At 40.2% G+C, this 144179-nt stretch overlaps 1 long non-coding RNA gene across 1 annotated transcript; it reads right to left on the bottom strand.

The window, feature by feature from the left end:
* Positions 1–40549: 40549 nt before the first annotated feature.
* On the bottom strand, positions 40550–116748 carry LOC133058759 (uncharacterized). Its single transcript, XR_009693373.1, has 5 exons — positions 116688–116748; positions 72388–72530; positions 70322–70422; positions 62856–63002; positions 40550–40597 (listed from the first exon to the last, which is right to left on the bottom strand). It is a non-coding gene; the product is annotated as an uncharacterized LOC133058759 (long non-coding RNA).
* Between the last annotated feature and the right edge of the window lie 27431 nt (positions 116749–144179).

The following is a 144179-nucleotide window of genomic DNA, read 5'->3' as shown; positions in this document are numbered from 1 at the left end:
TTTTGGTCTGGTCAATCCTTGATAAACACCATTAATATAAGGGAAAGAGGTATGGCTATATACTAATAATTGTATAATAAAATTCACTTAGATTTTTCTCAATAAAAAATTCTTTAAATACACTAGGACTCAGAGTTTTTAAAAATAATGATTATATCTGCTGTGTTGGAAAGGGCAGGAGATGAGATGGAGAGTCAAAAGACAGAGCAGATAAGTGAGAGCTAAACATTGGCTTGCATGTGCTAAAAATATGCTAAACTTGGGTTTAGAGTTGCAGGGAAAAAGTTCAGAGCAGGTGCGAAGTAATTCAACAGTCATACATGGAACAGTTGTTAATTACTCAATGAATCATCCCCGCCATTTGGCAGATCTAAGTCTGCATTAACTGAAGCATAGAGCCCAAATGAAAAGTATCTTCCTCGATTATGGTCCTAAGGTGTGCATCTTCTTCCTAAACCCAACTGCCAGGAAGAGGTAGGCTTTGGACTGGGGTTTCCCATGTGGCGACTCAGTGAGCAAGGAGAGTCTCTGGGGAAGCTGGGGTTAGAGTAAACACTCTAATCTCTCATTTGCATTTTCTCTTCCACCCTCTGTTGACCTTTCTCTGATTTAGCAGTTCATGCTCCCGTTACAACAAAAGCCTTTGTCTAATTATCATCTTTAGGCTTCCCGGGTGGCTCAGATGGCAAAGAATCTGCCTGCAATGCAGAAGACCTGGGTTCAGCCCCTGGGCCGGCAACATCCCTTGGAAAAGGGAATGGCTACCCACTCCAGTATTCTTGCCTGGAGAATTCTAAGGACAGAGGAGACTGGTGGGCTACAGTCTTGCGATCACAAAGAGTCGGACTTGACAGAGCAGTTAACACCACCAATTATCATCTTTACTGCTAATTCTCTTTTTTTTTTTTTTTTTTTTTTGATGTGGACCATTTTAAAAGTTGGGCTTCCCTGGTAGCTCAGTTGGTAAAGAATTCACCTGCAATACAGGAGACCCTGGTTCAATTCCTGGGTTGGGAAGATCCCCTGGGGAAGGGATAGGCTACCCACTCCAGTATTCTTGGACTTCCCTGATTACTCAGACCATAAAGAATCTGCCTGCAAGGCAGAAGACTTGGGTTTGATCCCTGGGTTGGGAAGATCCCCTGAAGCAGGGCATAGCAACCCACTCCAGTATTCTTGCCTGCAGAATCCCCAGGGACAGAGGAGCCTGGTGGGCTACAGTCCATGGGGTAGCAAAGAGTCGCTCAGACATATGTGCTAAGCACAGCACAGCACTTTAAAAGTTTCTATTAAATTTGTTACAACAGTGCTCCAGTTTATGTTCTGGGTTTCTGACTGCACCAAAAGGAACGTGGGATCTTAGCTTCCCAAGCAGGGATCGAACCCACAGCCCCTGCACAGCAAGCAAAGTCTTAGCCACTGAACTGGCAGGGAAGTCCCTAAATGTCTCCCTTTACTTTTTTTATAAGGTTTCTCTGATGCTCATGAACCCAGGATCCCAGCTTCCATCGTGACTGTGTCTTCCTCCTCTTCATCTACCACTTCTTTCATCTTCCAGCATCTCTCCCTGCTTATGACGGCCTCACTGTGTCAGACACTCCGTGTATCACCTTACATTTTTCTGGGAATAACCTTCCCCCACCCCAGTCCAGGGCATCTTCCTTGGTTATAACATGCTCCTTCCCTCTCCTTTGTAATTCTTCATTTTGACTAAATATAAGCTGAGGATTAGCTGTAAAGATGGTGGAGGTCGACTTGAAGAGCATAGTGTCCAAGAATATGAGGGCAGTGCCTGGTTCAGGTAGGCACTAATTTAGTGCTGTTAAAAATTGAATAACTCAGAAACCATGTTTCCAATGCCACTTGGTGAACAAAACAGAGAAAATTCCCTCTCTTCATGAAGTTTACCTTACAGTGGGAAGCAGACAATAAAGATAAACAAGTAATGAGATAGGGTGGGGGTGGGATGGAGGTTCAACAGGGAAGGGATATATGTATACTTACGACAGAGTCATGTTGTTGTATGGCAGAAACCAACACAACATTGTAAAGCAATTATCTTCCAATAAGGGACACATCTCACTCTTGGGGCTTCCCTGGTGGCTTAGATGGTAAAGAATCCACCTGCAAGGCAGGAGACCTGGCACCAATCCCTGGGTCGGGAAGATCCCCGGGAGAAGGGAATGGCTACCCACTCCAGTATTCTTGCCTGAGAAATCCCATGGTCAGAGCAACCTGGTGGGCTACAGTCCATGGGGTCACAAACAGTTGGACACGACTGAGCAACTGAGCACAAAAATAAAAAAAGAATGATGACAGGGGAAAAAATGATAAGTAAAATATACAGTTCAGTAGAGAGGAACATGTTCTCTAGCGGATATGACCAGTACCTTTCTCAGACTCCCTGGACTCCATTCCCACCCGACCTGACCCCAGGGCTCCCCCTGCAAACCTCAGAAGGCTTCCCCTGGCAGCTGAAGGACACTTGCCCAAGCACAGTGATGGGAGATGCTGGAAAGTTTAAGTCCCAACTCCACCCCACCCCCATCCCCAGGGCAGCTCTCAATCATGAACTGATGAGAATTGGTGGATACATACCCTCACTTCCTTATGCCTCAGACATACTTCAAGGCGTGTCTATGCAGTGTCCCCAAGTTCCCCAGCAGGACTGAGTCCCAGTTGCCCACAACAGTAACCTCTGATTGCCATACCCTGAACTGGCTTCCTTCCCCTCCCAGTCTCTCCCACTAACCCTAACCCAAACCTGACTTGCATTCCTGGCATCACCTCCCATATAAACCACTGCATTCAAACCCTTGTCCAAGATCTTGCTTCTGGGCAAGACAAGCATTAAGGAAAATATGAGGCAGAGAAAGAGGGGATGACGTAATGAGTGGGGTACAATCTCCGACTGCATGATAAAGGCTTCACTGAGGTGATTTTGATAAAAGACTAAATGGAAGAAGGGATGACATCACTGAAGCTCTGAAACAGAGACACTGCCAAGCCTACGACACTATCTTACATGCTGCCGCTGTTTAATCACTAAGTTGTGTCTGACTCTTTGTGACCCCATGAACTATAGCATTCCACGCTTCCCTGTCCTTCACTATCTCCTGGAGTTTGCTCAAACTCATGTCCGTTGACTCAGTGATGCCATCCAACCACTGCATCCTCCGTCGCCCCCTTCTGCTCCTGCCCTCAATCTTTCCCAGCATCGGGCTCTTTTCCAATTTGTTCACATCACGTGGCCAAAGTAGCATTTGTTGAACTTGGGGTGTTTTCTCCTCTCTGGTGTTTGAAAATAAAGTGTCCGTCCCTAGTAATTTGGTGAGGTTTGGATTTTCACTGCCAGAAGCAAAATATTGATTTTCCCTCACAGCATTTTGATATAAATGCATGCGAAACCCTCAGGGCATCTTGCCCTCTTATTATAAGATATCTCGTCAACTGTCTCAGCTCAAGGCCACAAAATAGCTCAATACTAAGACATTCTCTCTCAGAGGAATTCTCAACAAAATTTCTTGAGTACCGATATGAACGTGGGAAGGATTCATGTCACTTTCACTCAGTCTCCAAAGAATAAAATGTCACTCCTTACAGTCACCCTAAGCTTACTGCATGACACATTGGCCCAACATGTGCAGTGATCTGCAATATATGTCTCAAATACGGAAAGAGAGAAAGACAACCCCACAGAGTCACTGGCTTCTAAAATTAGAAGCTACCTCAATAGGTAAATCTCTTACTCAAGACAGGAATCCCTGCTCCACCATTCCTGACTGGGAGATCTCCAGTTCCTGCTCAAACACCTCTAATCAAGGGGTCCTTACTGCAAACAAGCCAACCTGTTCCATTTTTTGTTGTTGTTGTTTGGTCGCTAAGTCATGTCTGACTCTTTTGGGACCCCATGTACTGTACCACCAAGCTCCTCTGTCCATGGGATTTTCCAGGCAAGAATACTGGAGTGGGTTGCCATTTCCTCCTCCAGGGGATCTTCCCAACCCAGGGACTGAACCTAGATCTCCTGCACTGGTAGGCAGATGGATTCCTTACCACTGAGCCGCCTGGGAAACCCACTTCATTTTCCACCAGCTTGTAAAAGAATTTTTCATATTGACTGGTGTTTCTTTGTATTTCCTCAGTATTCTTTCTGGAAACATAAAAACAAAACTAAACTCCCCTTCCACTTGGCAAATATGGTCCCCATAAACAAACTCGTGAAATACGCTCAGAAAAACTCATGGACTCCACAGTCATCTATAAGCTGACAACTCTCAAGCCCATATCTCTAGCTCTGACCCCCAGACTTACCCAAATCAAATGCCAAATGACACTTCAAGTAGATACCCCATAGGTCCTCAAACTCAACATATCCAATACCAATCTCAATACTTTCTAAACTAATTGTTGTTCAGTCACTAAGTTGTGTCTGACTCCTTGCAACCCCATGGACTGCAGCACACCAGGCTTCCCTGACCTTCACTATTTCCCAGAGTTTGCTCAAACTCATTTCCATTGAGTTGGTAATGCCATCCAACCATCTCATCCTCTGTGGCCCCCTTCTCCTCCTGCCCTCAATCTTTCCCAGTATCAGGGACTTTTCCAATGAAACATCAGTTCTTTCACATCAGGTGGCCAAAGTACTAGAGTTTCAGCTTCAGCATCAGTCCTTCCAATGAATATTTAGGGTTGATTGCCTTTAGGAGTGACCAGTTTGATCTCCTTGCTGTTCAAGAGACTCTCAATAGTCTTATCCAGCACCACAATTTGAAAGCATCAACTCTTCAGTGCTCAGCCTTCTTTACACTCCAACTCTTCCTATGCACATGACTACTGGAAAAACCATAGCTTTGAACATATGGACCTTTGTTGGCAAAATGATGTCTCTGTCCAGGTTTGTCATAGCTTTCCTTCCAAGGAACAAGCATCTTTTAATTCCATGGCTGCAGTCACCGTCCACAGTGATTTTGGAGCCCAAGAAATTAAAATCTGTCACTATTTCCACTTTTCCCCATCCACTTACATGAAGTGATCAGATCAGATGCCATGATCTTTGTTTTATGAATGTTGAGTTTTAAGCTAGCTTTTTCACTCTCCTCTTTCACCCTCATCAAGAGACACTGCAGTTCCTTTTCTAGTTTCACCATTAGAGTGGTATCATGTGCATATCTGAGGTTGTGGATATTTCTCCCAGCAATCTTGATTCCAGCTTGTAAGTCTTGCAGGCCAGTCTAAACTAATAGATCTGTCTGTATTCCCTACACTGGATAACAACCTCATTTCTTCTCCAGCCAGAAATTAGCAAAATACATCTCGAACCTTTTGACTTATTTCTATTTCCTTTTGCCACCATCCTAGTCCAAACTACCATCATCTCTTTCCTAGACAATCCTATTCTTAATTTGATTTTCCTACCATCTCTCCCTCTCCCTGTCTCAGCAAAACCCCAATCCATTCTCCAAACAGCACTCAGAATAATCCTTCTAAAATGCAAATATGATCACACAACTTCTCTGCTTAAAATCCTTTTGTGCCGAAGTGTGCCACATCTGTGGGGCTGTCATGGGAAATGACGTTGAACCGGTAGATGTTGGTCAGATCAAAATTGATGCTAAAAAGGTAAGAATAATAAATAAAGCTTCTAAAGTAATGCTAGGGAGAATTCTTTCCTCACATGCACAATTCCTGGGCCTCTCTGTGGAAATCTAAGTAATGTGTGACAGGGAGCTATAAGATAATTCTAGATTGGCTTGTTTAATTTTTATAGGAAAGCACAAAATTTACTCTAGAAGAGAAGAAAACATACCAGCAGACAAGAGAGTAGAGACAAAAGGATAAAGGCCAGCACAGACTATTTTTGAATTTCTGAAAATTTAGAGGAGAATAAGAGAGTTCAGAGGCACTTACCACATCATAATAAGGGAGACTTTGAGAAGATGAATGGGTAAAAAACTTTTTTAAAAAGTTTTGCAGTTTTATGAATGTCATCTCCACTTCACATTGTCCAAAAGATTACAGTAAAACCTTACATTACTTTGCAATTACTTTTAAATGTTAGACTAGTGTTTCTGTGCCTGGAATAATGAACAGAGATAGGCTCTATGGTTAGAACAAAAACGTTCAGCATCTCTGGGGTTACAGACGTAAGAATCCAATTTTCAGCCTTCAAAATCTGCCTAATACTTAGAATGGTATTAAATAAAGTGTTGCTTCACAGTGTTATATCTTAAGTACCATGACTTCTAAATGTTCTACCCCTCACCCCACCTCAACTCCCAACCAAGCACGAAAACCACTGGTCTTAATTTAGTTCTATTTAAACAGAAGTACAAAACTTGCCCATATGATTGCAGGCTCACAATATTATACTCCATGCACACCACAGATCACTCACTATAGAAGTTTATTTATATATGGTAGCTCCATAATAGGCATCTTACCCTTGGAATGCAACCAATCTATTCTTATTGGGCTTAGTTAGAGATCATTTAGGATGCAGTTTTATCATCACACCTGACCAAAACCTTTGCAGTGCCAAATTGTCTCTATAACAATGGCTTCCACTTTTAGCTAATAAGAGCTCAATAGGCTTTCCCAAAACTGACGGTGTGCCTAAACCAAAATTATTGTAAAAAGCAAAATTGTGTGGAAAATTAGAAAAGCCAGTAGTGAGTCTGAATGAGAATGGATCTCCCACGGAAAGGTCTTCTTATTAGACATTGAGTTGGAGATGATGGATGACCAGAGAAAAGAATCCTGTGATTTGTTTTCCACAGACTGAAGGTGACTGGAAGGCACTTCTGGACTCAAGAGTGGGGATCTGGACCAAACTGCATCTAGAGGATTCACTCCAGCAGGGATAGTCTTTGAAGAAATGCTCCAGCTTACAAACCAGAGAACTTTGAAGAGCATGATTATAAAAGGTCCAAAAAACTGAAAAGCAGACACAGAGCAGAGATGTCTCTGTGACCCTCCCATGAGATCTAATTGGCCATGAGATCCCCAAAACACATCTTGAGGGTGGTCTTCTAGATTAGGAACCATATCTTGGCTGCAAGGAACAGCCCACTTAAATTTGTATGATTAATTAAGGAAATCAACTGACCCACAGCTCTTAAAAGCAATGATCAGATATGATTTTATCAGAGCTGTAGCTCATTTCTCTTGAATTCTCTTTCTCCTCTTTCCATGTGTCTACTTCACATTGGCTACAGTAGTTTTAGGACTAACATCATAAAAATGTCCAGAGGAAGAGAAGGCATCCTTGTGCCTGGTGGTTCTCCCTCAAAGCCAAAAAAACGCTCTACCAGAGGTCCCCAGCAGGCATCTGGGGACCTTATTGTGACATATTTACTCCAGAATCAATAGCTATGACACTGAGAACCACCCTTAAACCTACCAGAAATCCCCAGGAACTGGGGATGGGCTCAGCTTCCCTTGCGGTCCTTAAGCTCTGTTGGTGAAGGTTAGGTTCCTGGATTTAAAGAGGAGTGCTTTGCTACAAGGCATACATCCTAAGAAAACCGTAATTGAAAAAGACACGTGTACCCCGGTGATCACTGCAGCACTATTTACAGTAGCCAGGACAGGGAAGCAACCTAGATATCCATCAACAGATGAATAAAGAGGTTGTGGTACATATAAACAATGGAATATTACTCAGCCATAAAAAGGAACAAATCTGAGTCAGTTCTAATGCGGTGGATGAACCTAAAGGCTGTTAGGTTCATCAACCTAAACGCTGACTTAAACGAGTCAAGTTTAAGTCAAAAAGAGAAAAACAAACATTGTATATTAATACATATGTGTGTGTGTGTGCGCGTGCACACTAAGTCACTTCAGTCGTGTCTGACTCTGTGCAACCCTATGGACTGTAGCCCATCGGGCTCCTCTGTCCATGAGATTCTCCAGGCAAGAATACCAGAATGGGTTGCCATGCCTTCCTCCAGGGATTGAACCCACATTTCTGATGTATCCTGCATCGGCAGGCAGTTTCTTTACCACTAGCGCCACCTGATTTACCACCAGACTCACTACTGGCTTTTCTAATTTCCCACACAATTTTGCTTTTTACAATAATTTTGCTCTAGGCACACCATCAATTTTGGGAAAGCCTATTGAGCTCTTACTAGCTTAAAGTGGAAGCCATTGTTATTTGGCACTGCAAAGGTTTTGGTCAGGTGTGATAATAAAACTGCATCCTAAACTTCCCTGATGGCTCAGACGGTAAAGTCTCTGCCTACAATGCGGGAAACACACGTTCGATCCCTGGGTTGCGAAGATCCCCTGGAGAAGGAAATGGCAACCCACTCCAGTATTCTTGCCTGGAAAATCCCATGGATGGAGGAGCCTGGTAGTCTATAGTCCATGGGGTCGCAAAGAATCAGACACGACTGAGCGACTTCACTTTCACTTTCAGCGCCACCTGGGAAGCTCCACAAATATACATGGAATCTAGAAAAATGGTACTGCTGAAACTGTTTGCAGGGCAGGAACAGAGACACAGACATAGAGAATGGATCTGTGGACACAGCAAGGGAAGGAGAAGGTGAGAGAGTAGCATTGAGAGAGTAGCATTGAAACATATACATGTAAACCATGGATAAAACAGTGGGAAACTGCTATGTAAACAGGGAGCTGAAACCAGTGCTCTGTGACAACCTAGAGGGTGGGATGGTTGGGGGGGAGGCTCAAGAGGTAAGGGAGATCTGTATTCTTATGGCTGTTTCACAGCGTTGTATAGGAGAAACTAACACAGCGTTGTAAAGCAATTATCCTCCAACTAAAAATAAATTTTTAAAACAGAGGGCTACTTTGGAAAGGGGGAGAAGAACTGGGAGAAAACAAACAACATCCTCTGCATTTCACGTGGCAGTTTTGTGCTCTCTGGCCCTTCCCTTTGCTCAATCCACATTCCTAGGGTCCAAGAAGCATAACAATAACCAGAGCAACAGTCCACAGGAATCTTGAATTCAGGTGTGTTTTAGCCAAGACTGTGGGCTTGTCCTAGGCAGTTTACACAGACTTGAAAATTACTAACCCATTTCATTTCCTCCGGTGATGTGCCCAATTGTCAGTTCTATATTCTGACAGAGGCTTTTAAAAGCTCTATGCTCAATTCTTTTAAATTGAGAATACTGAGTGATACCAATAATGAAGTCATATCTTTACAACACCTCTCTTCATTTTTCATTGTCATTAAGCCAGAAAATTCAACTATTCAGCGTGATGATCATTTCCAGCCTTTGATAAGATTTTTCCATTTTCTCTCTATTTTAATGCTTTTAAATTGTAATAAAGCTTTAAAGACTGAGCTACCAATAGTTTCATTTGTCTGTCTTTCAACTGTAATGAATACAGATGGGCACAGAGGAAAGGGAATCCAGGATTTGCTCTAATCCTATAATCCTTCTCATTTGCTTGTGAAAGGTTGAATAATTCCAGATGAATACCTTGTAATGCTACCATTTTCTCATACCAATGATTTATTTTCTCATCAACACTAAAGGAATATTTAATATAATGTGCATATATAAGCTACAAAATAATAAACACCCACATATGAAAAGCCATAAGTAACCAGTGTAATCAGAAATAATATGTAAGTCTGCATGCATATACACATATCACTAAATAGAGAAACACTTCCTACAAAAGAGACCACAGATATGACTAAATAAAAAAGTACTGAGAGCATTTTCTGCCCCGTAAAATAAGAAATCATTTTGTTTCTTTCTAACAGTGTTTGTCCAACTATTACAGTTGATCTATCCATGTTGTGATAAACTGTGACATTAAAATTCTTCCACTGGAGTCCACTTGGAAAATTTCATTTTATTTCCCTGTCTTTTACCCAGTCATTTGTCAGTCTAGTTATGTGAAAAAAAAAAAGAATTAACTTCTGCTTGCTCATACATCTCTGGAGAATTGATGCATTCTACATAAATTTCACTGTTTCCCCAGTTGAGAAAAGAATCAAACCCTGAGTGTTCTAGGGTCATCGAAGCAAGGAGAATATTAATCAGCTCGATTTCCCTCGATCTGGTGGTACACACAGTACAACGTGTAGCTAGGATGATACAGCTAACAAGGATGATGACATCTTAAAATGATATAGATAATGGTGAGCGGTGATCTTATGATCCACAGTGAGCTCTGCCTGTTAAATGAGAGAAACGGCATGAAATGGCAAACTTTAATAATGATGGAACATAAAGCATCTTTGAAGGAAAATTCTGAGTGAGGAGTGGTAGATATGTAGGAAACACGTTTATTTCCCCTTTAGTTTCATCTGTCTCTTGCAAAAGAATTTCTCCAATTCCATCTTGTTACCAACACTCCCACTTTCAGGGGAATGCTTTTCCCTCTCTAATATTCTGACTCGAATGTGTATAAAATCAAACTCCAATTCATTTGTCCCCATATAAGAGAAGCTAGAGTTAATTTCCAAATGAGATGAAAATACCCAGAGAACTTAAGATTCAAATTTACAAAACAGGCTGATTCATGTCAATGTATGACAAAACCCACTGCAATGTTGTGAAGTAATTAGCCTCCAACTAATAAAAATAAATGAAAAAATAAAAATAAAAAAAATAAATTTACAAAATGTAGTTCCCAGATTCCAGCTCACTCAGTTCATGAGCCTTGTTTCAGTTAACATCCTATTTCAAATGTGTTAAAAGGAGCTAAAGAAAGGTAGTTCGGGTTATTTTCCCTACGTGTAGGATGAATTTGAAAGAGAACTAGAACATTAAGGGATTGTTTGTGTATAGTAATGCATATGTGTGGAATCTAGAAAAATGGTGCTGATGAACCTATTTTCAGGGCAGGAATAGAGACACAGACACAAAGAACAGAGTTGTGGACACAGCGAGATAAGAGGGTGGGACAAAACGAGAGAGTAGTATTGAAACATGTACATTACCATAGGCAAAACAGAAGGCAAGTGGGGTTGCTCTGTAACACGGGGAGCTCAACCTGGTGCTCTGTAACAACCTAGAGGGATGTGCTCGGAGGTGGGAGGGATGGTTAAGACTGAGGGGATGTAGGTATACTTATGACTGATTCACACTGTTGGAGCAGAAACAAACACAACATTGTAAAGCAATTATCCTCCAATTAAAAAAAAATTGTAAGTGTATTGTTACTATTAATGGCCTTTTCAGGTGGCGCAGTGGTGAAGAATTCACCTGTCAATGCAGGAGACACAACAGACACAGGTTCTATCCCTGGGTTGGGAAGAGCCCCTGGAGTAGGAAATGGCAACTCGTTCCAGTGTTCTTGCCAGGAAAATCCCATGAACAGAGGAGCCTGGCGGGCTACAGTCCAAGGGGTCGCAAAGAGCTGGACACAGCTGAGCACACACACATACTAATTATAAATAAAGACACACTTTTGGGAAAGAGGTTTTTTAAAAAGATTGAAAGTGAAAGTGTTAGTCATTCAGTCCTGTCCAACTCTTTGTGACCCCCTGGACTGTAGCCTGCCAGGCCTCTCTCTCCATTTACATGGTTCCAAAAAAAAAGATGAGATATATATATATAGTTCAACCATGAAAATGTATTATTTTATAGACAGGTACTTTTTTTATTCAAAGATGTAAGCAAATTTAAATTAAAAACATCATGTTAATTTAAAGCATTTACTTGAGTTTCCTCCAGAAATTCTGGAGTAGCAAAAATACAGTCTTTTGGGTATCAAAAGCCTAATTTGGTTTCATTAATGAAGACTAGGTGATTTAGACCAAACCTATTGCTAAGAATGACTTGTAAAGCTGAACAAATACTTTTGAAACATTTGAAGGCACAGAGAGACAATAAAGCTGTGACAAATGACATAGCCAATGTCCAGAAGAATAAGAACATTCAAAAAGTGAACCTGAAGTTTGGAACCATTTTTCTACCACAAAACTGTGCCAGTGTTCCAGCAGAAGTGGCTGAGAGGCTGAGAAACTATAAGAATTTTTAACAGACTCACAGGGCTAGGAGACAAAATCTGGAATTCAGGGCTTACTGGGAAGCAGATAGCAGCTGATAAATCCAGGACCCGCCCCACTGCCATCTCCCAAGGCATAGGGTTGAGATCCTTTAGGACCTAAGTGTAAAATTAACACAGATCAGAGCCCAAAGAAGTTGAAATTCAACTTTCTGTCATTTCAAATACTGCTTAGATTGTGAAGGTCTGCGATTACTAGTGTATCTGGCCTGTTGCTGTTTAATGGCTAGTTGTGTCCAGCTTTTTGCATCCCCATGGACTGCAGCACTCCAGGCTCCTCTTTCCTCTACTATCTCCAGGAGTTTGCTCAAATTCATGTCCACTGAGTCAGTGATGCTATCTAACCATCTCGTTCTCCATCATCCCCTTCTCCAGCCTTCAGTCTTTCCCAGCATCAGGGTCTTTTCAAATGAGTCAGTTCTTCGCATCAGGTGGCCAAATGATTAGAGCTTAGCATCAGTCCTTCCAATGAACAGTCAGGACTGATTTCCTTTAGGATTGACTGGTTTGATCTCCTGGCAGTCCAAGGGACTCTCGAGAGTCTTCTCCAACACCATAGTTCAAAAGCATCAATTCAGTGCTCAGCTTTCTTTATGGTCCAACTCTCACATCCATACATGACTAGTGGAAAAACCATAGCTTAGCCTATACAGACCTTTGTCAGCAAAGTAATGTCTCTGCTTTTTAATATGCTGTCTGGGTTGGTCATAGCTTTTCTTCCAAGGAGCAAGCACCTTTTAATTTTCATGGCTGCAGTCACCATCTGCAGTGATTTGGGAGCCCAAGAAAATAACATCTGTCACTGTTTCCATTGTTTCCCCATTTATTTGTCATGAAGTGATGTGACCAGATGCCATGATCTTCATTTTTTGAACACTGAGTTTTAGCTTTTCACTCTCCTCTTTCACTTTTATCAAGAGGCTCTTTAATTCCTCTTTGCTTCCTGCCATACGGGTGGTTTCATCTGTATATCTGAGGTAATTGATATTTCTCCTGGCAATCTTGATTTCAGCTTGTGCTTCACCTAGCCCGGCATTTCATATGATGTACTCTGCACACAATTATAAAATTTCCCTGGGAGGAAGATAACATCTAAAGCTACAAATTTTCTCTAGTTCCTCAAAATCATTGGCATTCAATCAAAATAGTAAGGAACATGAGATGATAAGACAATATGAAGACAAAAATAAACAATAACAATCAAATACAGACTCACTGGAGATTGAAAAAAAAATGAAGTTAACAGACACAAAATCTGATATGCTTAGTATGCTCAAGGATACTAAAGGCACTATTTTCAACTTGGAACCAGAAATTATAAAAGTGAGCCAAAGGAAAATTATAAATTTTTTAAATAAAATAATTGAAATTAAAGATTTCCTATATGTGTCAAACAGCACTCAAAACACAATCAAAAGGAGAATTAGTGAATTGCAAGGTAAGTTAAAAACTGTCCAAACTGAATGAAAAAGAAACAAGAGGACTGACAGTACAAAAATGGGTAAGACATATAGGGGATATAATAAAAGGATAATTAAAATATAAAAGGAAAAAGACAGAAATAATGGAGAGTTAATGGCTGAGAAGGTTTCCCAAGCTGGTGAAAGATATCAAGCCAAAGCTCTGAAATGCCCTATAAACCTCAAGTAAGATAAATGCAAAGTAAAATACACTTAAGCAAACCATAGTAAAACTGCTGAAAGAGAAAGAGGAAAATGTTGAAAGCAGCTCTTCCAAAATAAATATTGCCCTCAAAAAAGAAAATATCACTTTTCAACAGAAACAACGGAGGCCAAAAAATAATGCATAATGTCTTCAAAAGGAAATGTATAAGTGCTTTGAAAGGAAAAAAAAAAAAACCTGCCAAACTCTACCCAGTGAAAATACCTTTTAAGAATACTTATAAAGGGAATGCCCTGGTGGTGCAGTGGTTAGGACTCCAGGCTTTCACTGCCAAGGGCCAAGGTTCAATCTCTGGTTAGGGAAGCAAGATCTTGCAAGCCACACTATGTGTAGGGGGAAAAAAAATGCTAGTAAAATAAGAATATTTTCAGGCAAACAAGAAAGCCACTTATAGACCCACACAAAAGGAAATCACAAGTTGTCCTACATGCTGGGAGCACAAACCTAATACTCTGTGACAACCTAGAGTGGTGGGATGGAGTGGGAGGTAGGAGGGAAGTTCAAGAGGGAGGGGACATACACATACCTATGGCTGATTCATTTGCTGTACAGCAGAAACTAATACGATGTTGTAAAGCAATTATCCTCCAAATAAAAATAATTTTTTATAAAGGTATCCTATATGCAAAAATAATAATAATCATCTCAGGTAGAATATCAAAAGTTTAATAAATAAAGGAATGAACAGAGAAAAAAGTAGAAAATAAACAAATACTGTTTGTATAAAACAATAACACTAATATCTTGCAGGACTTAAAATACAGATAGAATTAAATAAAATACACAGCAATAATAGGTCAGGATGAGTATAAACAAAGTTAAAGTATTCTTGAATTTTCTTGAAAGGTTCTTGAATTTTCCTGGAAAAGGTGAAAGTACTTCTTTATATTAAAGTTTAATAAGTCAAGGACAGACTGTTATCTGTGATCAAGAGTAAACGTTAGAAGCACAGTAAAATATTTTATAATCAACTTACTAATAGAGAAAAATGAATAATAAAAAGATTTTAATTCAAAAGAAGGCAATAAGAAGTTGAAAACAAGTAGGAAGATCATAGGTTTATCACCAACTATTGGGCTTCCCAAGTGGCTCAGTGGTAAAGAATTCGCCTGCCAAGCAGGAGACTCAAGTTCGATCCCTGGGTCAGGAAGATTCCCTGGAGAAGGAAATGGCAACCCATTCCAGTATTCTTACCTGGACAGAGGAGCCTGGCAGGCTACAGTCCATGGGGTTGCAAAAGAGTCGGACACAACTTAGCAATTAAAACAACAACAACATTTCAGTAATTAATAATACATTAAATATAATTATCTAAATGTTCCATGTAAAAGCTAACAAGTTAATGGAACCCAAGGAGAGAGTCATTGGAACTCCCACTCTATAGCTGGTAGCTCAGAAGCACAAGTGACAAATGGCTTCCCACTGGCATCTGAAGTGGGGGCAGGGAGCAGTAAGGCTGAGCCTTAAACCTATGGCATCTATGCTATTTCTAGGAAAATAGTATCAGAATTAGGTTGAAGTGTAGGACATCCAGCTGGAGTCTGGCAATTTCTTGGTGGTGTGGGGGAAATGCCTCATCCCACATTGAAACTGGATCCAAGAACCCAACAAAAGTGTTGGCGAAAACACAGGGCACCTAGAACTCTCATCCATTGCTGCTGAAAAGGTAAAATGGTACAAGCACTTTGGAAAACAGTTCCTCATTTTCTTGACATTTAAACATGTACCTAGGATATAACTCAGCCATTCTACTCCTAGGCATTTACCAGAGGGAAAGGAAAGCATATGTTCACACAAAAAACTCATACACAAATGTTTGCAGCAAGATGGGAGCTAAGAGGAGCCTTGGAGATGCTGGCTATATTCTATTTTTTGACTTGGGTGGGGAACACACGGGTGTGCTCACTTTGTGATAATTCTTTAGGCTCCATGCTTAAAATCTGTTCATTTTTCTATATGCTTGTTATTTTAAATAACAAAATTTTTTCAAGTCTACAAAAGAAAATATCCCTAAAATATCACTAAATCAAAATATTTATTGCTCCTTTCAGTTTATAATACAAAAATATCATCGCCATGGAGCTAGTGGTGACATTTAAATTGAGGGCTAGCAATTGAGGAGACAGTAATTTATGTAAAGGAATCAGTTAAAAAAAAAAGTTAAGTTTATGTCCTTGCCTCAAAATAGGAAAAGTTAAAACCTTGTTTTTCGCAGCTGCTTGGCAAAGTACATCAGTCTCATTATAGTGAGGTATTTCTAACAGGAGCAAAATAAACATGGTTTGCAATAACAAAAGTGTGTGTGTGTGTATCCAAATCTGAAGTTGACCTAAAATTTTACTTTAAGTAAAGTGACAAAAATTGCAAAGACAATAAATATCTTGCACATAGTTTTAAAAGTTAGTTGCAGAATATATTTTAAATGGATAACCAACAAGGTCCTACTGTATAGCACAGGGAACTCTGCTCAATGTGATGCGGCAGCCTGGATGGGAGGGGGGTTTGGGGGAGAATGGATACAGGTATACATATGGCTGAGTCCCTTTGATGGTCACCTGAAACTATCATGACATTGTTAACTGGCTATTCTCCAATATAAAATAAAAAGTTTTTAAAAATGTGTATATATGTATAACTGAATCACTCTACTATTCAGCAGAAATTAATACAACACTGTAGATCAACTATACTGTATTTTTTAAAAAAGAAATGCAAAAAAGTTATATTTCTTCTAAAAGCATTCCTTAATATGATTTTGTCTGAAATCATGTTAATAATAAAATCAATAAACAATAATGCAACACAATATGCTCAAAAAAAAAAAAAACTGGTTGCAGAAGAAATAGTTCTTAGCAGAAATTTAAAACAAGTGATATGGTGGGGGGAAAGTCTTTTTTATTGACATATATATACCCTCCAAATTTAAAAAGTATTTAAAGTGGGCAGGAAAGAATAAATGTACATAAGAAAAAGCTCATAAAACAGGAATGAAAAAAGGAAAGCAGTATTGTTTTTAAAGTAGAAATAAATATGACAAACGATAAGATTGCCAAAAATGTTTCCAATTTAGATGTTTCCCTGAGCCCCGGCCTTACATAATCCTATTTTCTGTTGGACTTGACTGTGATCAAGTCAAGTCCAACATAGACAGTGTTCTATGTATATTTGTATTAGTAAGTTTAAGCTGCATCTTAGGGGTTACCAGTTAATCTAATCAGGAATCTATATTCCAGGGGTGATCAAAGTGAAAGTGTCAGTTGCTCAGTCGTGTCTGACTCTTTGCGACCCCGTGGGCTGTAGCCCACCAGGTTCCTCTGTTCATGGGATTCTCCAGGCAAGAATACTTGAATGTGTAGCCATTCCCTTCTTCAGGGTATCTTCCCAACCCAGGGATCGAACCTGAGTCTCAAGCATTGCAGGAATACTCTTTATCATCTGAGCCACCAAGGAAGTCAGGGGTTGGTCAGTATGTGCTCTAATCAGGAATTCCAACTCCAGCTGCAACTGTTACTGGGCTTCTATCGTCTTTATCTTTGATCAACACCAGAGGTTTGCTAATTAGCATAATAAATGTTTAAAAACAAGTTTTCACTGGTAAATGAATAGCCCAGAGGATATTAAAAATGATCTCTCAACAGAAAAATTAGTGGTATTCATTGATATGTACTGAATAAAATACTTTTGAGACACTCTCCTCCCTCATAATAATAGAAAATAAGAAGATAATAGAGCCCATAGTCTGAATCTTTATGGCCAATGCTTGAAATAAGTCCTCTATTTAGTCCACCACTGGGACTGAGGACTCCAGAGGCCCCATACACCTGCTACAGGTGAACCTTTTATTTTTTTAAATTCATTTCTTTACTTTCGGCAGGGCTGGGTCTTTGTTGCTGCGATCAGCCTTTCCCCTGTTACAGAGCACAGGCTCTTAGGCACTCAGGCTCAGTAGTTGCAGCTCTAGGCCCTGGGTGTCCCTCAGCATGTGGAATCTTCCCGGGCCAGGAATTGAACCTGTGTTCCCTGCATCAGCAGATGGATTCCAAACCACTGGAACAACAGGGAAGTCCAGGTGAAACTTTTATAAAGATATCATTGTGACAGTTAGTAGGACAGCACCCTAAGACACCATTAACCTTACACAATGGTTTATATGACTTATTTTGTGACTGCTTGCTGACAAATTCTTAAAAAATCCAAGCGTATGGCAGAAATTGATCTAAGACTTGCCACCAACATAACCTGATATCACTCTATAGAAGAAGAGCTGACCCTCAGTCACCGTAGTTTTTGAGTTCCTACTATCATCAACCAAAAAGAACCTAAGAGTTAATGCAAAAACGAATTGGCTTAGGTCAGTTCACAGCGTACAAGTGATGCCCTCTGAAATGCACAAAGCCAAAACTAAACTCAAGTTTCACCACCTCCAGCATGCTATTCCTTCTGTTTTCTTTTTTTCCCCCTAAATTAATAGGACAGCCATTTATCTTGTCATCCCAGCCAAAATCTGATGTCATCCTGTTTTCACCCCTGCCTCACCCCAATATAATTTCCTCTGCATCAATACTGCTCTAAGCTTGTTTATTAATGTATTAACCATATATTAACCATATTAACCATATGTTTTACCATAGCATATGATGAGGAAAGCACCAAGCTTAAGAAGTATCTTGAGTCTGCACAGCTACTAAGAGAAAACCAAGATTCAAACCTAGGCAGGCTGGCTCCAGAACCTTCAGTCACCCAAAACTCTGATCAGTTTCACCTGATTAAATACATTCACCTACAGCCTCATCTCCAAGCCCACAACCACACCTTATTTCAGGCATCATTTCTTGCCTACATAATAATGAAAGCCTCTGGTCTGAGACCTCTCTGATTCATTTTGTATTATATGCGTGAGTGCTAAGTCGCTTCAGTTGTGTACAATGCTTTGCGACCCTACGGACAGCAGCCCACCACCTTCCTCTGTCCATGGGATTCTCCTGGTCAGGAATACTGCAGGGGATTGCCGTGTCCTCCTCCAGGTTGTACTATATGTATGAGAGCAAATTATATCATGGTATTTATTAGGGTTTGCTTCCCAGATGGCCCTAGTGGTAAAGACTCTGCCTGCCAATGCCAGAGATGCAAAGAAACATCCTGGGCCAGGAAGATCCCCTGGAGGAGGAAATAGCAACCCACTCCAATATTCTTGCCTGGAGAATCCCATGGACAGAGAAGCCTGGCAAGCGACAATCCACATGGTCGGTTGCAAAGGGTCGGACACGACTGAAGTGACTTAGCATGCATTCACCTACTCTAACCTTTCAAAGGTTTTGCCATCGCCACAGTGTGATGTCTGAACTCCTCGGCAAAGTTCGAGGAGCTGTGATGATTTGGTTGCGCAACTTTCCCCTCTGAGACCTGCCCCTCCCCATATAGCACTCCAGACCTGAGCTGTTGCAACATATCTTATCTGAAGGCTGGAGAACCTGCTCCGAGTCCTTGACGCTAATAATGCTCTTACTGCTCCCTCTATTTGGACTGCCTTCCCCTCGTTATCTACTTGAAAAAACTGTATCCATCCCTCCGGACACAAACCCTCTGTGATAGCTTACCTATATACCTCCACAGAATTAGTCAGCCTTTCTACTACATTCCAACTGAACTCCTACACTTGGTTTTATTATAGCATGTGTACTCACATGTCTGTTTCTTCTATTAGCATTCCTAAAGGGCAAGCGCCACATCTGACTCATTTTTGTAACGCTGGTACCTGGACTCTGGTAGCCATGAAAATAAATATGTATTCAATGAAATAAATGGGTGATTGACAGAACTATCATATTCAGGTGAAAGATCTGGTTCTGGACTTCTAGACAGCCAAAGCAAAAGAAATGGGGAAGGGAGAGAGGGAAAAGAGGAAGAGGAAGAAGGGAAAGAAGGGGGAATAAGAGGAGGGAGATGTAAGGAAGGAAGAAGGAAGGGATGGAGTGAAGGAAAGGAAAAGAAATGCACAGTATTGTATTAGGTGGCCCAGTGGTAAGAATCTGTCTGCCCATGTAGGAGACAGAAGAGACCTGGGTTCGATCCCTGTGTTGGGAAGATACTCTGGAGAAGGAAATGGCAACCCACTCCAGTATTCTTTCCTGGAGAATCCCATGGACAGAGGAGCCTTGCAGACTACAATTCATGGGGTCACAAAGAGTCAGACATGACTGAGCAACTAAGCATATATACATTACATTCAATTAAAGGTTGCTAATCAGAGAAGACTCTTTAGAGTCCCTTGGACTGCAAGGAGATCCAACCAGTCAATCCTAAAGGAAATCAGTCCTGAATATTCATTGGAAGGACTGATGTTGAAGCTGAAACTCCAATACTTTGGCCACCTGATGTGAAGAGCTGACTCATTTGAAACAACCCTGACGCTGGGAAAGATTGAAGGCAGGAGGAGAAGGGGATGACAGAGGATGACATGGTTGGATGGCATCACTGGCTTGATGGACGTGAGTTTGAGCAAGCTGGTGATGAACAGGGAAACCTGGTGTGCTGCAGTCCATGGGGTCGCAAAGAGTCGGACATGACTGAGCGACTGAACTGAACTGAAAGGTTGCTATTTAAAAAAAACAAAACAAAACAAAAAAAACCAGACATGTAAATTCCTCATTTACTGTGCTCCTCTTGAACTGTGTGAAAGTAACGGAGTGAGAGGGTCAGAAAAATTGCAATTGTCATCAGAATGTGTTGTTAGCATTTGAGATTACACCGAACAATCTGGAGGGTGACATTGAGTCCAGGACTGAGAATGATGGCAGGTGCTGTTGAGATTTCTTCCAGTTGCTGTGCCGAATCCAGATAATATCTCCATGAGCAAAATCAAACAAAGTCACTGCCCTCATTGGGTTTTCTTGCTAACTGGGGGAGCGGGGGAGGATCAAAGTCTAATCAGGAAAATAAAAACCACCTCTGCCCAACCTCTGCTTCATTCCCTTCCCAGGTGACGAGTTTGAAAACAGTCCCTAACAACAGCAACTCACTTACCAGTCTCCATCTCAGAGGCTGCTCCCAGAGAGCTGTGACACTAGCAGCCTATTCTCAGAATAGAATGAGGCCCAAGAAGTCTCTGAGACTCAATGTGTTCACTGCCTTTGGACTTTACTCGGGGTTGCAGATGCAAACTAATAACAGCCAACATGCACCGAGTATTTACATGTGTCAAACAATCTACACGTGTTAACACAATATCTTTACAACTTCATTTTACAGATGAGGAAACCAAGGAACACAGAGATTAAGAAGCTTGGTTAAGATCATACAGTTGGTATGTAGTAACGCCGAGTTACAAACCCAGGCACTCCAATTAGGTAGCCCTTTTCCCTAAGCTCATCACTACTTCCTCTTGTGCACATGCGTCTGGTGAATGGCTGATTTCTAATGTTGGTGAACGTCTGTCCCCAGGTAGATATACCCCCATTCTCCTGGTGGAAGCAGATTTTTGGAAGAAAATTATACAGGCTTTCTATGAATAGATTTCTCTGTATTGTGTTCTGTGCTGTGCTATGCTTAGTCACTCAGTCATGTCCAACTCTTTGTGACCCCATGGACTGTAGCCAGGCTCCTCTGTCCATGGGATTTCCCAGGCAAGACTACTGGAATGGGTTGCCATTTCCTCCAGGGGATCTTCCTGACCCAGGAATAGAACCTGTGTCTCCTACTTAGCAGGCAGATTCTTTACTGCTGAACCACCAGGGAAGTTCAATACCAACAATATCCTGCACTAATTAGAGACACAGCTCAGAAGAGATAAAATAATCTCAAGTAGCAATACGTGAACCATGAACTTCCAGATGTGCAAGCTGGTTTTAGAAAAGGCAGAGGAACCAGAGATCAAATTGCCAACATCTGCTGAATCATCAAAAAAGCAAGAGAGTTCCAGAAAAACATCTATTTCTGCTATATTGACTACGCCAAAGCCTTTGACTGTGTGGATCACAATAAACTGTAGAAAATTCTGAAAGAGACGGGAATACCAGACCACCTGACCTGCCTCTTGAGAAACCTGTATGCAGGTCAGGAAGCAACAGTTACAACTGGACATGGAACAACAGACTGGTTCCAAATAGGAAAAGGAGTACGTCAAGGCTTTATATTGTCACCCTGCTTATTTAACTTATATGCAGAGTACATCATGCGAAATGCCAGGCTGGAGGAAGCACAAGCTGGAATCAAGATTGCCAGGAGAAATATCAATAACCTCAGATATGCAGATGACACCACCCTTATGGCAGAAAGTGAAGAAGAACTAAAGAGCCTCTTGATGAAAGTGAAAGAGGAGAGTGAAAAAGTTGGCTTAAAGCTCCACATTCAGAAAACTAAGATCATGGCATCCAGTCCCATCACTTCATGGCAAATAGATGGGGAAACAGTGGAAACAGTGGCTGACTTTCTTTTCCTGGGCTCCAAAACCACTGCAGATGGTGGTTGCAGCCATGAAATTAAAAGATGCTTACTCCTTGGGAGGAAAGTTATGACCAACCTAGACAGCATATTAAAAAGCAGAGACAGTACTTTGCCAACAAAGGTCCATCTAGTCAAGGCTATGGTTTTTCCAGTGGTCATGTATGGATGTGAGTTGGACTATAAAGAAAGCTGAGCACCAAAGAATTGATGCTTTTGAATTGTGGTGTTGGAGAAGACTCTTGAGAGTCCCTTGGACTGCAAGGAGATCCAACCAGTCCATCCTAAAGATCAGTCCTGGGTGTTCATTGGAGGGACTGATGTTGAAGCTGAAACTCCAATACTTTGGCGACCTGATGTTAAGAGCTGACTCACTTGAAAAGACCTTGATGCTGGGAAAGATTGAGGGCAGGAGGAGAAGGGGACAACAGAGGATGAGATGGTTGGATAGCATCACCAACTCAATGGACATGAGTTTGGGTAAACTCCGAGAGTTTGTGATGGACAGGGAGACCTGGCGTGCTGCGGTTCATGGGGTCTCAAAGAGTTGGACACGACTGAGTGACTGAACTTAACTGAGACTATCAAGAAGGAAATGCAAAAAAAAAAAAAAAAAAGAAGGAAATGCCTAGGTACATTAAAAATTATTGCTAATCTTTTAAAAAAATTTTCAGTTTCACCAGTTGTCATTGAAATATAAGAGTTTTATCAGTTATCATTGTTTACATTTAAGGTGTACAACTTGCTGTTTTGGTATCAAAACACTGTATACATTGTGAAATGACCACCACAATCAATCTAGTTAACATATCTATTGCCTCACTGAGTTACCATTTTTCTTTGTCTCTTTCTTTCTCTTTCTTTCTTTTGATAGTGAGAACATTAAATATCTTCTTAGCAAACTTAAAGTACACAGCACAATATTGTTAGCTGTACTCACTATGCCGTTCCAATGAGACAACACCTCTCACCTGTTAGGATTGCTATTTTCCAAAAGACAAGAGATAAAAAGTGTTGGTGAGGAGGTGGAGAAAAGGGACCCATTGCACACTGTTGGTGGGAATGTAAATTAGTGCAGCCTCTACAGAAAACAGTATGGAGGTTCTTCAGAAACTTAAAAATTAAATTGCCCTATGCAACCCCGCTTCTGGATACATACCTGAAAGAAATAAAGTGACTATATCAAGGAGATATCTGCACTCCCATGTTCATTGCAGCATGATTCATAATAAGAACCAAGAGAAGAAAACAACCTAAATATCTGTCAATGGATGAAGAAAATACAGTGTATTTATCACAACGAAATGTTATTTAGCTCTTAAAAAGAAGGAAATCCTGCCATTTTTAACAAATGTGAATCTGGAGGATATTATGGTAAATGAAACAAGGCGACATGGCCAAATATTGATTGCATGGATCTCATTTTTATATGGAACCTTAAATTTTTCAAACTCACGGAAGCAGAGAGTAGAGTGGTAGTTGCAGGGGTGAAACAGAGAGGGAAAGGGAGATGTTGGTCAAAGGGTACAAAGTTCCAACTACTGGAGACATGGTGTATTCTTAACTTTTTAACTGCAATAATAGGTAAAAGAGCATCCTTTGTTAAACTCATGGCTAGAAGATGTGGTATCTGTGGTATCCCATTCAACATATTCCAAAAGCCAAGCAATGGATGGTTTGCAATTACCATGAGTGGTCTATTTCCTAAGTTTTCATTTCTAGAAAAATATGAACTTGATAGAATTCAATAAAAAAAAATTGAATGTGAGAAAAAATAGGAAATCAAAGCATTATGGTGTTTCAGGTCCAGTTTCATTCTGTGGCTAGGACAGGGTCCTAAACACATTCTTGATCATATTATTATTCATATAATTAAATAACAATAAAACAAGTTCTTCTTTATATGTGTTTTCTTTTTCAGCCTCCATGGGGTGAAATAAACATGAAGCTGTCAAAAAGAATCAACTGAGACAGGCTAAACTAATTTGCCACTGATGATAGTCATTATAAACAATCTGAATACTGTTCCACCTCACTGAGATTTAAATAATCTGTCAAAAAGCAACTATATTCTAAAATCTGCATATGGAATCAGGGGATATAACAAAGAAATGAAGGAACGGTTAGTGAAGCCAACAGAAATATCCTCTCATTCCTGACACCAAGTCAAAAGAGCCACACTGGGTTTAATTTCTTTAAGCCCCTCTCCTCTCTCCCTCCTTCAGGTGCCATTCCCATGCAAGCAATTATTGCTACCCATTCCTCCCTCAGTGTTTAGGAATATTTCTCAGTGTCTTTAGAAAACTGGGTCTTTTAAGGACCAGCTAGAGCCAGAATTATTAAATAGGATGAGCTATTCTGAAAGGAAGCAATTATACTCCAACAATAAAATAAAATAATAAAAAGTAAACTAAAATAAATAAATAAGTAAATTTTTTTAATAATTAAAAAAAGCAAAGATGAGAATACCCAGTGCTGATGAAGACCTGGTTAAATGTAGTCTTTATATACTCCTGGTGAGAATGTAAGATTCTTTTGAAAATCAAGTTATTAATTATACTCCAATTCTGAGAATATACTGCAATCATCCTAAAGATGGGGGAAAAAAAAACCTTTATGCACAAAGATGTTCATTTTGGTAACATTTCTAGTGAGAAAACATGGAAATAAACTAAATGTCTAGCAATATGGAAATGGATAAATAAATGATGCAGGTCACAGGGAAATAGTATGAACTATCTTAAATAAAATCTGGCAAAAGTTTTAATACACACACACATATAAACAAAGGTGATACCGACAAACTATAGAGATGATCCTTGGAAGCACAGTCTTCAAAGGTGGTGTTGAAACCAAGAAGGACTGCATGGGTCCTTCCCAGGAACAGACCTCACATGTCCCCTGCCTGCCTCTTGTTTTCAGAAAAGCATTAGCCTCCTAGTCTTCCCTGGAGTTTCAAAGAGCAAATTGAATCAGAGAAGTGAGAAAATGCAGGACCAAAGGAAAATACTCAAAAAAGACAAAAGAATAATAATTTAGTCATAAAATAAAGTCAAGGAAATTTAGTTCCTTCTCAAGGGCAATAATGTCCTGAGCCAGATCTTTGAGCTGTTTTGCAGATACTAAAACCCCTACCAAGTAGAACTGCATACTGACCACTAGCACATGCACTCCAGATGGGCTGGACTCAAAAAACCGATAACTGAAATTCCCAAAACACCACCTTGTTACCTTGCCACCAATCAATATGAAGGATATCCACAAGCTGATCACATACTCTCAACTTGCCTTTAAAAATCAAAAACAAAAAAATCTTTTAATTTTATATTGGAGTATAGCTGATTGGACTGCAAGGAGATCCAACCAGTCCACCCCATAGGAGATCAGTCCTGAGTGTTCATTGGAAGGACTGATGCTGAAGCTGAAACTCCAACACTTTGGCCATCTCATGCGAAAAGTTGACTCATTGGAGAAGACCCTGATGCTGGGAGGGGTTGGGGGCAGGAGGAGAAGGGGACGACAGAGGATGAGATGGTTGGATGGCATCACCGACTCGATGGACATGAGTTTGAGTAAACTGCGGGAGTTGGAGAGGGACAGGGAGGCCTGGCGTGCTGCGATTCATGGGGTCGCAAAGAGTCGGACACGACTGAGCAACTGAACTGACTGACTGATAGCTGATTAATAATACTGAAATAGTTTCAGGTATCTGAGAACAGCAATGGGACTCAGCCATACACATACATGTATCCATTCTCCGCCAAACTCCCCTCTCATCTATGCTGCCACATAACATTGAGAATTCCGTGTGCTGTACAGTAGGACCTTGTTGGAAATCCATTTTAAATACAGCAGAGTGTACATATCCATCCCAAACTCCATAACTACCTCCTTCCCCCATTCTCCACACCCCCTACAACCCTCAGTTCATTCTCTAAGTCTGTGAGCCTGTTTCTGTTTCTTAAGTAAGCTGCTTTGTATCACGTCTTTTTAGATTCCACATATAAGGGATGGCATGTGATAGTTCTCCTTTGCTATCAGGCTAACTTCACTCAGCATGACAATCTCTAGGTTCATTCACATTGCTGCAAATGGAACTATTTCCTTCTTTTTAATGGCTGAGTAATATTCCATTGTACTATTTCTGCTTTATTGACTATGCCAAAGCCTTTGACTGTGTAGATCACAATAAACTGTGGAAACTTCTGAAAGAGATGGAAATACCAGACAACCTGACCTGCTTCTTGAGAAACTGAATGCAGGTCAGGAAGCAACAGTTAGAACTGGACCTGGAACAACAGACCGTTTCCAAACAGGAAAAGGAGTACGTCAAGGCTGTATATTGTCACCCTGCTTATTTAACTTATATGCAGAGTACATCATGAGAAATGCCAGGCTGGAGGAAGCACAAGCTGGAATCAAGATTGCCAGGAGAAATATCAATAACCTCAGATATGCAGATGACACCACCCTTATGGCAGAAAGTGAAGAAGAACTAAAGAGCCTCTTGATGAAAGTGAAAGAAGAGAGTGAAAAAGTTGACTTAAAGCTCAACATTCAGAAAACTAAGATCATGTTATCTGGTCCCATCACTTCATGGCAAATAGATGGGAAAACAATGGAAACAGTGGCTGACTTTCTTTTCCTGGGCTCCAAAATCACTGCAGATGGTGATTGCAGCCATGAAATTAAAAGATTCTTACTCCTTGGAAGGAAAGTTATGACCAACCTAGACAGCATATTAAAAAGCAGAGACATTACTTTGTCAACAGAGGTCCGTCTAGTCAAGGCTATGGTTTTTCCAGTAGTCTTGTATGGATGTGAGAATTGGACTGTGAAGAAAGCTGAGGGCTGAAGAATTGATGCTTTTGAACTGTGGTGTTGGAGAAGACTCTTGAGAGTCCCTTGGACTGCAAGGAGATCCAACCAGTCCATCCTAAAGGAGATCAGTCCTGGGTGTTCATTGGAGGGACTGATGTTGAAGCTGAAACTCCAATACTTTGGTGACCTGATGTGAAGAGCTGACTCATTTGAAAAGACCCTGATGCTGGGAAAGATTGAAGGCAGGAAGAGAAGGGGACGACAGAGCACGAGATGGTTGGATGGCATCACTGACTCAATGGACACGAGTTTGGGTAAACTTGGGAGTTTGTGATGGACAGGGAGGCCTGGCGTGCTGCAGTTCATGGGGTCGAAAAGAGTCCGACATGACTGAGCGACTGAACTGAACTGTACATATTGTACCACAACTTCTTTATCCATTTAGGTTGCTTCTATTTATCCATTTAGGTTGCTTCTATGTCTTGGCTATTGTAAACTGTGCTGCAATGAACACTGGGGTGCGTGTATCATTTCAGACCATGCCCAGGAGTGGGATTGGGGGGTCATATGGTAGCTCTATTTTTAGCTTTTTAAGGAACCTCCATACTGTACCAATTTATATTTCCAACAACAGTGAGAAGGATTCCCTTCTCACCACACCCTCTCCAGCATTTATTATTTGTAGACTTTTTAATGATGGCCATTTTGACTGGTGTGAGGTGGTATTTCATTGTAGTTTTGATTTGCATTTCTCTGATAATTAGCAACATTGAGCATCTTTTCACATGTCATTGGCCATCTGTATGTCTTCTTTGGAGAAGCTGTATGTCTTATTTAGATCTTCTGCCCATTTTTTATTAGGTTGTTTGTTTTGATGACATTAAGCCTCATGAACTGTTCGTAGATTTGGAAGACTAATCTAATCCCTTATCAGTCACATCATTTGCCAATATTTTCTTCCAGTGGGTGGGGTGTCTTTTCGTTTTGCTTACCCTCTACAGAGAAGCAGCAATCTGCCAATAAGTTACATCTGAGAGTTCCCAGAAGTGATGAGCAGCCACAGGGTGAGTGGTGAGGCAGTGGGCGGGGAAGGGGGAGTCATGGCAGAGTTGAAAGCAAAGGAGAAAAGCATGAGATGCTAAAGGTCATTTTCCAAATTGATAACCCATTAGGGGCTGCAAATAAAAGCTTCCAATTTTCTACCCTCTGTTGGAGCAAGCAGTCCCTGCAAGGGGAGTACAGGTAAATTTGTATGTTGCAGGAGTTTCCTAAATAACCCAACAAAGACTTTACCCCAGGACTTAAATGCTTTCATAATAATCTTGCTTCCATCTCCTTTCACCCTTTCCCAGCTTCCCATCCTCTCTCTCTCTCTCTCTCTTTTTGTCTCTGTCTCTGTGTGTCTCACACACACACACACACCCCGCACAGGCCTTTGTCTCCTGGCAACGATAGTTAACTCAAACAAGGCTATCCAAAAGCATTATCTTACTTCTGCTTTTCTCACCACCACTATTATCAGCATCACTCAAAACCAAAAGAAAAAAAAAAAATAGCTTGATTCCACACAATGCATGACCATGGAAAATGACAGATTGAGATATAGTGTGTTGCATGTGCTGCCAATGGTGATATTGTTACAGTGAATCCATCATCCTGACATGTTCATAATACTCCAACAGGCTGTCTTATCATGCCCCGTGCTGCCTAAGCTGTGCAGAGCAGGGTAACACACCACATTGACCAGAGCAGCATCGGCCCTGACACCTCCCCTCAATGCTCTGCCACATGCTGGTGTGTGTTCAACACTGTTCGGGTGAAGAAAATGACGCGCACGAGGAGGAGGGCAAAGAGGTCTTGGGACCTAATTGAAATGGGAGCTAAACGGCTTTTCTCATCTGGGCTTTTCTGAAGAAGAGCTCCCGAGTAAGGCCATCAACATCAGCCTTGCAAACACTGATGAATAGGCTGGTCATAAAGGACTCTATTGAAGCAGGGATTTTCCGAAGTGAGGCAATTACTAGGAAGTGAGAAGAACTCTCAAGACTGATGAGCTCTGAGCCCACAGTGTGCCCGGGAAATCCAAGTGTCAACATAAATCCATACATTCTCATCCCTGCCCCTCCACCTCGTGCTCCTCCCAAACTTTGCCAAAACAAGTCCAACAGATCTTAAGTAATGACCGCAAGATCCTAGTGTCTACTCTGGAGTGAGCAAAACCTATTGTCTTTGCTTGGGTTTCCCAGAAGCAGATCCTCTGGCAACATTTCAAGTGTAAGTCTGGAGGTCACAGGAAGTACTACCTCCAATAGATGACTGGGAAGTAAGAGAAGGCAGGGATGGACGGCAATGAAGGTGTGATGGCAAATGAGCTACCACTGGGAGTGACCAGCATCGCATCTCATGGGGAAACTGGGAAACAGTATGAAACACACATTCCCAGGCCATCCCGCTAAAGAGGCAACGGGTGGGGGATTTGTCCCAAAACACCCATCAGACATTGGTTGACAATTGCTCCCTGGAGGGATGAATTCCTGGCTATTCGGGGTTCACCAATTTTTTTTAAGAGTTTTTATTTTTTTGGTCACAAGGCATGTCGGATCTTACTTCCCCAGCCAGAGATAGAACCCACACCCCCTGCATTGGAAGCATGGAGTCTTAACCCCTGGATCACCAGAGAAGTCCCTTTTGGTGTTCCTGTCATCCAGACACTAAGCCATGTCTGACTCTTTGTGATCCCATGGACTACAGCATGCCAGGCTTCTCTGTCCTCCACTAACTCCTGGAGTTTGCTCAAATTCATGTCCATTGAATCAGTGATGCTATCTAACCCTCTTATCGTCTCCTGCTCCTTCTCCTTATCCTTCATTCTTTCCCAGGATCAAGGTCTTTTCCAATGAGTCAGTTCTTTGCATCAAGTGGCCAAAGTATTGAAGCGCCTTTACGAGTTTTCTAATTTTTATTATTTTTTAAAGATTCCACATGTAAGTGAGATCACACAGTATCTGTCATTCTATGTCTGACTTATTTCATTGAGCATAATGCCTTCCAGGTTCATCCATGATGTTGTAAATAGTAGGAATTCTCCTTTTTTTAATGGCTGAATAACATTTGTGTGTGGGTGTTTGTATCTGGTTCAGCATTTCTGGCCAGCTTTGGACATGTCACTAATTCCAGCCTGCCAGGCAAGGGACAGCATTACCCCACAACTGGCCCCCTGGAAACTGCTGATTAAGTTAGTGATGGGAACAGACATTAGCATCAAACCCTAAAACCAGAAGAAAAAAATCTGCCCACAGATGAATAAATGTACAACGCTAAGACTCAATGTGCAAGAGAGGACTTCCCTGTTGTCTTAGGATTACAGTTCTAGGTAGCATGCTATGCACTTTGGGCACCAGAGGAAACATTCATAATGACTTGGACCCATCACATTTCAATTTGCACAAGAACAAAAGCATAAGTTTTTTCCCATGTCGCTCAGGTGGCCCCACTCTCAGCCAGCCAAGCTGGGGTAGACTGCAAGGAAAATTATGAAGGAGATAAAGTTTGCTTGAGTCTTCTCAGCTTCCTCCTTCTGGTTCCTTCCTCCTCTCCTGGAGTCCCTTCCTCACCCAGACCATTTAGAAACCAGGAATCAGCAAAAGTTCTCATATTAGTCACTTATGCTAAGAACTGACCCAATAGAAAAGCCCTTAATGCTAGGGAAGATTGATGGCAAGGGGAGAAGAGGATGAGATGGTTGGATGGCATCACTGACTCAATGGACATGAGTTTGAGCAAACTTCAGGAGATAGTGAGGGACAGGGAAACCTGGCATGATACAGTCCACGAGGTCGCAAAGAGTCAGATATGACTTAGCTACTGAAAAACAACAATAAACCTAAGTGTAGGATCTTCCCTAGTGGCCTAGTGGTTAGGAATCCACCTGTCAATGCAGGGGACACGGGTTCAATCCCAGATCCAGGAAGATGCCACAGGCCTCAGGGCAACTAAGCTTGTGTGCCACAACTACTGAGCCTGCGCCCTAGAGCCCGGGAACCACCGTCTCCTGAAGCCTGCACACCCTAGAGCCCTTGCTCCACAACAAGAGAAGCCACCGCAATGACAAGCCTGCACATCACAACTAGAAAAGAGTAACCCTCACTTGCCACAACTAGAGAAAAGCCCTCACAGCAACGAAGACCCAGCATGGTCAAAAATAAATAAATCTTAAAAAAAAAACAAAAAACCTAAGTGCAACTTCCATTCACTCAACAAATATTTAATAATCAACTTATCTTAGGATTGACACTGTGCTGGATCCTGGGAATACAGAAATGTAACTCACACTCCCGGGCTGTACACTATGATAAGGACTAGGATTAAAACATATAAAATGATACGAGAGCCATGGGGAGTAGCCACTAGGAAGTGTTTCTCCCGCTGGTGATTCAAAGCCCTTGTCCCTTGGTTCAATGTATTTCAAGCGTCAGTGAGGAGCCAGAAAGGACTGCTGAATAGAAGAACGCCTCGTGCCTCAAATCCCTAACTCTCATGTTGTTGCTATAGAGAATTCTGGCATGTGGGCGGTTTCCTATTCCACTTACATATAGAGCTGGCCTGTTGCCATGGCCTGCAAATTGAAAGCTGAGCAGCAGAGCCCACATCTGTTCTGAAATCCGGCTGTGCATAAAGGATGATTTTTAATTTGCTTGCATATTCCAGAAAAAAAAAGAGATTTCCTGTTTATAGACGAATTTGGCATTTGGATCATAACGCTCGCTTGGCTTATTACTCCGTGCAGGGATTTCCTCTGTGTTTCTGGCTACACCCGTTTGGGTCCCTCACCCCCGCATCTCCCGTGGTAAGGAATCCACCTATCAGTGCAAGAGACATGGGTTCACTCCCTGATCTGGGAAGATCCCACACGCTGCAGAAACCCATGCAGCACAACTACTGAGCCCACACTCTAGAGCCCACGAGCCTCAGCTACTGAAGCCTGCATGCCTAGAGACTGTGCTCCACAACGGGAAAAGAAACTGCAATGAGAAGCCCCTGCACCTCAAAGAAGAGTTAGCTCTGGCTCACGGGCTCCCTGTAACTAGAGAAAGGCCCTCGCAAAGCAATCAAGATCCAGCACAGCCAAAAATCAATAAATTGCTCTGAAAAATAAAGAGTTCATACTCCTCAGCTATTAAAAATCTATAATCCAGAAACTGGACTGTATCTATAGTTTTAGGATTTCCAGCATCACAACTTCTGAATAAATTAGCAAACACATTGTTTCATGGAAATGTCCATACTTTTTATTTTATTTTTTTTTTTTTAATTTTTATTATTATTTTTTTTTCCAGTGGGTTTTGTCATACATTGCTATGAATCAGCCATGGATTTACATGTATTCCCAATCCCGATCCCCCCTCCCACCTCCCTCTCCACCCGATTCCTCTGGGTCTTCCCAGTGCACCAGGCCGGAGCACTTGTCTCGTGCATCCCACCTGGGCTGGTGATCTGTTTCACCATAGTTAGTATACATGCTGTTCTTTTGAAATATCCCACCCTCACATTCTCCCAGAGAGTTCAAAAGTCTGTTCTGTATTTCTGTGTCTCTGTTTCTGTTCTGCATATAGGGTTATCGTTATCACCTTTCTAAATTCCATATACATGTGTCAGTATGCTATAATGTTCTTTATCTTTCTGGCTTACTTCACTCTGTATAATGGGCTCCAGCTTCATCCATCTCATTAGGACTGGTTCAAATGAATTCTTTTTAACGGCTGAGTAATATTCCATGGTGTATATGTACCACAGCTTCCTTATCCATTCATCTGCTGATGGGCATCTAGGTTGCTTCCATGTCCTGGCTATTATAAACAGTGCTGCGATGAACATTGGGGTGCACGTGTCTCTTTCAGATCTGGTTTCCTCAGTGTGTATGCCCAGAAGTGGGATTGCTGGGTCATATGGCAGTTCTATGTCCAGTTTTTTAAGAAATCTCCACACTGTTTTCCATAGCGGCTGTACTAGTTTGCATTCCCACCAACAGTGTAAGAGGGTTCCCTTTTCTCCACACCCTCTCCAGCATTTATTGCTTGTAGACTTTTGGATAGCAGCCATCCTGACTGGCGTGTAATGGTACCTGGTTTTTTGAAAAAATAAACAAAATTGACAAACCATTAGCAAGACTCATTAAGAAACAAAGAGAGAAGAACCAAATTAACAAAATTAGAAATGAAAATGGAGAGATCACAACAGACAACACTGAAATACAAAGGATCATAAGAGACTACTACCAGCAGCTCTATGCCAATAAAATGGACAACTTGGATGAAATGGACAAATTCTTAGAAAAGTATAACTTTCCAAAACTGAACCAGGAAGAAATAGAAGATCTTAACAGACCCATCACAAGCAAGGAAATCGAAACTGTCATCAAAAATCTTCCAGCAAACAAAAGCCCAGGACCAGATGGCTTCACAGCCGAATTCTACCAAAAATTTAGAGAGGAGCTAACACCTATCTTACTCAAACTCTTCCAGAAAATTGCTGAAGAAGGTAAGCTTCCAAACTCATTCTATGAGGCCACCATCACCCTAATTCCAAAACCAGACAAAGATGCCACAAAAAAAGAAAACTACAGGCCAATATCACTGATGAACATAGATGCAAAAATCCTTAACAAAATTCTAGCAAACAGAATCCAACAACATATTAAAAAAATCATACACCATGACCAAGTGGGCTTTATCCCAGGAATGCAAGGATTCTTTAATATCCGCAAATCAATCAATGTAATACACCACATTAACAAATTGAAAGATAAAAACCATATGATTATCTCAATAGATGCAGAGAAAGCCTTTGACAAAATTCAACACTCATTTATGATTAAAACTCTCCAAAAAGCAGGAATAGAAGGAACATACCTCAACATACTTTTTAAAAAATATACTTTATTTATTTATTTGGCTGTGCCGGGTCTTAGAGGCCCCAGGCGGGATCTTCAATCCTACATGTGGCATGCAGGATCTTTAGCTGCCCCAAGCAAACTCTTAGTTGTGGCATGTGGGATCTAGTTCCCTGACTAGGGAATGAACCCAAGCCACCTGCATTGGGAACTCAGAGACTTAGTCACCAGACCACCAGAGAAGTCTCTGTCCATTCCTTCTCTCAGCAAACATTTCCTAAGCCCTACAATGTACCAATCACTGAGCAGTGTGCAGATCTTGCTTTCAAGAAGTCTTCAAATAAGAGCAGAACTCCTGAGCCTCCTACAGAAAAGTGTTCATGCTGATTTTTTACTGCAAGATGCCTTCTGGATTAATATTTGGGGTGGCAATCCCTCTCTGTAAGTGGACACAGTATGGGGCACTAGAAGAATCTGGAGGGCCTTGGGAAAAGACTATGATAATCTCAAAAAAAGGTGTGCACACAGTTCAGTGTAGATTTAAAAGAATTTTTTTCATTGTATATACTTTAAGTGCTCCCAACACATTTGCTCTGGAGGCTTTGGTGAGAACTTTACCTTTTACCAGAGAAGTATCCCACTACAACAAATTAAGTGGCAATGTTAAAGATCATTTTACAGTTACAGCCTCTGATTGCACAATGCAGAATAATCCTCAAAGGCACCAGAAGCATAACCCTTGGATCATCACTCAGAACTGATTTACTCCTAAGAACTTTGCTCTGTACATTTCCATTCCCTCATGCCCCTTTTTTGTTGTTTACATTACTTAAATTCTATTGGGAAGAAAGGCCTTGATATTGGATTGTAGAGCATAGGTAACATATCTAGGTTATTGCATTTGTCAGCTCTCAAGGCAGGTAGAATAACTGAAGTCCATTTGTGAAGCTTTCTCTAGCTCATGAGCAGGAATATAAATTGACAACTTCCACAAGAAAATAAGGAAGAAAAAGGCTTATGAGATTATATTCACCATGAAGTTTCCCACATTTCTAAAAGCTTCTCTATAAAACAGAAAGCTCTGGATTTGTGTCAGTTAATACTATGGCAATAAAACACATGACCCACTGTCCTTGATGGTTTTTCCAGTTTTGTTTGTTGGTTTGGAATGCAAGTCCAGGCCAACAGAGTTGCCTGAGATTTTTTTAAGCTATTTATTTATGTATTTCTGGGTCTACTGGGTCGTTACCGCTGCACACAGGCTTTCTCTAGTGGTGAGCAGGAGCTACTCTCTAGAGGTGCATGGGCTTCTCACTGCAGAGGCTTCTCCTGCTGCTTTAAGCACAGGCTCTGGAACTCGGTCTCTGGAGTTGTGACACACAGGCTTAGTTGCCCTGCGGCATGTGGAACCTTCCTGGACCAGGGATCGAACCTGTGTCCCCTGCATTGGCAGGCAGATTCTTCACCCCTGGACCATTAGGGAAGCCCTTACTCTCAGTTTTAGAGGAACATCTCTTCTGCCTTATATCTTGCCTCTTACTATTTCTTTGAACATCATCAATGATAGATGAACTCCTAAGTGATCTGCACCCAACTTAACGAAATAATTGGCATCTCAGGCAAAATTAAATTGGGCAATATGTAAAAAGAGTAAAATGTCAATGATCAAATGGAGTTCGTCCCAGAAATGAAAGGTTTAACATTGGAATACCAATGACTGTAATTCACAATATTAACAGAAAAGGGATAAATACAATTGTCTCACAAAATGCAGAAAAAGCATCTGACAAAAATCAAAATGCATTCATGTTTAAAACTCTCAGCAACTAGGAACAGGACTTCAACTGATACATGAAAAACATAAAGTTATAATACACAGTGTTGAAAGACTGAATACTTTTTCCCTAAAATCAGAAGCAAGAATTCTTTTTCTTACCACTCTTATTCAACATTTTGCTAGAAGTCCTAGCCAATGTAACAGGTAAAAGAAGGAAACAAAAGGCATACAGATTGGGAAAAAGAAGTAAAATTGTCTTTATTAGTGGACATGATATGCTCATGTACATAGAAAACCCTAAGGAAATCTTTTGTCTGGACAAAAGATACTAGAAATGACAGTGTAAAAGAAGGTACAGGATGCAAGGGCAAGACTCAAAAATCAACTGTATACCTAAATTCCAGAAATAAGCAATTAGAAATTGAAGTTAAAAAACAATGTCATCTATAATAGAATAAAAAAAAAACATTAAATACTTAGGACAACTTTTTTTTTTTTAGGACAACTTTTTTAATGTATGCAAGGCTTTATACTGAAAACAACTAAACATTCCTGAAGAAATAAACCTAAGTAAATGGAGACATATAATCTGTATCAATATGATAAGATGTCAGTTATCACCAAATTAGTCTATAGATGCTTCATAATATCAATAAAAATCCCAGCAGACTTTACTGTAGAAATTGACAGGCTGATTCTAAAATGTATATAGAAATGTAAAGAACCTAAAATAGTCAAAGCAATTTTGAAAAAGAAAAACAAAGAACTCACACTACATGGTTTAAAGACTTAATATAAAGACAATATAATCAAAACAGAATGGTTTGGCATTTTTAAAAAAAGACATATAGGTCAATGAAAAGAAACAGAAAAGATACCTATTAATATATGATCCATCTATATGTTCAATAAAAAGGTAATAGAACCATAGGATAGTCACATGGGAAAAGAAACAGACCTTGATCCTCACCTCATTATTCACAAAAATTAATTTGAAAATAATCATAAGCCTAAATATGAAAACCAAACTATATGACTGCCAGAAGAAAATATTCAAGGTGCATATATTTATCTGACACTGAACTTTCTTCCAGAATTTGTAGAAACTCTTATAATTCAATAAAAAGAAGACAAATAATCCAGTTAAGAGGGCAAAATATCTGAACAGAAATTTTGCAAAAGGAGATGCAAGGAATGCCAAAAAGCATATGTAAAGATGCTCCACATCTTTATTCCTAAAGAATATGCATTTAAAGCACAATGAGATATCACTACTTCCTTCATTTCAGTTCAGTTCAGTTCATTCACTCAGTCGTGTCCAACTCTCTGAGACCCCATGAACCACAGCACGCCAGGCCTCCCTGTCCATCACAAACTCCCAGAGTTTACCCAAACTCATGTCCATTGAGTCAGTGATCCAATCCAGCCATCTCATCCTCTGTCATCCCCTTCTCCTCCTGCCTTCAATCTTTCCCAGCATCAGGGTCTTTTCAAATGAGTCAGCTCTTCGCATTGGGTCACCAAAATATTGGAGTTTCAGCTTCAACATCAGTCCCTCCAATGAACACCCAGGACTGATCTCCTTTAGGATGGGCTAGTTGGATCTCCTTGCAGTCCAAGGGACTCTCAAGAGTCTTCTCCAACACCACAGTTCAAAAGCATCACTTCTTCGGTACTCAGTTTTCTTTATAGTCCAACTCTCACATCCATACATGCTACTGGAAAAACCATAGCCTTGACTAGACGGACCTCTGTTGACAAAGTAATGTCTCTGCTTTTTAATATGCTGTCTAGGTTGGTCATAACTTTCCTTCCAAGGAGTAAGTGTCTATTAATTTCATGGCTGCAGTCACCATCTGCAGTGATTTTGGAGCCCAAAAAAATAAAGTCAGCCACTGCTTCCACTGTTTGCCCATCTATTTCCCATGAAGTGATGGGACCAGATGCCATGATCTTAGTTTTCTCAATGTTGAGCTTTAAGCCAACTTTTTCACTCTCCTCTTTGACTTCCTTACTCATAGCTAAAATTTAAAAAACTGACCATATCAAATATTTGTGACGATGTGGAACAACGGGAACTCTCAGACATTGCTGGTGAAAATGTAAAACAATATAGCCACTCTGATAAACAATTTGACAGCTTTTTAGATAATTCAACCTGCATTTACCATGTGACTCAGGAATATTCCTCCCCCAAGTATCATTCAAAAGAAAACATGTCCTTTTTTAAAATGGATAAGCAACCAGGACCTACTGTATAGCACAGGGAACCCTGCTTAATACTATGTAACAAGCTACGTGGGAAAAGAATTTGAAAAAGAATAGATACATGTGTATGTATAACTGAATCACTTTGCTGTACACCTGAAACTAACACAACATTGTTAATCAACTATGCGCCAATAAAAATCAGTAAAACAAAAAGATGTTTATAAAACTGTTATATGAATGTTTATAGCAGCTTTATTCATAATACCCAAAAACTGGGAACAAACAAATTGCAATTTTTTTAAAAAACTGCTCCGTGCAACGATGTAGTGGAATCTCTAAAACAGCATGCTGAGTGTGAAAAAAAGAATGCAAAGGAGTTCCTACCACATAATTTCATTCTCATAAAACTCTACAAAAGACAAATTTAATCTATAATGATACAAAGCAGATCAGCGGCTGCCTGGAGCTGGATCTGGGAGATGGGGACTGATTAGGAAAAAGCACATGGAATCACTTGGGCAGTGGAAATGGTCTGTATTTGACTGTGCACGCACTTGTCCACATTTATGGAAGCATTTTATTGTAGGTAAATTACATTTCAAAAAAAAGCATATTTTTAAAATAAAAATGTTACTCTTTTTACCTTTTTTACATGTTGAACATATTTTGACATTGTTGGTGGAATAACAAAAGCAGCAATAAATACCAAGAATCACATAAGAAGAGCTACCATTTATTAAGTATTTACAATGTTTCAGAATCTATGTTCAGCATTTTAAAAGCCTTTTCTCATAAAACCAGTAGCTTAAGTTGTATTGATGTTCCCACTTTATAGCTGACAAAGATGAGGCTTAGAAAAGGCAACTGTTATTAAGCAGAGTGGCTGCTCCAGAGCGGCCCCAGCTCTCAGGACCGCACCATGCTTTCTCTCAAAGGAGAAAGAAGAGAGTGACATCGTGCCCTTCGGGGAAGCCCTGGTAGTCATTGCAATGCAGTGCTCTCAGCAAGATGACAACAAAGAAGAAAATAAGTGGATTTGTTGCCTGGGCAGAGCAGAAACATAATAATAAACCATCAAGAAGCTTTTCAGGGACCACTAATGTCAACAGATCATCAAGTTTGAACTGATGGACCAGCAAATGTAATTATTACAGCAGGAAAATTCCAGTTTAAAATATGAATTAATCTCAAAGTACAGAGGTCCTTGTTATTATTCTTATTTGAGAAGGGAAATTTACTTATAAAGAAGGGTAGACACGTGCGAGGAATATATATATATATATATATATATACTGTCTTCCCACACTTAATTTCTTGTCTTATGTACTGGAATGCTTGTATTCCCAGATCACATTCTTTTACAAGCAAAGACTTGCAAAATTTTAGGAGCAGAGAGTGTGTTGTAGTAAATAAATGGACTTAGCTCCAGAACACAAAGAAGAAATGGAAAAGAACCTAATAGGTTCTAGAAAAACAAATATAGCCCTAATACCAAAACCTCACAAAGACAATACAAAAATTTTTTTTTAGGAAGTGAGGATAGGAAGGAGAGGGAAGAAAGGGAAGAAGAGAGGAGACGTCACAAATTTTCACTCAAGAATACAAGTGAAATTATAAATAAAGTATTAGCAGATTTAATTCAATAAAATAGCATCTAAGGTAACCAAACAGAATTAAACAGGGAAAGTAAGAATGGCCCTGTGGTGAAAAATTTATTAATAAGATATGTCCTAATAAAAAGCCAAATAAAATCCATAAGATAATTTTCCATTTAATCATTTGCCTCAACTTGTCATCTTTTTTTTACCCTGATATCTAAACACTTGAGAGCTACTAAAATCCTTTTTCAAATAAAGAAGGATATCATTTTATACAAAGGATCAAATATTCATTCATAACATCATTACATCACTAAATAAAACACCCAGATGCCAAAAAGGGAGTTGATGGAATTAACTTCCATCCCTGATTTTGTTAATAGCTTTAAAACAGGACAAAGAAGAGGAAAAACTCTGAAATTAAATAGACCCAGGGTCAAAGAACACCACTAAACCTCATGCATACATAACACATTTCCAGGTACATGATATGTACCCAATAAATGGAAGCTATTTTTAAAATCAAACCAATAACCAGCCTCACAGTCAATAAATAAATTCTACAGGTATAACATTAAAATTAAGTACAAAACAAGGCAGGAGGGGGGATCAGGATGGGGAACACATGTAAATCTATGGTTGATTCATGTCAATGTATGGCAAAAACCACTACAATATTGTAAAGTAATTAGCCTCCAACTAATAAAAATAAATGAAAAAAATAAAATAAAATAAAATTAAGTACAAAACAATGACACTTTCTACTACTTGTATTTCATGCTATTTATATGACAAAATAAAAGCTATGAATGCTGCAAAGAAAATTATAAAATTACCACTATTTGAAGATAATATTTAAATAAAGAATTCTAAAATCTAGAAGAACTAAGAAAAGAGTTTAGGAAAATGGCCAAATATAAATATTTCTTTAAGTCAATAGTATTTCTATATAGTAGTCCATTTAGATAATATAATTTTTAAGTATATATTATCTACTATAAAAATAGCAAAAATTTTAAAGAGAAATTATCCATGAGAAATATGCATACCACAAAAATAACAAATATTTACAGAATAAGATAAGTAATGAGAATGGTAAAATCATTGTAAAAATATCAAAATTTATACTTGCCTTTAGTTTCAACAGGATTGTAGAGGATACTTTATTTTAAAATTCATCTGAAAGAGTAAGCAAGTAAGAATATCAAAAAATGTATAAAAGAGATGTTACTAGTAAGTTACTGAGCTTGATACGTGTGAGCTCTCAATAAATATATCCTAAGTCAACTATAAAATCAGGTAGTTACAATCATTTAATACATATGTAAGTAAACAAAAGGCACACATGCCTAGATTCAAATAAATTACCCAGAATTAGACCCTGTCTAATTTGGGGACCAATTCATAACAACTGGTATGAGTGTATGGATATGAGAGTTGGACTAGAAAGAGAGCTGAAAGCCAAAGAATTGATGCTTTTGAGCTGTGGTGTTGGAGAAGACTCTTGAGAGCCCCCTTGGACTGCAAGGAGATCACACCAGTCAATTCTAAAGGAAATCAGTCCTGAATATTCATTGGACGGACTGATGCTGAAGCTGAAACTCCAATCCTTTGACCACCTGATGTGAACAACTGACTCATTAGAAAAGACCCTGATGCTGAGAAAAATTGAAGGCAGGAGGAGAAGGGGATGACAGAGGATGAGATGGTTGGATGGCATCACTGACTCAATGGACATGAGTTTGAGTAAACTCCAGGAGTTGATGATGGACAGGAAGGCCTGGTGTGCTGTGGTCCACGGGGCCACAAAGAGTTGGACATGACCGAGTGACTGAACTAAACTGTAACTGAGAACAAATTTAACTTATTCAGCAGACAAATTATTGTTTTTGTTACAACATACAGGGTTCATATATACACCAAGGAGAGACCCACAACTCTGATAATTTTATAAACAGACAATCCCCAAAAGAAGATACAACAAATAAACAAACATGAAGAAACATTCCAGTAGAAATTAAAGAAATACAAAATAAAACCATAGGAAAGTGCTATTTTTCTCATGAAATTAGCAAGTGCTTTTGTTGAATGATAATATTCTCTACAGACAGCATGTTGTGTATCTGTTATTTTTTTACTTTTTTTTATGTTCAATTCTTTTCTATTTATGTTCAATCCTATCACTTAACTTCCCTCATAGCTCAGTTGGTAAAGAATGTGGCAGTGCAGGAGACCCAGGTTCGATTCCTGGGTCAGAAAGATCCTCTGGAGAAGGAAATGGCAACCCACTCCAGTATCCTTGCCTGGAAAATCCCATGGACAGGGGAGCCTGGTGGGCTTCAGTCCATGGGGTTGCAAAGCGTCGGGCACGACTGAGTGACTAACACTTCACTTCACTTATCACTTTTGTATTGTTATTATTTATATATTTTTAAAAATTTATTTCTAATTAGAGGATAGTTGCTTTACTATGTTGTGTTGGTTCCTGTCATACATGAACATGAATCAGCCACAGGTACACATATGTCTCCTCCCTCCTGAACCTCCCTCCCACCTCCCACATCATCCCACCCCTGTAGGTTTTCACAGAGTACCTGGTTGAGCTCCCTGTGACATACAGCAAATTCCCACCAGCTATCTATTTTACATATATATGTGCGTGCATGTCTATGCACGTTCAGTCATGTCCAACTCTTTGTGACCCTATGGATCATAGCCTGCCAGGCTCCTCTATCCGTGGGATTCTCCAGGCAAGAATACTGGAGTGGGTTGCCATTTCCTTCTCCAGGGGATCTTCCAGACCCAGGGATTGAACCCGTGGTCTCTTGTGTCTCCTGCATTAGCAAGTGGGTTCTTTACCAGCTGAGCCACCAGGGAAGTCCTTATTTTACATATGGTAATATATTATGAGTTGGTGATGGACAGAGAGGCCTGGGGTCACAAAGAGTCGGACACGACTGAGCGACTGAACTGAACTGAATATATATATTAACCTCGTAGTTTTATACCAGGTTTCAACATTTCAGTATCACTGATGATATATATTGGCACAACCATTTTGAAAGCAATTTGAAAATGTTCTTCAAAGGCCTTAAGTTCATTCATAGCTTTTGACCCAGTAATTCCAAAATAAATTTTGCAAGTTTTGATATTTTTACAGTAACTTACCATTTCTATGATTTAATCTTATTCTATACAATTCTTTAAAGAAATAAAAATAGGAAAAGCTTTGTGTGCAAAGATATTCATTAGAGTATTATTTTTATAGCAAAAATTAGAAGAAAAATCTTATATATCGAATAATAAAACCTAAGTAAACTACTTAGGTAAGTAAATATACTAAATGGAATTATAAGTAGGTTTTCAAATAATGAATAAAACTGTTAAACATGTTATCTCTGAGAAGTGAAGTTATAAAGAATTTTCATTTGCACTTAATGTGTTTCTAAAGGTTTGAATTTCTTATTTATTTCCTGTTAAAATGAGAAAAAAAGACAGGAGGACATTTCCATTCTTAAAAAATGTTGAAATGATGGTTACAAAGATTAGAATAATAACCCATGGAAACATCTTCATTATCTTTGGGAGAAAAAAAGTCCATAATAAAATACCCATAAATGCTAATAGTGGAAGTGTTTATTGATGAGAATATGAATGAATTTTTTGCCTGTTTCCAAATTATTGAATTCAATACTCACTTACTGAGATCCTCAGTGTAAGGCCCTGAACTAGGACAAAGATATATAAAGCACTGCCATGTTGTTTATTAATGCATATTAGTCGCTTTTATAGTATTCAGGACAGTCATTTTCTCCCTGCAACTGAGGTCTCAGGGAAAATAGTATGATGCCGCACAAAACAGTCCACCCAGAGTTTATTATTATACAAGCTTCTGTGGTTTAAAACTGTAATACCCATCCTCAAGCATATGTAAGAAAATACTAATAAGATTAATAATTTTGGTTTATAATAACAACTTCCAAATGTCCAAACATCCAACCACTCTATCAAACATGATAAAAAAAGAAATGGAAATTTATTTACTGGTTCTTCAGATCCCTGGAAACATTACTGAAACACCCGCTGCAAGCACAGAAATTGAGAGTGAAATTTTTATTATGGTAAGTACCTGCATTTAGTAAATATTTCCTACTAAATTCAAAAATGAGTTTGAGCATGTTCAGAAATGTCAATGAAATATGGATCAAATTGATGTCTGTCAATTCAGAAGCATTTCTTCTGTTATCTTTCAAAATATTCATTTATTTGTTAAATGAATTACTGCGTAGAAAGCACTTAAAATAGTGCCCAGCATACAGAAGCAGTCCACAAAAATTAAGTATTACTTTTAACTTTAACAAATATTCTTAAGCAACTGCTACATGCTTGGCCTGATACTAATCATAATTAAGTAAAGCACAGATATATCACTGAAAAGGAACAGCTCTAAAGTATGGGAATGCTTTTCCCAAGAGCACCTTTCTTGAGTCCACCTTATATCTCCTTGATCAATAGCAAAATAGGGGCAGAATGTTCACAGTGAGGGAAGAAGGAGAACTATGCAGTCAACGAAACCACTGCTTTAAGCTTCTATGTTTCTGGAGTTGTTTTGGAACTCTCCATTACACAGCAAAAGCTAACTGATACAAGACCAAATTGGTTTCAGAATACACATGCAAAAATTAAGCAAAATATCAAATTACACCTAACATAAAAAACACGTCACAAAGAAAATGAATCCAATAATATGATGATATCATTCCTACCTAAATGTCATCATCTTTCAAGTCACATTCTGAAGCCTGATATTTTCACCTTACAAAAATTGTAGAAGATCATGTCTGTATATATAAACTTACTGCATTAAAAAAAAATTTCACACTACAGTATTTCAATGTATGGATAAATTAGTATATTTAATTCTTCCCCAATAATGGATACTGACATTATTTATAATTTTGTGCTATGACAATTCTTATCTATATCTCCTTGAGGGAAAAAAAACAAACTGGAAAATGAATGTCTGTCTTTTGTATCTTCTGAAGTGTAGGTTCTTGGTAGGGTTATTACCAGTCCACAAATTGACCCGAACAGATAACAAATGTATAAAAGCCAAAGTGGGAACAGAGAAAGATGGTGAAGTCTCTGGAAATAATATGGGGAGTTCACTGAATGAAATGCCACAGACAATGATGACAGAGTTGACCTTCTTCCTTTAAATCCCCTCTTGAGCTCTCCTGGCCCTCACACTTCAGTGATGTATGCTAAAGGCTGAGTGACATCACACAGTAGGGACACGGCATTCTCCAGGACTCAACAGAAGAAAAGGAGGATGAAGAAATCACATAAACACAGCTACTGGAATTGAGCACAGGGCAGCTTTGCTAATGAAAACTGGGTCAAATATCCCCAAAGAATAAACATAGATCATCATTAAAATCTATTTTCTGGGATGAAGCAGATCCAGAGTCAAGTTCAATGTGTTAACCATCAATAAATAAAAAGCTACCACTCCTCTTCAACAAAAGTCTTCTAATAAGGCAAATATAAAAGTGCTTAATTGATAAATAAGAAAAGCAAACATTATGCTAAGCACCACAGGAGGCAGATTTGTGTTTTGACAGGCAATAGGGATAGAATCCAAAACTCTAATCAGGACTACTAAAAATACTTGAACAATCTGTGTCAGTTTCATGAGTCCTTTTCTTTATCCCTACATTGCAAATTGACTTGAGACTATTATATGTTTTTTTAACAATAAAATTCTAGATAATTAATTGCCATTAAACACATATTTCTCCAATATATAATGTAACTAAGGTGAAGTGGGGGAAGGGGTAGAAATGAGATATGAGGTGGCAGTGAGACCATTTCTCGAGCAGCCTGGAAATTGAGGGAGCCCAAACCACCCTAGGATGTATTCCTAAACCTCCTTGGACCACAACAATGAACAGTATCCTTCCCAGAAACAGGAAGGATCCTCTCAAATTCTTCAGGCAGATTCCTGAAGCAACAGAATTCTCTGTATTTTCTCTCACTAATATTATAAATAAAACATTACTCCTTATTAACCCTGCCTTAAAAAAAGAATGCTCTGCTAGAGACCAATCTTTCTACATTGCTAGAGACCAATGTTTCTCTGGGCCAAATTCAGAAGTTTTTACTCTTGAGGAAAACGCTTTGTTCCTTTTACTCAGACTTTTCTGACTCAGATAAAACCCCCAAAGGATCTTCAAGGTGGGAAAATATCTTGAATTATCATGAACACCATAGTCAAACACTTGAGCATAATAAACCTTGCCTTCCGCCGCCAACCAAAACAGCTTCCTGGATCATTTGGCTTGTGTGTGTGCCTTAGCTTCGTTCTGAGTGATACAAAGATACAAATGTTCAACAACTTCTTTCACTAAAGATTACTGTAACAGTCAAGTCTCAACAGTCCTACCAATTCCTATCCCAACCCAAGACTTCACTACCAGGCAAAGGGTATCCCTTAGGAGGTATTCAAAAATTACCTACTCAGCTTTCCACTCATCCAGTAAGTGAAACTATTCTCAGATAATCATGGAGAAACACCAGTGACCACTAGGGACCTGGACCCAATTTACCCAACAATTTGGACCTTGGCACTGACTAGTTCTATCTATTATTGATAAAGAAATTGCTCGTTATTACAGCCCCTCCAGGTGACATTATTCTTTGCACAGCAAAAATCATTAGGCGGTGTCAGAAAGGGTTGACATGTCTAAATTACACTGCACATGTGCCCACTAACAGCATGTAGCGGTCATGTATTTTGTATTTAGAATGTAAAATGATGAGCATGCATAAAGTTATACAGAGTGAGCTGATTTCTGAATCAGCCTTACCAGCCCTCCAAAGAGATGAGATGACTTAAATTCACATAATATCCTTGAGTTTTCTTCAGGGCAGCAGAATTCAATTCCAGTGTCCTGCAGCAGGAAAAGTTTCCCTCACTCAGTATTATTTCAACCTCTTCTGAATAGATAACTCGGGCTTCCCCTGTGGCTCAGCTGGTAAAGAATCTGCCTTCAATGCAGGAGACCTGGGTTCAATCCCTGGCTTGGGAAAATCCCCTGGAGAAGAGAAAGACACTCCAGTATTCTGGCCTGATGCTTACTGAATCAACAGTTTGTAAAACAAACTGAATAGATAACTCCAAAAAGACAAAGACTAAAATGACAGATTAGGCAGAAAAACAAAACCACAAACAAAAGGTTTTCAACTTTCTAATTCAGCAAATAAGAATAATTATTATCATTTACTTTAGTATAGTGGTTTACAGTTTACTAAGAACTTTTAAGTGTATGATTCTATATGTGATTCTCACAATGGACTACTTAAAGTAACTTTAGAGCATATCATAACAATGGGCTATTATGTAGCCAGGAAAAAGAATGACGCTGTAGAACTAGTAACATGGAAATATTGAGTCTAAAACACTGGCTCCAAAAGAGAAAGGGTTTTTTGGTATTGTTTTTGTAAAAAAAAAAAAAAATATGTACAAACAAGAAAAATATAGTCAGGAATCACAATGCACATAAATATGCATAAGTATACACATACATATACATAGAAAGTATACACATACATATACATAAACATAGAAAAGAAGCTGGAAAGATATCAACCAACTGTACTCCCTGCATCATGATTACTGACTATATTTTTCTCGCTTATTTTCTGATATATCTGCAATGAACATGTATTACATGTGTGATCAGGAAAAGATAATCATATATGATGAAAGAAGTAGTGACCTTATATTTTTAATAATCAGTACACTTCAATAACCGTAGCTTAAGGCCAAAGAGAAATGGGACCTTAATTTGAACTGCTTTTAGAAAAGGCATTTTTGGAAATAACAGAATTCATTAAGTCTTATAATCATCCATAGTTTTTTTTTAAATTCATTGTCTAATTGGAGGAAAATTGCTTTACATTATGTTGGTTTCTGCCATACAACAACACAAATCAGCCATAATTATACATAAATCATCTCCCTCTTGAGCCTCCCACTTCTCCCCCATCTCAGCCCGCTAGTTCATCACAGAGCGCCAGGCTGGGCTCCCTGTGCTGTATGAATATACCAACTTCTCACCAGCTATCTGTTTTACACATGGTAGTATGTATATGTTGATGCTACTTTCTCCATTTGTACCACTATCTCCTTCTCCCACTGTGTCCACAAGTCCGTTCTCTACCTCTCCATCTCCACTCCTTCCCTGCAAATAGGTTCATCAATACTATTTTTCTAGATTCCATATATATGCTTTACTATATGATACTTGTTTTTCTCTTTCTGACCTATTACACTCTGTTTAAAAGGCTCTAGGTTCAGCCACTTCATAAGAGCTGTCTCAAATTCATTCTTTTTATGGCTGAGTAGTATTCCATTGTATATATGTACCACATCTTCTTTATCCACTCTGTAGATGGACATCTAGATTGCTTTCATGTCCTGGCTACTGCAAATAGTGCTGCTATGAACACTGGGGGATATGTGTCTTTTTCAATTATGGTCTTCTCAGGGTATACATCCAGTAGTGGGATTGTTGGGTCATATGGTAGTTTTATTCTTAAGTTTTTTAAGGAATCTCCATACTGTCCTCCATAGTGGTTGTATCAATTTACATTCCCACCAACAATGCAAGAGGGTTCCCTTTCCTCCACATCCTCTCCAACATTTGTTGTTTGTAGATTTGATGATGGCCATTCTGACCAGTGTGAGGTGATACCTCACTGTAGTTTTTGATTTGCATTTCTCTAATAAATATTGATGTGGAGCATCTTTTCATGGGTTTAATGGCCAATAATCATCCATAGCTATTAAGGTCTACTAGTTCAGAACAATTCAGCACAAAATATACTTGGAGTTCTGTCTTAGCCCAAATTACCTAGGAAGCAGACCTTGAAGCAAGGGTTAAAGTGCTGGTACTTTCCTTGGCAGTTGCAAGCCACCTACCGCTTTGCTACAATCTGCAGAGACACAGTGGGTCACTCAGTCAAGTGTTCACTGGGCACTTGGGATTTCTCAGTAACTACAAGAAGTAAGCATCCTGGAGCAGTCCAGGGCAGCAGGAAAGGAGAGCTTCTTTACCCCATTCCCTATCTCCAGGGCCCCTTGATCAAAGGTTCTCAGAACCCACATCCAGCCCCTCAGCACCTGCTCAGGAGGCTGGATCCCGTGCCCTGAGTGCCCAAATGCAGAAGTAAAGGCTAATTTCATGCAGGTGGAGCTCAGCATTGGTACTGTGAATGCCAGACGGATCCAGGGCCTCAACTCAGAATCCAGAAAGCAAGGGAACCACAAAAGGTGACAGCATCAGAGAACGGGACTCCAGAAGAAGAAGCACATGATTCAAGGACTCTGAGAAGGAGTATAAACACTTATGTCCAAAAAGGACAGACTGCTGCTGCTGCTGCTAAGTTGCTCAGTCGTGTCCAACTCTTCATGACCCCATGGACTGCAGCCTACCAGGCTCCTCCGTCCATGGGATTTTCCAGGCAAGTACTGGAGTGGGTTGCCATTGCCTTCTCTGAAAGGACAGACTTGTGATTGCCAAGGGAGCAGGGGCTGGGGGAGGGGTGCAGTTGGGGGTTGGGATTAGCAGATGTAAGCTTTTATATAGAGAGTGGAAAAATAACAAGGTCCTAATGTATGGCACAGAGAACTATATAGTCCTATATATAGTTTATTAAAATAGATAAACTATAGTTTATTAAAATATAGTTTATTTATATAGTTCATTGAAACTACTATATAGTTTCAATATAGTTCAATATCCTATAATGGAAAAGAATATTTTTTAAAAGAATGCATATATATATATACATATATATATATAAAAAACTGAATCACGTTGCTATAAAACAGTAATTAACACATTGTAAATATTTCAGTAAAAAATAAAAATATTTTTAAAAGAATTCAGAACTATCCAAACCACACACAAAAAAAGTCATATCCAATGTAAATTCTTTGCTAAATCTTGGAAATAGTTAGTCATTTCATATATCAAATTCCATTAACAGCATTATTAACAAAAAAAATTTCCCACATTTGTAAACATACGATAGACTATAAGAGATCTTGCTTTATTCATCTGCTTCACTACCATCTGGCAAAATATTTACATGCACATGAAATGGACATGCTCAGATTACTGAATGTACAGGTTATACTTAATTCCTGGCACACAAAATATGCTTCTACCCCTTTACTCTTCCACTCAAGAAAGCATGTACTTACAAACTCGGTCTGGTCCAACTCTGCGACCCCATGGACTACAGCCCACCAGTCTCCTCTGTCCATGGGATTCTCCAGAAAAGAATACTGGAGTGGGTTGTCATTTCCTCCTCCAGGGGAACTTTCCGACCCAGGGATCGAACCCACATCTCCTGCACTGGCACACGGATTCTTTACCACTGAGCTACCTGGGAAGTCCCAAGAAAGCACACAAGAATGCAGATAGATGAAGCTGATATTACCAAAGAAATTATGTCAAATCCACTCTAGTTTAGTACCTTTGAGTTTTTTAAAAACTACTTGTAATTTAGAGATGCTGATTAAGACAGTATAAAATACTACTCACATCCATTCAGACAGCTATTATTAAAACTAGTAATAATGACAAGTGTTAGTGAGGATGTGGAGAAATTAGAAGAAACTGGAAAACACATATTAAACTAACCGTGGGCATCTCTGGAATGGAGGAAGTTATGTGCGCGTAGGAGAATGAGGCAGTTGTAGACCCAGTTAGCCAGAAGTCTGTCAGCTGCAAGTGAAAGAAACATGACTAACACCCATCCAGGGAACAGCCTTGCAGACACAGCAGGGGAAGGAGAGTTTGGGGCAAAGTGAGAGAGCAGCCCTGACATATAAACACCACCATGTGCGAAATAGATAGCCAGTGGGAAGTCGCCGTACAACACAGGGAGCCCAACCCAGCGCCCTGTGACAACCAGGAGGTGTGGGATAGGATAGGGGGTGGGAGCAAGCTTCAGGAGGGAGGGGACATCTGCATACTTAAGGCTGATTCACGTTGTTGCATGGCAGAAACCAACATAACATTGTAAAGCAATGATCCTCCAATTAAAAAAAAAAAAAGTAAATTTAAATTAAAAAAAAAAAGTAAAACTGGTTCAGCACAAAAGAAAAAAAAAAAAGAAAAAATCACACCAGGCAAGAAGGAAATTTGTTATCGTAAATCGGGAGCTCCTGGCTTCAGACAAAACTGCATCCAGGAACTCAAAGGATGCATTAGGCCTGTGTTACTCTCCTGGGCTTGTCGCTCCTCAGCTTTATTCTACAGATGAACCCTTTCTCAGGGTAGCTGAAGTGGCCCCTTGGAAGCCCAGACTCCCATCCATCCAAACAAGCAACCCCAGAGAAAGAAGCTGTCTCCCCCTTCAGCTCCCAAAGGAAAGTCCAAGATGGACCTGACAGCTCCAGCTCAAAACACATGTTGAATCAGTCAAGGTTTGCATTTAGAGGCAGGTAACAGAAATAGATGGGGAAACAGTGGCTCACTTTATTTTGGGGGGCTCTAAAATCACTGCAGATGGTGATTGCAGCCATGAAATTAAAAGACACTTACTCCTTCGAAGGAAAGTTATGACCAACCTAGACAGCATATTAAAAAGCAGAGACATTACTTTGTCAACAAAGGTCCGTCTAGTCAAGGCTATGGTTTTTCCAGTAGTCAGGTATGAATGTGAGAGTTGGACTATAAGGAAAGCTGAGTGCAGAAGAATTGATGCTTTTGAACTGTGATGCTGGAGAAGACTCTTGAGAGTCCCTTGGACTGCAAGGAGATCCAACCAGTCCATCCTAAAGGAAATCAATCCTGGGTGTTCATTGGAAGGACTGATGTTTAAGCTGAAACTCCAATATTTTGGCCACCTGATGGGAAGAGCTGACTCATTTGAAAAGACCCTGATGCTGGGAAAGATTGAGGGCAGGAGGAGAAGGGGACGACAGAGGATGACATGGTTGGATGGCATCATGGATTCAATGGACATGGTTTGGGTGGACTCTGGGTGTTGGTGATGGACAGGGAGGCCTGGCGTGCTGTGGTTCATGGGGTCGCAAAGAGTCGGACACGACTGAGCGACTGAACTGAATTGAACTCAACACATAAAAGTTTTGAGGTTTTTCCTCACATCACAGTAAGTATCCAGAGTAGGCACCTGCTGGCCTCCATTCAGAGCTATGCAGTTCTCTCCAGCCTGCCTTGTGCTCCCAATGTGGCGACTGGTGCTCAAGCTAATGCACCTCTAGGGACAGGCGGAGAAGAAAGAAACAGCACTTGGATCAGGAAAACAAAGATTCCCCCAAACCCTCTGCATAGTTCTCGTTTCCTTTTCACAGTCTGAATAACATCACATCCCACACCCACCCCAAAGAGATCTGGGTAATTTTAGCATTCCAAACTCAATACCAAAGGAAGCAGAAGCAGGTGTTGAAAGACTGTTGAAAGTGAACCAATCTGGATTAATACCCTACAAATCTCTGTTCCTGACTGGTCAATCCCAACAGCCAGTCAGGCTCAGGTCTCAATTTTCATCTCTATATATCAAAGGTGAGCAGTACTCTATGACCAACCCCAAGGACCATGTGGAATAGAAGAACCATTTCTAGAAACACTGATCTTGCCAAAGAAAGGGAATGGAAAAGCAACCCAGATAGAAAGCACTAGAGTTACCACAGCTGATGCCAGTGACCAACAAAACACACATACATACAGAAACACAAATGCACGCCCACATGCACACATACACATAGCAACTAGGCTAGAAAAAGTTGAAAAAAAAAAATTTTTTTTCCTTCTTTTTTTTTTTTTTTAATTTATTTTTATTATTATTATTTTTTTTTCCCAGTGGGTTTTGTCATACATTGATATGAATCAGCCATGGATTTACATGTATTCCCAATCCCGATCCCCCCTCCCACCTCCCTCTCCACCCGATCCCTCCGGGTCTTCCCAGTGCACCAGGCCGGAGCACCTGTCTCATGCATCCCACCTGGGCTGGTGATCTGTTTCACCATAGATAGTATACATGCTGTTCTTTTGAAATATCCCACCCTCACATTCTCCCACAAGGTTCAAAAGTCTGCTCTGTATTTCTGTGTCTCCTTTTCTGTCTTGCATATAGGGCCATCGTTATCACCTTTCTAAATTCCATATATATGCGTCAGTATGCTGTAATGTTCTTTATCTTTCTGGCTTACTTCACTCTGTATAATGGGCTCCAGCTTCATCCATCTCATTAGGACTGGTTCAAATGAATTCTTTTTAATGGCTGAGTAATAGTCCATGGTGTATATGTACCACAGCTTCCTTATCCATTCATCTGCTGATGGGCATCTAGGTTGCTTCCATGTCCTGGCTATTATAAACAGTGCTGCGATGAACATTGGGGTGCACGTGTCTCTTTCAGATCTGGGTTCCTCAGTGTGTATGCCCAGAAGTGGGATTGCTGGGTCATATGGCAGTTCTATGTCCAGTTTTTTAAGAAATCTCCACACTGTTTTCCATAGCGGCTGTACTAGTTTGCATTCCCACCAACAGTGTAAGAGGGTTCCCTTTTCTCCACACCCTCTCCAGCATTTATTGCTTGTAGACTTTTGGATAGCAGCCATCCTGACTGGCGTGTAATGGTACCTCATTGTGGTTTTGATTTGCATTTCTCTAATAATGAGTGATGTTGAGCATCTTTTCATGTGTTTGTTAGCCATCTATCAATGTAATACACCACATTAACAAATTGAAAGATAAAAACCATATGATTATCTCAATAGATGCAGAGAAAGCCTTTGACAAAATTCAACACTCATTTATGATTAAAACTCTCCAAAAAGCAGGAATAGAAGGAACATACCTCAACATAATAAAAGCTATATATGACAAACCCACAGCAAGCATCACCCTCAATGGTGAAAAATTGAAGGCATTTCCCCTGAAATCAGGAACAAGACAAGGGTGCCCACTCTCACCACTACTATTCAACATAGTGTTGGAAGTTCTGGCCACAGCAATGAGAGCAGAAAAAGAAGTAAAAGGAATCCAGATAGGAAAAGAAGAAGTAAAACTCTCACTGTTTGCAGATGACATGATCCTCTACATAGAAAACCCTAAAGACTCTACCAGAAAATTACTAGAGCTAATCAATGAATATAGTAAAGTTGCAGGATATAAAATTAACACACAGAAATCCCTTGCATTCCTATATACTAACAATGAAAAAACAGAAAGAGAAATTAAGGAAACAATACCATTCACCAATGCAACAAAAAGAATAAAATACTTAGGAGTATATCTACCTAAAGAAACAAAAGACCTATACATAGAAAACTATAAAACACTGATGAAAGAAATCAAAGAGGACACAAACAGATGGAGAAACATACCGTGTTCATGGATTGGAAGAATCAATATTGTCAAAATGGCTATTCTACCCAAAGCAGTCTATAGATTCAATGCAATCCCTATCAAGCTACCAACGGTATTTTTCACAGAACTAGACCAAAGAATTTCACAATTTGTATGGAAATACAAAAAACCTCGAATAGCCAAAGTAATCTTGAGAAAGAAGAATGGAAGTGGAGGAATCAACCTGCCTGACTTCAGACTCTACTACAAAGCCACAGTCATCAAGACAGTATGGTACTGGCACAAAGACAGAAATATAGATCAATGGAACAGAATAGAAAGCCCAGAGATAAATCCACGAACCTATGGACACCTTATCTTTGACAAAGGAGGCAAGGATATACAATGGAAAAAAGACAACCTCTTTAACAAGTGGTGCTGGGAAAACTGGTCAACCACTTGTAAAAGAATGAAACTAGAACACTTTCTAACACCATACACAAAAATAAACTCAAAATGGATTAAAGATCTAAATGTAAGACCAGAAACTATAAAACTCCTAGAGGAGAACATAGGCAAAACACTCTCCGACATAAATCACAGCAAGATCCTCTATGACCCACCTCCCAGAATATTGGAAATAAAAGCAAAACTAAACAAATGGGACCTAATGAAACTTAAAAGCTTTTGCACTACAAAGGAAACTATAAGTAAGGTGAAAAGACAGCCCTCAGATTGGGAGAAAATAATAGCAAATGAAGAAACAGACAAAGGATTAATCTCAAAAATATACAAGCAACTCCTGAAGCTCAATTCCAGAAAAATAAATGACCCAATCAAAAAATGGGCCAAAGAACTAAACAGACATTTCTCCAAAGAAGACATACAGATGGCTAACAAACACATGAAAAGATGCTCAACATCACTCATCATCAGAGAAATGCAAATCAAAACCACAATGAGGTACCATTACACGCCAGTCAGGATGGCTGCTATCCAAAAGCCTACAAGCAATAAATGCTGGAGAGGGTGTGGAGAAAAGGGAACCCTCTTACACTGTTGGTGGGAATGCAAACTAGTACAGCCGCTATGGAAAACAGTGTGGAGATTTCTTAAAAAACTGGAAATAGAACTGCCATATGACCCAGCAATCCCACTTCTGGGCATACACACTGAGGAAACCAGATCTGAAAGAGACACGTGCACCCCAATGTTCATCGCAGCACTGTTTATAATAGCCAGGACATGGAAGCAACCTAGATGCCCATCAGCAGATGAATGGATAAGGAAGCTGTGGTACATATACACCATGGAATATTACTCAGCCATTAGAAAGAATTCATTTGAACCAGTCCTAATGAGATGGATGAGGCTGGAGCCCATTATACAGAGTGAAGTAAGCCAGAAAGTTAAAGAACATTACAGCATACTGACACATGTATATGGAATTTAGAAAGGTGATAACGATAACCCTATATGCAGAACAGAAAAAGAGACACAGAAATACAGAACAGACTTTTGAACTTTGTGGGAGAATGTGAGGGTGGGATATTTCAAAAGAACAGCATGTATGCTATCTATGGTGAAACAGATCACCAGCCCAGGTGGGATGCACGAGACAAGTGCTCCGGCCTGGTGCACTGGGAAGACCCAGAGGAATCGGGTGGAGAGGGAGGTGGGAGGGGGGATCAGGATTGGGAATACATGTAAATCCATGGCTGATTCATATCAATGTATGACAAAACCCACTGGAAAAAAAAAAATAAAAAATAAAATAAAATAAAAAAAAGAATAAATAACCATGGGATCTACAGTCACATAATAATGTTAATTTACAAAACTTAGCAAACAGACAAAAGAAATAAAAGAAAAATAAAATTTAAAAAAAAAATCTATTTATCTTGTGGAGCAGGGGTTCAGAGAACAGGATAACATTCATTTCTTTTTTTTTTTTTCATTTCTTTTTTAAGTAGCTCCCCAAAAGAGTTGAGGAATTGAAAGTGATTCTTTTTTCCTTTATTGGCTTTATTTGGTTTTTCCCAGTATCTTTCAACTAACAAAGAAATTTTTAATTATTAATAATAATGTGATAACAAACCACATTTTAATAAAGGAATAATTGAGATGAGCTACTTTGTTTTCATTAAGATCCTGGAAAAGATCATCATGAAGCAATATTTATTAGGAAGGGCATCAAAGAAAAAAACTGGGCAAAGATAGAATCATGAATAATGAAAACTAATCTCTCCCATTTAATTTTCCCTACATTTATCTAGATGAAATTACACCTACTAAATACTGACTTTGCTTCTAAGGACCTGAAGGCATGTGACATATTTTATTTGATATAGATCACTACGTTTAACCTCTGGGTAAAGATGGAGCCAACATATCTGGTTCAGTGACACAGAAAAAAATGATGCATAAAGAGATGGCGTGATGAATCTGGTTCAGTTGTCACACAGTAGTTGCCTGTGGATCCCTCTGCCACCTGTGAGGAGGCCTGGGTGACTGGGTTTGTAGTGGCGGCTTTATAGTCAGTTTGTTCTCCCACCCAAAGAGAAGGGGTTCTTCATCAGGGCACTGCGAACTTGGGTTGGAAACAATTATCTTCCCCCCCACACAAACCTGTATCTTGGGTTTCCTTCCATTATAATATAGAGCACAAACCACAGTAATATTAGAAACATCTAGGAATTTGCCAGAAATCCTAGATGTTTTCCTATCACATCACATAGCTGCTGACTTTTTCTCATATCATTTGTACCCACCACTACTTCAAAATTACAACAGTTACTAGACCTACTACATCGTGATGCTGCTGGATTTCAATAAAGATTGTTATATATTATGTAATCTTATACATTTCATTTTATGCATTCAAAAACATTCTACTGACTGCCAGAAGGATCCATGGTACCAAAATGAAAAACAAAACAGAATCTCAATACACACAAACACACACACACTCATGCAGAACAGATTATGAGGGACTTCCCTGGTGGTCCAGTGGTTAAGATGCCACACTCTCAATGCAAGAGGAACCAGGTTCAAATCCTGGTCAGGAAACTAGATCCCACATGCCACAACTAAAAGATTCTGCATTGTTGTTGTTGCTCAGTTGCTAAGCCATGTCCTACTCTTTGCAACCCCATGAACTGCAGTGTGCTAGGCTTCCCTATCCTTCACTCTCTCCTAGAGTTGGCTCAAACTCATGTCTGTTGAGTTGGTGATGCTATCTATCTAACCATCTCATTCTCTGCCTCCCCTTCTCCTTTTGCCTTCAATCTTTCCCAGCATCAGGGTCTTTTCCAATAAGCAGGGTCTTTTCCAATGAGTCGGCTCTTTTGTATCAGGTAGCCAAACTATTGGAGCTTCAGCATCAGTCCTTCCAATAAATATTCAAGTTTGATTTCCTTTAGGATTGACTAGTTCGATCCTCTTGTTGTCCAAGGGACTCTCAAGAGTCTTCTCCAGCATCACAGTTCAAAACTATCGATTCTTCGATCCAACTCTCATAGCCGTACATGATTATTGGAAAAACCATAGCTTTGACTATACGGACTTTTGTCAGCAAAGTGATGCCTCTGCTTTTTAATGCGCTGTCTAGGTTTGTTATAGCTTTCCTTCAAGGAGCAAGCATCTTTTAATTTCATGCTCCAACGAAGATCCCACATGCTGCAACTAAGACACGGTGCAGCCAAATTAAAAAAAAGAACAGATTCCGAGCCTCTGCAGAGAGTATCTCAAGCACTGGGGCATATACAGGAGCTTCCAAACACCTTCCTAAGACCTTCTTAGGATAAAAGAAACATCCTTGTTCCAGGTCTGCCCTGAGATATGATAACAAAACATCAGAATTCTTGTTTGGGGACATGTTTGCCGCGTGTTACAACATAACCATAGGACTAAGCAAGTCTCGAACCCCACTGGGTGCTGTTCTCCTCCCAGGCATCTCTCAAGAGAACCCTTTCTTTCACTGCCATCACAGAAGCGTCACACACTGCGTGGGTCACTCATACATGAAGCAACTGCATTTCTCCAACATAATCACCGATAGCACTGAAGTTCAATAGTTCACAGTCAATGCTCCAAGACGCAATCAATAAAACCAGAAGCCATGTAAAAAGGTTAAAACCTATCAATGCATCCTCTTGAGCTGTTGAAACATTCCCTAGCTAGGGAGAAAATTATGAGTATTTCTTCCACTACATCAATTAGCTGTCACTTTTGGCGTTTTCCTATGGGCATTGAAGCCAAGCAGAAGTTGTTTTGAATCCCAGCTCTTCCACTGTCTACTGTGAGTGACTGCTGGCTAAAATCCTACCTGAGCATTGAATTTTTCAGCTGAATGATCCTCAATGGGTTGTTCATTCATTCATTCATTCAATCAGTCATGCATTCAATTAACAAAAGCTTTCTGCATGTGCTATAAGCTGTCTCTATCACAGTTCTGAACAGGTAATGCAGAAATGGAAAGAACTCGGAGAGACTCAATATCTCAAGACAAAAATCCACAAATGGTTCAGAAGAAGTGGGCCCATCTTGTTATATCTCAGAACTCAGTATCAGACAGATGGAGTCTCTCAGCAGGAAGGAAAGGAGTTAAGGATACCATAGATATGTCCCAGAACATGTCTCAGATATGTCTCAGATTAGGAAGGCTGCCTGAAACAGACCTGGTCTGCAAAGGAACATGGGCTGGACACAATGGAATGAACATCAGTGGCTGAAACAAAGCTCCATCAAGGCAGTTAAAGAGAAGATTGCAGCGGGACTTCCCTGATGGTCCAGCGGTTAAGAATCCGCCTGCCAATGCAGGGGACATGGGTTAGATCCCTGGAACAGGAACTAAGATCCCATATGTCGTGGGGCGACTAAGCCCACATGCACCACAACTACTGAAGCCCTCGGGGCTCTAGAGCCTTCTAGATGCAACAAGACATCACAAGCAGAAGCCTTGGCACCACAACTAGAGAGTAGCCCCCACTCTCTGCAATTAGAGGAAGCCTGTGCACCACCACAAAGACCCAGCACAGACAAAAATAAATAAACAAATAAATAAATAAAAATGTTTTAAAAGAAAAGATTGCAGGAGGCTACTCAGCATGTGGGTGGAGAACAGAAGCTGTAAATCCAGGGTCAAGAAAGATTTCAGAATGACATGATAACATTTCTCCAGGGCAAAGCAGAGCTTATGCTACCCACACACTGGAAGCAGAGCCTAGGTTATGTATCCTGGCTCTGGGGAGAAGGCTTGGCAAGAACAAGACAAGCTAACAGGCACCAAAGCTGACAGTCAGGCCAGGTCACTGCACACACAGGATGGAGAAGAAGAGCATGTAGGAGCTGAGTAGTCACTGAAGCATGAAACCTGGGCTGACAACAAGAGAGGACCAGGGCATGGGGCAGGGGCCTCCGAGAGGCCTCACGTCTCAGGTTTAGGAAAATGATGGTGCTAAGCAGAGAGTAAGGGACCTGACACAGTGCCTGTCCTGTCTCGGGGAGAACTGGCTCTGAACTTGGGCAAGGGTGGGGAGGACACATAAGTGGCTTCTGTGGCACTAGCTTTGAGGCACCAGAAAAGGTGACGCAGAGGAAGTGACTGATGGGAGGGGATTGAGCCAACCAATAGCTCAGCTTTAAAATGTGGCTGACAACTTCCCCAGTGGCCCAGTGTTAAGACTCTACAGTTCCAGTGCAGGGGGCACAGGTTTGATCCCTGGCCAGGGACTAAGATCCCACATGCTGCACGGCAAGGCCAAAATGTGTAAAAATAGTAACAATAATAATAATAAAATGTGGCCAACCTAGACGGCCATCAGCAGATGAATGGATAAGAAAGCTGTGGTACATACACACAATGGAATATTACTCAGCCATTAAAAAGAATACATTTGAATCAGTTCTAATGAGGTGGATGAAACTGGAGCCCATTGTACGGAGTGAAGTAAGCCAGAAGGAAAAACACCAATATAGTATACTAACGCATATATATGGAATTTAGAAAGATGGTAACAGTAACCCTATATGCAAGACAGCAGAAAAGACACAGATGTATAGAACAGTCTTTTGGACTCTGTGGGAGAGGGCGAGGGTGGGATGATTTGGGAGAATGGCACTGAAATGTATATTATCACATGTGAAACAAATCGCCAGTCCAGGTTGGATGCATGAGACAGGGTGCTCAGGGCTGGTGCACTGGGATGACCCAGAGGGATGGGATGGGGAGGGAGGTGGGAGGGGGGTTCAGGATGGGAATACATGTACACTTGTGGTGGATCCATGTCAATGTACGGCAAAACCACTACAATATTGTAAAGTAATTAGCCTCCAATTAAAATAAATAAATTTATATTTAAAAAAAGACTGTGGCCAAGAAGAGATGCGAACAGGCTCCCCTATCACTTCTCTATGACTTTATCAAGGCCTTCCCTATCTTGGAAATACCCTAGCATCTAAAGGTCTACTGGATCAGGATTTGCCAAGAAAATGTTGTTCAGTCATTTAGTCGTATCCGACTCTTTGTGGTCCCATGGACTGCACCATGCCAGGCTTCCCCATCCTTCACTATCTCCCGAATTTGCTCAAACTCATATCCATTGAATAGGTGATGCCATCCAACCATCTCATCCTCTGTCACCCCCTTCTTTTCCTGCCCTCAATCCTTCCCAGCATCAAGGTCTTTTCCAATGAGTCAGCTAAGAAAATACATTACTCTGATTACCACATGAAAACTGTCAGAGAAACTCAATGCTAGTGACTCATAGCAGTTGCCTAAGAATACACCGTCAAAAATATTAACACATCAGAGATAAATCCATTTAAAAAAGCAGCTCTTCATACTCCAAATTACACTAAAAATCCTGGGAAATACAATAATTTCTTATATGTAGACTTAAGTTTGTGAGGTTAAACATCTGTAAATCTGAATCACAAGTTTGCACTTAAGACAATCAATCCTCCCCAAGGACAACCAAAGTCCCTGTCATATCAGATCAACCTTTTCATATCAAACAACTTAACATTTTTATTGTAATCTTTTTACATAACAGGCCCAAGTAGGAGATGTCTTCTAAAGTTGGGTGGTCTCTATTTTCAAATTTTAATTTACAAAAATATGCTTTGCTTTGTCATGGGGAAACACCAACCTTAAAATGGTATGTGTGTAGGCTTAGTCTCTCAGTCATATCCAACTCTTTGCAGCCCTATGGTCTGTGGCCCGCCAAGCTCCTCTGTCCATGGGATTCTCCAAGCAAGGATACTGGAGTGGGTTGCCATTTCCTTCTCCAGGGGATCTTCCCAACCAAGAGACTGAACCCTCTTTGCAGGTGGATTCTAAATGGTATATCACTATATTACTAAAGGAGTGGAAAGTCACAGAAATGAACATATCTGTATAAGGCTTCTGAGATTAGGGTACTTTTTTCAAATTTTTCTTTAATGTTGTCATATCATCTTTCTAAAAATAAGTATATTCAAATGCCCTTCTTTCCCTGGCTTATTCTGAACTAGAAAACTGAACTGGTCAAGCCTTTGATTAACTATCCTCTGTGTTGCTGATACATAAACTCACATGTTATACAGTCACCTCTGCTGCTGGTTCAGCCTCTCCCTTATAGGATGGCTGTCGCTAAGAAATTGCTCTGACCTTGTTGTTGTCTGAAGAGCCCTCCAAACCACATTAACATAAACATGCTCTACAAGTTTTGAAAGTAAAAGTTTCTGAAGGCTTTATAACATCTCTCCCTCCCTTTCTGGGACAACTGCACCAAAACTCACATGGGAACTCTGCTCAATGTTATGTTATCCTGGATGGAAGGGGAGTTTGGGGGAGAATGGATATATGCATATGTATGGCTGAAGCCCCTTTACCGTTCACCTGAAACTATCACAACATTGTTAATTGCCTATATCCCAATACAAAATAAAAAGTTCAAAAATAAATAAATAAAAGTCAACATGTTTATAAAGGGCCCCTCTGGGACCATTAAAAAAAAAATCTTTCACTTGACTATCACACCGGAAAGTTTGTTTAAAAAAAAAAAATTTCACCTTATCCAATGCCATCCCTTACATGTGGAATCTAAAAAGAAATGATTCAAAGGAACTTGTTTACAAAACAGAAACAGACTCACAGACCTAGGGAATGAATTTATGTTTGCCAGGGCAGAAGAGAAGGGGAAAGGGACAGTTAGGAAGTTTGGGTTGGACATGCATACACTGCCATATTTGAAATGGATAACCAACAAGGACCTACTGTTTAGCACAGGGAACTCTGCTCAATGTCATGTGGCAGCCTGAATAGCAGGCAAGTTTGGGGGAGAATGGATACATGTGTATGCACGGCTAAGTTCCTTTGCTGTCCACCTCAAACTATCACAACATTGTTGATTGGCTGTATTCCTGTACAAAATAAAAAGTTTAAAGGAAAAATTTCACCTTATGTGCAGGAAAATAAAAACTTCTGCAGTCCCTAGAGCCTCCTCCTTCTAACATCAAGTTTGGGTTGCAAGCCAAACATATAAAGCTAAATTCAAGGAGCCCAAATAAAAATTCCTGCTTGTTCTTTGAAAAATGAAAATCTTTCCCATGAAGAATGATTGAATGGGAGCTGATTGCCCAGTCAGTATCTACATTTGGAATTAGCAAATAATAAAATGACAGTTAAAGTTACTTTCCAATTTTTTATATATAATGAAAGATATTAGCTGATCACATTTGTTGTAGGTTGAGTTGTGTCCCCCCAAGAAGTTATCTTGAAGTCCTCACCACCCCACCCTGGGACCTGTGAATGTGACTATTCAGAAATAGGGTCTTTACAGATGTAATCAAATCACGATGAGATCATCAGAGTGGGTCCTAACCCAGTATGTTGTCGTTCAGTCACTAAGTGGTGTCCAACTCTGCCACCCCATGGACTGCAGCACGCCAGGCTTCCCTGTCCTTTACTATCTCCTGGGGTTTGCTCAAACTCATGTCCACTGAGTCGGTGATACTATCTAACCACCTCATCCTCTGCCACCTCCTTCTCCTTTTACCTTCAGCCTTTCCCAGCATTAGGGTCTTTTCCAATGAGTCAGCTCTTCGCATCAGGTGGCCCAGTATTGGCACTTCAGCTTCAGCATCAGTCTTTCCAGGGAATATTCAGGGTTGATTTCCTTTAGGAACCCAATATAACTGGTGTCCTAATAAAAGGAAAATGCCATGTGAAAACAGAGACACACTGGGAAACACCATGTGACTATGGAGGGAGAGATAAGTGCCTTAGCTGCAGACTTCCCTGATGGTCCAGTGGTTCAGAATCTGCCTACCAATGCAGGGGGACATGGGTTCAATCCCTGATCTGGGAACATCCCACGTGCCTCAGAGAAACTAAGCCCCCGAGACACAAATACTGAGGCTGTGCTCTAGAGCCCAGGACCCACGACTATGGAGCCCAGGTGCCACAAATATTGAAACCCAAGCACCCTAGAGCCGATGCTCCGCAACAAGAGAAGCTCCTGCAATGAGAAGACCTCACACCACAACTAGAGAGTGGCCCCCTGCTTGCTGCAACTAGAGAGTATCCCACACACAGCAATGAAGACCCAAGCTCAGTCAAAAAACAAATAAATAAAATTTTTACAAGAAAGAATCTGCCTGCTAATGCAGGGGACAGGGGTTCGATCCCTGATCTGAGAAGATTCCACAATGCCTCGGGGCAACTAAGCCCATGTACTACAACTGCTGAAGGTTGCGAACCCTGCTCTGCAACAAAGAAGCAACCGCAATGAGATGCCCACGTCCCACAACAAAGAGTGGCCCCCACTCGCTGCAATTAGAGAAAGTGCAACAGCAAAGACCCAGCTCAGCCAAAAATAAATTTAAAAATAATTTTTTAATTACTTAAAAATAAAAGTGATGTAGCTGAAAATCCTGAAACACCAAGGATTATTGGCAAACCACCCTAGTAGCTCAGACAGTAAAGCATCTGCCTGCAATGCAGGAGACCTGGGTTCAATCCCTGGGTCAGGAAGGTCCCCTGGAGAAGGAAATGACTACCCACTCTGGTAGTCTTGCCTGGAGAATTCCATGAACAGAGGAGCCTGGCAGGCTACAGTCCATGGGGTTGCAGAGAGTCGGACACGACTGATTAACTAACACACACACTGGAAGCTAGGAAGAGGCCAGTAAGGATCCCTCGACTAATTTCAGAAGGAGCTGACACTTTGATTTCAGACTTGCAGCTTCTGGAACTGTGAGACCATAAACTTCTGTCATTTTGGACCACCAGCTTGTGGTATTTTATCATGGCAGCCCGTGGAATCTAATACAGTGTCTCTGCTTCTTACTGCTAATTTTCACAACACTGTGAGATTCTTGGTGGACTTTTCCTTGAAAGTACCTTGTTCATTTGACTAGTGTAAGAGAAATGATAACGAACCAGCCCCATACCGTGCACGCAATGGGTTTAGTTTTTCACTATGTGTAACAAAAGGTCCCGAGTGCTAGGGTTGCCAGATAAAATGCAGGATGCTTCATTAACTTTGAATTTCAGACAAACAGTGAGTAATTCTTTAGTTAAGTATGTCCTATGCATTATGTGGGACATATTTACTATAAAATTATTCACTGTTTATCTGAAACTCAAATTTAAGTGGATATTTTTATTTTTTAAATCTGGCAGCCTTATAGATTAGTTAATATTCCACCTCATAGATGCAAAGCATGCTTCTGGAATATTCCATCATTTGTTGTTTGTTTCTACTCCTTGAGCCAACAAGACAAAGTGCTATATATTGAATACTATATAGCCTATTCTTCCTCTTTAGTTTCAGGTCACTCCAGTTTAATTTGTAGACACTGTTAACAATTATAGATGGATGATGATTGCTCTGGTGAGTTTGCTTTGGGTAAGCACCATGACATCCATACAGCTTTTATAATATGCTACACAATCAATAAAAAGAAATTAGAACCATCAATTCTACATGTGAAGATGTAATCAGCTTTCAGGAGCATTTTAAATTCTTTATGTCAATGTTATGACCAACATCAGAATACAGGAAAGAACACAAAAGGATTGTTTTGTTTTGTTTTGTTGCTTTTCACCCACACTAAATTAATTATTTCTCATAAAAATGTAATATATCCCTTTATGGATAATGCTGGTATTAGGAGACTTTGTAATCTGCCACTTCAATCTTATTTCTTATTCTCCCTGGACCTCTGCTTCTTCATCTGTAAAATTAAGGAGGTAGAAGACGCAATTCCAGAGCCTTTGTCGGGATTGTGGAGTTAGCCGCAGGCTTAATCAACCTTTCTGTCTACTCCCTTTTGCCCCCTCGTCACAGAGGACCCCCACCTCCCATCAAAGTCCCTATTCCCTAGGGTTGAGGAAGGCCTTCCCATGCAAAACAGAAACCACAAAAGAAACAAATATTAAACTGGCTGTATACATCAAGAGACACTATGAACAAAAGTAAAAGGCAAATGACAAACTGGAAAAGATATCTGCATTGTACAGAAAAATGTCAACCTATCACAAAAAATTTGAGCAAAGGACATAACAGGCAATTCACACACACATACACACATACATACCATATGTATATGTGTGTGTCTACATACATATATCTATGCACACGTAGAGGTGATAAACATATGAAAATACATTCATCTATTGGTAATTAAAGAAATATGAGATAAGGAAGAAAGCATCGTTTTACCTATTGTCAAAATTCTTTTAAGAAAACAACCACATATTAGACCAGTGTACTCTCATACCCTGCTGGCAACTGTATGGCAATATACACCTAAAGCAATTAGAGAAGGAAGAAATGAAGAACCCCAGGGTTAGCAGAAGGAAAGAAATCTTAAAAATTAAGGCAGAAATAAATGCAATAGAAACTAAAGAGACCATAGCAAAAATCAACAAAGCTAAAAGCTGGTTTTTTGTAAAAATAAACAAAATTGACAAACCATTAGCAAGACTCATTAAGAAACAAAGAGAGAAGAACCAAATTAGCAAAATTAGAAATGAAAATGGAGAGATCACAACAGACAACACTGAAATACAAAGGATCATAAGAGACTACTACCAGCAGCTCTATGCCAATAAAATGGACAACTTGGACGAAATGGACAAATTCTTAGAAAAGTATAACTTTCCAAAACTGAACCAGGAAGAAATAGAAGATCTTAACAGACCCATCACAGGCAAGGAAATCGAAACTGTAATCAAAAATCTTCCAGCAAACAAAAGCCCAGGACCAGATGGCTTCACAGCTGAATTCTACCAAAAATTTAGAGAAGAGCTAACACCTATCTTACTCAAACTCTTCCAGAAAATTGCAGAAGAAGGTAAACTTCCAAACTCATTCTATGAGGCCACCATCACCCTAATTCCAAAACCAGACAAAGATGCCACAAAAAAAGAAAACTACAGGCCAATATCACTGATGAACATAGATGCAAAAATCCTTAACAAAATTCTAGCAAACAGAATCCAACAACATATTAAAAAAATCATACACCACGACCAAGTGGGCTTTATCCCAGGAATGCAAGGATTCTTCAATATCCGCAAATCAATCAATGTAATACACCACATTAACAAATTGAAAGATAAAAACCATATGATTATCTCAATAGATGCAGAGAAAGCCTTTGACAAAATTCAACACTCATTTATGATTAAAACTCTCCAAAAAGCAGGAATAGAAGGAACATACCTCAACATAATAAAAGCTATATATGACAAACCCACAGCAAGCATCACCCTCAATGGTGAAAAATTGAAAGCATTTCCCCGGAAATCAGGAACAAGACAAGGATGACCACTCTCACCACTACAATTCAACATAGTGTTGGAAGTTTTGGCCACAGCAATCAGAGCAGAAAAAGAAGTAAAAGGAATCCAGATAGGAAAAGAAGAAGTGAAACTCTCACTGTTTGCAGATGACATGATCCTCTACATAGAAAACCCTAAAGACTCTACCAGAAAATTACTAGGGCAATATAATATTTTAGAAATCAATTTAGTAATTCATGTTAAAGGTCTTAAAATCTATCAATATTTTAATTCAGCAATTACATTTCTGGGAATTGTGTTCAAAAATTCATCTTAAGATCTCATTCACTATATCACTAATGACAGCAATAACTTGGAAACAACCTAAATTTAAGTTTGAGTCAATAAATTATGATACAACTATACAGTCAAGTTGTTGTTGTTATTGTTGTTGTTCAGTCACTCAATCATGTCCTCCTCCTTGCAACTCCATGAACCGCAGCACACCGGGATAGTAGCATGCAGCAATTTAAAAGTGCATGGTGGGGGGGCGGGGGGTGAGAATTAGGAGTATGGAATTAACAAATACAAATCACTATTCATAAAATGGCAACATATGCCAATATTCTTTTTTTTTTTTTAACTCCAGTATTCTTGCCCGGAAAATTCCATGGACAGACGCTCCTTCTGGGCTATACAGTCCATGGAGTTGCAAGAGTCAGACATGACTGAGAACCTGGGCACCACCACCAATTCATAAAATAGGTAAGCAACAAGGATTTACTGCATTGCACAGGGAATTTTCTATTCACTATCTTACAATAACCTATAATAGAATATAATCTGAAAAAATGGCTGAACCACTTTGCTCTATACCTGAAACTAACACAACACTGTAAATCAACTATAGTTTTAAAAATAAATTAAATAAAAGAACATGGTGGAAGAGTAATGACATGAAATATGTTTACAATACATTAAAATTACTTTAAAGCAATTTACCAATAGTATGATCCCACTATTCTCAAAGAAAATAGATATACATAAACAGATAACCTCAGACAAAAGACTAGAAGGATATAGAAAAATTAATAATAAACAGTAATAATAACTGCTTCTAGGCAGTGGAATGAAGAGCATTTTTTTTTCTCCCTCCTACTTTCAAAGTTTTCTACAACAGTTATGCACTAACTTCATGCTAAGGAAAAAGTACAAATATTTTATATTAATTAATCTATCCTGTCTTAAAAACTGCCCTTTGCTCACCTGCAGTAGATAAATGTGATAAACCAAGCCTATTAATCTGCTGGTTTATAAAAATAATGCTTTATCCCAGTGAACTAGCTAAGAACATTTGGTTGCAAGAAGCAGAATTTCTAGTTTGGACTAGACAAAGCCACAAGAGGAACTATAAAAAGTAGGGTTACATACAGATCCTGTAATAAACAAAGTGACTGGGGTCACAGGGAATGACAGTTTCCAAAAGGATGAAGACCAATGAGAGAAAAAAGAAGGCTTGCCAGGAAAAAATTTAATATATGTCCACCATACCAGTCAAAGCACAGATGTTTTTAGCAGGCCACTGAATACTTTCTCTGGTGAACTTCCAGTCTGTCTTAAAGTTCCCAAATAGTGTCCAAGGTGCAGAGCTGAGTACAGGGGGCTATTGGGGTGTGTCCTTGGGAGAGATGTCACCTGTACTGAGGTGAGGAGGGCAGGTCTAGGCAGAGGGAGGGGCAGACTGCCATGCAGTTGCCACTAAGACCTCAGCCATTCCTACAAAGAGCAGGAGTTGCGATAGTTGCTCCAGGTTGAGGCAAAGGAGGTGGGCTTTTATACCCCCCACCCCAGCCAGGAACAGGTATACCTTTGGGCAAGGCAGATCCCTGCAGCGGAGGTCCCCTCACAGTGAAGGACACAGCTGTGAGCCTTTGGCAGCCCATATGCCCATCACTCACGGCCTGGGTATGCCAGTCCTGAAGGGGGTGGTCAGGGTGGGTGCCACAGTCCATCAGGGTGGTAGAGCAGAGTCAAGCCCACTCTCACCTCCTCTCCAAGAGCATGAGTGTGTGTGTTCAGTCGCTTTAGTCACGTCCGACTCTTTGTGATCCTATGGACCGCAGCCCACCAGGCTCCTCTGTCCATGGAATTTTTCAGGCAAGAATATTGGAGTGGATGGAGAAGAGTATAGAGATTCCTTAAAACACTGGGAATAGAACTGCCATACAACCCAGCAATCCCACTGCTGGGCATACAAACAGAGGAAACCAGGATTGAAAGAGAAAGAGACACGTGCACCCCAATGTTCATAGCAGCACTGTTTAAAATAGCTAGGACACGGAAGCAACCTAGATGTCCATTGGCAGATGAATGGATAAGAAAGCTGTGGTACATGTACACAATGGAATATTACTCGGCTATTAAAAAGAATGCATTTGAATCAGTTCTAATGAGGTGGATGAAACTGGAGCCTATTATACAGAGTGAAGTAATCCAGAAAGAAAAACACCAATACAATATATTAATGCATATGTATGGAATTTAGAAAGATGGTAATGATGACCCTATAGGTGAGACAGCAAAAGAGACATAGATATGAAGAACAGACTTTTGGACTCTGTGAGAGAAGGCGAGGGTGGGATGATTTGAGAGAATAGCATTGAAACATGTATATTATCATATGTGAAACAGACCACCAGTCCAAGTTCGATGCATGAAACAGGGCATTCAAAGCTGGTGCACTGGGATGACCCTGAGGGATGGGATGGGGAGGGGGAGAGGGGTTCAGGATGGGGACACATGTGCACCCATGGCTGATTCATGTCAAGGTATGGCAAAAACCACTACAATATTGTAAAGTAATTAGCCTCCAATTAAAATAAATTAATTTAAAATAAAATAAAAGGATAAGAAAAAGAAATACATAAGGAACTTAGCAGAGATGTCTTTCAGCATGGGAACCAAATTAATACTCATCCCTAAAACCCTTGTCCTTTGGAAGATGCAGTGCTTCACTGAGAATTTTTACTGATCCAACATGTACACAACTTAAAATGGAGGTTTACATTAATAAATTTGAATGGCTAAAAAAAAAAAAAGAATATTGGAGTGCGTAGCCATTTTCTTCTCCAGGGGATGTTCCCGACACAGAAATTGAACCAGAGTCTCCTGCATCTCTGGCACTGCTGGCAGATTCTTAACCCCTGAGCCACCAGGGAAAAGTTTAATCTTTCGAAAGTATGTGTGTCAAGTCATTCAGTCATGTCCCACTCTGTGTGACCCCATGGACTGTAGCCCACCAGGCTCCTCAGTCCCTGGAATTCTCCAGGAAAGAATATTGAAGTGGGTTGCCATGCCCTCCTCCAGGGGATCTTCCCAACCCAGAAGTAGAACTCACATCTCATGTCTCCCACATTGGCAAGCGAGCCAAAGGTATAGCTACACTCAAAAATAAAATAAGTGTGACTTCCCTGGCAGCCCAGTGGTTAAGAATCCACCTTCCAATGTAGGGGGACATGGGTTCAATCCCTCGTGGTGGAATTAAGAGCCCACATGCCTCAGGGCAGCTGAGCTCTGGTGCTGCAACAAGAGAAACCTGCATACCACAGCTACAGAAAGTCTGCATACAGTAATGAAGAGGCTCCACAGTCAAAACAAAAAAATAACCTAGGCATATCTGTAACCCAGAAAAAAGAAAATCTGGTGACAAGGAGGGGCTGAAGACAGACCTACCGTGTTCTGGAATGAGAAACGGGTGATGCCAGCTACAACATAGGGGCTGCAGAAGATGAAATCTGGAACCCAGGAGCTGGTGGCTTCCAATGCCGCCCTCTCTGTTGATAAAAATTAACAGAAGACTTAGCCCCCCAGTATACTCAGGTCCACCAAAGGTTCACACTCAACAGGGATAGATGTTTGGGTCACTCACCAGGTAAAAAAATCCCAACCACTAAGGTGTTTGCTGAAAGCAAAGGGAACATGGAATGGGTAGGGGAAAAAAGGAAGTTATGAATGCCAACTCTAATATTATATTCAGGCTCACAAATGAGGATTGTAGTAGCTGTACATATATTTTTCCTTACTTTTTTATTGATACATTTTTCCATAGACCTTTTCCTTATTTTATACAAGGCATGGTAGATGTAACAAATTTTATAATGTAGTTTTATAGGATTATAAAGATTACAGGATATCAAATTGGGATTCTGACAAAATTAAAGGAGGTTTGAGGGACTTTCCTGGCAGTCCAGTGGTTAAGACTCCTAGCTCCCTACAATATTGTAAAGTAATTAGCCTCCAACTAATAAAAATAAATGAAAAAAAAAAAAAAGACTTCTAGCTCCCAATCCAGGTGGCACGGGTTCAATCCCTGGTCAGGGAACTAAGACACTGCATGCCGGGTGGGAGGGAGAGAGAGTTTGAACATCACTTAGAAGCAAAGATGAAAGTGTGTACTAACCAAGAATGATGATTAATGATGCAGTTCTATAAGTCTGGTCCAATAAGGTGGGGGTGAAAAAGTGAAAGTGTTAGTCGTTCAGATGTGTCCAACTCTTTGCAATCCCATGGACTGTAGCCCACCAGGCCCCTCTATCCATAGAATTCTCCAGACAAGAACACTCAAGTGGGTTGCCATTCCCTTCTCCAGGGAATCTTCTTGACCCAGAGAAGGGGAAGAGACACAAAACATCCCCCAGAAGTAGGTGCATGAACTGAAAGGAGGCTAGGTCTCCCTTTTCTGGGGAGAGAGTATGTTTCCAATGGACTAAGAGACAGCTGTATCACCTTAGGCAGGAATACCTTATTGCTGTTGTTTGAATTTGTAAATATGGGTGCATGCTTAGCTTCTTCAGTTGTGTCCAACTCTTTGCAACCCCATGGACTGTAGCCCACCAGGCTGCTCTGTCCATGGGGATTCTCCAGACAAGAATACTGGAGTGGGTTGCCATGCCCTCCTCCAGGGTATCTTTCTGACCCAGGGATCAAACCCATGTCTCTTACGTCTCCTACATTGGCAAGTGGGTTCTTTACCACTAGCGCCACCTGGGAAGGCAGATCAGGGACCAAACCCCAGGCCCCTGCCTTGGGAGCGCAGAGTCTCAGCCACTGGACCACCGGGGAAGTCCTCTCATGCCTCAGTCTTAATGCCTGGTCATTGACTTCCCTTCCTTTCCATGCTAAAAATCATCTCACTTGGTAGAGGGAAGAGAGGTGTGAGCTCCTACCCTGGGGGCTGGTACTATCATTTACTTATTCAACAAACTTTTAAGAGAAACTACTGAATGTTGTGCTCTGACGGTATTTCTTTGACCACAAAATAAAACGTTAGCACTCTTCTAGAAAGTATATTGGATGTCATGACACAATTTTTGTGGGTTAACCTCAGACCTCATCCCATCTTTCCTTCCTTCCCTTTATGTTTTTATGTTGCATCATTTTTTACCTATTTCAAATTTCTTTAATCACACTGTCCGGGGGTAAGGGGGTGGGTACCTTAAATTCTTCCTGAGACAAAGAAAAGGTAAATTATGAGTACATCTGTATATTTATGACTGCAGTTAACAGAATGGTCAATTCAGAGTGATTTAAACAATAAAGACATACACATGATACTTTCAAGTAATAAGTCTGAAAACACACTGCTCAAGAATTGGTCTAGCAGCTCAATGATGTCTTCGAGGTCCCAGGCTCCTTCCATCCTTATTCTCTGAGAGTCTCAACACATTGGATTTCATCCTCTGGTTGGTTGTCTCATGGTATTATAATTGCTACAACAACTCCAAATATCATGTCCTCACCTCACAGAACATAACCCCAGAAGAGGGAAAAAATGACCTCCTCAGACAAATCTCTCCAACAGGAAGATGTCTTTCCCAACTGCATCCCAGCAGACTTCTCTGGCAGCTCACTGACCAGCATCGGGTCATACTGACATCATTAGCTGCAAACACATTAAGAAAATGAGAAAACCTGACATTTTTTTTTTTTTTTTTTTTTTTTTTCATTTGAAAAGTATTTTAATATAAACATTCTTAAACAAAATGAAATAATGTTGACATTTTAGATTTAAAAAATTCATGGTTCCTGTAAAATACTAAGATGCCACCTCTATAAACCTGACATTTTTAACTTCACTCAAGACAGCTGCGCTTTGGGGCTTCCCTGGTGGTCCAGCGGCTAAGATGCCACTCACTCAGTGCAGGGAGCCCAGGCTCAAACCCTGGTCAGGGAACTAGATCCCACATGCCACAATTAAAGATCCCACATGCTGCAACTAAGACCCTGCACAGCCTCATTAATTAATTAATTACTATTCTAAAAAAGACAGAAGTGAAATTTGCTACATGGGAAGAGTGGTATAAAATATACACTGAGTAGACAATCAATTGACAGCTTTAGATACAGGAGGTATGGATGGGGCTGGTGGTGAGTAGACTGGTGGACAAATGTTTACATATCTACATAAAGAAAAAGGTTTTTTGGGGGGGTCCAACTATAAGGTCGAAATTTTTGCCTTCAAGGTTTCTAACTACGTATGATACCATACATGCCTGATGCGAAGAACTGACTCATTGCAAAAGACCCTGATGCTGGGAAAGACTGAAGGTGGGAGAAGGGGACGACAGAGGATGAGATGGTTGGATGGCATCACCGACTCAATGGACATGACTTTGAGCAAGCTCCGGAAGTTGGTGACGGACAGGGAAGCCTGGCGTGCTGCAGTCCATGGGGTCACAAAGAGTCAGACATGACTGAGCGAGCACCTGAACTGAACAGATCATGACATATGTCACGACACTCCCACACAGTCTGTCTCCCTTGCTGGGCTCACTCCGCTGTCTCCTCACACACAAGAAGCCTTCAATAAGCCTCCAGCCATGTACTTTCTAGTATTTTCATTTCAACATTGTCTGTGGTATAGTACCTAAAACTGTTCTGTGTTTGGAATGGTTGACATTACCCAGACATATTTCTAGATGATATCTATCCTCTTCTGCTTGATAACTACCAAACTTGTCTGGAAGCCTAGTGAGTCACGATGAATACGTTGTGTGTGTATGTGTGTTAGTCGCCCAGTCACGTCCAACTCTTTTCGAACCCATGGGCTGTAGTCTGCCAGGCTCCTCTGTCCATGGGCAAGAATACTGGAGCGGGTTGCCTTTCCCTTCTCCAGGGGATCTTCCCAACCCAGGGATCGAACCCAGGTCTCCCGCATTGCAGGCAAATTCTTTACCATCTGAGAATAAGTTACTATATGTAATTTAGTAATTTGGGGAAAAAACTCCAATCAAAACATTATATTCAAATAGGATTATAAAATATTTATTTATTACTATCTAATACTCCACCATCTACTAAACACTCTCATATTCACTAGCTTATTAATCCTCACTGTGACGCTGTAAGATTAATACCATTATTAGCATTTTACAGACAAAGAAATAACAGCTTATTAGAAATAAGTGACTTTGGTCAATAATATGTGACAGATGAGGACTTTAAGTCACTGGAAATGGCAACCCACTCCAGTATTCTTGCCACAGTCCATGGGGTTGGGAAGAGTCAGAGACGACTAAGCGTGTGCGCACACGCACACACATACACACAACACATATTGTAACTGGAGAAATTACACCAGTTACTTTAGGTTCTATAAAACAGGAAGGAATCCACTACTGGTTTCTCATACTTTTTTAGAATTATACAGCTTTAGGCATGTCACTTAAAGTCTCTGTGTGTCCTTGGTATTTTGTTCTATAACATTAGGGCCTTAAATAGATTAAAGGTTGCCAGGCACCACTGTAACAACCAGAAAAGACTATCAAGTAAATCTCTGAGCCTAACCTGAGTAAAATCTGAATGATTACCACTGCCATGATCCCTTTTCTTCCAAGCCTTATTTCCAACACAGTTTTACCCATTCATACATTCATTCAGAAAACATTTATGAAGCAACTACCATGGGCCAGAAATTTTCAGGAAATGATAAAGCAACAGAAACAGAATTCAGTGCTTGGGTTTTCACTGTCAATAACTTTATACCCCTGCCCAGAAGATCAAAATTTTATAGAAAGATTAAAAGTGCTCAACTTCTGAGGTTTCTCTGTGTTCTGAAGGGCTGTGAATCTGTGGCTTCAGAAGTGAGAAATCAAATTAAGAGAATGAGTATAAGAAAAAAAAAAAAAAAAAGACCTCTAGGGAGAGAAATAATCAGTGAAAGGAAAAGACCAGACATAACAGCTCAGTCTTCTCCCATTAACATTTCTTCAAATAACACACAGCATTTGGGTGGGCTCCAGCCAGAACCAACCCTTCCAAAGACCCGATTGTGACCCATTCCCACATCAGTCACATCTCCCCTCGGGGCCACTGTGCCATGCTCCCAAGATTAATTCCAGAGCTTGATGGTCACATCACAGAGACCCACCTGGGACCCTGGGCATAGCCCTTCCCTGTGCCTTTGAAATCCCAGACTTCCTAGTGGTAAAGATGGGTAGTGATAGATGTTTATGACTCCAAAGGACCACTGTGAAGATTAATGACTTACGTTTGGCAAAGTGTTTTTAAATCCCCGGATGAGAAGTGTTCGTGTGGCTGACTGCTGCAGGATTAGCATTCACTGGTTTAAATTGGTTACTGCCGCCATATTTCAAGAACCCCCAAAAGACCCAGATGAAAGACGATGCCCAGGAGTCCACTGATGGCTTTCAGACTGCACTTCCCCAGAGGCTGAGACGCTGACAGAGACAGAATGCCCCACTCAGCACCACCTTTGCAGAGACACATCGCATCTTTACTTTCAGATGTGGGATCAAGAGCATAAAAGTCACATTTGAACCAACATCTGATGTCCCCCTTGAGGCCATGCTGCAGACTGCCACCACACTGTTCTGTTTATGGAACATTTCCAGACTAATAGCAAAATGATGTCTTATGGGACTGCCCAAGAGGGAAAGACTGAGTGCAGATTTATCTTGCTATTTAGAAAATAATTAGCAAATAAGTTTGAGTGATGATCACAGAAAATCCAAACTGGTTTAATATGTGCACGTCTAATGATGTGTAAATTGGTTAGAAACTATACTTACAATCTGATTATCCTTAGAAAAAACCAGAGCAAAGGCCAATTTTGGAATCGTTGTCTATTTCAAGACAGATTTGTTTTTTGGAGGGTCGGCACTTGAGCAACTTAAGCTTTCAAAGATAAAAAATAAAATTCATGTTGATGTTTGGCAGTAAAACCAACAAAATTCTGTAAAGGAATTATCCTTCAATTGAAAAAGATACAAAATAAATTGCATTGATCCAATAAAGAGAAAATAAAATTCCTACATAGATTTTCTCCTGTGAAGCATTTTTCCTGACCTTTCAAGTTTTTTTTTTTTGAAGCATATTAAGCATCAAAATAAGAAAGATATACAATTTGCAATTATGTGACTTATACAGGACTCTAAAAGGTTTCCATAATACCACTGGAGCAGATCTTGGACCTTGAAATAGTCATAAGCCCAGTGAAAATCTGCATTTGAAAAGTACTAATGGTTGGTGATGGACAGGGAGGCCTGGCATGCTGCTATTCACGGGGTCGCGAAGAGTCGGACACAACTGAGCAATTGAACTGAACCGAACTGAATGGCTTGTGAAGTCCATTTTCACAAAAAGATGCAGTAAACCCTTGTCCTACAGACAAATTAGATTTTAGGTGAATGTGCTAAATCACTTCATTCGCATCTAACTTTTTGTAACCCTTGGACCGTAGTCCGCCGAGCTCCTCTGGTCATGGGATTCTCCAGGCAAGAATACTGGAGTGGGTAGCCATTCCCTTCTCCAGGGAATCTTCCTAACCCAGGGATTGAACCCGAGTCTTTTGTATTACAGGTGGATTCTTTACCGTCTGGGCCACCAGGGAAGCCACCAGAGAGCTCTGTACCCATCTGTTTTATGGTATCTGTTTGAGTGGCTGGTGCTCATGCCCACGGGTTATCATACGGTGTGACTACTGACAACTGATGATTTCAGGGGAGCTAAATGCCAGGGACTGTTCAGTTGCTAAGTTATGTCTGATTCCTTGTTTCTTGTACTGAATCTTGATTCAGTCAGAGTTAAAGCAGAAAGATGAATGATGTGGCATTTTCAACTTTGAAAGAGGAGCTTGTTTATTAATGTGTGATAATGGGTGTCAAGTTGCTATGACATTTAACTTTTTCTCATTAAATTTGTTTTTTGGCCATGTGCCACAGCGTGTCAGATCTTTGTTCCTCAATCAGGGATCAAACCTCTGCCCCTGCATTGGAAGCACAGAGGCGTAACACCAGGGAAATCCCCTGTTATGATATTTAGATTCAATCATGTACACTATTCACAGCATGCCAAGATTGTATCATTTGAAAGTACTTCTGTTTAATGAAAAATTTAGATGTTTCACCTAAAACTATGTCAGACAAATAGTCTTCAAAACTCTGATGCTGTGCTATGCTGAGTCACTCAGTCTTGTCCCACTCTTTGCGACCCCATGGACTGTAGCCCACCAGGCTTCTCTGGCTATGGGGATTCTTCAGGCAAGAATACTGGAGTGGGTTGCCATGACCTCCTCCAGGGGATCTTCCCAACTCAGGGATCACACGCAGGTCTCCTGCACTGCAGGCAGATTCTTCACCGACTGAGCCACCAGCGAAACCTTCAAAACTCTGATCGATGAGATGAAAGCACTGGAGTCCGGCATCCTGCTTTTAGGCTGGGCATCATTATCTCTAGAATGTCCTTTGAGGTGAAGGACCATGATTTTTGGCTTCAGTCTTTTTAAAAAGTTTACTTTTACAAATCATTTTTTGTTTGATTCCTTCCATGACAAAACAACATGTGTTTATTTAAAACTTGCAGCACAGTACAGATGTGATGGTCCTACCTACAACCACACTTTTCAAGGTAACTGTGCTGAGCAGATTTTTGTTCCGAAATCTTTCTCTGATGCAGGAGCAGTACGGGAAACTTCCTGGGTACATGGATGACTTCTTGAGCTGCATCCTGGCATCTGAGATTGAAATACAGATTTGGTGCCTTCAACTGGACTCTCTTTGAGTTCCAAGCACTGTGCCCTCCTTCTAGTACTTAATGAATCTTTGTTGATGTCGACTTCTAATTTAAATGATTCCAATCCTTGAAAAGGAGCTAAAAAGTAGATGATCTAAGATGTTAGTCTGAAGCACACATCTTTATGTGTAGTAAAGATCTTGTGGCCTTTTTTTTTTTTTTTTGTAATTAAAGGTTACATTCACTTTTAAACAGCAGAGAACTATCACAGAGAAATAACAAAGGTCTTTTTAGTCAAGTTTTACCTTCTTGCAGTGATTCCTCAGGCTATATCATTTCAGTAGAGGTAATACTGATAACTCTTGACATTTGTAGTTGCTTTGCATTTTACAAAACACTTTGAGATGTATCTTATTTGAGCCTATTGGTGCAGACTTAGTAAGAAGTATATCCATCTCAGAGATGGGTAAATGAAGATTAACAGAGTTTCATTGACCTTCTCAAGGTTACATAGTTAATGGTAGAGCTTGAACTAAAACATTTTTACTTTAGTGTTCTTTTCCCCATCTACACATAGTGATTGCCTTTGTTAAATGATGATTTTTTAAATTAGTTTTTATTGGAGTATAGTTGCTTTACAATGTTGTGTTCATTTCTGCTATATAGTAAAGTTAACCAGTTATACATATATATATATCCACGCCCCATGGACAGTGGAACCTGGTGGGCTACAGTCCGTGGGGTCACAAAGGGTAGAACATGACTGAAATAGCAGCACGCACTCTTTTTTGGATTTCCTTCCCATTTCGGTCACCACAGAGCATTGAGTAGAGTTCCCTGTGCTGTAGTAAGTTATCATTAGTCGTCTATTTTATCCATAGTATCAATAATGTGCACATATCAACCCCAGTCTCCCAGCCCACCCCACCGTCTCTCTTCCCCCCATTGGTATCCACATGTTTGTGCTCTATGTCTGTCTCTCTATTTCTGCTTTGCAAATAAGATTATCTATATCACATTAAATAATAATTTGGGTAAGATGACTTTGGGGGACAGTTATGGGATGGCTGGCATATGCTTCTGCAATTTCTGCTTATTCTTGCACAGTTTTCCTATCTTGGAAACTAAGTGACAGTTTAGCACTATTAATATAACACAATAATTAGTTGTGACCTGAGGAGGGCGTTCTTATTCAATGCATGGTTCAAAACCTGATGCTCAACCTCGCTTATAACTTCACATACAGCTTAAATAAATGAGTGAGTATATTTATCTTGGACCAAATAAAATATTTCAGTTCAGTTTCACCTTTTTCCCCACCTATGCAAAGAACTGGAATCTGCTCTTTCCCCCTTCCTTTTAATATACTACAGTTTGAAAATAATACTAGATTGAAAATAATAAAGAACCCCAAAGATTGGATTGATTTAACTCTGATTCCAGAGGGAAAGTGTGGAGGGGGAAATGGGGCTGGATCTGTCCATCTCTGAGATGATGGTCAGCAACTGGTGAACCTCTTTAAAGGAGCCCTTTGACCTGCAATGCAGGATACCCAGGTTTGATCCCTGGATTGGGAAGATCCCTGGAGGAGGGAATGGCAACCTTGTCCAGTATTCTTTTTTTTTTTTTCTCATTTATTTTTATTAGTTGGAGGCTAATTACTTTACAATATTGTAGTGGTTTTTGTCATACATTGACATGAATCAGCCATAGATTTACATGTATTCCCCATCCCGATCCCCCCTCCCACCTACCTCTCTATCCGATCCCTCTGGGTCTTGCCTGGAGAATCCCAAGGACAGAGGAGCCTGGAGGGCAACAGTCCATGGGGTCACAAAGAGTTGGACACAACTGAGTGACTAACACATTGCCTTTCACTTGACCCTCTTTCTTTAACTCCGTCTCAGCAGTGCAGATGTAACATAAACAGAGTTCCCTACGTATGTGCTGACCTTCGGTGTTCAGATTAGCTTGCCTGAACTTTTGGCTAGTGCCAAAAGTCATAAAGTTTACATTCATGTTTGTTGATTTATTGATGGAAAAGTTAACCAGAGCTTCTGTTTTAGCTCAGTTTTTGTTTCTGAGCTGCTGTTCATGGACAGACTTGCGTCATACCTTCCTAACTAGGCTGATTCGCTTCCCTCACCTGCCACCATCACAAACCCACGCACACACTCAGGTCTCTCTTGAGCAGGTGCTGTAGAAGACCCTGTATCTCTGGCAACTCCTGCATTAGTAGGCGAGTTCTTTACCACCAGGACTAACAGCTAGTAATAATACATGAAGTAGTCACATGAATATTACTAAACATTATTAACTGTATGTACCAAACTGTAGAGGGTCACTGGGGACAAAGAAGACTTCATCATGGTTTATTTTGAATTTTAATATTCTTATTTGTTTACAGATGAGAAAATCAAAGGTCAAAAAATTAAGTCATGTGCCCAAGTTCATATAAGTGCAGAAAAAGTATAGTGCAAACACAGGCTGCTCTAACATCCAAGTCCATGTGCCAGATTTTCTCACAAACCAAGTTAATCTGAAATACAGAGTCACAAACACATCTTTATGAATTCTGTGTATTTAAATACTCAATTCTGGGGCTTCCCTGGTGGTCTGGTGGTTAAGAATCTGCCTTGGAATACAGGGGACACTGCTTGATCCCTGGTCTGGGTACCTTGGAGCAACTAAGCCCCTGCACCACAACTACTGAAGCCCACACACCCTAGAGCCTGCACTCTAGAGGGTGCACCCCAACAAGAGAAGCCCCCACACTGAGGGGCCCGAGCAGCACAACCAGAGGGTAGCCCCCACTCACTGCAGCAATGATGAGCCAGTACAGCCAAAAAATATGAATAAATAAATAAAATAAAAAGAAATACTTAGCTTGTGTTATGTGCACAATCTTCAGAAACAAAAGCAGAAACTATAAAATGGAAACCACGTTTCACATGGTACATACTGAGGGCTCTCCTCTAGGAGGTTATTTTTGTGTCACTTTCCAGGTGTGATAGATAGTCTGAATGACAAAACAAAGAAGATGAAAAATAATGGAACTAAAAGTCAATCATGGGCAAAGTTGGACCATCATGATGGGCTCAGATCAATGATTCTTGAAGCATGGTCCTTGAACCATCACCATCACCTCAAAACTTGTTAGAAACACCCCACCCCTCACCTACTGAATCAGATACTCTGGGGGTGGAGCTCAGCAGTGTTTTACCAAGCCCCCCAGGTTAAGGCAATCATGCTAAAGTTTGCGAACACCAGTTTAGGTTTTGGCCAGTTCTGATTCGACCTCTAACCTACAGTATGAGTCTATCCCTGAGGATGCAGGAGGAAATGTGAACACCTAGACAAATTTGGGGTTCTCATGGCAAGAAAGATGTTTCCCAAAGCCTCTGTGTAAAATGCTTCAGGGGATCAGAGGGGGTTTCGAGGCCTCAAGGGAGGTGACATGTGAATCAGCCAGCAGGATGGGAGAGTTTCAGGGGGCCAAAAAGGGCATTTCAAAGAGTGGAAACAAAATGAGAGAAGGAAGACACTGTAGTTCCCTTAGCCCAGAGCCACTTAACTGATTGGGATTCATTTGTTGAAAATGAAGTAAAAATTCATTTCCCCAAATGTCAATCTAATGCATATGAAAACCCCCAACTCCTTCTTTTTCAATTATAGAGATGCCTAAAGGGGAATTGTAATTTTAAAAGACCTCAGTGTGAACAAAGCAACTAATTCCCTTGAGATTATTTTTCATATTTAGATTAATTTACTGAGACTTTATATTACCCACATCACAGTTCCTCTGTAACACCTAAATGATTGTCACTACTATTTTCAAATAGCCAGTACAAATTTTAACAACAATATCTTGGGCCATATTTTTAACTACTGCTTTGGGATTTTCTAATGGGAGCAAGAAATGTGACAAATAAGTTAAAGAGAAGTAACATACTATTTCTAACATGTAGAATTGGAAAGAAGTTAATCTTCATGATATATAAAGAACTCCTACCCAAAAAAAAAAAGAACTCCTACCAATAGAATAGAAAAACAACTCAGTAGAAAAATGAGCAAAAGAAAAACAAACAGGTCATTCAATCACTCATTCTATACCTATTCATTTTTTTTTTTAGTTTCAGTATCATTTGCATCCTGGCTCCACCCTTTCTAGTTGGGTAACCACGAGCAGTTTATTTAACCTTTCTCTGACTCAGTTTTCCCACCAGCCACAGGCAGATGATAATAGTATCTACTTCATAGGTCTTTGTAAAATTCAAATATACATAAAGTACAAGAAGGAGCTTCCCAGTGGTGCTAGAGGTAAGGAACCACTTGCCAATGCAGGAGACTCAAGAGACATGAGTTCGATCCCTGGGTCAGGAAAATCCCCTGCAGGAGCGCATGGAAACTCACTCCAGTATTCTTGCCTGGAAAATTCCATGGAAAGAGGAGCCTGGTGGGCTACAGTCCACAGAGTCATAAAGAGTTGGACGTGACTGAAGCAGCTTAGCACACAGGCTGCAAAGTACAAGAAAGCTCAGAAAATGCTAGATATGGCTATTACTATGTTACATGTTATAAGACAAGCATTCTAGTAGACGCTAGCAATTCTCAAAAAAGAAAAAGAAATGGCAAAAAAAAAAAAAAATAAAAGATGCTCCCTATCAAAGATACGCACAGGTTTCTGGGGAATTGGCATTCTCATACTTAGTGTAAATTGTGGGCAAAGGTTGAGAAACAGGTGGATAGTATCAACTTTAAATGCACACACCCTCCAATGTCAGAATTCCACCACTGGGAATTTACCTGAGGGTACCCACAAAAGCACAAAAATGTTCATCAAGACATTTTTATAATGGAATAAAAGTGTAACTATCCTGAATATCCAAATGTGGGGATTGATTTAAAGAAATATGAGGCATTCAAATAATGAAAAATCCATTAAAAAGAATAAGATAGAGATGTAGGTACTGGTAGGAAGGCATCTTCAAGATATATTAAGCTTTTTCAAGAGTGTAATATGATTTTTATGAACATCTTAACAGTATTTTAAAATGAAACTTGCAAAAAATAAATAAATAAATGAAATGAAACTTGCATATACATGAAGTTTGTAGAAGAATAATTTGGTCAGCTTGCAATGAAGAACTGGAAATTGGAGGTGACCCATGCTAACCAAACTTACTGTGGCAATCATTTCACAATAATGAACAATGACTTCAAATCATCTCGTTGCATGCCTTGGATTAATATAATATTATATGTCAATGACACCTAAATAAAATTGGGGAGGAAAGAGATAAGGGATGGGAGAAGAGTTTTAATTTTTCCTTTTTGCACTGTTGGGATAGATACTACTCTTATTCACAAGATTGTGGATTGTCTTTTCTTTCTTCTTCATTTTTCAGTACTTTTTAAAAACGTAACTTTTTTAGGGACTTCTCTGGTGGTCCAGTAGCTAAGAATCTGCACTCCCAAAGCAGGCAGTCTGGGTTCCTGGTCAGGGAACTAGATCCCACATGCCACAATTAATAACAATCCTGTATGCCAACAACGAAGATCAAAGATCCCATGTGCTGAATCAGAACAAAGGCCCAGCACAGCCAAATAAATACCTAAGTTTAAAAAAAAAAAAAAAGAGCAAGTGTTTATTATCTCACAGTTTCTGAGGGTTAGAAATGTAAGAATAGCTTATCTAGGTAGTTCTAGGTTCTCACGGAGTTCAAGTCAAGATGCATGCTAGAGCCAGAGGATCCGATTGCAAGCTCACTGACACAGCTCATGGCCAGAGGCCTCAATTCTCCCCACTGTGAACCTCTTCATAGTTTTGCTCACAGTATGGCAGCTGGCTTCCCCAGAGCAAGTAAGAAGAGAGAGAACAAGCAGGAGGTTGCAGTCCCTTTTATGGCATTGCCTCAAAAGTTACACACCATCACTCTGCTTTATTCTAATTCATTAGAAGTGAACCATCCAGGGACTTCCCTAGTGGTCCAATGGCTAAGACTCCGTGCTCCCAATAGGGGGCCTGAGTTCGATCCCTGGTCAGGGAACTAGATCCTACATGTCACAACGAAAGATACTGAATCCTGCAACAAAGATCGAAGATCCCAATACCGCAACCAAGACCCAGTACAGCCAAATAAAAATAAATATTTTTTTAAATAAAGAAGTAAACCAGTTCACATTCACGGGGAGGGAGATGAGGCTCCCCTTCTCCAAAAGAGGAGCATTCATGAATTTGTAGACATTTCAAAGTCACAACAGAAGGGTAATATTTCAGAGGCAAATTTAGGAGGCGAGTGAAGCAGGAAACAACATAATGGAAGCATCTATATGGAAAGAACACTGGCTTTGAATCAGGAGAACTGGAGTTTATTTCCTGACATGAAGCCACCATGTCATAAATGTTTTTTAAATGAATGCATGGATAACAACTTTCCTGAGATGGTTTTCAAGTCCTTGGTCACAGGAGGCATAAGAGCAGTCACCACACTGCAGGGCTCTCCCGGAGACTGAGTAGAATAATGGTATCAGAGCTCTTTGTAAAATGAACATTTGTAGCCAATCAAGTCTGGAGGGGACCCTGGCCTGGATCAAGGCGAGGGGGCTCCAACAGACAGGAGTCCTTGTCCACGCCAGGTGCCTCTTCAACCTGTCCAGGTCCCTCTTCAACATATCAGGGTCCCTCTTCAACCTGTCTAGGTCCTAGGACCTGAGGCAGGGCTCTGATTCCAGCTCTCCATCTCAGCCCCAGTTCACACTCCCTGCCACCTCTTACCTCCCATCTCTGTTAACAATCTGATACATGTTATTTTATGAAACACCACCAAGCTCCTCTAGATTCCTCACCTCGACAAATATCAACTCCATTCCTCCCATTGTTCAGACCAAACACTTAGAGCCATTCTCAACATCTTTGTCTCTCTCACTCCTCATATCCAACTCACCAGCAAATCCTTCTAATTATATCCAGAATCCAGCTGCTTCTCACCATTTCCACCACTACTACCCCACCATCGCCAAACATGTCACCTAATACACCAACATGATTACTTTATAAGATTGCAAAAACTTTCCTCAACAAGCCATTTGCCTGGATCTAACATCCAGCTCTGGAAGCCGCAAAGTCACCGCTGTCTGACACTATTGAAGACATCCAGAGCTTCCCTAGTGGCTCATTGGGAAAGAATCCACCAGCCAGTGCAGGAGACAGAGGTTCAATCCCTGGTCCGGGAAGATCCCACAGCCTCGGAGCAACTAAGCCCGGGTGCCACAACTACTGAAGCCTGCCCTCTGGAGCCCGTGCTCCGCAACTAGGGAAGCCTCTGCAGTGAGAAGCCCACGCACTGCAACGAAGAGTAACCCCACTCGATGCAACCAGAGAAAGCTCGAGCAGCAACGAAGGCCCAGCACGGCCAAAAATAAATAAATAAAATTATTTTTTGAAAAAAGAAATTCAGTGTACCATGGTAGAATGGATTTAAATAAACTAAAGACAGACTAGCCCATGAGAGTGACTAGTGAGCTGGCAGGCCACGTGACGCTCCTGTCCTGTCTAGGGACTCCCAGGCCTAGGTGGGCGGGACAGCACCTGCTCAAGAGAGACCTGACTGTGTGTGTGGGTTTGTGATGGTGGCAGGTGAGGGAAGCGGATCAGCCCAGTCAGGAAGGTATGACGCAAGTCTGTCCATGAACAGCAGCTCAGAAGCGAAAACAGAAGCTCTGGTTAACTTTTCCATCAGTAAATCAACAAACACGAATGTAAACTTTATGACTTTTGGCACTAGCCAAAAGTTCAGGCAAGCTAATCTGAACACCGAAGGTCAGCACATACGTAGGGAACTCTGTTTATGTTACATCTGCACTGCTGAGACGGAGTTAAAGAAAGAGGGTCAAGTGAAAGGCAATGTGTTAGTCACTCAGTTGTGTCCAACTCTTTGCGACCCCATGGACTGTTGCCCTCCAGGCTCCTCTGTCCTTGGGATTCTCCAGGCAAGAATACTGGACAAGGTTGCCATTCCCTCCTCCAGGGATCTTCCCGATCCAGGGATCAAACCTGGGCTGCCTGCATTGCAGGTCAAAGAGCTCCTTTAAAGAGTTTCACCAGTTGCTGACCATTATTTCAGAGACGGACAGATCCAGCCCCATTTCCCCACCCACACTCTCCCTCTGGAATCAGAGTTAAATCAATCCAATCTTTGGAAGGTTCTTTATTATTTTCAATCTACACTGTAGTATATTAAAAGGAAGGGGGAAAGAGCAGATCCCAGTTCTTTGCATAGGTGGGGAAAAAGGTGAAACTGAACTGAAATATTTTATTTGGTCCAAGATAAATATACTCACTCATTTATTTAAGCTGTATGTGAAGTTATAAGCGAGGTTGAGCATCAGGTTTTGAACCATGCATTGAATAAGAGCGCCCTCCTCAGGCCACAACTAATTATTGCTCTATATTAGACAGTGCTAAACTGTCACTTAGCTTCCAACATAGGAAAACTGTACAAGAACAAGTAGAAATTGCAGAAGCATATGCCAGCCATCCCATAACTGTCCCCCAAAGTCATCTTACCCAAATTATTATTTAATGTGATATAGATAATCTTATTTGCAAAGCAGAAATAGAGACACAGACATAGAGCACAAACATGTGGATACCAATGGGGGGAAGAGAGACGGTGGGGTGGGCTGGGAGACTGGGGTTGATATGTGTACATTATTGATACTATGGATAAAATAGACGACTAATGATAACTTACTACAGCACAGGGAACTCTACTCAATGCTCTGTGGTGACCGAAATGGGAAGGAAATCCAAAAAAGAGTGCGTGCTGCTGTTTCAGTCGTATTCTACCCTTTGCCACCCCATGGACTGTAGCCCACCAGGTTCCACTGTCCATGGGGCGTGGATGTAGGTATATGTATAGCTGATTCATTTTGCTATATAGCAGAAACGAACACAACATTATAAAGCAACTACACTCCAATAAAAACTAATTTAAAGAATCATCATTTAACAAAGGCAATCACTATGTGTAGGTGGGGAAAAGAACACTAAAGTAAAAATGTTTTAGTTCAAGCTCTACCATTAACTATGTAACCTTGAGAAGGTCAATGAAACTCTGTTAACCTCCATTTACCCATCTCTAAGATGGGTATACCTCTTACTAAGTCTGCACCAATAAGCACACCTCAAAGTGCTTTGTAAAACACAAAGCAACTACAAATGTCAAGAGTTATCAGTATTACCTCTACTGAAATGATATAGTCTGAGGAATCACTGCATTTTGAGAATATCAAGAAGGTAAAACTTGACTAAAAAGACCTTTGTTATTTCTCTGTGATAGTTCTCTGCTGTTTAAAAGTGAATGTAACCTTTAATTACAAAAGAACACCAGCTTTGCACAAGATCTTGACTACACATAAAGATGTGCGCTTTAGACTAACATCTTAGATGATCTACTTTTTAGCTCCTTTTCAAGGATTTGAATCATTTAAATTAGAGGTCAACATCAACAAAGGTTCATTAAGTACTAGAAGGAGGGCACAGTGCTTGGAACTCAAAGAGAGTCCAGTTGAAGGCACCAAATCTGTGATTCAATCTCAGATGCCAGGACGTAGCTCAAGAAGTCATCCATGTACCCAGGAAGTTTATCCTACAGCTCCTGCATCAGAGAAAGATTTCAGAACAAAAATCTGCTCAGTACAGTTACCTGTAGAAGTGTGGTTGTAGGTAGGACCATCACATCTGTACTGGGTTTTAAATAAACACACGTTGTTTTGTCATGGAAGGAATCAAACAAAAAATGATTTGTATAAGTTAGTAAACTTTTTTTAAAGACTGAAGCCAGAGGGGAGGAGCCAAGATGGCGGAGGAGTAGGACGGGGAGACCACTTTCTCTCCTACAAATTCATCAAAAGAATAACTGAACGCAGAGCAAACTTCGCAAAACAACTTCTGATCGCTAGCTGAGGTCATCAGGCGCCCAGAAAAGCAGCCCATTGTCTTCGAAAGGAGGTAGGACAAAATATAAAAGATAAAAAGTGAGACAAAAGAGCTAAGGACGGAGATCCGTCCCGGGAGCTCTTAGGCGGCATAGCTTGGGGTAGGGTCCGGGCCTGAGTGCCCTGAGGACAATCGGAGGGAGCTTCTGTGAGTTGCCAACTTGAACTGTGGGAGACCAAAGGAGAGAGAGTAAATTAGCCGGCCCGAACACACTGCCAGCCGTTCGCAGAACAAAGAGACCGAGAGGGTCCAGAGAGGAGCTCGCAGGCTGCGGACCGGCCCAGCTCCGCCGGAGGCAGGAGGCAGGGGGGAGGGGAAGGTCGCGGCGAGACACAGGGCGCAGGCACCCGACCGGCGCGGGCGGGGACTGGGGCTGGGGACGCGGAGGGCAGAAGGCGCGCGCACCCGACTGGCGCCAGCGGAAACTGAGACTGGGTCCGCGGAAGGGAGTGGGCGCACCACACCTGGGGAGAGTGCGCCCACCAAGCCCCGGGCTGCCTGGACCGCTCTGACGGGGAAGGCAGAGAGAGCAGGCGCAGCTTTTCCTTCCGCGCTTTTGTGGAACACCCGAGGGCTGGAACCTCGCGCAGCGCGGGGCGCGCTCCATATAGAACAGCCGGGAGCCTGAGCAGCGCAGAGGAGAGAGCAGCGTCAGCCCCTCCCGGCAGCGCCAGCCCATCCCCGCGGCGCAAGCCCCGCGGCGCAAGCCCCTCCCCGCAGAGCGACGGAACTAGCTACCTGAATAAGAGTCCACCTCCGCCCGCCTGTGTCAGGGCGGAAATGAGGCTCTGAAGAGACCGGCAAACAGAAGCCAAATAAACAAAGGGAACCGCTTCAGAAGGGACTGGTGCAACAGATTAAAATCCCTCTAGGAAACATTGACTACACCGGAGGAGCCTGTAGATATCGAGAAGCGTAAGCTGGAACGAGGAGCTATCTGAAACTGAGCCGAACCCACACTGACCGCAACAGCTCCAGAGAAACTCCTAGATATAATTTTACTTTTTTCTCTTTTTTTTATTTTTTTTTCTTTTTTTCTTTTTTCTTTTTTCTTTTTTCGCTTTTATTTTCCTTTAAAATCCCCTATTACTCCCCCATTACTCCTTAACTTTCATTTCCATAGACTTTTACGATTTTTTAATTAGGGGGAAAAAAAAATTTTTTTTTTCTTTCTTTTTTTTTTTTTTTTTCTTTTTTTTTCTTTTTCTTTCTTTTTTTTCTTTCCTTTTTCTCTTCTATTTTCTATTTTTCTTTTTCTCTTATTTCTTTTAAAGTCCTCTAGTACTCCTCTACTACTCCTTAATTTTCATTTTCAATACACTATAACCTTACAAAAAAAAAAAAAAAAAGAAGAGAAGCCCTATTTTTAAACCGAAGATTATTCTCTCCCAATCTTGACTCTCTGTTTTCTACCTCAGAACACCTCTATTTCCTCCTTTCCCCTTCTCTTCCCAATCCAATTCTGTGAATCTTTGTAGGTGACTGGGCTACGGAGAACACTCTGGGAACAGACAGCTGTGTAGATCTGTCTCTCTCCTCTTGAGTCCCCCTTTTTCTCCTCCTGTTCATCTCTATCTCCCTCCTCCCTCTCCTCTTCTTCATGTGACTCTGTGAACCTCTCTGGGTGTCCCTAACGGGGGAGAATCTTTTAGCCATTAACCTAGAAGTTTTCTTATCAGGGCTGCATAGTTGGAGAAGTCCTGAGACTAGAGGAAGAATAAAACTGAAATCCAGAGGCAGGAGACTTAAGCCCAAAACCTGAGAACACCAGAAAACTCCTGACTACAAGGAACTTTAAGTAATAAGTGACTGTCCAAAAGCCTCCATACCTACACTGAAACCAACCACCACACAAGAGCCAATAAGTTTTAGAGCAAGACATACCACGCAAATTCTCCAGCAACGCAGGAACATAGCCCTGAACATCAACATACAGGCTGCCCAAGGTCACACCTAACACATAGACCCATCTCAAAACTCATTACTGGGCACTCCATTGCTCTCCAAAGAGTAGAAATCAAGTTCCACGCACCAGAACACTGATGCAAGCTTCCCTAACCAGGAAACCTTGACAAGCCAATCGTCTAACCCCACCCACTGGGTTAATCCTCCACAACAAAAAGGAACCACAGACCTCCAGAATACAGAAAGCCCACTCCAGATACAGCAATCTAAACAAGATGAAAAGGCAAAGAAATACCCAACAGGTAAAGGAACATGAAAAATGCCCACCAAGTCAAACAAAAGAGGAGGAGATAGGGAATCTACCTGAAAAAGAATTTAGAATAATGATAATAAAAATGATCCAAAATCTTGAAAACAAAATGGAGTTACAGATAAATAGCCTGGAAACAAAGATTGAAAAGATTCAAGAACTGTTTAATAAAGACCTAGAAGAAATAAAAAAGAGTCAATTAAAAATGAATAATGCAATGAATGAGATCAAAAACACTTTGGAGGGAACCAAGAGTAGAATAACGGAGGCAGAAGATAGGATAAGTGAGGTAGAAGATAAAATGGTGGAAATAAATGAAGCAGAGAGGAAAAAAGAAAAAAGGATCAAAAGAAATGAGGACAACCTCAGGGACCTCTGGGACACTGTGAAACGCCCCAACATTCGAATCATAGGAGTTCCAGAAGAAGAAGACAAAAAGAAGGGCCATGAGAAAATACTCGAGGAGATAATAGCTGAAAACTTCCCTAAAATGGGGAAGGAAATAGCCACCCAAATCCAAGAAACCCAGAGAGTCCCAAACAGGATAAACCCAAGGCGAAACACCCCAAGACACATATTAATCAAATTAACAAAGATCAAACACAAAGAACAAATATTAAAAGCAGCAAGGGAAAAACAACAAATAACACACAAAGGGATTCCCATAAGGATAACAGCTGATCTATCAATAGAAACCCTCCAGGCCAGAAGGGAATGGCAGGACGTACTGAAAGTAATGAAAGAGAATAACCTACAACCTAGATTACTGTATCCAGCAAGGATCTCATTCAGATATGAAGGAGAATTCAAAAGCTTTACAGATAAGCAAAAGCTGAGAGAATTCAGCACCACCAAACCAGCTCTTCAACAAATGCTAAAGGATCTTCTCTAGACAGGAAATGCAGAAAGGTTTTATAAATGTGAACCGAAAACAACAAAGTAAATGGCAACGGGACCACACCTATCAATAATTACCCTAAATGTAAATGGGTTGAATGCCCCAACCAAAAGACAAAGATTGGCTGAATGGATACAAAAACAAGACCCCTATATATGCTGTCTACAAGAGACCCACCTCAAAACAAGAGACACATACAGACTAAAAGTGAAGGGCTGGAAAAAAATATTTCATGCAAACGGAGACCAAAAGAAAGCAGGAGTCGCAATACTCATATCAGATAAAATAGACTTTCAAATAAAGGAAGTGAAAAGAGACAAAGAAGGACACTACATAATGATCAAAGGATCAATCAAAAAAGAAGATATAACAATTATAAATATATATGCACCCAACATAGGAGCACCGCAATATGTACGGCAAACGCTAACAAGTATGAAAGAGGAAATTAATAGTAACACAATAATAGTGGGAGACTTTAATACCCCACTCACAACTATGGATAGATCAACTAAACAGAAAATTAACAAGGAAACACAAACCTTAAATGACACAATGGACCAGCTAGACCTAATTGATATCTATAGGACATTTCACCCCAAAACAATCAACTTCACCTTTTTCTCAAGTGCACACGGAACATTCTCCAGAATAGATCACATCCTGGGCCATAAATCTGGTCTTGGAAAATTCAAAAAATTGAAATCATTCCAGTCATCTTTTCTGACCACAGTGCAGTAAGATTAGATCTCAATTACAGGGAAAAAATTGTTAAAACTTCAAACATATGGAGGCTAAATAACACGCTTCTGAATAACCAACAAATCATAGAAGAAATCAAAAAAGAAATCAAAATATGTATAGAAATGAATGAAAATGAAAACACAACAACCCAAAACCTATGGGACACTGTAAAAGCAGTGCTAAGGGGAAGGTTCATAGCATTACAGGCTTACATCAAGAAACAGGAAAAAAACCAATTAAATAACCTAACTCTACACCTAAAGCAATTAGAGAAGGAAGAAATGAAGAACCCCAGAGTTAGCAGAAGGAAAGAAATCTTAAAAATCAGGGCAAAAATAAATGCAAAAGAAACTAAAGAGACCATAGCAAAAATCAACAAAGCTAAAAGCTGGTTTTTTGAAAAAATAAACAAAATTGACAAACCATTAGCAAGACTCATTAAGAAACAAAGAGAGAAAAACCAAATTAACAAAATTAGAAATGAAAATGGAGAGATCACAACAGACAACACTGAAATACAAAGGATCATAAGAGACTACTACCAGCAGCTCTATGCCAATAAAATGGACAACTTGGATGAAATGGACAAATTCTTAGAAAAGTATAACTTTCCAAAACTGAACCAGGAAGAAATAGAAGATCTTAACAGACCCATCACAAACAAGGAAATCGAAACTATCATCAAAAATCTTCCAGCAAACAAAAGCCCAGGACCAGATGGCTTCACAGCTGAATTCTACCAAAAATTTAGAGAAGAGCTAACACCTATCTTACTCAAACTCTTCCAGAAAATTGCAGAAGAAGGTAAGCTTCCAAACTCATTCTATGAGGCCACCATCACCCTAATTCCAAAACCAGACAAAGATGCCACAAAAAAAGAAAACTACAGGCCAATATCACTGATGAACATAGATGCAAAAATCCTTAACAAAATTCTAGCAAACAGAATCCAACAACATATTAAAAAAATCATACACCATGACCAAGTGGGCTTTATCCCAGGAATGCAAGGATTCTTTAATATCCGCAAATCAATCAATGTAATACACCACATTAACAAATTGAAAGATAAAAACCATATGATTATCTCAATAGATGCAGAGAAAGCCTTTGACAAAATTCAACACTCATTTATGATTAAAACTCTCCAAAAAGCAGGAATAGAAGGAACATACCTCAACATAATAAAAGCTATATATGACAAACCCACAGCAAGCATCACCCTCAATGGTGAAAAATTGAAGGCATTTCCCCTGAAATCAGGAACAAGACAAGGGTGCCCACTCTCACCACTACTATTCAACATAGTGTTGGAAGTGCTGGCCACAGCAATCAGAGCAGAAAAAGAAGTAAAAGGAATCCAGATAGGAAAAGAAGAAGTAAAACTCTCACTGTTCGCAGATGACATGATCCTCTACATAGAAAACCCTAAAGATTCTACCAGAAAATTACTAGAGCTAATCAATGAATATAGTAAAGTTGCAGGATATAAAATTAACACACAGAAATCCCTTGCATTCCTATATACTAACAATGAAAAAACAGACAGAGAAATTAAGGAAACAATACCATTCACCATTGCAACAAAAAGAATAAAATACTTAGGAGTATATCTACCTAAAGAAACAAAGGACCTATACATAGAAAACTATAAAACACTGATGAAAGAAATCAAAGAGGACACAAACAGATGGAGAAACATACCGTGTTCATGGATTGGAAGAATTAATATTGTCAAAATGGCTATTCTACCCAAAGCAGTCTATAGATTCAATGCAATCCCTATCAAGCTACCAACGGTATTTTTCACAGAACTAGACCAAAGAATTTCACAATTTGTATGGAAATACAAAAAACCTCGAATAGCCAAAGTAATCTTGAGAAAGAAGAATGGAAGTGGAGGAATCAACCTGCCTGACTTCAGACTCTACTACAAAGCCACAGTCATCAAGACAGTATGGTACTGGCACAAAGACAGAAATATAGATCAATGGAACAGAATAGAAAGCCCAGAGATAAATCCACGAACCTATGGACACCTTATCTTTGACAAAGGAGGCAAGGATATACAATGGAAAAAAGACAACCTCTTTAACAAGTGGTGCTGGGAAAACTGGTCAACCACTTGTAAAAGAATGAAACTAGAACACTTTCTAACACCATACACAAAAATAAACTCAAAATGGATTAAAGATCTAAATGTAAGACCAGAAACTATAAAACTCCTAGAGGAGAACATAGGCAAAACACTCTCCGACATAAATCAAAGCAAGATCCTCTATGACCCACCTCCCAGAATACTGGAAATAAAATCAAAACTAAACAAATGGGACCTAATGAAACTTAAAAGCTTTTGCACTACAAAGGAAACTATAAGTAAGGTGAAAAGACAGCCCTCAGATTGGGAGAAAATAATAGCAAATGAAGAAACAGACAAAGGATTAATCTCAAAAATATACAAGCAACTCCTGCAGCTCAATTCCAGAAAAATAAATGACCCAATCAAAAAATGGGCCAAAGAACTAAACAGACATTTCTCCAAAGAAGACATACAGCTGGCTAACAAACACATGAAAAGATGCTCAACATCACTCATTATTAGAGAAATGCAAATCAAAACCACAATGAGGTACCATTACACGCCAGTCAGGATGGCTGCTATCCAAAAGTCTACAAGCAATAAATGCTGGAGAGGGTGTGGAGAAAAGGGAACCAACCCTCTTACACTGTTGGTGGGAATGCAAACTAGTACAGCCGCTATGGAAAACAGTGTGGAGATTTCTTAAAAAACTGGACATAGAACTGCCATATGACCCAGCAATCCCACTTCTGGGCATACACACTGAGGAAACCAGATCTGAAAGAGACACGTGCACCCCAATGTTCATCGCAGCACTGTTTATAATAGCCAGGACATGGAAGCAACCTAGATGCCCATCAGCAGATGAATGGATAAGGAAGCTGTGGTACATATACACCATGGAATATTACTCAGCCATTAAAAAGAATTCATTTGAACCAGTCCTAATGAGATGGATGAAGCTGGAGCCCATTATACAGAGTGAAGTAAGCCAGAAAGATAAAGAACATTACAGCATACTGACACATGTATATGGAATTTAGAAAGGTGATAACAATAACCCTATATGCAGAACAGAAAAAGAGACACAGAAATACAGAACAGACTTTTGAACTTTGTGGGAGAATGTGAGGGTGGGATATTTCAAAAGAACAGCATGTATACTATCTATGGTGAAACAGATCACCAGCCCAGGTGGGATGCACGAGACAAGTGCTCCGGCCTGGTGCACTGGGAAGACCCAGAGGAATCGGGTGGAGAGGGAGGTGGGAGGGGGGATCGGGATTGGGAATACATGTAAATCCATGGCTGATTCATATCAATGTATGACAAAACCCACTGGAAAAAAAAATAATAATAATAAACATTAAAAAAAACAAAAAAAAAAAAATAAAGACTGAAGCCAAAAATCATGGTTCTTCACCTCAAAGGACATTCTGGAGATAATGATGCCCAGCCTGAAAGCAGGATGCCGGACTCCAGTGCTTTCATCTCATCGATCAGAGTTTTGAAGGCTTCGCTGGTGGCTCAGTCGGTGAAGAATCTGCCTGCAGTGCAGGAGACCTGGGTGTGATCCCTGAGTTGGGAAGATCCCCTGGAGGAGGTCATGGCAACCCACTCCAGTGTTTTGGCCTGGAGAATCCCCATAGACAGCGGAACCTGGTGGGCTACAGTCCATGGGGTCGCAAAGAGTCGGACACAACTGAGAAACCAAGCATAGTACAGCATCAGAGTTTTGAAGACTATTTATCTGACATAGTTTTAGGTGAAACATCTAAATTTTTCATTAAACAGAAGTACTTTCAAATGATACAATCTTGGCACGCTGTGAATAGTGTACACAATTGAATCTAAATATCATAACAAGGGATTTCCCTGGTGATCCAGTTGTTAACATTCTGTGCTTCCAGTGCAGGGGGAGAGCTTTGATCCCTGGTTGAGGAACAAAGATCTGACACGCTGTGGCCAATGGCCAAAAAACAAATGAAAAAAAGTTAATGAAAAAAATTATGAAAAAGATTCAAGCATCAAAAAAAAACAAAAACAAAAACTAACTAAATAAATAATTTTAAAAAGAAGTTGTTTATATCAAGGAAGTTGAAAGGAGAAAGAATGAAGGAATAAAACTTCTTTTTCATGAGTAAAAAAAAAAAAAAGAAAAAATTATGAAAAAATGTTAAATATCATAGCAACTTGACACCCATTATCACACATTAATAAACAAGCTTCTCTTTCAAAGTTGAAAATGCCACATCATTCATCTTTCTACTTTAACTCTGACTGAACCAAGGTTTAGTACAAGAAACAAGGAATCAGACATAACTTAGCGACTGAACAACAGTCCCTGGCATTTAGCTCCCCTGAAATCATCAATTGTCAGTAGTCACACCGTATGATAACCCGTGGGCATGAGCACCAGCCACTCAAACAGATACCATAATACAGACGGGTACAGAGCTCTCTGGTGGCTTCCCTGGTGCCCCAGATGGTAAAGAATCCACCTGTAATACAAAAGACTCGGGTTCAATCCCTGGGTCAGGAAGATTCCCTGGAGAAGGGAATGGCTACCCACTCCAGTATTCTTGCCTGGAGAATCCCTTGGACAGAGGAGCCTGGTGGGCTACAGTCCATGGGGTCAGAAGAGTTGGACACGACTAAACAAATACTGGGTCACAGTGCTCTCTGGGTTTACCAGTTGAATCTCAACCCTGACTGTACCTAAAATCAAACCATTTTTAGAAAGGCTGAAAAGGTTAAACCTGCCCAACCACCCTGTTTTTCATATAAAAAAGCTAAAGACTCAAAGATTAACATCCTGCCAAATGTCACACCACTGGTCACTGACTGAGCCAGAACAGAACACCAGTCTCCAGAATCTCCTGTGTTTTAGCATTGGTTGATGAGTCTGCGCATGACTGATAGAACTCTGCTTTCTTTTTCTTTTAGAATCTAAAAGAACTCAAGATGGCTTCATGTAGACAGTCTCCAGTACTAGAGCATGGGCATTTCAGGATGGTTTCAAATAAGCAGCTAAAGGTTCAGGATAAATCTGTGAATATCTGTGAAATGATTCCAATCCTGCTATCTGCTCTACTTGTCTTCTCTGTATATCATCCACTGCTTGCATTTCACCAGTGGAGAAGAGTGCATCGCACAGTGCATGCAAGAAGCCTGAGGATTTTTTGAAACTGCAGTCTAATTCAGTAGGTCTGCAGTGAGGGCCAAGATGTTTCATTTTAACAAGCTCCAAAGTGATGTCAATGTGGCTGATCCGGAAACCTCCGTTTGAGGAAGAACGGACTTTATACCATACTATGTAAGGAGTATTTACTTTACACAATGAGTTTTCTAAATTAAAAATAATGATGATGATGATATCAGATTAGACAGTGCTGAGGATTACCCAAATTAAGACAATCTCTAAAATCTGTATTTCTGAGCACTGAACTCTAACCAGTAAGTAAATAGCTTCATCTGATGTGTTGGGAAATGAAATAACCGTGCCTCCTTAGCAAAAAGAAAAAGAAAAACCTGTAACATGAACCTACCTACTCTGGATTACAAAATCTTTTATACTCTAGTAAAATAATGATGTTGTCTAAAAGAATACCTACTAAAAATGCATGGTGCATTTTTCTTGTGGCTAGGAATTTATGAGATTCTATTTCTCTTTTACTTGGCTCGTTACTCTTAGCGGTGCTTTCTAAAAACAACTCTACCACCAAGTGGACAATACAAAAATCAGTTTATATGATACAATATACAGGCTTTTTCCAATTCCATCCTCCAACTTCACAGGTTAGTGAAGGGTTATTAACTCTGGACTAACCAACAGAGCTCAGCAGAACTCACTATTTGAAGACGGGCAATCTCAAAAGATAAACCAGATGAAAGAATCATTTTCCAGGACCATTTAAATGGTGGCATCTAAGCAGAACTGACATTGCTGATCAGGGAATGCATGACAACAGGTAAATATTTTCCCCATGGGTGTATCAATGGTGAGTACACAGCTAAAGCAGTTTCCTAACAAATGAACTCATGCTAAGTGGATCTTCAACCAGGAAAGCAATGTGTTTTTTATTGCTTTTATTTTGCATTTTTATAATTCTATGCCTACTTCGAAAGCAGAGAAACAGATGTCTGTTGCCTATGTCTCTATTCCTGCCCTGCAAATAGGTTTAGGAAGCATCAGTACGAACAAAGCTAATGGAGGTGATGGAATTGCAGCTGAGCTATTTCAAATCCTAAAAGATGACCCTGTGAAAGTGCTGCACTCAATATGCCAGCAAATTTGGAAAACTCAGCAGTGGCCACAGGACTGGAAAAGGTCAGTTTTCATTTCAATCCCAAAGAAAGGCAATGCCAAAGAATGCTCGAACTACCACACGATTGCACTCATCTCACGCACTAGTAAAGTAATGCTTAAAATTCTCCAAGCCAGGCTTCAGCAATACGTGAACTGTGACTTCCAGATGTTCAAGCTGATTTTAGAAAAGGCAGAGGAACCAGAGATCAAATTGCCAACATCCAATAGATCATCAAAAAAGCAAGAGAGTTCCAGAAAAGCATCTCTGTCTGCTTTAATTTGACTATGTCAAAGCTTTTGACTGTGTGGATCACAATAAACTGTGGGAAATTCTGAAAGAGATGGGAATACCAGACCATCTGACCTGTCTGAGAAACCTGTATACAGGTCAGGAAGCAACAGTTAGAACAACAGACTGGTTCCAAGTAGAAAAAGGAGTACATCAAGGCTGTATATTGTCACCCTGCTTATTTAACTTATATGCAGAGTACATCATGAGAAATGCTGGGCTGGAGGAAGCACAAGCTGGAATCAAGATTACCAGGAGAAATATCAATAACCTCAGATACGCAGATGACACCACCCTTATGGCAGAAAGTGAAGAAGAACTAAAGAGCCTCTTGATGAAAGTGAAAGAGAAGAGTGAAAAAGTTGGCTTAAAGCTCAACATTCAGAAAACTAAGATCATGGCATCCGGTCCCATCACTTCATGGCAAATAGATGGGGAAACAGTGGAAACAGTGTCAGACTTTCTTTTTCTGGGCTCCAAAATCACTGCAGATGGTCATTGCAGATGAAATTAAAAGACACCTGCTCCTTGGAAGGAAAGTTATGACCAACCTAGACAGCATATTAAAAAGCAGAGACAATACTTTGCCAATAAGGGTCTGTTCAGTCAAGGCTATGGTTTTTCCAGTGGTCATGTATGGATGTGAGAGTTGGACTATAAAGAAAGTCGAGCACTGAAGAGTTGGAGAAGACTCTTGAGAGTCCCTTGGACTGCAAGGAGATCCAACCAGTCCATCCTAAAGGAGATCAGTCCTGGGTGTTCATTGGAAGGACTGATGTTGAAGCTGAAACTCCAATACTTTGGCCACCTGATGCGGAGAGCTGACTCATTTGAAAAGACCCTGATGCTGGGAAAGACTGAGGGCAGGAGGAGCAGGGAACGACAGAGGATGAGATGGTTGGATGGCATCACCGACTCGATGGGACATGGGTTTGGGTGGACTCCGGGAGTTGGGGATGGACAGGGAGGCCTGGCGTGCTGCCGTTCATGGGGTTGCAATGAGTCAGACACGACTGAGCGACTGAACTGAACTGAACTGTACCTTTTTGTAGACTCCAATATATGCATTAACATACAGTGTTTGTTTGAAGGGGTGGTGGGATGAATTGAGAGAGTAACACCTACATACACACACTACCATGTGTAAAATAGCTAGCAGGAAGCTGCTATATAGCATAGGGAGCTCAGCTCGGGGCTCTGTGATGACCGGATTGGGGGGTGGAAGGAGGCTCATGAAGGGGGGATATAGGTATACACAAAGCTAATCCACGTTGCTGGAGAGCAGAAATTAACACAACATTATAAAGCAATTATACTCCAACAAAAACTTGCCTTTAAAACTACATTCAATTGATCTCATAATTTGATGTAGATAACTTTAAGAAATAGTTTTATCAGTAATAAAGTTTCTGAATATCATGATAAATAACTCATGCACCTGTTTTAAAAAAAAAAAAGCAGAGAAACAGAAAACAAGCAACATTACAGAGAAATATTATATGGCGAAGAACACAAGGGACCTCCCACTGTGTGAAGTATGCTGTGCCCCTCCCCTTCACTCTGGCTCAATCATGTAATTTATTTCCGTGAGCAGGATATTAGCAAATGTAACACAATCAGAGGCTCGGAAAGAGCTTGCTTGATTGAGTTTATTTGCTTTTGTTCCTCTGCGATCACCATGAAAACATGCCTTCTGTATTTATTTGTATTCAGGATTTTCATTCCTTTAAGTTTCCCTCTAAGAACTGTTTCAGCTGCATCCTATAATTTGGCTTGTTGTGCTTTCGTTTCTCATGAATGTCAAAGTACTAGTGAACATCTCTGGTGATTTCTTCTTTAACCCATTGGTTATTTTAGGAGTATGTTATTTAATTCTCACATATCTTGAGTTTTGTAAAATCCCTTCTGTTATTGGTTTCTGATTTTATTGAACTGTGATCAGAGAATATATTTTGTAATTATTTCAATCCTTCCAAATTTATTGAGGCTTGCCTTATGGCCCAATATATGGTCTATGCCGTAGAACGTTCCGCGTGCACTTGAGAAGAATATGGGCTCTGCTATTTTGGGGTGACGTGTCCTACAGCTGTCTTATCAATCTGCTTGGTGTACAGCATTATACAATCCTTTGATTTCCTTGTTGATTTTCTGCCTATTTATTCTATGTATTACTGGAAATGGGGCATTGAAGTCTCAAGTATTATTTTTTTAATTTTCAATTTTTTCCTTCAGTTCCATGAATTTTTTAGTTCCTATAACCAGAAACTCCGTTGTTAGGTACACAGATGTTTATAAGTTATGCCTTCCTGATAAACTGGCACTTCAATCATTATAAAATGTCCTCTTTGTCTCTAGTTAGAATTTTTGTCTTCAAGTTTATTTGTCTCATATTTGTATAGCTACATCAGTGCTCTAGTGACTGCTGGTGACTATTTGCATAGTATATCTTTTTTCCATCCTTTTTATTTTAAAGCTGTTGAGTTTTTTCAATCTAATAAGGACAGGCAGCATACAGTTGTATCATCTTTTTTTAATTCATCCTATCAATCTTTACCCTTTAATTGGAAGAGTATAATCCATTTATATTTAATTTAATTACTGATAAGGTAGGATTGACATCTGCCATTTGTTATTTGTTTTCTACATATCTGACATTATTTTTGTTTCTTGATTCCTCCAATTCTGCCTTCTTTTGTGTTAAATAGATATCTTCTGCTGTACCATTTCTTTTTAGCATCCCAATAATTCTTTTTCAGGTTTTCATTTTTTTGTTCTTTCAGTTCAGTTCAGTTCAGTCGCTCAGTCATGTGCAACTCTTTGAATCACAGCACACAAGGCCTCCCTGTCCATCACCAACTCCCGGAATCTACCCAAACCCATGTTCATTAAGTCAGTGATGCCATCCAGCCATCTCATCCTCTGTCGTCCCCTTCTCCTCCTGCCCCCAATCCTTCCCAGCATTAGAGTCTTTTCCAATGAGTCAACTCTTAGCATCAGGTGGCCAAAGTATTGGAGTTTCAGCTTCAACATCAGTCCTTCCAATGAACACCCTGAACCGATCTTTACTTATTTTTATTGAAGGATAAGTGCTTTACAGTACTGTGTTGGTTTCTGCCTCTGCTGTACCATTTTAGTACCCTTGTCAATATTATTTTTTTAAGTCCTCTTGTAAGAACTTTTTTTTTTTGGCCATGCTATGCAACTTACAGGATCTTAGTTCTCCAACCAGGGATCAAATCCATGTCCCCTGTATTACCAGGTAGATTCTTAACCACTGGACCACCAGGGAAGTCCCCTTGTCAATTCTTATATTATGTATTTTTTATTTATTTTCCTACTGGTTGCCCTGGTGATTACAATTAACATATTAATTTATAATAATCTGGTTCTGATTAATACTCCTTAATAATTTCAATAATGTGTAAAAAAAAAAATCACTCTTAACAACTCCATTCCCCACCACTCATCTATACCATGATTATCATAAATTTCACCTGTATACATTATGTACTAATCAGCATATATTTAGCTATTCTTTATGCAGTTGTCTTACATCAGATATGGGGGGAAGGAGTAACAAACAAAAGCCATATTTATATTACCTCTCATATTTACCTATGTTTACCCACCTTATCAACGGTCTTTATGTGGATTTGGCATCCTGCATAGTATCCTCACTGTTTAATTTTTCATATAGGGCAGATCTGCTAGTAATGAACTCTCACAGTTTCTGTTTACCTGATAAGGTCTTAATTCCTCCTTGTCAGATAAAAATTTTTGGTTGATAGGTTTTTTATTTCCTTTCAGCACTTTAAATATGTCTTGTGTCTTCTGGTTTCCATGACATTTGATGAGAAGTCAGATGTTAATGCTATTGCTGCTGCTGCTGCTGCTGCTGAGTCGCTTCAGTTGTGTCCGACTCTGTGCGACCCCACAGACAGCAGCCCACCAGGCTCCGCCGTCCCTGGGATTCTCCAGGCAAGAACACTGGAGTGGGTTGCCATTTCCTTCTCCAACGCATGAAAGTGAAAAGGGAAATTGAAGTCGCTCAGTCGTGCCTGACTCTTCGCGACCCCATGAACTGCAGCCCACCAGGCTCCTTGTCCACGGGAGTTTCCAGGCAAGAGTACTGGAGTGGGGTGCCATTGCCTTCTCCATAATGCTGTTGAGGTTCCTACATATGTAATGAGTTCCTCTCTCTTTTGCTGTTTTCAAGATTCTATCTTTTCCTTTGGCTTTCAACAGTTTGATTAGATAATGTGTCTAGGTGTGAATCTCTATGAGTTTACCCTATGCGGAGCTTTTGAACATCTTGGATATGTAGGTGAATATTTTCCATCAAGTTTGTGAAATTTTCAGCCATTATTTCTTCAGGTATTTTTTACCTGCCCTTGTCTCACTCCCCTTTCCTCTAGAACTTCATTATGGTTGTATCGGAACATCTTTTGGTGTCCCACTGGTTTGTGAGGCTTTGTTCATTTTTCTTCATCTTTTTTTCTCTTCCCCAGACTGGATATCGATACAGCCATCTTCAAGTTTCCAGATTCCTTTTTGGCTGTTCATATCTACTGTTTAGCTCCACTAGTGATTTCTTTCATTTTGCTTTTTGTACTTTTAAGCTCCAGAGTTTCCATTTCTTTTCATAATTTATGTCTCTTTATCAATATTTTCTATTTTGTAAGATGTTGTGATCACACATTAATTCTTTAGATTTGGTTTGCTTTAGCTCTTTGGAATACTTAAAACAGTTGATTTAAAGTGTCTTATAAATTCGATATCCAGGGTTCCTTAGGTACAATTTCTACTGATAGCATTTTTTCCTTGTATGGAGCATATTTTCTTAATTCTGTGTTTTAAACTATGCCTCATAATTTATGCCTTAAATTAAGCCTTGATATTTTAAATCTGTTTTTAAATTATGTCTCATAATTTTTGCTAAAAAACTGAACATTTAATGAACTTTAATGACTACCAAGGGGGAAGGGTTGGGGGTGAGGATGGACTGGGAATTTGGGGTTGACATGTACATACTGCTATATTTAAAACAGATTAAAAAGAGACTTCTTAATAGATAGCATCACCAACACAATGGACATGAATTTGAGCAAACTCCAGGAGATAGTAGAGGACAGAGGAACCTGGTGTGCTACAGGCCACGGGGTCACAAAGAGTCAGACGTGACTTAGTGACTAAACAACAACAACAGCAAAAAGGTGGTCCAGCGTTCAAGTGTCTGAGATTCTACGATCCCAATTCAGGGAGCCCAGGTTCAACGCCTGGTCAGGGAACTAGATTCCACATGCCACAACTAAGAGCTCGCATGCCACAACTGAAGATTTCACATGCTGCAACAAAAATCAAAGACCCTGCATGCCACAACTAAGACCCAGCACAGTCACATAAATAAATAAATATTTTTAAATAGATTTTTAAAATATTGATGAAAAAAAACTAAACATTTAAAATAATATGACAACTCTGGCAATCAGATTTTTGCTCACCGTACCTATAGTGCTTGTTATTGTTACCACTTGTTAGAGCTATTGCTATTTTTTTAGAGACTTTCCTGAACTAATTCTATAAAGTCTACATTCTTCATCACATAGTGTCTCTACTTGGCTAGCTTACTGGTGAGCTAATGATTAGACAGAAATTTCCTTAAATACCTAGAACCAATCAATCTCCCAGAATTTACTATGAATGACTCTATGTGAGTGTTGGAGCATATCTTTAAAACTTAGCTTATAACTCCACTTTAGCCTTCACTTCCTGCTTGCAAATAACCTCGAGGTCAATCAAGAATGAGAGCTTAGGGGCTTCTGAGGTCTCTTCTAAGCACATTCATAGCTCATCCATGTACACAGCTTCTAGATTACCAGGAATATTTTAAAGTTTTTCAAAGCCCCTCGGACACGACTGAGCGACTTTAGCTCAGCTCAGCTCATGGACAGTGCATTCTCCAGCTATTCCTTTTAAGCTATCAGTCTACTGTTTGCCCCAATGCTATTCATCTAAAGTATCTGCAAAGTTAAAATCCTTGCTTTTAATTATTCTTGACAATTCCCTCTGTGCAAGGAGATTTTTAGCACTGAGTGAGCTCTGAGTCAGTCTTGTAATTTAAGTCTTCCAGGGAACCACCAGATAAGTCAGATCACAACAATTCTATTAAAAAGAAAAAAAAAAGAGGCTTTGAATAAACTCCAAATACATTTTGCCCTCCAGGCCTCTCTGGTGGCTGTCAAGCTTCCCTGGAAATGTAGACAATTATTTTTTAAGACTATTGCATAACTGGAAAGTGGGGGCAGGAAGGACTAGGGCAAGCTAAAATGCCACAGAGCTCAATGCTCACACTAAGATTCAGCCATTTTTCATGAATAAACAATTCCTGAGTTACTACAAGCCTTTGATTAATTTCTAGAGTTCTAAAGAAGTTAATTCTGAAAATTTTCCTCAGTTTTTTCACTGCTCTTTAAGGACAGAAAAATCTTTGGAGGTCTTATTTTCTGCCATTTTTCCTGATATTTACCCATAACCTTTTCCAAGCCAAAAATAGTCTGAACTATGGCTAAATACAAAAGCACTAGTAGCAGACACGAGCATCATGGGAACAAGGAGTTAAGAATTGTGGGACTTTCCTGGCAGTCCAGTACTTAGACTTTGTCTGCCAGTGCAGGGGGTATGCATTCAATCCCTTAAGATCCCACATGTCTGGGGGCCAAAAAACCAAAACATAAACCAGAAGTAGTATTATAATGAATCCAATAAAGACTTTAAAAAAAAGAGAGAGAGTTAGGAGTTTTAACCTAATGAAGACATAACATAAAGCCTATGTCTTCTGTGAAATTGCCCCATAAGGCCCATTCAGGATAGCCACTAATTTCCAGCACCTGTTCATCTGCCTTTAATTAAACCTGCTCTCCCTTAAACACCAGCACCAAGATAAATGAGAGTAAGCTAATTCAATCTTATTGATTCCCTGTTTTGTTTAATCACTAGAGTTACTGTTTTGCTTAATTACTAGAGACTGCATTCTACTATTTCTATTTCAAATACACCTTGACTCAGTTACAATATTTCTGCAGAGAAATGTGCTCTGCCTTCCAGTCCTTTTATAAACATTTTAAACTCAACAGTTTCGTCAACAAAAAATTAGCTGTCTGCAGTTATGAGCTGAAACCAATATTGTAAAAAAAATAAGTGGTGTAGGCTGGGGGATAACTGGAGACCTCTGAAGGAAGTAACATCTAAGTGGAATTCTGCAGGATGGAAGAGGATTTAGGAGAATGCTGAGAAAGATTGTGTGTCCAAGAGCTTCCAGCCCAGAATCAGCATAATATGCTCTGAGGTCAATGAGCAGAATATAGTGGTAAATAATATGGGAAAGAGGAGGTTAAATTGAGGGAGATTTGGCGGGTTTAAGAAGACAATAGAAAACTTTAAACAACAGGCAGAGAATTTTGGACTCCAGGACAATAGTTCACAACCACATCCTCTCTTCCAGCATGCTTGAGGGATACAGTTATTCCCAGGGCCAGCAATGGCCCACAATTCAATAGATCCTCAACTATAGGGATGAGGAAGTGAGAATGATATCAGACTATCTAAGGAGGAAAGAGGGATGGTAATGGACATGAGAGATTTCAAAAACACCACTTAAGGAAGGCGCCTGTCTGGTGGCTCAGTGGTTAAGAATTGCCTGCCAATGCTAGAGACATGGGTTCAATCCCTGACTGGGGGGCTAAGCCATGGAGCAACTAAGCCTGTGCACCACAACTCTGAGCCTGTGCGGCAGAGCCGGGGAGCCACAACTACCCAGCCCACATGCTGCAGCTGCTGAAGCCCGAGTGCCCTAGAGCCCACGCTCCACGTCAAGAGAAGCCTCTGCAGTGAGAAGCCCACGTTCCGCAACTAGAGAGGAGCCCCCACCTTCCGCACCTAGACAAAAGCCCGTGCGGCAACAAAGCCTAACACAGCAAAACTATAAATAAATTAAAAAAAATTTTTAAACCCACTTGACATTTCGATATTGCTTCCTTCAGCACCCCACTCATCCCTGCCTGCACACTCAGTGGCTCAGCCGTGTTCAGCAATTTTGTGACCCCCCACCCCCGGACTGCAGCCCACCAGGCTCCTCTGTCCATGGGATCCTCCAGGTAAGAAGACTACAGTGGGTAGCCGTGGGAAGCCACAGGAGACTTTTGAAGAAAATGCTGTCCTTTTTAACATGCTTCAAGGCTACTTTTAAAAGTATTTCATGGAGTAATTAACTAATTTCCTAAACGTTAGACAAGATTATTTCTGCACTTTTCAAGAGTAATTCACACAATACTCAACGCATAGATTTTCGTTAAAAAGGTTCAGTGCACATAAGTTTGGGAAATCTCATACCACGTCCCTTTCTGTCTAAGTTCACAAACCATATTAATTACACTACTAAAGATCTAAGAACTCCCACAGTAGAACTCCCTCTTCCGTTTTTTAACCCAGTTTCGACACACTTATTTGATCATAGATCTGATTCCCACATAATATCTATTAATATCCTAGCACTCCACAGAAAAAGTTAAGAAACACTGGCCAACATTAGCGTCTATGTGGTTGGGGCACGTCACATGTGGTTCTGTGCTCACCAGATCTTCTTACACAAGATAATAGAGCAGGAAGTGGCATTTCTCCTACTCTCCAGAAACCCCACTTCCCACAGCCCTTCCGGCCTGTTCCTATTTGCCTCTTCAGTTCCTTACGCAGAGAACCCAACTCCAGCCCTCCTTCCTACCAGTGAGAAAAGAAAACTGAAAGCTTTAGTCGCTCAGTCGTGTCTGACTCTTTGCGACCCCATGGACTGTAGCCCGCCAGGCTCCTCTGTCCATGGGATTATCCCCCTAAGAGCACTGGAGTGGGCTGCCATTCCCTTCTCCAGGGGCTCTTTCCCACCCAGGGATCAAACCTGGGTCTTCTGCACGGCAGGCGGATTCTTCACGGCAGGCGGATTCTTCACCACCTGAAGCCCTCCCTTCCTATCCTGTAAGTCCCTCCAGAGGGCTCTATTCAGTGGGGATGATGAAGTGAGGCTCCTGGGTTCCTCGGTGTTTTTCTGAGATCCTCACCAATGTCCACCCACCGAGTATGGGCTAAGTAACCGAGCTGGCTGAAGGAGAAACCAGACCAGAGGACCTAATGACCCCTGTGTGCCGGTCTGTGTAATTAACCAGAGGAACGGGAAGGGCCGGGAAAAGCTGCTGAGCAGGAGACAAAAGAGAACAGGCCTGTCTGGGCCTGAACGAGTTACAAAAGTAGATGAGAATGAAAACAAGGAACGGCCGCCTTCCTAGCTCTCGTTTCCTTCTGCAAACACGCCTATTTAATTCTTCCCCACCACTACTGCAGTCAGATTTCTGCTTCAAAACTGTGCTCTGGGCGCCCTCTGCTGGCAATTAGGTTTAAAACCAACTACAGCGTGGGCTTCCCAGGTGGGTTCAGTCGTAAATAATCTGCCTGCCAATGTAGGAGACACAGGTTCGATGCCTGGGCCCAGAAAACTCTCTGGAGAAGAAAATGGACACCCACTCCAGTATTCTTCCCCAGAAAACCCCGCGGATAAAGGAGCCTGGTGGGCTACAGTACATGGACTTGCAAAGAGTCAGACACAACTCAGCGATTAAGCACAGCATAGGGGAATTTCCTGGTTTAGACTCCGGGTTTCCACTGCAGGGACATCAGGTTCGATACCTAGTGTGGGAGCTAAGACCTCTCATGCCCCATGGTGTGGTCAAAAAAATAAAATACTTTAATTTTAAAAATTAAAAAATAAAACCAACTACAGCATAAAAGTTACATTTGGGTGGCCTGCAGAGATCTTTGCCATCTACATATTCGCTCTTAAACTTGGCTACACTTCCTAGCAAAGATGACAGTTCAACTTCTTTTCTATCAGCAACAACAAAAAGTAGGGGAGGATGATTTTTTTAAAAAAAGGGAACGGTAAAATAAATTATTATACTTCATACTATAAAATGCAGTCCACCTAAATTGTGTCCACCACTATGTGAGGTGCTGAAGAATAAAAAACTAGTAATACTTGGCCTCTACTCTCAGGGAACTTGCAAGTTAGAAAGAGGAGACCAACATACAATCCATTTCTCAAAAGGAAGAATTTCAGAAAATTTATGTAACATGTGCCTTGAATGCTGATTCCAGTAAGTTCACTGAATCTATAAAGAAGCAACTCAGGACTTCCCTGGAAGTCCCATGGTTAAGACTCCAAGCTTCTGATGCAGGGGGCGCGGGTTCGATCTCTGGTCAGGGAACTAAGATCTCACATGCCATGCCATGCAACATGGCCAAAAAAAAAAAAAAAAAATGAAGAAGCAACTCAACAGGGCAGGCCATGCCTTCTTAAATGTGCATTTTACTGGATAGGTTTGGTTACATGACAATATGGACTCAGCCAATGATCATAATAGCCAACTATTATGGAATACTTGTTGAGAGCCAGTCACAAAATGTTTTATGTGTGTTAGCTCATTTTATGAATTAGGTTCAGAGATAAGCCTAAGGAAGGAACTAGGTTCAGAGATGCCAAGATTACACAACCAGAAAGTGGAAGAGTCAGCATTCAAGTCAAGGTCTGCTTTGACTCCAAGTTCCCTTCAATCTCTACCCACTACCACGATCAGTATCAGTTTCCATAAATATCATTGCTACCTGAGGTTTCCCTCCACTTGGTACCTGAGTATAATGTGTGTGCTAAGTCACTTCAGTCGTGTCTGACTCTTTGCGACCCCATGGACTGCAGCCCACCAGGTTCCCCTGTCTATGGTATTCTCCAGGGAAGAATACTGGAGTGGGTTGCCATGCTCCCCTCCAGGGGATCTTCCCAACCCAGGGATCAAACCCGTGTCTCTCGTGTCTCCTGCATTGGCAGGTGGGTTCTTTACCACTAGCGCCACCTGGGAAGCCCACTGAGGATAATGGATGTAATGGTCAACAATAGTATCCTATTTCATGTTCATACCAAGCAAAGCCCTGTGTGAAGGTCCTGGCCTTAAGGAGTGTACAATATAATGGAGAAGGGGCTACATGCAAAAGAAATTAAATGTAGCCAATAGATTTTCCACATGGCAAAAAAACAGCTAGTTTGAAAACATAATGGAAAACAAATTCCACTAACAAGAGTATCCAAAGTACCCCAGAATAAACATTTAAACGCTTGTCAAGTCTTTATGACGAAACTTACAGAGCTTTTATAGAAACATATAATGTAGAATAAATAGAAAGTTAACTGCAGTTCCTGGATGAGAAGACTCAATATTGCAAATATATTCATTCTCTTCAATTTGTTAAATGTAAAAAGTAAATTTGGTTTATTGATTTGGTTATTGAATCACTGTGATATCAGCACAAAAATAGACCTATACATCAACTCTAAAATTCAATTAACAATGTATACGGGGAGTTTAGTCTATGGTAAAAGTGGCATTTCAGACTAGTGGGGAAAACAGTCAACAAGTGGTATGTAAAGCTGGCTGTACATTTGAGAAAACACAAATTCCTACTCTTACAAGAGACATAAAAACAAATTCTAGGTGGATTAAGGATTTAAACATTAAAACAAATAAAAGTAACAGAAGAAAAATAAGGCAATATTTTTATATAGAGATAGGAAAGAAAGCCTTGCCCAAAATGCCACTCAGGTCCAACATTATGATTAAAAAATACTGACATGTTTGATGAGGTAAAAAACAAAATGTCTGGAAATGAACAGACACGATAAAGAAAGAGAAAATGGTAAACGTCAGGGGGAAAATATTTGAGATGACAGTCACAGAAAACAATGCATAATTAATTTTAAAAACAGCAAAAAACAGAGTTCAGAAAAGTCTTCATTAATGTTAAACATAAAATACACACAAAAAAAGACAAATATAAATTAGATCACTACATTGTTTTTATGGGATGGTAAAGAGACTTCCTGGTGGCTCAGACGGTAAAGCATCTACCTGCAATGCAGGAGACCAGGTTCGATCCCTGGGTTGGGAAGATCCCCCCGAGAAGGCAATGGCAACCCACTCCAGTACGCTTGTCTGGAGAATCCCATGGATGGAGGAGCCTGGTAGGCACAGTCCATGGGGTTGCGAAGACTCGGACAGGACTGAGCGACTTCACTTTCACTTTCAAACAGATTTTTACTGCTGTATTGTTAGAACTTCTACAGTAATCACATGCTACAAGGAAAAAAAAAAACTATAAAAATATTTCCATTTCTGAAGAACAACAATAAGTAAAAGAACAGTCCTTTACAGGAGACCTTAATACTTAACAAGGAGCATCTTGAATTAGTAAGTACTTGAAAGTCTCCACCTTGTGGAATACTTGGAAAGCTCTAGCAACTTAAGAAAGAGGATGATTCAAAATTAGTGACTTCTCCTGAGAAGCTAATCTCTAAAAAGCAATAACAGGGACTTCCTTGATGGTGCAATGGTTAAGAATCCACTTTGCTCATCAGTTCAGTCACTCAGTCGTTTCTGACTCTGTGACACCGTGGACTGCAGCATGCCAGGCCTCCTTGTCCATCACCAACTCTCAGAGCTTGCTCAAACTCATGTGCATTGAGTCAGTGATGCCATCCAACCATCTCATCCTCTGTCATCCCCTTCTCCTCCTGCCTTCAATCTTTCCCAGCATCAGGGTCTTTTCCAATGAGTCAGTTCTTCCCATTAGGTGGCCAAGGGATTGCAGTTTCAGCTTCAGCATCAGTCCTTCCAATGAATATTCAGGATTGATGTCCTTGAGGATGGACTGGTTGGATCTCCTTGCAGTCCAAAGGACTCTCAAGAGTCTTCTCCAACACCACAGTTCAAAAGCATTAATTCTTCAGTGCTCAGTTTTGTTTATAGTCCAACTCTCACATCCATACATGTCTACTGGAAACACCATAGCCTTGACCAGGCGGACCTTTGTTGGCAAAGTAATGTCTCTGCTTTTTAATATGCTGTCTGGGTTGGTCATAGTCTTTCTTCCAAGGGGCAAGTGTCTTTTAATTTCATGGCTACAGTCACCATCTGCAATGATTTTGGAGCCCAGGAAAATAAAGTCTGTCACTGTTTCCATTGTTTCCCCATCTATTTGCCATGAAGTGAAGGGACCAGATGCGATGATCTTCATTTTCTGAATGTTGAGTTTTAAACCAACTTTTCACCCTACCTTTCACTTTCATCAAGAGGCTCCTTAGTTCTTCTTCACTTTCTGCCATAAGGGTGATGTCATCTGCGTATCTGAGGTTATTGATATTTCTCCCAGCAATCTTGATTCCAACTTGTGCTTCATTCAGCCTGGCATTTCACATGATGTACTCTGCATAGAAGTTAAATAAATAGAGTGACAATATGATAAGACAGCCTTGACGTACTCCTTGCCCGATTTGAAACCAGTCTGTTGTCCATGTCCAGTTCTAACTGTTGCTTCTTGACCTGCATACTGACTTCTCAGGAGGCAGGTCAGATGGTCTGGTATTCCCATCTCTTGAAGAATTTTCCATATTTTGTTGTGATCCACACAGTCAAAGGCTTTGGCATAGTCAATAAAGCAAAAGTAGATGTTTTTCTGGAACTCTCTCGCTTTTTCGATGACCCAACAGATGCTGGCAATTTGATCTCTAGTTCCTCTGCCTTTTCTCAATCTAGCTGGAACATCTGGAAGTTCACGGTTCACCTACTGTTGAAGCCTGGCTAAGAGAATTTTGAGCATTACTTTGCAAGCAAGTGAGATGGGGGCAATTGTGGGGTAGTCTGAACATTCTTTGGCATTGCCCTTCTTTGGGATTGGAATGAAAACTGACCTTTTCCAGTCCTGTGGACACTGCTGAGTTTTCCATATTTGCTGGCATATTGAGTGCGACACTTTCACAGCATCATCGTTCAGGATTTGAAATAGCTCAACTGGAATAGCTCAACTGGAATTCCATCACCTCCACTAGCTTTGTTCATCGTGATGCTTCCTAAGGCCCACTTGACTTCACATTCCAGGATGTCTGGCTCTAGGTGAGTGATCACACCATTGTGGCTATCTAGGTCATGAAGGTCTTTTTTGTACAGTTCTTCTGTGTATTTTTTTTTCTTCTCTTCTGTGTATTTTTGCCACCTCTTCTTAATATCTTCTGCTTCTGTTAGGTCCATACCATTTCTGTCCTTTATTGAGCCCATCTTTGCATGAAATGTTCCCTTAATATCTCTAATTTTCTTGAAAAGATTGCCAGTCTTTCCCATTCTGTTGTTTTCCTCTATTTCTTTGCACTGATCACTGAGAAAGGCTTTCTTATTTCTCCTTGCTAGTCTTTGGAACTCTGCATTCAAATAGGTATATCTTTCCTTTTCTCCTTTGCCTTTAGCTTCTCTTCTTTTCTCAGCTATTTGTAAGGCCTCCTCAGACAACCATTTTGCCTTTTTGTGTTACTTTTTCTTGGGGATGGTCTTGATCACTGCCTTCTGTACAATGTCATGAACATCCGTCCATAGTTACAGACACTCTATCAGATCTAATCCCTTGAATCTATTTGTCACTTCCACTGTATAATCGTAAGGGATTTGATTTAGGTCATACTTGAATGGTCTAGTGGTTTTCCCTACTTTCTTCAATTTAAGTCTGAATTTGGCAATAAGGAGTTCATGATCTGAGCAACAGTCAGCTTCTGGTCTTGTTTTTGCTGACTGTATACAGCTTCTCTTTCTTTGGCTGCAAAGAATATAATAAATCCGATTTTGATATTGACCACTTTGTGATGTCCATGTGTAGAATCTTCTCTTGTGTTGTTGGAAGAGGGTGTTTGCTATGACCAGTGCATTCTCTTGGCAGAACTCTATTAGCCTTTGCCCTGCTTCATTCTGTACTCCAAAGCCAAATTTGCCTGTTACTCCATGTATCTCTTAACTTCCTACTTTTGTATTCCAGTCCCTATAAAGAAAAGGACATCTTTTTTGGGTGTTAGTTCTAGAAGGTCTTGTAGGTCTTCTTGGAACCATTCAACTTCAGCTTCTTCAGCATTATTGGCTGGGGCATAGGCTTGGGTTACTGTGATATTGAATGGTTTGCCTTGGAAATGAACAGAGATCATTCTGTCATTTTTGAGACTGCACCCAAGTACTGCATTTCGGACTCTTTTGTTGACTATGAGGCCTACATCATTTCTTCTAAGGGATTCTTGCCCACCGTAGTAGACATAATGGTCATCTGAATTAAATTCTCCCATTGCAGTCCATTTTAGTTCACTGATTCCTAAAATGTCGATGTTCACTCTTGCCATCTCTTGTTTGACCACTTCCAATTTACCTTGATTCATGGACCTAACATTCCAGGTTTCTATGCAATATTGTTCTTTACAGCATCAGACTTTACTTTCATCACCAGTCACATCCACAATTAGGTGTTGTTTTTGCTTTGGCTCCATCTCTCATTCTTTCTGGAGTTATTTCTCCACTCTTCTCCAGTAACATATTGGGTACCTGCTGACCTGGGGAGTTCATCTTTCAGTGTCCTATCTTTTTTCCTTTTCATACTGTTCAAGGGTTTCTCAAGGCAAGAATACTGAAGTGGTTTGTCATTCCCTTCTCCAGTGGACCACATTTTGTCAGAACTCTCCACCATGACCTGTCTGTCTTGGGTGGCCCTATACGGCATGGGTCATAGTTTCGTTGGGTTAAACAAGGCTCTGGTCCATGTGATCAATTTGATTAGTTTTCTGTGATTGTGGTTTTCTTTCTTTGCCCCTATATCTGGAGAAAAACATGATCTGAAAGGATATATGCACCCCAGTGTTCACTACAGCACTGTTTACAATAGCTAAGACATGGAAACAACCTAAACATCTATCAACAGGGAAATGGATAAAGAAGATGGGGGGGGGGGGGGAGGTGTACACATATATAGAAGAAGATATCACATGCCACACAGCGTGGCCAAAAAACATAAAAAATAAACTTTTAAAAAAGCAATGATAGATTTGCTGGTCCATGAAAGGTCTAAAAGCCTTGTTTTAAAAGAAATGGACATGTAAAGTAATCATCCTTCAATTTAAAAATAAATTAATTAATTTTAAAAAATAAATAAAAGAAATGGACAGGAGCACAGTGTCTCATTTCTCCTTCTCATGGATCCATCTTCTCATCACTCTTTCTACTCCACCCCCAAGATTTTGCAAAACCATCTAGGGAAAGACAGAAATACCTGTGCTGTTTTATATTGCCTGCTGTGGTTTTTAGGCTCTATCATTCTTCTGGCATTAAAAACAGAAAATAAAGAAAATGAAAGGAGGACGAGCAGGGAAAGAAGGAAAAAATTTCCTAAAGGTTTCAAAATAGATTTTGGAAACTCCCTGAAGAGACAGCGTACAGAAAGAAAAGGCTGGAGATACAGAAGCCAACAGTAATGCCACAAACTGAGAGGTCTGCCTAGAGCTGGGCAGCTCCCCACCTGGGCTCACCGGAGTCTCTCCAGGCTGGAGGAGCACAGAGGGTCCACAGGAAGCAATCTACTCAGCCCCAGAGCCCCGGCTGGGAGCTGAGGGGAGACAGGGTGTGGGACGAGAAGACACTCAGTCGCTGGGGCCCAGGTGAGGTAAGGTCCAAGAGCTGCTCCCTCAAGGCAACAGAGAGACAGTATGACAGGAGGGAAGGCAGCGCGGTGCATTGGCCAGAGTCCTGAGACAGCCTCTTGAACCTCCCAAAGCCTCCGAATGGCATGAGGGAGCAGCAGAAAGTCTCCCCCATCCCTCAGAGGACCACAGAAGAGGTAGAGAGAGAACCAAAGTTCATGAGGGAACCTGGAGGTCCCAAGTGGGGTGTGTGAACTGATGAGCAGAGACAAACAGAAAACAAATATTAGCAGCAGATGCCACCTGAGCAAGATGAAGGTCCTCAATCAGGAGACCTCCTGCTCCTCCAGGTTCCTCACACACACACACAAATGGCGCCCCATGTAGAAAGAAGGGAAATTTTGAGTTCACTGAGGAAACTTCTCTTTGTAAGCACAGATACCAGGGAAAATTAGGCTCACGAGAAAGGCAGAGGTGTGTTATAAATCATGCTTTATGTTGCTGAGGCCTGAATTTGTGGACTGTGCAAAGTTAACCCCCCACACTAGTTTTACAGGATTGTTTTAATATGACAAGATAAGACCAATGATGGGGAAGGTCCCATATACATGTCACCAACCATCAGATGCTTGTTGTCATTACTACAGTTCAGGACTCATTGCCCAGTCACTTTCAGCACCACCATTTACTAAACAGAAGAAGCAAGGCAGTGCGGCCAAGCTTATTAAGCTTATTTTTACAGCAAGCAAGAATATACCAATATATCACCTCAGAATTAACATATTTCTTTTTCCCACATGTAAGTAACATGATCAGTACTCGTGATTCAGGCATCCCACCTATAACACAAGACATTATCTCTAAGCTGGTAAGACACATTGATTCAAGATTTCCTTTATACAAAAGGATATAGGATTCAACAAGCCATTTTTTAATAGTTACAGTCCAGACCAGTTTTGCTGCTTGCTTGTCAAATCCTATTTGATTGCACTGGGTTAAGATAAATTCAATCGACTACCTGTCTTCAAGACCAGCCAGGCATCGACTCTTTTTCCTTTAAAGTTATACCATCAGAAGCAAGACAGTAATTCTCGTTAATGTGTTTATCACACTAAAGATTGCAACTACATATCTATGGTGTGCTGAGTATTCTGCACAATTACTTAATTTAAACTTGACAACTATCCCTGTTTTAAAGATTAGGAAACCAAGTCTCAGAAAGGCTAAGTTACAATAAAGGCACAGGGTAAATGGCAATGCCTATATTCCACTCTACCACACCTTGCCAATGAAAATATCTAAGCTTATCTGAAGCTTATACTTTAAAATATCCTAGTCAAACTCCAGGTCTAGAAGAACAAGTCATTCTACCACTCCTCCCACTCTCATCTCCTACCCACTCCACCACACACCTTCCCTCTGACACACACTCACATCCATTCCCTACACCCATCTGCCTTCTTCCAAGCCTTCACAGAGCTGTTCCCTCTGCTTAGACTGTCCTACCTTTCTTCCCCATTTAAGAGAACCCCAACCCATCCTCCATAATGGGACAGTGACTTCGAAACTTTGCTCCCTCTCCCAAGGAGGACTAGTTGCGTCCACTCCAGCTTGTGGGATCAGTTTATCTTTCCATCAGAGCGCACATCTACCACTTGAGATTGGCATTTGCCTGCATGTGCCTCCTTGACCACTACTAGAACATGAACTCCTCAAAATCAGGGTCTGGAACCTACCTCTGCATATCTATTCATCTAAGTACTTAGGGAGCGCACAGTGGGAGTTCAAAAAGTGCTTGTTGAATTCATGAATGAATTTCCTTTTAGATCGAGGTCGATATTTCATATGTCCTAGATTGTGAATGAATCATATGTACGTAAACACTGTGAAGTAACTGGCTCTTAACTGATTTTAAGAATGACCACGAAGAAAGGCTTCACTCACCCAAAGCCAGTTTTTCCAGAGACCTCGCCCGGTTTCATCAGTTTCAGCCCAGGCAAGAGATGGCCCCGCCTCCCTGGCTGCCAATCAACCGGCCCTCGCGCCTGCGCAGACATCGCCCTCTCCCGAAGCCCCGCCCCAGTCACCGCCCCGAGACTGTCGCGGGCGGTTAGATACGGCGGGAGCTTTCCCTTCATTAGCTCGCCTACTATGACGATCACCTACAGCTGCATTGCAAATGGCCGAGCGGTCCTAGCGGAGCTGGCCCTAACCGGCGGCTCTTATCAGGTACCCCTCGGTCGGCACCTCCGCCTTCGGCCTTCGCAGGTTCCACCTTTGGAGGGTGATGCCCACCGGCCCCGCCCTTCAGGCCGCAGGCCGCGGCCCTGAAGGGCGGTCCCGAGCGGGCCGAGGGGCGTGAGGCCCGCCCCCGTGAACGGCCTGGCTGGTGAGCTGTGAATCCCCGGCGGGAGCCGCTCGCACTCTAGGACAGCCGAGCCGCAAGTGCGCCGCCCAGGGGTTAGTGTTGGTGCTGCAAGTGACGTACTTGAGGGTAACTTGGCTGTCACGTTTAATTCCGGAGACCCCTTAAAGATTTTCTCTCCCCCGCGGAGAAATGGCCTGCAGTTCAACACACGTTTATTGAACATGTTTTAGCTGCAAAATCCCAGAGTCACGGTGTAGGGGATACAGCAATGAAAACGGCGCCTGGAGCTGTCCTTTTATACACAAGGGCTGCATTCAGTCCTCCTGCAGTGTGTAAAAAGTATGTCAATGGACGGAGATCGAGATTGCTACGGTAGCACTCAGGATGGGTGACTGCTTGCAAAGAGGAGATGATGGTGGGGTGCTTGGCTTAAAACCATTACAAGAGTTCGCCCTAGCCTGGAACAGCAGAGGGCAGCATGGTGGGCGTGGGGAAACCTCAAGAACCTCAGTGTGGCTTGAGCGCAGGGTCGCAGTATATGAGGGGCTAACGACGAGGTCAGAAAAGTGAACAGAGACTAGTTATTGAAAGGTCCTAGATTCAGTTGGTTCTCTTATCCTAGAGATACCAGGGAGCAGTTCAAGATTTATAAATAGGGAAATGACAAAATCTGATCCATTTTCTGGAAAACTTGTTATGGTTACAACATAGAAGGTGGTTTAGAGGAAAGAGAGTCAGTTAGGATGGTGTTTTTATAGTTGATCTAGACGATCAAAGAGCCTGAGCTAAGGCAAAGACAGTGCAGAAGGAAAGGAATGGACAGATACTAAACAGACTTTGCAAACTAGTCCTCGGGAGTTAATGACCGGTAGGATATGTCGGATCAGAGAACCTACTGGTAGGATATGTAGGATCAGCAACCCACTCCAGTACTCTTGCCTGGAAGATCCCATGGACGGAGAAGCCTGGTGGGCTGCCGTCTATGGGATTGCACAGAGTCGGACACGACTGAAGCGAGGCAGCAGCAGCAGCAGCAGGATGTGTAGAATAGAGAACAGGGCCATGCTTAGGATGAATCTCAAGGTTTGTTTATTTGTTTAATATTTGTTTATTTATCTATTTGGCTATGCTGGGTCTTAGCTGAGGCATGTGGGATCTAGTTCCCTGACCAGGGATGGAACCTGGGCCTGCTCCATTGGGCGCTCGAAGTTTTAGCCACTAAGACCATCAGGGAAGTCTTTAGGGTTTTTGTTTTTTGTTGTTTCCTTTTTTTTTTTTTTTTAATCTTTTTACCCACAGCTTTATTGAGATATAATTGGCATACAACACTATGTAAGTTTAAGGTGTATAGTTTGTCCATTTTTTTTCTTAAGTGGTGTGAAACAAGATGGCAGCTACAGACGGAGGAATAGGATTGTGGGAGAAGGAGTTAGAAGAGGCACTGCAAGGGAGGAGAGAACAAGTTGGGACAAGTAGAATTTTCTGGCCAGTTAGAAAGAGCCCATCTGTTTGTGTATTTATTCCTCCATCTTATTCCCAAAAGATTTAAGTTGTAAACATGTCCAATGGGTCAGAGCTAACAGTTAAAGATGGTAGAAGTGGGTAAGACTGCCCAAGAAAAGGAAAGAGAGTGAGAAGAGAAGAGCATCAGAAGGCTTGACACTATTAAGAACAGAATAGAGGGACTTCCCTTGTGGTTCAGTGGCTAAGACTCCATATTCCCAATGCAGAGAGCCTGAGTTCAAGCCCTGATCAGGGAACTAGATCCTGCATGTCACAACTAAGACCCAGCATGGGCAAATAAATAATTCAATAAATATAAATGTAATAAAAAAATTTTTAGTAGAATAGAGAGGTGGGTCACCAAACAGGAGCAGTGGTATTCTGAAAGCCAAGAGAAAAAATTACAAGAATGTCTTGTGCCTCAAAGAAGTTGAACAAGAGTCAACTTGGACAGTTAGGAGATGATAAGTGATCTTGCTGATAGTGGTAGAGGTGGAGGAAGAAGACATTGCTTTAAGCCAAGTGGGGGGAAAAGTGGAAACAGTGACAGGTTTTATTTTCTTGGGCTCCAAAATCACTGCAGACGGTAACTGCAGCCATGAAATTAAAAAATGTTTGCCTCTTGGAAGAAAAGTTATGACAGCGTATTAGAAAGCAGAGACATCAGTTTGATGACATAAAGTCAAAGCTATGGTTTTTCCAGGAGTCATGTACAGATGTGAGAGTTGAACCATAAAGAAGGCTGAGGGCTGAAGAATTGATGCTTTCTAATTGTGGCGCTGGAGAAGACTCTCAAGAGTCCTTTGGACAGCAAGGAGATCAAACCAGTCAATCCTAAAGGAAATCAGTCCTGAATATTCATTGGAAGAACTGATGCTGAAGCTGAAACTCCAATACTTTGGGCATCTGGTGTGAAGAGCCGACTCATTGGAAAAGACCTTGATGCTGGGAATGATTGAGGGTAGAAGGAGAAGACTGAGGATGCAATGATTGGATGGTATCACCGACTCAATGGACATGAGTTTGAGCAAACTGTGGGAGATAGTGAAGGACAGGGAAGCCTGGTGTGCTACACTCCATGGGGTTGCAAAGAGTCCGACACAACTTAGCAACTGAACAACAACAACAAGTGAATGGGAGATGGAAGCAGGAAGAATGAAGTTAGACTGTTCTTTCAAAGAATTTAGATAGGGAATGAGAGAAGGCAACAGCTAGAAGAAGCATGGTCCAGGAAAGGCCTCATTTGTTAATACAGGGAGAACTTTCACATGTTTGTAGGCTAATGGAGAGAAGAGGTGGAAAATTTTGTGGAGAGGGCAGTTTTTGAGAGAGCAAGACCTGAAGGAGCACGAAGGGTTGGAATCCAATGTGGCAGTAGAGAAGTGAGCCTTGGATTAGAGGAATGTAATCTTTCTCTTGGGGAAAGTAGGGGTGTGGATGTAGACATGGAACTTAGTCTCCTTCTGAGGCTCGCCTCTGTGCCAGTCCCTTAAATGCTGTGTACCTCAGGGTTCTAACTTCAGTCCTCTTTTTAACTTGACACATTCATTCACACCCTTGGATTACTTTTGCTTTGATCACTGCCAAATCCACTTCCAAAGTATTCATCTCTCTCCACCGTTAGATTTGTCTAATAGAGGTTCAAGCATATGGTGTCCAGCACTAAATTCATTCTTTCCTAGCAGATTCCTCCTCCTATATTTCTAGTCTTGCTGGGCAGCTCTGCCAAACCATTCAAGCTGGAAACTGGGAGTCACTCTCCATTTTTCCCTCTTCTATACCTTCACATCTGTTCTTTGCCACCAAGTTCCATCATTTCTGTCTTGTGAGTATATCTCGAATCCGCTTCCTTGTGTCAGAACCACATCTCATCATGGCCCCCATTACTTCTCATCAGGGTCATTGAAAAATGCCCCCTAACTCATCTCCCAGACTTCAGCCTTGTTCCTCTCGAAACCAGCCTCCACCTTACTACTCAGGAGATTGTTCCTAAAAGCAAATATGATCATGTCACTCCCTTGCTTCAAATCATTGGGTGGCAACTGATTACTTTCATCTTAAAGTTCATAGTCCTCAGACTGGCATTCACAGCCCTCCTGGTAGGGCTTTTCCATGACTATCTCCTCTTCCCCACCCCCTGGGTGCTCCACCCACCCTGAACTTCACACAGCTCTCCAGTCTCACCAAGGTCTCTGTTCGCATCTCCTGTCCCCTCTCCCTCGAACCCACTTATCTCCATTTTTTAGCCATATCACCTCTTCTGCATTCCTCCTTGAAGCTTCCTCAATGCCCAGGCTAGTTTACATCCCTTTAACAAACTACTCGCCAGGCTGAACTGGAATCTTCTTTTACTTATCCGTCTCTGCCATTGTACTTCTTCAGTACAGGGACTCTTTTCATCTCTGCCCTTACAGTGTATGATGCCTAGACATAGTAGACTCTCAATAACCATTTGATTAGTTATGAAGAGAGAGGGTCAGAAGGTTGAAGGAGTTTATAAGCCCAATGGACTCTCTGTATGAAGCACTCAGGGACATAAGAAAGTGGAAGGTGGTGGAGGACAGGATTAAAGGTCTGAAATGACTGCTGTGTGGAAGGCTGACCAGGGAAAAGAAGGCACTTTAAGGGACAGTTCTGTCCTATATTCCTTCAGTGCTAAATATTGATGTCACAAATGTTTTATACTCATTAGAAAATACTAATACCAACCAAAGCTTAATCATGAAATCAAATAGAGCTGGACAGGACTGTAGAGATCATCTTTTTGTTTTAATTTTTGATGGAGTACAGTTGCTTTATAATGTTATGTTAGTTTCTTTTTTTAACTTTTCCTTTGTACTGGGGGACTGCCGATTAACAAACAATATTGTGACAGTTACAGGTGAGCCACAAAAGGACCCTGCCATGTATACCACATGTATCCATTTTCCCCCAAAGTCCCCTCCCATCCTGGCCACCACACAACAATAATGTTGTGTTATTAATAGCTTCTTGGCAAAGGAAATGGCAACCTACTCCAGTATTCTTGCCTGGAGAATTCCATGGACAGAGGAGCCTGGTGGGCTGCGGTCTGTGGGATCACAAAGAGTTGGACACGACTGAGTGCATAACACATTAATAGCTTCTACTGTACAGCAAAGTGAATTAGCTATGGTGGCTCAGAGGTTAAAGCGTCTGCCTGTAATGCGGGAGACCCGGGTTCGATCCCTGGGTTGGGAAGATTCCCTGGAGAAGGAAATGGCAACCCACTCCAGTGTTCTTGCCTGGAGAACCCCATGGACGGAGGAGCCTGGTGGGCTACAGTCCGTGGACTCGCAAAGCGTCGGACACGACTGAGCGACTTCACTTTCACTTTCGTATGTGAGTGCCTATGTGCTAAGTTGCTTCAGTTGTGTCCAATTCTGTTCGAACCTGTGGACTGTAGCTCGCCAGGCTCCTGTGTCCATGGGATTCTCCAGGCAGGAATACTGGAGTGGGTTGCCATTTCCTTCTCCAGGGGATCTTTCCGACCCAGGGACCAAACCTGTCTCTTACGTCTCCTGCATTGGCAGGCAGGCTGTCCACCACTAGTGCCGCCTGGGAAGCCCGTATGTACACATGTATCCCCTTTTTGCAGATTTCCTTCCCACTGAGGTCACCACAGAGCGTTGAGTCGAGTTCCCTGTGCTGTACAGTAGGTTCTCATTCCAGTACTTAGCCACTCAGTCGTGTCTGACTCTTTGCGACCCCGTGGACTGTAGCCCACCAGCTTCCTCTGTCCATGGGGATTCTCCAGGCAAGAATACTTGCCATGCCCTCCTCCAGGGGATCTTCCCAACCCAGAGATCAAACCCAGGTCTCCCGCATTGCAGGCAGATTCTTTACCCTCTCAGTCACCAATGAAGCCCAAGAATACTGGAGCTTTGCAACCCCATGGACCGTAGCCTGCCAGGCTCCTCTGTCCATGGAATTTTTTCATGCAAGAACATTAGCATAGGTTGCCATTTCTCTCTCCAGGGGATCTTCCTGACGCAGGGATCAAACCTGTGTCTCTTGCGTCTCCTGTATTGGCCGGTGGATTCTTTACCGCTGCGCCACCTTGGAAGCCCATTTTATACATAGTAATGTATATATATCAATCCCAATCTCCCAATTCACCCCACCACCACCTTTTCCCCACTAGGTGTCCATGCGTTTGCTCTCTATGTTTGTGTCTCTGTTTCTTCTTGTAGAGCTCATCTTACCCAATCCCTTCATTCTTCACACAAGGAAACAGACCCAGACAAGTCATTTTCTTAAGTTGTGAGCACTTCAATCCTAGAAACAGCACTACAGCCTCATGTGTCAGTTATTTTATTGCCTCATGTTGCCACTTGCTTTGTTTCACATTTTTCTGATTTCCTAATTTATGTACTCTAAAAGAGACACTTTGGGAAAGCTAGGGGAATATGTTCCAGTGATGAGAACAGAGTAACTGAAAGATTATGTATTCTCTTAATTCCCTTGATGTTTCTTAGGAAATCATTTTCTAGAGAATACAATTGGATTTTTCAGGTAATACCAAGAATTTCAAGTTTTACTGTCTCCCAAATCATTAGTAATAAGCTCTTCTCTCCCAAAAAGTTTTTATTTCAAGCATCATTTTCTGCAAATGGAAAAGTTAATCAGGAGCATGCCTATTCAAGTCTTCTTAGGTCATTTTCAGGTTCCTTTCATGCTTCTAAAGTAAATTAATCGGATTCCACATAATTAGATATAGTTAAGGTATTCTGGATAATCATGTGTGTGCTTGCTTGCTAAATCTCTTCAGTCACGTCTGACTCTTTGCAACCCCATGGAGTGTAGCCCGCCAGCCTCCTCTCTTCATGGGATTCTCCAGGCAAGAATACTGGAGTGGGTTGCCATGTCCCACTCCCTGAATAATCATAACACCTTGCAAATTTTCCCCGAAGAATGAGACTTATAATAAACAGAAGAAATCTTAGCAATTATTTTTTATACAAATACATCAGTGAATAATAATGAATAAAATTTTTATCTTAATCAAAAAAAAAAAGAAGACCGCATAGTTTATCAGAGACTAAAAGCTGAATTCTTTTAATCGATTAACATTTTACATATAGCTTCACAGAGGCCACCGAAAAGATGTTTGTTTAGATAGTCCAATCCCCAGTCATATTCAATTCAGTCACTAAGTCGTGTCCAACTCTTTGTGACTCCATGGAGTGCAGCACGCCAGGCCTCCCTGTCCATCACCAACTCTCTGAGTTTACTCAAACTCATGTCCATTGAATCAGTGATGCCATCCAACCATCTCATCCTCTGTCATCCCCTTCTCCTCCCATCTTCAATCTTTCCCAGCATCAGGGTCTTTTCCAAGGAGTCAGTTTTTCACATCAGGTGGCCAAAGGATTGCAGTTTCAGCTTCAGCATCAGTCCTTCCAGTGAATATTCAGGACTGATTTGCTTGAGGATGGACTGGTTGGCTCTCCTTGGAGTTCAAGGGACTCTCAAGGGTCTTTTCCAACATCACAGGTCAAAAGCGTCAATTCTTCGGTGCTCAGCTTTCTTTATAGTCCAACTCTCACATCCATACATGACTACTGGAAAAACCATCGCTTTGCCTAGATGGACCTTTGATGGCAAAGTAATGTCTCTGCTTTTTAATATGCTGTCTAGGTTGGTCATAGCTTTTCTTCCAAGGAGCAAGCATCTTTTAATTTCATGGCTGCAGTCACCATCTGTGGTGGTTTTGAAGCCCCTGAAAATAAAGTCTCTCACTGTTTCCACTGTTTCCCTGTCTATTTGCCATGAAGTGATGGGACCAGATGCCATGATCTTAGTTTTCTGCTGCTGCTGCTGCTAAGTCACTTCAGTCGTGTCTGACTCTGTGCGACCCCATAGATGGCAGCCCACCAGGCTCCCCCGTCCCTGGGATTCTCCAGGCAAGAACACTGGAGTGGGTTGCCATTTCGTTCTCCAGTGCATGAAAGTGAAAAGTGAAACTGAAGTCTCTCAGTTGTGTCCGACCCTTAGCGACCCTATTGACTGCAGCCTACCAGACTCCTCCATCCATGGGATTTTCCAGGCAAGAGTACTGGAGTGGGTTGCCATTGCCTTCTCCATTAGTTTTCTGAATGTTGAGTTTTAAGCCAGCTTTTTCACTCTCCTCTTTCACTTTCCTCAAAAAGCTTTTTAGTTCTTCATTTTCTGCCATAAGGGTGGTGTCATCTGCATATCTGAGGTTATTGATATGTCTCCTGGCAATCTTGATTCCAGCTTGTGCTTCTTCCAGCCCAGCGTTTCTCATGATGTACTCTGCATATAAGTTAAATAAGTAGGATGACAATTTACAGCCTTAATGTACTCCTTTCCCAGTTTGGAAGCTGTCTGTTGTTCCATGTCCAGTTCTAACTGTTGCTTCTTGACCTGCATACAGATTTCTCAGGAGGCAGGTCAGGTGGTCTGGTATTCCCATCTCTTGAAGAATTTTCCACAGTTTGTTGTGATCTACACAGTCAAAGGCTTTGGCGTAGTCAATAAATCAGAAGTAGATGTTTTTCTGGAGCTCTCTTGCTTTTTCAGTGATCCAACGGATATTGGCCATTTGATCTCTGATTCCTCTGCCTTTTCTAAATCCAGCTTGAACATCTGGAAGTTAATGGTTCATGCACTGTTGAGAATTTTGAGAATTACTTTGCTAGCGTGTGAGATGAGTGCAACTGTACAGTAGTTTGACCATTCTTTGGCATTGCCTTTCTTTGGAATTGGAATGAAAACTGACCTTTTCCAGTCCTGTGGCCACTGCTGAGTTTTCCAGATTTGCTGACATATTGAGTGCAGCACTTTCACAGCATCTTCTTTGGGGATTTGAAATAGTTCAGCTGGAATTCCATCACCTCCACTAGCTTTGTTTGTAGTGATGCTTCCTAAGGCCCACTTGACTTTACATTCCAGGATATCTGGCTCTAGGTGAGTGATCACACCATTGTGATTATTTGGGTCGTGAAGAACTTTTTTATTTAGTTCTTCTGTGTATTCTTGCTACCTCTTCTTAATATCTTCTGCTTCTGTTATGTCCATACCATTTCTGTCCTTTATTGTGCCCATCTTTGCATGAAATATTCCCTTGTGTCTAATTTTCTTGAAGAGATCTCTAGTCTTTCCCATTCTATTGTTTTCCTCTATTTGCACTGATCACTGAGAAAGGTTTTCTTATCTCTCCTTGCTATCTTTGGAACTCTGCATTCAAATGGGTATATCTTTCCTTTTCTCCTTTGCCTTTCACTTCTTTTCACAGCTATTTGTAAGGCCTCCTTGGACAACCATTTTGCCTTTTTGCATTTCTTTTTCTTGGGAATTGTCTTGATCACTGCCTTCTGTACAATGTCATGAACCTCCATCCATAGTTCATCAGGCACTCTGTCTATCAAATCTAATCCCTTGAATCTATTTGTCACTTCCACTGTATAGTCATAAGGGATTTGATTTAGGTCATACTTGAATGGTCTAGTGGTTTTCCCTACTTTCTTCAATTTAAGTCTGTATTTGGCAATAAGGAGTTCATGATCTGAGCCACAGTCAGCTTCTAGTCTTGTTTTTGCTGACTGTATACAGCTTCTCCATCATTGGCTGCAAAGAATATAATCAATCTGATTTCAGTATTGACCATTTTGTGATGTCCATGTGTAGAATCTTCTGTTGTGTTGTTGGAAGAGGGTGTTTGCTATGACCAGTGCATTCTCTTGGCAGAACTCTATTAGCCTTTGCCCTGCTTCATTCTGTACTCCAAAGCCAAATTTGCCTGTTACTCCAGGTATCTCTTGACTTCCTACTTTTGCATTTCAGTTGCCTATAATGAAAAGGACAAAAAAAAAAAAGAAAAGGACATATTTTGGGGGTGTTAGTTCCAGGAGGTCTTGTAGGGCTTCATAGAATCGTTCAACTTCAGCTTCTTCAGCATTATTGGCTGGGGCATAGGCTTGGGTTGCTGTTATATTTAATAGTTTGCCTTGGAAATGAACACAGATCATTCCGTCATTTTTGAGACTGCACCCAAGTACTGCATTTCAGACTCTTTTGTTGACTATATTAATAATAACCAGTCATATTAATAATGTGTTATAAAAATGACTAGTGCAACTTATATCTGCACACTTATATGTATAAAAACAAAGTATATATATATATATATATATGTATATATATATATATATTTAGTAGTAGTAATGTCAGTTGCTCGGTCATGTCCAACTCTTTGAGACCCCATGGACTGTAGCCCACCAGGCTCCTCTGTCTATGGAATTCTCCAGGCAAGAGTACTGGAGTGGGTTGCCATTCCTTTCTCCAGGGGATCTTCCCAAACCAGGGATGTAATTTTAATATATTCCTTCAGATTCATATGAATATTTCAAGATAACTTGTCTCTTACCATGCATTATGAATAACTACCCATTAGTTCTCCTAGTAAACAGTTGTTCCTTAATAAAAAGACCATTCGTAAATTAAGGAGATGAATAATGAATGGCACTACAATCTTCTATGTAAATGCTAACAATTTTTTTTTTTTAGGAAGCCGCAGCAGTGGTGCTTAAGCTAGTACTTCTTACAGCTGAACCAAAGATGATGATTCAAATGGGAAGGTAAGTTATATTCTAATAAATTCTACTTTTTAATCATTACCAGCTGATAATTGGGCTGGGTTTCCCTGGTGGCTCAGTGGTAAAGAATCCACCTGCCAATATAGGAGATGCAGGTTCAATCCCTGGGTCAAGAAGATCCCCTGGAGAAGGAAATGGCAACCCACTCCAATATTCTTGCCTGGGAAATCCCATTGACAGAGGAGCCTGATGGCCAACAGTCCATGGGGTTCAACTCTTTTGAACTAGCGACTAAACAACAACAACCACAAACTGATAATTATAAGGATAATGACATGGGGGAAAATATTTATCACATGGACTCCTGATTGAATCCTCAGAAATGAGGGTATAAAATTATAAATGGTAAGGATGACATTAAATTCAAGAAAGTGGTTACCTCTACAAAGAGAGGGGAGAAGAAATTGAGAAACGGTATATGGGGACATTAATTGTATCTATAACATTTTGACTGGACAGTAGGGCTACAAATGTTCTTCTTATCTTATTCTCTGTACCTTTTTTGATATACCAAAATATTTCATTAATAAAAAGGGCAATTTCCACTTGAAAATATCTTCAATAAGGTCATTCTACTTTACTTGAGATATTACACAATGTGGCTTGAACCATGTAATGTCCCAAGTAAATATTTTGCTAGTAAAAGAAAAAGTGGGGAATAGTGAAAGTGAAAGTCACTCAGTCATGTCCGACTCTTTGTGACCCCGTGGACTGTAACCTGCCAGGCTCCTCTGTCCATGGAATTCTCCAGGCCAGAATACTGGAGTGGGTAGCCATTCCCTTCTCTAGGAGATCTTCCCAACCCAGGAATCAAAACCAGGTCTCCCACATTGCAAGTAGAAGGCTCTTTATAATCTAAGCCACCAAGGAAACCCAATTTCTTTCTTTTTTTTTTTTTTTAGACTCATCATTGTTTTTTAAAGAGGGGGTTTGTTTTAGCTTACATTTAATGTAAAGACACATTAAATGAATGCACAGTTTTATGAAGATTCTCAAAGGACTCACTCCCACCAACCAGCTGCAACTACCACCTAAGCCAAAGAATAGATCTCTGCCAACTACCCCAGAAACTCCCCACCATGATACCCCATTCTCAACTTCCTGCCTCTCCCCCAAATCAACAACCATTCCAACTTCTGCAGCAGTCATTTATCCTATTTCTTCATCACCTCAGCACCTGAATATGCATCTTCAGGCAAAAGAGCCCAGTCCCACCCATTTTTTAGTCTGGTGTCTTTTAAATCTCTTTAATCCACATATTGCCCTTACATCCCTTTCTTTTCCTTACAATTTATTGTTGAAGAATCTACAGAGTTTCCCATAGTCTGGTTTTGCTGATTGCATATTCAAAATGAAGTTCATCCTGATCAAAGCAGTTGGATCCAGTGACTTGATCCCTTTGGCAAGACTGTAGGTTTCTCATCAGTTTTTGATCTGATGGTGCATAATTCTGCCTTTTGGCATACTAGCACCCATTGATATTCATGGCCTACACCCTAGAGCCATTAATTTATTGGGGGTTGCAAAATAGTGATATTCTAGTTTTGTTTTACTTACTAGCTGGAATGATTTGAAAAAGGGATTCTCTCCTCTATTTGCTTACCTATATCGAACATTTAATTTGAATCTTTTGAGGACCTCTTCCCTGGCCTCCAGATTTGTATACACAACCATTCATTCCATATCTACAGAGGATGTCTAATGGGCATCTCCAACTTAGGCTCAAAGTCAAGCCTCCTCTTGGAGTTGTCCCCACATCACCTCTCCAGGTCCTCAGGTCTAAAACCTCTGTGATCCTTGATTTTTATCTCTTTTACTTCCAAATCTAACCCATCAGCAACTCCTGTTGTCTTTCCCTTCCAAATATATCCACAATCTGACTGCCTCCACCACCATCTCTTGCTTGGGTTACTTGACATCAAGTTAGATTCTTTTTTGTTGTTGTTTTTTATTTTTAAGGGTTGCACTCTTAAAGTTTGATTTAATGACATTTTATCATTATGTAAAACATTTGTATGGCTCCAAAGTCAAATCTACAAAATGAGTTTCCTTCAAGAAGTCTCATTTTTGTTCCTTTCTTCATACTACTCTCTCTCCCTCTATGTAGGTAACTATTTTGACTAAGTTTTTAGTTTATCATTTTCTTTTTTTTCTTTTCTATAAGAGATGCATCCATATATTTGCATTTCCTTTATGGTAGCACACGAGAATGACAGATAAATGGTAGTATATTATAAGCACTTTTCTCCACCTTGCATTTGTCAGTTAACAGTATATCCTAAAAAAAAAAAAAAAAACAAAAAAAAAACAGTATATCCTAGACATCAGGTATTCAAGTTTTTTAATATTTAAGGACATTTCTGAATGCTATTCACTAAGCATACTAAACATAAACTTAAAATCACATCCAATATCAATTTATTTCAAATCACACATGTAACTTTTGAAGAGATGATAGAATTAGAAATTCTTTTCCTATAAAGACTCTCCCCAATTTAAAAATAAAAATAAGTATTTTTTAAGTCACTAAGTCGTGTCTGACTCTTTGTGACCCCATGGACTACCAGGCTTCTCTGTCCATGGCATTCTCCAGACAAGAATACTAGAGTGAGTTGCCATTTCCTTCTGCAGGGGATTTTCCTGATCCAGGGATTGAACCCATATCTCCTGCTTGGCAGGCGGATTCTTTACCACTGAGCCACCTGGGAAGCCCTAGTGAATATTATGCATGTCAACTAATACTATCATTAAAAATATTTGTAGTATATTGTATTCATGATATGATATGAAGGATTTGTTTTGAAGGGGTGCATATTTTAAATTTTCTACCTCTGGGATTATCTTTTCTACATGTTTTGAGATTCCTCATTCTCATATATATTCAATTTAGCATTTGAACATGTCTGTTGCCTATTAACCATTTGGATATAGGGTGTTCAAAAATGACTAGATTAAAGCCTAGGCACCAAGCAACTATTTTGCTTGCTATATCCCTACATTTTCTGGATTGCTGGGCAATAAAGATGGTGACACTCTCCAAAAATCTTATATCCTCCTAAAATGTCTGAGAAGGTACAAAAGGTACCTAGAAAGCTAAGTGGTCTGAAAAAGGTACACTTTGGATTACTATGGGGAAGTTTAATTCCCCTACCCCCCCCAAACTCATGTTTTCCAGAATATTTAATCTTTGCAGTTTATGACTTTTAAATTCTAATCTGTCATGATAGAAAGCCAAGAACTGCCAAAATTAAGCATGTCTACCTAAAAATATAAGAATACTAAAAATCGGTGAACAAATAGAATTTTCTGTTTGATCAGAATCTAGATGTAACCTTGGAATGTGAGTGACTTCCATCAAAGGCATGTCAAATATACATATATATGATTAGATTATTAGACTTTTCTCTGTTGTAATTTATTTTTCTTGATGCAATGTTAAATACATATTCACATTTTAGAGAGCTTTTAGCTAACATAATTTAATTCTTCAAATGTATGAAAGATTTTCTAATTATTCTGATTAAGAAAAGTTACCTACATAGTTTTTATACTATTAATGAAAGCTTGAAAACAAAATTCAATTCTCTGCATCAGTACTTAATTTCTTTAATATTATATGTAAATGAATGTATTCTTTTCAAAGCTTTGTTTACCATACTCTCCTTATTGATGGAATCACTTACCTTTGTGCCTCAGACAATACCTTAGATATTTTAACACCATCTGCATTTCTTAAAAATGTAAGTAATTTCTTATTCTACTTTGACTTTTTCAATTACTGAAATTATAAGGTCTGATTTATAGTTTATTAGTAGTAATGTCCCTAGCCAAGAGCAGATCAGCCATCTGTCCATATAGCAGAGCCATTAATGACCTTCAGAGTTTTCTCACCCTCACCCTTCACCTATCTCCTGCCTCCACGCTTCGCCCAACTCTAAAGCGAGATCTGCAAAGACAATCAACCCAGATCTATCAGAATCTCTCTTTATGTTTCTTTTGTCCTTTCAAAGTAAAAAAATTAAGCTTTAGGATCAATAATATTTAGTATGCTTTCTCAGTAGCATATGTATTTAATTTTCGAATACATGTAAGACACTTCTGGCAGAAAATGTGAATCAATTACAAGAATTAAAAAAAATTTTTTAATCAAGACATACTACCTTTTTTGTTGTTTTAGTCACTAAGTCGTATCTGACTCTTTTTCAACCCCATCTGCTGTAACCCACCAGGCTCCTCTTGTCCATGGAATTCTCCAGGCAAGAATACTGGAGTGGGTTGCCATTTCCTTCTCCAGGGGATCTTCCCGACTCAGGAATCAAACTCGAATCTCCTGAAACTGCAGATAGATTCTTTTATCACTGAGCCCTACACTACCTTTAGGGAAGGTTTTATGTAAAAGTTACCAACAAATATAAAATATAAATAGAGTAATTATGTGTATGTACTTATGTAGATACATGAGATTTTATAAATTTCTTAAAAGGTAATTAACATTCTTTAATAGCTATCATCTGTTACTGATGATTACCCAGCATTTAATAACTGCAGTCCATGGGGTTGAGAAGAGTCAGACATGACTGAGCAACTAAGCAACAACAACAAAAATAAGATTGTGAAAGGCAGTCTCAGAGACAGACGAGGGATAAGCCCTTATTCTAGTAATTTTATGATCCAGGTAGTATGCTTGTTTCTTATTTTAAAAAGTAGATAAATGCTAATCTTCAATTTTATTCACAAATATATAATTTAGGATAAATATTTTAACAAAGAAATATTAATGGAAAAATCAGTCAAGTATACTATAATTATTAATAGATATTCTCCAGTCATATTCATGAATCATGCATAGATTTTATTTGCTTAGTTTACCAACTTGTTTTAACACAACTCAAATCATAACCACATAGAATCAAGGAGTAGAAGGCCTAATATTGTAATTCACTCTACCTTTATGCATAAACTGTTAGCACCTACATGATAAACACTGTTAGCAGTTTAACAGAATAGGACTTTTTTCCCCTCTCTGCCATTATGGAAAAACATCCCAACTTTACCAACTTCTCAAAACCAGGTAACACAAAATTGCTCAACTGCATGATTTTTACCACTGCTTCTGGGATGATACAACATTAAGTACAAACAGCTGTCAGAATTCCTTCTTGAAGCTTTGAAATGTCATTTAACAACCCTATAGGGTTAACATTTGGGTGGGTTTGTTTCGTTATCATTGAATGGATTTTGAAAGTAAGCCAGGAGGGGGAAATGAAAAGCTTATTTAGAGAATATCATAGACCCCTATCTTTCCTTGTCTGCCAGAGGTAACATCTGTGGGTTCCCTCAAGTCCGGAGAAATATCAGCACCAAAGAATCAAGGTACACCTGCAGTCTCATGATATGAGATATGAGCAGTTTTCAGTATACTGCATCTTTAAAATAGAAACATACCTTCCACCAAAAACCTAGAACTGTTCTGTTTTCTCTTATTGCAAGTTTCTACCAGACTTGGCTTCAAATTAACACTTGTTTTGTAATTTTCTGGTTGAAATTATCTATACAGTTTAAATATTTCCATTGATTTCTCCAGGTTAGTGAGACTTTTCTGAAAAATCCTTTGATGTCACAAGAACATTTTTCTCCTTCAAATGCAGTTGCTGCAGATTTTCAACAAGTATTAGGAGAGTATATGGTATGTAACCTCCAACTGTATTCCTAAACATTGTCAGGGGGACTTCCCCCGGTGGTCCACTGGGTGGGACTCCAGCCTCCACTGCAGGGGGCCCAGATTCAATCCCTGATCAGAGAGCTATGATTCTCCAAGCCATGCGGCGTGGCCAAAAAAAAAAAAAAACCTTGACAGTATCACTTTTGACAAATCAGTTAGGAATTATCAGTTTAAAAGCTGTTAAGATGAATGAGAACTAAGAACTTTTATCTTTATATAAATGGTAAGGAAAGATAATGGTAAGGAAAGATGGTATACCTTACCTATAATGGTAAGGAAAGAGATCCATGATATATTGGTAAGTGAATAAAGCAAGATAGAGAAAATATATATGGCATACTATTATTTACCTACTATCTCTTATATACAACCATTTTAAGAAAGAGGAATAAATACAAATATATATTTTGCTTATAGTGAAAAAGGGGAGGATGGAGAGACAAGGGAAGGATAAACTGAAAACATGCCTGTGTAGGGATGGGGATGAGAATAGAAACTAGACCTCTGTGAATGAAATCTGTCTTGCAAATTTGACTTGGAACCACATAAACATTTTATGCAGTTTTAAAAATTGTAAAATATTAAAAAATAAAAATAAAAAAATAAAAATTGTAAAATATTTACACCATCATTCTGTACATATTTTACATAAATATAAATTATTAAATATTTTAAAAGTAGGCCCTCAGCAGAAATTAACATTGTAAATTAACTGTACTTCAGTAAAATTTGTTTTAAAAAGGAGTCCTGGGACTTCCCTGGCAGTGCAGTGATTAAGATTCCACACGTCCACTGCAGAGGTGTGGGTTCGATCCCTGGTCTGGGACCTAAAATATCACATAGCACATGGCACAGCCAAATATTAAAAAAAAAAAGAAAAAGTAGTCCCTAATAATTGAAATTAAACAGTGACAAGAAGACAAATGATGTGTGATTCAGCTTACATGAGGTACATAGAGTAGTCAGATTTAGAGACAGAAAGTAGAAGGTTGGTTGCCAGAGCCTGGGTGGAAGGGAGCAGGAAGAATTGTGTTTAATGGATACAGAGTTTCAGTTTAGGAAAGTAAAAGAAATCCTGGAGATAGATGGTGGTGACAGTTGTACAGCAATCTGAATATACTTACTGCCCTGAACCATACAGTTAAAATGGTTAAAATTGTACATTTTATAAATTTTTTTCTTTTCTTGAAGTATAGTTGCTGTACATTATTGTATAAATTACTGTGATACAAGATAGTGATTCACAATTTTTAAAGGTTATATACTCCATTTATAGTTATTATAAAATATTGGCTGTATTTCCTATGTTGTACAATATATCCTTGTAGCTTATTTTATACTTAATAATTTGTACCTTTTAATCTCCTACACCTACCTCCCCCTCCTGCCTTTCCTGTCTGTCCCCACTGGGAGCCACTAGTTTGTGCCTTATATCTGTTAGTCTGCCTCTTCTTTGCTATATGCACTAGTTTGCTGTATTTTTTAAATTCCACATGTAAGTGATATCATATAGGATTTCTCTTTCTCTAGCTGGCTTATTTCACTTAGCATATTGCGCTCCAAGTCCATTCATGCTGCTGCAAGCGGCAATATTTTATTCTTTTTTAAAAATTGTATTTATTTATTTTTGGCTGTGCAGGGTCCTCGCTGCTGCACAAGGGCTTTCTCGTAGCCGTGTGCAGGGGCTACTCTTGCTTGTGGTGCACGGACTAATTGCAGTGGCTTCTCTTGTTGCAGATCAAGGGCTCTAGTGCGCACGAACTTCAGTCATTGCAACACGAGGCTCAGTAATTCCAGCTCACGGGCCCTCGAGCGTGGGCTCAGTAGTTGTGGCACAGGGGCTTAGTTGCGGTGTGGCATGTGGGATTCTTCCTGGATCAGGGACTGAACCTGTGTCCCCTGAATTGGCAGGCAGACTTCTAACCACTGGACCACCAAGGAAGCCCCATGGTTTTGTTTTTAAGAAAAAACAAGGCCATAGCTTTTAGAGATACAAACTCAAGCATTTACAGATTAAAATAATAGACTGCCTAGGATTTCCTTTAAAATAACACATTTGGGGAAGGGGTAATCAGCAGTAGGGGCTTCCCTGGTGTCTCAGACAGTAAAGAGCCTGCCTGTAGTATGGGAAACCTGGGTTTGATCCCTGAGCTGAGAAGATCCCTTGGACAAGGGAATGGCTACCCACTTCAGTCTTCTTGCCTGGCGAATCCCAACAGAGGAGCCTGGTGGGCTGCAGTCCATGGGGTCGCAAAGAGTTGCTCAGATGCAACTAAGCAACTAACACTTTTGACTTTTCAATCAGTAGTAAAGAAAGTGAAGTTGCTCAGTCATGTCTGACTCTTTGCGACCCCATGGACTACAGCCCACCAGGCTCCTCCATCCATGGAATTTTCTGGGCAACAATACTGGAATGGGTTGCTATTTCCTTCTCCAGGGGATCTTCCTACCTAAGGATCAAACCCGGGTCTCCCACACTGCAGGCAGACGCTTTACCATCTGAGCCACCAGGAAATACCACCAGGGAATCAATAGTAACACAGATAGAAATAAGATTGGCCATGTGTTGATAACTGCTGAAACTAGGTGATGAGTACACTAAACAGTGGGTACACTCTTTCTGTATATGTTTGAACTTTTCCATAATTAAAAAAAAAAAAAAATTGGCCACACCTTGCGGCTTTGTGGGATCTTAGTTCCCCAACCAGGGATCAAACCCTCGCCTCCTGCAGTGGAAGCTCAGACCACCAGGGAATCACTGGACCACCAGGGAATTCCTCATAATAAAATGTTTTAACTATGCCTGCATTCGTTTTCTGTTCATGTGTAACAAATCACCACAAGTTAGCAGCCCAAAACAGCACACATGTATTACCTCACTGTTTCTGTGGGTCAGGAATGGTTTAACTGGGACTTTCTGCTCAGGGTCTCACCATGCTTCAGTCAGTCTGTCAGCCCAGCTGTGTTCTCATCTGTTAGCGCCGGGGAAGAATCTGCCTCCGGCCTCATTCAGGTTGCTGCAGAATTGATTTCCTAAGAACTGCGTGAGGGCTGCAGCTTTTTGCTGGCTGTTGGCTGGAGGACACCCTCGGTCCTAAGGCTGACAGCAGTTCTTTATCACCAGGGCATCCTCAGCACACATGCTTGCTTCAAGGCCAGCAGAGGAATCTCTCATTGCAGTCTGCTGAATGTGACATAATATGATAATCACAGGAGTGACATCCGTCACCTTTTCTTCCATTCAGTAAGGGCAAATCACACTGAAGGGAGGGGATGTTACAAAGACATGATTCAGTGGGGGTCCCCATAGCGTGTGTCCACCACAATGCCTGAAAAAATAATGAAGGATAGATATATCAAATTTACATACTTTTCTATGGAGAATTCTGCAGTATTCATCACAGCCAAAATCTATTATTAACATGCTCCCTGAAAACCAGTTACCCTGCGAAAATATGCACATGTTAAGCAGTTAACACAACTGACATCAAAGAAATTTCTGTTTAACATTTATAAACTAACCCAATGAGCTTTAAATCTGTAAAAAATTTTTATGAAAGTTGTTGACTTTTTAATGCTATAATTAACAAAATGCACACAGGAAAAAAAGTAGTTTTGAGGGAGTTTTAAATATTTATACATATGTGTGTGTGTATAAATATATATATGTGTGTGTGTATATATATATATATATATGTGTGTGTGTTTATGTCTGTGTGTGTATACCAAATGCCATTGAATGGACTATGAATACATTATCTTAAAATTTAGATGAGTCCCTTAGTTTAAAAAGATTAAACATTTTTAAAAGGAGAGAAAAAGGGGAAAGGAATAAAAAGAAAACAAAAGATTCACCATTTATCTTTTTATTTTTCACCATTTATCTTAACTTGACTGTGTCTTAATAAAAATTTTTAACCTGTGAGCCATAGAGTCATCTACCTAACTTTTCTTAACATAAGCCACCAAAACCTTATTTCCAAACAAGGTCACATTCATAGGTATCCAGAATCAGGACTTGAAAGCATGCTCTTAGGGGGACACAGTTCAACTAGCAACTCCCTCTTTTCTAAATCCAACTGGTGAGCTCCTCACAGAATGTCAGTCGTAAGTTGCATGGTCCAGTGACCAAGATGAGAGTTCTGTTTAAGGTGAATGTGTCACTTGCCAAAGAGTAGGGGATTTTAATATCATTTTTATTTAAAAAATGATGCTCAGTAATAAGGTGAGATAATACAAAGGTATATAAAGTGAAATGTAAGTATTTCTTACACTGTCAAACAGACCCTATTGAGGTGAGCACTCAATAGTTTGGGGTGAACCTTCCAATTTTATATACATACATATATATATGTAAATTCACAAAACCGGGATCATTAATTCAACAGGTAAAGGTTTAATCTCTAGACCTTCTTGATCTAAATGCTAGTTTTACTTCTAGCTGTGTTGTCGTTCAGTCGCTAAGTCACGTCCAGCTCTTTGCAACCCCAGGGACTGCAGCACACCAGGCTTCCCTGTCCTTCACTGTCTCCCAGAGTTTGCTCAAACTCATGTCCATTGAGTTGATGACCGTGTAACACTGGGCAACATACTTACTTCTCTCAGTCTGGGTTTTCTTATTTAGAAAATAAAAGATGATAAGATTACTACTTTATATAAAGGTTTGGGAATTCAATGAGCTAATAAATGAAGTGAAGTGCTTGAAACAGTACCTGACACACACAAAGTGCTTAATAAGTTATTATTTAATATTCTACTACAGCTTCAGCTTGTTTTTTAAATATACTATATCTTGAAGATCCATTTTTTAACTTAAATACAGTTGATTTACAATGTTATGTTAGTTTCAGGTATACAACACAGTGATTCAGTTACACACATGTATTCTCTTCCAGATTCTTGTCCCTTATAAGTTACTACAAAGTATTGAGTACTTTGAGTATAGTGAAATATTGCTGACTATAGTTCCCTGTGCTGTATACTAGGTCTTTGTTGGTTATCTATTTTTATATATAGTAGTGTGTATATGTTAATCCCAAACTCCTAATTTATCCCTGCCCCTACCTCCCCATTTAGTAATCATATATTTGTTTTCTATTTCTGTTTTGTAAATATGTTCATTTGTATCTTTTTTCTTAGACTCTACATTTAAGTGATATCATATGGTATTTGTCTTTGGTTACTTCACTTAGTGTGATAATCTCTAGGTTTATGCATGTTGCTGCAAATGGCATTATTTCATTTTTTTATGGCTGAGTAATATTCAATTATATATATATATATATATATATGCATCATATCTTTATCCATTCATCCATTGATGGACATTTGGGTTGCTTCCATGTCTTGGCTATTATAAATAATGCTGCAGTGAACATTGGGTGCAGGTTTCTCTTTAAATTACAGTTTTATCCAGATATAGATATATTTTTAATATGGATAGAGTGGATGACAAAAATAGGAACAGCAAACAAGAGCAATGAATAGGAAGCAGTAACAAATATGGTAGCTATTAATCCAGATATGTCAATAATCACTTTAAAAGTTAATGGTGTAAATACACCAATTAAAAGACAGAGATTGTCAAACTGGAACAAGAAACTGTCATGAGAAAGAGAAGACAAACCCCAGTCTGAAAGAAAATATTTGCAAAAGACAAATCTGTTAAAGGACTGTAATCCAAAATATACAAAGAACTCTTAAAACTCAACAAAAAGAAAATAAACAGTCCAGTTTTAAAAGTGAGCCCAGAGGGATGGGATGGGGAGGGAGGTGGGAGGGGGGTTCAGGATGGGGAAACGCATGTACACCCGTGGCTGATTCATGGCAGTGCATGGCAAAACCACTACAAAATTGTAAAGTAATTAGCCTCCAACTAAAATGAATAAATTTATTTAAAAAATAAAAAAATAGAAGTGGGCCAAATATTTGAATAGACGTCTCACCAAAGAAGACATGCAGATGACAAATAAGCATATGAAAAGGCCCGATATCATATGTATTAGGGAATTGCAAATTATAGCAACAGTGAAATGCCCCTAACTTACCTATTAGAATGGCTAAAATTCAAAACACTGACAATGCCAGATGCTGGCTATGTGGAGCGGGAGGAACTCTTATTTACTGCTGGTGGGAATGCAAAATGGTACAGTCACTTTGGTAGACAATTTGGCACTTTCTTATACAACTAACATCCTCTTACCTTATGACCCAGCAATTGTGTTTCTCAGTATTTACCCAAAGGAGTTAAAAATCATATCTACACAAGAACCTGTCTATCGATATTACAGAAGTGTTATTCATAATTGCAGAAACATGGCAGCAATCAAGATGTCTTTCCATAGGTGAATGGATAAATAAACTACAGTATATTCAAACAATGGACTGTTACTCAGCCATATAAAGAAATGAGCTATTAAACCATGAAAAGACCTTGAAGGAACCTTAAATACATGTTACTAAGTGAAGGAAGCCAATCTGAAAAGGCTCCATACTGTATGACTCTATATGGTATTCTAGAGAAAGCAAAACTATGGCGGCAGTAAAAAAAAAAAAACACCAGCTGTTGCTAGGCTTAGGGAGAAGGGAAGCATGGATAGGTGGAGCACAGAGGATTTTAAGGGCCATTATGAAACTGTTCTGTATGATTCTGTAGTGACAAATACATGTCATTAGACATTTGTCCAAATCCACCGAATGTACACTATTAACAGTGAATCCTAAGGTAAACTATAGGCTTTGGATTATAATGATTGCATCACTGTAAGGTCATCCGTTGTGACAAATGGACCACTCAGGCACAGGATGTTGATGGTGAGGGAGGCTGGTGGGGGGAGCGGTGAGGAATATTCAGGAACTCTGTAATTTCCACTCAGTTTTACTGTCAACCTAAAAAGTGAAGTCAAAGTTGCTCAGCCACGTCCGACTCTTTGTGACCCTATGGACTGTAGCCTGCCAGGCTCCTCTGTCCGTGGAATTCTCCAAGTCAGAATACTGGAGTGGGTAGCCAGTCCCTTCTGCAGGGAATCTTCCCAACCCAAGGATCGAACCCAGGTCTCCCACATTGCAGGCAGATTCTCTACAGCCTGAGACACCAGGGAAGCCTAAACTGCTCTTTTAAAAAGTCTATACAAATAAGTAATATAAATTTAAAAAACATTTCTGAACATTGGTGATTGAATACATTGATATATTCCCTCTCTCACCATTCCCCCTTTTTTTTTCTGCAAGTTTAAGGTAGGACAATTTGAGGCTCAATTGATTCTGAAAAACCAGTGAGATGTCCCTCTGACATCTTTGCTCTGATTTGTACAATGTATTACAATAGATTTCACTTGTTTCTCTATAGATGAAATACAATACAAATCAAGTTGACAGCTCGATATCCACACTGAAGAGTCAAGTAACTGATGTAAAAAATGTTATGACCCAAAATATCGATAAAATTTTGGAAAGCGAAGACAGATTGAATATCTTCACTGGTAGAACGGATGATCCGCAAACAACTGTGAGTGTTCCACAGCTGTCTTGATACCCAAACAATGCTCTCAGCCATATGATCCCTGCTCTTGAGACAAACTACCCAAAGCAAAAACATACTGGGACACTTGGTGAGATGATGCTATATCACCAGACTATCTCTTTATCAAAGATGATTGCAGTGCAACTAAAATCGTAAAAGAATAATTCTAAAACAACCCAAAATTTCAAGCCTATTAAAGGAGAAGGTGGCTATTCATGTAACAGAAGGATTTCCAACATTAAGAAACACACGGGTTAGTCAACAAATAAGTTCCAAGAGGAAAAGGAGAGGGAACTTAACAAAAAAAGGACTTAGAAAAGATATCAGTTGCAATTATTGGATTTTGATTCAAATAAACTGTAAAAATGAACATTTACAGTTTTGTGAAACAGATATTTGAACTCTGGCTGGATATTGATGAGATTAAGAAATATTACTAATTTTTAGGTGTGATAATGGCATTGTGGGTATGTTTTTGAAGAGTCATTACTTATCAGAGATATATACTAAAATATATACAAATGAAATTATGTAACATCTAAGATTTGCTTCAAAATAGTTCAGGAGTCGGGAGTAGAATGGGGTATAAATTAAACAAAAATTGGCCATAAATTAACAATGGTTGAATCTGGATGTTGAGTGTACAGGGATTCATTATACCATCCTGTCAACTTGTGTTATATGTCTGAAATTGTCTGTTAGAGAATAGTTTTAAAACAATCACTAAGGTTTGAAGAGTCCCCTCTGAACATTTTTTTTTTCTGGGCCACGCTTCACGGCTTGTGGGATCTTAGTTGGCCTACCAGGGATCAAACCTGTGCCCCCTGCAATGAAGCACAGAGTCCTAACCAATAGACCGCCACAGAATTCCCTGCAGTGAGCATTTTAAATTTTATTTTTACAGATCTTTTCTAGAAACACAGACACCATGTAAAGCAAAGTATATACATACTTTTTAGTCACCAAGTTCTGTTGGTTCAACCGCCTAAATCTTTTTTATTATAAGCCTCATTCTTTTCACCTTTCAAAACAATATACAAGGTATTATTCACATATAATATTCACACACTCTAAGTGTGGAGTATGATGAACTGCGATAATTGTGAACAATTGTGTGACCACAGTCAAGTTGTAGACTAGCTCTTCCATCCCCAAATCTGCCCTCCTCTGTAGCTGACTCTTCCCCCACCCCTGACCCCAACCAACCACTCCTCTGCTTTCTGTCACAATAGTGTTGTCTTTTCTGGAATGTCTTATACATACAGTCATACAGTGTATAGGATTTTGTGTCTGACTTCTTTTACTTAGTGTTTTTGATATTCATGTTGTTGCATGTTAATGTTTTCTTCCTTATCGTTGCTGTATAGTGTCCCACAGAATGGCTAAACCTCTTTTACACCCACCCTCTGCCCATTCCAGTGCTGTGTCACTGTCTTACTTGGAGGTCAATTACCTCTTGTCTGACTATGGTAACTCCCAGATTTAATTGTTCTCCCTATTTTTGGTTCCACTCTGCTCCATTCATCCTCCACAGTGACACTAGAGTATTCTTTTAAAATGCAAGTAGTGAGCATTACCTATAGCCTTCTTTTTAAATTATTATTATTTATTTTTGGCTGTGATGGGTCTTAGTTGCAGCATACGGGATCTTTTATTGCAGCACAGGGGGGGTCTCTCTAGTTGAGTCCCCTGGGCTCAGTTGTCCTACAGCCTGTGGGATCTTAGCTCCCCAACCAGGGATCAAACCCATGACCCCTGCATTAGAAGGTGGATTCTTAACGACTGGACCACCAGGGAAGTCCCTACTTATAGCCTTCTTAAAACCCTCCAGTAGTGCACCTTTGTCCAAGCGAGGTAGAGTTCAACCTCCCTAACTTAATGAGCTTTCTTCTGACTATATTGCCAGTCACATCACCCAGGGGTCATAGTCTATATAAATCTATATAAATATAAATATTTAAATATAAACCTATAAATATATAAATCTATATATATATAAATTTATATAGTTTATAAATCTCAAAAATTATCAGACTACTTCTAGTTCTCCCAAATACATGTTGCATTATTTCACACCTGTTTCCTTGCTTTGGAAAACTTCTACTCATCCATCAAAACCCAACTCAAGAATCATCTCCTCATCCATTTCCTAGGCTGAGTCTATCCCTCTCTCATCTGTGCAGTCCCTGCACCTTTTATTTATTGATTAATTTGACAAATATCTCTTGAAGACCTACTGTCTACCAAACTCTATGTTAGGCACTAAGAATAATAAGAATGAGTATGTTGAGTATGAAGGCCATAACCCCAGCAAACAAGCACTCGATGTTAGTTACATTAAATACTACTTACTTAAAGCAACTCTCTACATTTTTTTGTTTTTTGGAGTGTTATACCTACATGTTAAGGAAATTCAAGGATTTCCTGGGGCCACTAGAAGCTGGAAGAGAAGGACCATCCCTTAAAATGTTGACACTTTACAGACTTGTGTTCTCCAGGACTCTGAGACAGTACGTGTCCTATTGTTCTAAGCCACCCAGTTTGTAGAGCTTTGCTACAGCCACCCTAGTAAACAAGGGCAGTTTGTTGACAGGAACCTGTATGTGCACATTTAGTTGCTAAGTCATGTCTGACTCTTTGCGACCCTACGGACTGTAGCCCACCAGGCTCCTCTGTCCATGGGATTTTCCAAGCAAGAATACTGGAGTGGGTTCCCATTTCTTTCTCCAGGGGCAACCCTCTACATTATTTTTATAGCAGTAAAAAGATGAGGTCACATCAGTTTATATAATCTACAAAGAAGAATTAATAAAGAAAATCATTGTCTAGGATTCAGTTGTACTTTATGAGAATTTTAACAAAAGAGTTCAGATAAAACTGTTCAAGACATTTAGATTCATTCATTAATAAACATTCTTTGGGGGCCTATTATGTAGAGGGTATTATGCTTGTTGTCTTCAGGGATTAAAAAAATGAATAAGATACTTTTCAAAGTTTAATCTATTGCAGGAGACATATTAGTATAAACCTAACTGCAATATAAGTATATGTTAAGTTCATAAAAGATGGATAAAGCCTAACAGCCAAGGAGTGGATAACTGATAGTGTCTACATTTTTACAATGCATTTTGAAATCACAATCATTAAATTCTATAATAAGTATCATATCATTCAACATTTATTTCAAGTATGTGAAAGATTTCTGTGAATAATATATCTAATACCCTTGTAATCATCAGCCAGCCTTATATGGCCTTCACATTTTGCCATATTGGATATGGGCCTTTGGTTTTCAAAGAAATAAAATTATGAATGTAATTAAAGTCACCTCTGAATCTTTCCCAAGCTCATTCCACTCCCTCACTAAAAGAAACACTATTATGAATTCGATATGAATCATTTGTATGAATGTTTTGATTCCTTTGCTATAATATGTATCTATAGTTGGTTTGCATTTTTAAACTTTGTCATGTATGACATTCTAATGAGCCTATCCTTCTGCAATCTGTTTTCAGTTCAACATTATTATTTTTTGAAATGTATTCATTTTTATACACTTAGCTCTAACTTATCAATTTAGCTTCTGACAGCATCTCATTACTGTTTTAAGAAATACAGTGTTCTTGTCCTTTCCCCTTTTATCAATATTAATGTAGGTTCCAACTTCTTTATTATGGAACAA

This window comes from Dama dama, chromosome 6 (genome assembly GCF_033118175.1).
Source record: "Dama dama isolate Ldn47 chromosome 6, ASM3311817v1, whole genome shotgun sequence".
Classification (NCBI taxonomy): domain Eukaryota; kingdom Metazoa; phylum Chordata; class Mammalia; order Artiodactyla; family Cervidae; genus Dama; species Dama dama.
Note: the sequence above shows the minus strand (reverse complement) of the source record. Positions and strands in the feature narration are given on the sequence as shown.